This window comes from Cervus elaphus, chromosome 15 (assembly GCF_910594005.1).
Source record: "Cervus elaphus chromosome 15, mCerEla1.1, whole genome shotgun sequence".
Lineage (NCBI taxonomy): Eukaryota > Metazoa > Chordata > Mammalia > Artiodactyla > Cervidae > Cervus > Cervus elaphus.
The window spans coordinates 25,986,428-26,116,416 of NC_057829.1; the positions used below are offsets into that span (position 1 = coordinate 25,986,428).

The 129,989-nt window shown below is 45.0% G+C and overlaps 4 protein-coding genes, 2 long non-coding RNA genes and 1 pseudogene across 8 annotated transcripts; 4 read left to right on the forward strand and 3 right to left on the reverse strand.

The window, feature by feature from the left end:
• The first annotated feature begins 6,197 nt into the window (after window positions 1-6,197).
• LOC122709568 (core histone macro-H2A.2) lies at window positions 6,198-59,700 on the forward strand. The gene is made up of 9 exons (XM_043927057.1): window positions 6,198-6,514; window positions 29,557-29,788; window positions 43,182-43,288; window positions 44,542-44,739; window positions 46,019-46,129; window positions 47,506-47,605; window positions 50,886-50,975; window positions 57,108-57,282; window positions 58,874-59,700. Exons 2-9 carry the CDS (start codon window positions 29,617-29,619, stop codon window positions 59,037-59,039), a joined length of 1,119 nt encoding a protein of 372 aa, XP_043782992.1. The 5' UTR covers window positions 6,198-6,514; window positions 29,557-29,616; the 3' UTR covers window positions 59,040-59,700.
• On the forward strand, window positions 33,706-34,446 carry LOC122709134 (annotated as a pseudogene).
• Window positions 59,694-77,279, reverse strand: AIFM2 (apoptosis inducing factor mitochondria associated 2). Of its 2 annotated transcripts, none has more exons than XM_043927055.1 (10): window positions 77,152-77,279; window positions 69,712-69,905; window positions 69,242-69,357; window positions 67,977-68,096; window positions 67,177-67,269; window positions 64,517-64,625; window positions 63,283-63,435; window positions 61,918-62,118; window positions 61,434-61,608; window positions 59,694-59,955 (listed from the first exon to the last, which is right to left on the reverse strand). In XM_043927055.1, exons 2-9 carry the CDS (start codon window positions 69,887-69,889, stop codon window positions 61,457-61,459), a joined length of 1,122 nt encoding a protein of 373 aa, XP_043782990.1. In that variant the 5' UTR covers window positions 69,890-69,905; window positions 77,152-77,279; the 3' UTR covers window positions 59,694-59,955; window positions 61,434-61,456. The 2 variants fall into 2 exon arrangements, with proteins under 2 accessions (XP_043782990.1, XP_043782991.1); XM_043927056.1 differs by having other exon boundaries at window positions 69,712-69,902; window positions 77,152-77,247.
• Window positions 77,280-77,411: 132 nt separating this feature from the next.
• On the forward strand, window positions 77,412-82,675 carry LOC122709570. Its single transcript, XR_006345573.1, has 3 exons — window positions 77,412-77,539; window positions 81,273-81,317; window positions 82,291-82,675. It is a non-coding gene; the product is annotated as an uncharacterized LOC122709570 (long non-coding RNA).
• Window positions 82,676-83,848: 1,173 nt separating this feature from the next.
• TYSND1 (trypsin like peroxisomal matrix peptidase 1) lies at window positions 83,849-93,923 on the reverse strand. 2 transcript variants are annotated; one of them, XM_043927053.1, is made up of 4 exons: window positions 92,610-93,920; window positions 90,600-90,730; window positions 89,409-89,594; window positions 83,849-86,936 (listed from the first exon to the last, which is right to left on the reverse strand). In XM_043927053.1, exons 1-4 carry the CDS (start codon window positions 93,776-93,778, stop codon window positions 86,719-86,721), a joined length of 1,704 nt encoding a protein of 567 aa, XP_043782988.1. In that variant the 5' UTR covers window positions 93,779-93,920; the 3' UTR covers window positions 83,849-86,718. The 2 variants fall into 2 exon arrangements, with proteins under 2 accessions (XP_043782988.1, XP_043782989.1); XM_043927054.1 differs by lacking the exon at window positions 89,409-89,594 and having other exon boundaries at window positions 92,610-93,923.
• LOC122709571 lies at window positions 86,826-87,336 on the forward strand. Its single transcript, XR_006345574.1, has 2 exons — window positions 86,826-86,964; window positions 87,208-87,336. It is a non-coding gene; the product is annotated as an uncharacterized LOC122709571 (long non-coding RNA).
• Window positions 93,924-96,214: 2,291 nt separating the features above from the next.
• On the reverse strand, window positions 96,215-109,324 carry SAR1A (secretion associated Ras related GTPase 1A). Its single transcript, XM_043927058.1, has 7 exons — window positions 109,176-109,324; window positions 105,698-105,771; window positions 105,454-105,573; window positions 104,943-105,008; window positions 102,393-102,496; window positions 99,671-99,802; window positions 96,215-98,621 (listed from the first exon to the last, which is right to left on the reverse strand). The coding sequence occupies exons 2-7, from the start codon at window positions 105,753-105,755 to the stop codon at window positions 98,505-98,507; spliced, it is 597 nt and encodes a 198-aa protein (XP_043782993.1). The 5' UTR covers window positions 105,756-105,771; window positions 109,176-109,324; the 3' UTR covers window positions 96,215-98,504.
• Between the last annotated feature and the right edge of the window lie 20,665 nt (window positions 109,325-129,989).

Below are 129,989 nucleotides of genomic sequence, written 5' to 3' on the forward strand. Positions count from 1 at the left end.
CACCAGCAGGAGAGCCTCGTGGTTACATTCACCAACATCTCACCTCCAAGTCTCTGTGTCCATACTTCTGCCTGAGATCTTAACCAAGAGGAGTTAATGTGCTGTCATAGAATCTGTCCCCTTTGAGGTGTGACTATAAAGACTCTTCCAGAGTCCCTTGGAGAAGACAAATAACACTTTTGTCCACAAAGAGAAACCCAGGGAGAAAGTGGGGCTTGGAAGGACAGAGAAGTAATTTAACTTTGGGGAATGCACCCGGCTGCCTGGGGAACACAGGGGAAGGACCCCTGGACCATCTACCTTCGCACTTTTCGATCTGTGTGTCATATTCAGGTGTCATATGTATCTTAATGTCTGAAAAATAAAAATAAAATTAAATATTTGGGGGAAAAACTTGGTAGGGCTAATTTTAAGAATACTTTGGAAAACCAAACTATAAGAACTGGTGTTGACTTAAGGAAAGGGTTCAGAAATAAGATAACCACGGACTCTGGTAAACCATTTTTTATTGATAATGTCAAGGTGATCTCTGTATCTATCACCATGTTCTGAGTTATCAGGTAGATGGCAAGCTTCCTAAGAGAAGAAAACATACCTTTTTGTACCTCTCCTGTGACCTAATCCAGTTTCTTTAAAAGGGCACATGTTAAGAAATATTAGATTCCATTCCAAAATAATTGTTAAAATATGAATAGTTGGTGGAGTATCTGTTTTGCGTAGAGGGATGGGGACAGGGGGTCTTCCCTTCTCTTCCATTTGTTTCCCTCACCTAGAGTCCTCTTTTCTTTCAGTACTAATTTTCAATAAGGGCTACCAGTCGGTGCCTAGAAATCAAGAGGCCAGGATCATTCAATAGTGATTTGCCTTCTTGGCCTCCAAAACCAAATCCAGGGCTTGAGTTCAAGCCCATAGTCCTACCCCATCCATCAGAGCAGTGCACTAGCATGAGGCCATAGCTCTCTGAATGCTTTTACTTTTCTAGAAAAAAACACGTTTCTCATGCAGCAATCTTAACAAATGCGATTGGGCTCCATTTCTTGGCTTTGAGGTAATGAAAAATTAATTACCATACTTTACAAGTAATAGTTTCTACTCACAGCACTCCCTTAGAAGTAAATATATCATAAATAGTTACTGTTATACCAATGGCTGGTGGATTGGGCAGCCTGTCGTCCATAAATCCTTTTTCAACAGACATGTTATTTCTTCTGGGGAACAAACAGATTTGTTTTAGATCAGAGAGTCAACTGACAGATGGCCTTTGTAAAAACACACCATTTGTATAAATAAATTATAGTTTTACTATGGGATTCTGCTTGTGTGCATTTGGAAAATCAATGCCCCCATTCTCTAGAATGGGTCTGAACTGTAAAGAGCCATTTCATTGAGGTGTGAGGCCACATCACACAATCTCCCAACACAGATGCGAAAGTCCAAAGTCTCTAGATGCACGCTGCCACTTCCCATCACAACTGTCACAAAGAGTTCTGCCTGGGGGTACTGGGATGATCTCCCAGGGAGCTCCGGCACCAAACCGAGCAAGATACCAACTGGCACACTCCCGTAAGCTCCAGGTTCTGTTTCCTTTCAATTTAATGACATTACGTGCCTTATTTCCCTAACTACAACTCTGCATAATTGGGGCTGACAATGTATTTCCCTTAGAAACATGAAACGTTTCATTTTCCTTTACAACATAGCTCATTGGTTAAATGCTAAACATTTGGTAGATTTCTTTAAAATCCAAATCAGGCCTTTTTTTTTTTTTTTTTTGCCTTGGCTTTCTCTCGCTTTGGTGAGCAGGGGCACACTCTTCTTTGCCACGTGTGGGCTCCTCACTGTGGTGACTTCTCCTATGGAGCACAGGCTCTAGGTGTGTGGGCTTCAGTATCTGTGGGCTCACAGGCTCAGTAGTTGTGGCTCAGAGGCCCTAAAGCGCTGGCTCAGTAACTCTGGCACACAGCATTGCTCCGCAGCATGTGGAATCTTCCCAGACCAGGGATTGAACTCGTGTCCCCTGCATCGGCAGGCGAACTTCTATCCACTGCACCACCAGACAAGTCCCAAACTGGGCTTAACTCTGAACCTACAGCAGTCTCAGTCACTACCCATCTTATAACGTCCACGTATGTAACATACACACCAAATATTTATTTGTTCATATGTGGATGTATAGACATAGATATGCATCACACCCACTCATGTAAATCCGCCTTCCAAACCAAAATGTCCTGCGTGCATTCTAACTGGCTTCAGAGTTGTCTAACTCGCTTCAGTTGTGTCCGACTCTTTGCGACCCTATGGACCATAGCCTGTCAAGCTCCTCCGTCCATGGGATTCGCCAGGCAAGAATACCAGAGTGGGTTACCACCTCCAGGGAATCTTTCCCACCCAGGGATCGAATCCGCATCTCTTGCATCTCCTGCTTTGGCAGTCAAGTTCTTTACCACTAGCGCCACCTGGGAAGCCCAAAAGGTCAGGACATAGTATCTAAAAGGACATATTCTATTGTTGTTCTTAAGAACCAGCACCAGTAAAATGTTTCTTTTGTTAGGGGACAATGTTCATTTTAGCCAGAGACACCAAGAATGCACTTTGCTGGCACAATAACTGCCTATGTGTTCTCTCTTTAAGGATATTATTCACTACCCAAAATGATTAAGATTTTAAAGCCACCAGCTCTGATGAAGGAAATAAATGTTTAACATTAATCATGTTTACAATTCAAAATATAACAATAGGAAAGACTCTGCATTTCTCTAATAAAAAACTTTAACATCAGATTGCCTAATATTTTCCAGGCTATAAGGTACATTTAGAAGCTGTGTTTGCTTCTTAGCATAGTGGGGAACTGTTTAGCTTGATGTTTTGTGGGCATTCATAACCTCAGGCTTCCAAGTTGCTATTTAGAGTTAGGCCAGTTAGTGCCATGATGGAATTAATATACCATCTAGAACTGCCTAACTTACATTCAAAGAAGAGCTTAAACCAATGATTTCCATCTGTTTTTATGACACTCCCAGGGAATCTCAGGTTACTTCAAAGGAGATCAGAATTCTCAAATGAAATTAATCTGGACATAGAAATTTCATACTCATGTACTTAGATATGTCAGATAAAAATATACACCTACATGATATAGTCTTCTAGAAGAGGTGAGGATCAGGAAATTAATAAGGTAATTGCATCCCAAGATCTTGGAAGGAAAAGACAATCACAAATTATAATAGCTGTCATAAACCAGATTAGAACTAATTGTGGAAAATAAAAACCCACTAAATTCACACAACATCAAACATTTGGATCACGGAAAAAGTAAAATGGCTTGAAGGGTGGGCAAATTGAAGTTATTTTTAAAATTGATGATTTTGTGGATGAATTACTAACAGACCCAACAGAATATGAATCTGGTAGCATGGATAATTCATTTCTTTCATCTCTAAATCATGTGACATGCCTGTCTCTAAGTGAAGAAACAGTTCATCCTGCATCTCAATAAAATGTTTACGAGAGACCCTCGTCGCTAATGGAGTCAACTCACAATCAATACATTTATTCATAAAATCATGCACACATACAGGTCAAGGGTTAAGAAAATATTTTCATTGCAACGGTAATCAACCAAATGTACTATAATCATGCTTTTCACTGACTCCTTGAGGATATGGATTGGGAATGGTCCAAGAGACTTTCGACCTTGTGACCAATCACAAAATTGCTCTGCTTAAAGCAAATGCTTCCCTGGTGGCTCAGAGGTAAAGAATATGCCTGCAGTGCAGGAGACCTGGGTTCAGTCCCTGGGTCAGGAAGACCCTCTTTATAAGGAAATGGCAACCCATTCCACGATTCTTGCCTGGGAAATCCCATGGAGAGATAAGCCTGGCGGGCTACTTAGCAACTAAACAACAAAAACACAACAAAGAGTATGAGGCTGCCACTTCCCAATTGTAACTGCGGGCAAGTTTCTCTCCCATTCACTGCCTCAGTTTCAAAACCTGTAAAAAGGAGAAAACAACACCCACCCCATAGAGTTGTTGTCAAGATTACATGAGTTAGTAATGGAAAAGCTCAGTGCACACAATAAGCATTCAATAAGTGTAAGGTCTTACTATCATTATTTATTATTCACCTTGTCAGAGGCTCCCTGTGTGGGAGGCCATTGCAGAACTCAAGATTATTGATGAACTCATAATCCTGTTGACTATTTCAAATGTATTTTAACTATACAATATTATCTCAGTGCTAAATTCCTGTTCATGTTCTAAATGCTCAATAATAAATACAGACAATTTAACTAGATCTGCACATTAGGTTACATTTTTGTCCCCTCTACATCCTGAATACTAGATTTTTCCTATCACATAAAGGGTTTGACCAAGTGAACTCTGGGATCTCTTCTGAGAACCAGACTATTATGAAACTGACATTCCCTTGATTCTCTGAATTTCAACTACATCATCTATTTGAAGGAACCAACTAGTATGAAAGGGGAAAGTCCTGTCTAGTAAATTTCTTAGACTCAGCCTTTATCAGAAGAGCATATAACAAAATGCTACGATGAAACGAATTATATAAACTACACATAAAAATGACCATGCGTACATTTTTATTGGAAAGTTATAGGGAGAATGTGAATCTAATATATATTGATGAATTATTCAGCTCTATCTCAGTCAGCCTGGCTGCCTGCGTCACAGGATAGGAGGATTTTTCAAGCACTCCCAGAAGGCTCTTGAGCTGTCTTGAATGTTGGCCTGGAGGTTATTTCTGATCAAGTATAGGGATCAGAAATCTATAAAGTAAGGGAGGTAGGGGCTTCCTGTAGGAAGAGATCGAAACCATTATGAGATGCCCCAGGGGATCATTTTTAAACTCTTTAAACATATGTCTTGGGAAAAGAGAACTTTGTCCTCACTAAATTTCTAACCTGGAAAGTGCCTTCAAAGACAAAGAACAGTGAGGTCATATACAGGGAGTGTAAAAGAGTACGAAGGTGAAGGAAGGAAGTTCCAATGAAAAGAGACCATTTGGGTCCAGGAGACTTTGAGAAGCCATGTGAGATTTAAACAGAGAGGTTTATTTATACCTTTATAATCATAATCTTTTGGGAAATAAACCAATTGCTCAAAAAACTCTCTGAAGCACATTTGGTCTAATGTGCTAATCCATCAATAGCCCTGATTAATTAGTATAAATTCAGAGGGTAATGGACTTTTGGGGTCTTCCCACTTAAGTCTATTGGAGGCTTTTACACCGAAAGATTGCCTAAACATTTATACATTTATAGGATCAAATACATATAACATTGCCAAATGGAAGAGGCTTTGAAATGCATCCATTTGGCCAGTGTTGGAAAATTGTGTTTTCCTGTGGGTTTCTCTTTTGTGAAGACATCAAAAATTTGCCACTCCTTTTGTCAATCCTTTGACTTACCAAGAGCGGGAGATCAGAGGAAACAAGGATGGCCCATAGCAAGTTAGCTTTTCCCACTGAAATAAACAAATTCCTTTGACTCAACCCCCCTAGCCACAGAGCCCTAGCTAACATAATACAAAGGACAGAACCAGCTTCCAGTAGAACAGAACTACAATAAATTCCATTTCACACCTGATATTGTCCACCACACCCCCATAAATATATTTTTTTCCAGAAACTAATAGAAATTGGTCTTTAAGACTATAGCCTCCTGCTAGTCTTAATACCTACCAAGAATACAAATTAACACCCAGTAAAAGCAACTGAACTAAAAATTATATCCATGAACACAGTCTTACCCATGAAAACATACATCTGCTACTCCAAAGAATATGCAACACTGGATTCTGTCTTAATTTATAAAAAGCTAAAAGGCAGGCATGGATATAAAGTCTTAGTTCTCGTGGCAGCGGCCACCCAGTGCTATCGTCCCAGTGATGGACACAATCGTTAATGTATTTATTATTCTTTAAGGACATGAGACATTGGAAAATGGCATTTTTCCCTTTCACGTTCTAAGGCTCTCCCCAGGACTACCAGATGAACGCCCACGCCACCTTCTTCCACCAAAGGTGGATCCTGCTAACAGGAGACTCTGGATCGAGACCATAGCGCCTCAGTCCCCAGCTCTGGGGGAAGCCTCATCTTATCAAGTGGCCCTCAGCGCATCCAGCGGATCCGCCAGCTAAGCGGAGGCCGCGCGGTTTCATCATTAATGCTCCTGAAGGACAATAGCTCATCAAGCCCCACCGAAAGCCCCGGACCCGTCGCGGAGCCTGGGCTGGCGGGGGATGAGGCTGAGCGACTCCTCCTAGAGGTGGTTATGTGGAGAAGGAGCAATCCCTTCTCCCTCCTCCTCCTCCCCCCGCTACTATCCGCGGCCCGGAGAACTGCCGCTTGCCGCCATTGACACGCACAGATAGAACCCAAAGAAAGGCAAAGAGTCCTGCCCGGCACCGGCGCCGCGCCGGCCGAACCTGCGCCCGGGGAGCGGCGCGCGGAGGGCACCGGGCGCCCGGAGCAGGCGGCGCAGCACCAGGTGAGCCCGCCATGGCGGTGGCATTATTGTTCAGGGGGCTTCGGGGTCTGGAAACAAAACGCGCCGCGGGGGCAGTGCAGGGGCCGGAGAAATCCCCCTGCCCCTCCCCGCTGCCCAGCCCCTGCGGGCGCTCCCGGAGAGCCGACCCTTCCCGCAAAAAAAAAAAAAAGAAAGAAAAAGAAAAATTAATAAATCAAGCTGCCCAACTTGCCTTCTCGGGAAATAAAGGGGGGGTTGCTAAAGAAGCGGTAAAATTCCTGGGGCCGGCGAGGAGCCGGGGGGTGGGGGGCATCTTGGGCGATGAGGGAGGGAGAAGGAGGGATGCGGGGTCCAGTCGCCGGCCCCGGGCGACGCTGGACCCGAGGGAGCGGAGGGCTCCTGGGGATGCGGAGTTGGGGCGCAGAGGGGGAAAAGGGAGGCGCCCGGCCGCAGAGGAGGGTTAGTCCGGGGGCGGTGGTCTGCGCAGGGGCCGAGAGAGCCCGGGCAGGGCCGCTCTGGGGGCCTCCGAGGGTGCCCAGGTCGGGCGCCGGCTGCTCCGGGCTGACAATGGAAGGGGCGCAGAGGCGCCGGGCGGAGGGAAGAGACCGGGGTCCGGGGGCGGGCCGCGCCAGAGAAGGTCAGGCCGGGGACGCGGGCCCCGGGAGCTAGGGTCGGGGGCTGCCGCGCGGTGAGCGGGGCGCCGCGGGCGCCTGCGAGCCCCGGGCCGGTGCGGAGGAGGGTTCGGGGCCGGGCACTCCCCTCCGGTTTCCTTTCCGGGGCGCCCGGTGCCGACGCGCGCTGCGCTTTCCCCGGGAAATGGCGGCCCCTCCGCCGCTCGCTCGGGCAGTCCCAGGTTCCCGCTTTGCGCGGGAAAATAATAATAATAATAATATTTAGGGTGAAAAGGAATAAAAGTAAAGTGTCTACGACTCAGGAAAGGGCTGCGCCGGGCGCCAGATGCGGAGCGAATCGCGCGCGGGGCGGGGACCAGCCCTGCCTCCCCGGGCGCCCAGCCCGCTCTCCAGGAGCACCCTAGTTCCAGCCTCGCCCGCCTCCAGAATTCCGCCCGCGGGTGTCCTTCCCCACCTTTCCTCCTGGGGGCGCCCTCCGCTCCTGCCCTCTTTGTTCCACACAACAACGGCCAGAAGGGCCCTGAGCCTCTGAAGGGCCAAACGCGCCTCCGGTTCACTCGTTTCCAGACCCTGATTATTCCGGGCCTGAAATGGGCCGCCGCGGACTTGAGTTAGGCCTGGTCACTGCTGGGTTTATTGGCACTGGCCCCAGGATGGGCGAAGGGATAAAAGGGACGAGGATAGGCTGAGAAACCACAGCGCGGGTCCCTGTGTATTTTAAGGGGGAGCATCAGCGACCACAGCCCCGAGGCCCTGATGATAAACTAAGGGCAGTTTGGGTTTTCCAACAGCGCTAATGAACTAAAGTGTTAGCCTTTCCAGCCTTTTTCCAGCCCAGGGGAATTCAAAACCTGGCCTAGGTCTAAGCCCCCTGAGACCTCAGGGACCCATTCCCCAATCGGTCCAGCACAGCAAACGACTTCCTCATTTTTTTTCATTTGTTTTTGTGTCAAAATGCAATTGTACCCTCACTGGGCTGCACAGTTGCTATTGAAACGGTTCATTAGGTGAGAGAAAAAGAAACACTATTAAGAGCGAACATGTGTCTTCTTTTGTGTTGTTTCTTATTTAGGAGCAGTTCCTTTGTGAAACACAAACCAAGTTACATGTGATTCTCAATGAGTTCACATTTAGCTGAAAGCTCTCTCTCTTAACCCTTTGGAAAACTCTTCTTATTTTCAAATTAATGTTCAGAACACCAAGATTTGGAACTTCACTAGTCGATTTTTAGAATTGCTTTAGCTCAAGATTGTCATATAAATAAATATAGGCACTGCTTGGAGGGAAGTTTCTCTTGCATCACGTAATTCACACCTTTAAAACCCTTATTTCCTGTATCCACATTTCCTTTAAAAATATGCCCAGTTCTCACTCTGGTTTTTCCTACCCTTTCACAGTTCCTCCTCACCCAGATCCATTTACTGCCATACTTTGGACATTATTAATGGTTTCCTCTATTTCAAAACCCGATAAAAGAATTTACCTTCTTGGATCCAGAATGTTCCAAAGATTGTGACCCTGCTCCCTCACCATTCCATCTTGTCTAGTTCCCAGGGGTTTTGAGGCGCCTTTGGTCTCCTGTTTCCCAGCGGGTGGGACACCCTGCTAGCTATTGTCTGAGATAACCAGGTCTGTTTTCACTGCTCCCTGCCAGCAAGGCAGGAGAGAAGCCTGTCTTAGACAACTTTAAATGAAAGATATCTGTAACTTGTTCAGGGAGGAGGTATGTGCAAAAAAAAAAAAATCAACCAACTTTCTTAGAATTTTTTTCATTCTCAAAGCTAACTTGGTAAATGCTTTTGAAAAGTGTGTATTGCCCAGAGGTGAACAGAAAACTTATGGTTAGAGAGCATTCAACAAGCATTTGTGAAGTACCAGTTATTAAACCCCACTGGATGGGGGAAGAATTCCAAATATGAGGAGATCCTAGACCCTGCTTTCAGAGCACTTATACCCCCAAACCTAGGAAATAAACTATATATGAAGGTAAAAGAAGGGGAAAGGAGATTAAGATTGGGAAATTAATGGGAAAATGGGTACGTTTATATACTGCTGACAGGTGTATAAATTGATATAGCCTATTTGGAGGGAAGTTTGGCAGTGTTAAAATTAATATGTGCACATTCTATGACCCAGCAATTCCATTTCTCAGTATATATCGTAGAGAAGCAGGCAGGCGTGTACACATATTATGTTATTCCCTTCCATGGCAGAGTTTTGGTAATTTTGAAATTGAAAAAAACCTAATGGCCAGCAGTAGAGAATGGCTGAATAAACTCTGTACATCTTCTTGGAAATTAGGAAACAGTTAAAAGAATGAAGTATACCTATATATACTGAGACAGAAAGGTCATTGAGACTTATTATTAATGGAAAAAGCAAATTGCAAAACAATATATACTGGATGGTACCACTTTCATAAAAACAAAATAAAACCATGAATTTGTATAGGTAAAAATGCATACATAAATGGATAGGAAAGGTGTAGAACGAGACACCCACTAAAAGACAAGAATTAAAGGCATTGTGGAGGAGTTTAGTCATATTAATCATACCCATCCGTAACCGTTGTTATAATATTTGAAATTTTACAACTTGGATTAATTTGTATGTTGCTTGGATAGCTAAACACAATTAATTTCAAAGTGATTGATAATATGTAATAAAAGCCATAATTAAAATGCTACAACAATTTTTAAAGGAAGAAGAGAATTCTAAGCTGGAAGGGAGGGCTTGGGCAAGGCTTCATAGAGAATGTAGCAGGATTGGAGGGAAAGAGGGAGAAGAAACAACGCAGGAGACGGACCTAATGCAGATGCCAGGCTCTAGCTAGCACCTCCTCTTTCTTCTGCGTGATGATGTACATTCCCTCACAGGCTGAATCCTGGCCTGTCCTGCCTGCCCAGGTTCAGGCTGGGGCGTGAACTAAATGAACAGGTCACACTTGCTTTCATCGCTATGATTCTAGGAATACCTTAAGTTAGATGTAGAAGGAAAAAATAAGGACATGAGTCCTAACAGTGGTATTGGCATTTTGAAAAGGAATGTAGGGGGGACTTCCCTGGCGGTCCAGTAGTTAAGACTTCGCCTTCCAACCCAGGGGGTGTGGGTTCAATCTCTGGTCTGGGAGCTAAGATCGCACATGCCTCAGGGCAAAAAAATAAAAAATTAAAAAAAATAAAACAGAAGCAATATTGTAACAAATTCAATAAAGACTTTTAAAAAATGGCCCACGTAAAAATAAATAAATAAATAAATAAAAATGGAAAGGAATGTGGTAGAAACGAGGATGGGGATTGGTTTTCCTCTGGATACTCCATGAGATATGAACTGGGAAGTAACTTGGAGGGGAAAGTGTCTGAGAAGGTGATCCATTCCCTCTCCCCAAATATCACAAAAGGAACTGCAAAATAGTTTGAAAACAAATAGTTAAGGTTGGTTTCACTCTCTCATTGAAGGAATATTTTTTTGAATATCAAATGTGTAGATAATACTATGCAAGGTGCCAGTGGGGATGAAACATACAACAAAGAGTATGAGAAACAGCCCCAGACCAGGGTTCCAGAAGTAGGGGTGAGGGGACCTGGTCTGGTCTCACACAGACTGTGTAGCCATGGTCAAGTCGTTCAGTGACCACCACCCTTCATTTTATTGTGGCGAAAATTAGGGAGGGGGTCTAAATGACTGATCACTCAGGTCCTTTTCAGTCTTAGGTTATGATGTTGTGAGATCTTATGGGTCTAACATTGTGATGATTGTGAATTCCCAGGCAGATGGGAATATGAGGTTAGTACAGGTGGGGCCCAAGGTGCCTTGAGGGAAACAAAAGCATTCCCTGCAGAGCATGTGGCTTTTGGTGTTCTCCCAGGACTAACGTTTCTTTTCCACCCCTTCACATTGCCTCCTAAAAGCAATGAAAGAAGCAGAAAGACATCACTGAGTTTTAAGCCTCATGTTATACATACATCCAGCACTGTACTATTATAATAGTCGCTTTTGAATCCAAATGTTAGCCTGCATTCTATGAAAATAGTCTCTAAACCTTTCTTTCATGGAAATAAGTCATAATAGCTAATGTTTATTAAATGCCTTCCTGCCTGCCAGGTACTATTCCAAGCATTTTGTATGTATCGGTAAGTTTCATTCTTACAACAGCCCTAAAGACAGGTACTGTTGTTATACCCATCTTGCAGAAAAGAAAAGAGAGGTTAAAATGTGTCCAAGGTCACCGCACAACTGATGGGTGGTAGACTTAGGACTCCCACGCCAGCAGTCTCACTCCACCAACCACATCCTCATGTGTGCCTAGCGAGAACAGGAGGTACCAGCACTCCACTGATTCTCAGATTATGTTCTTTTTAAAGTTTTTTAACGTTATTGTATGCAGATTTTCTTTTAAAACTCTTCTTTATGTCACTATTTTACCTGACTGTGTCAATAAAAGATAAAGAGCATCAGATTGAACCACATCACACTGTACTGTAAACTGTCTTTGTCACGAAGTATTAAATAAGATAAATTTGGTGGTTTCTCTGAAGCCCTTACTGTTCATTTATCCATCTCACCATCCATCATACTTGGCCCGATTTATTTGACTGGCATTGCCAATTTGGACTTGGAATGGAGTAAGTAATTCAAGTCAAAATTCCCCTGCTTTGACAGAACATGTATGGAAACAGGCATAGGACCACCAGCCTCGTACAGGGATGTTTATTTCAGCTGATTCTGTGATGCCACGAGAATTAAGTACGGCAACGGTATAGTTTAGGTCAAAATTGCAACACATGGTCTGACCAAAGGTTTGAAGGTCATTTCTGGATATGAGAGGTAGTCCTGATGATATAGTTTTGATGCCTAAATGTGGTTATTTCCATGACAACAGGGTAAAAATCTAACAGAATGAAATCAAACTTTCCGGGAAAACCCAGGCCCTGTGTTCTGGCCTCGGCAATGGTTCATACACAGAACTGGGTAACTTGTATTTTTGCTGCCTTCACTGCTCAACAAAACCATAACAGTAAATAGTGGTGGTAGACTACAAAAAGGTAAGTTCCAGTAGCTCATACCATATACAACATAAACTTTTAGATCAGATGATAATTCACTGGGTTCCCCACCAGAGTGCTGAACTTCCAAATCGACAGGTCTTCCAGAATTTCAGTAAGGTGGTCATCCACTCAAGCATTGCCCCCTGCTTCTAAACTGGATTTTCACCCCTGGCTATTCTTTAGTAAACAATATAGATCATTGTCTTGGGGTGGAAAAGAAACAAGCCATAAACTCAGTAAGGTTTTTCAGGTCTGCTTTTTCTTTTCTGTGGTTATCATGGGTGATGCAATAGTGACTTCAAAGGAAAGATCACCAGCATATGATTTAATTCTACCTGACTGTTCCATTTCTAGGAATAAAGTAACAGATGGGAGTGGGGGGTCAGGAGTGACATTGTAAGCATCTTCCTAGAGTAGCAACAACTTTTAGGTCAGAAAGGACCTCAGAGGTCCACTAGTGCCATGGTTCTCCAGTGGAATCCCCTGTATCCTCAGTTGCCCAGCAGTACTGAGTGTCTGGAAGCCCTTGATGGGTCAGGCAGCACAAGGGGCTGCAGACCACTCACTGATGGACTGGTCCACTCACCCACCCCCAAAGGAGGCTACATCCCCTTCCCTCCCACTGAGCAGCTCATCTGGGTTCAAAGCTAGTCCCCTGCAAGGGTAGGTCACTGTTCCAACAATACACCTCACTATTAATTTGAAACTATTCGATTTTAAGGAAACAGGATAGTATGCCCACTGTTCTGATTTGTTAATTCTCAAAAGAGCAAAAAGACAAAACCAGGCTGGACCCAGTGAAGGGTTTTCTTTTATTATGTTTTCCGTGAGTAAATAGATTCAGGAAGGCAAACTGGTTCATTTTCTTCTGGGATGTGTTACTAACTCAGAATCAAAGAGAATTCATGGTATTTTTATTCATTCATGTATACTCATTTCTCATCTAATTAATACCATAGGTGGCCAAATATATTTATATTAGAAAGTAACAGAAGGCTAATAACAAGGAATCCAAAAAAAAAAAAATTCTTGACTCTGGTTCAATGAAGACAAAATGTTTTAAGAGTCACCAGAGATAATTGAGGAATATAAAATTTCTTATCCAGAGATTGTATAAAACTCGGGGCTTCCTGGTGGTCCGGTGGTTAAAACTTCGCCTTCCAATGCAGGGGGTGCAGGTTCCATCCCTGGTTAAGGAGCTAGGATCCCACATGCCTCATGACCAAAAAACCAGAAACAATGTTGTAATAGATTTTTGCTTTAAAAATGGTCCACATAAAAAAAAAAAAATCTTAAAAAATAAAAAAGTCACCATGTACTGCAGTAGCAGCAGATAACCTAAGTCCACTCCACATCGGCTCCATCCCACGCTCTGTTCTCCATCCCTTCTAAAACGTCTCAGACAGCCGCATATCTTCTGCCTCTGAATTATAAAGAATGTGCTGGCAGTTGATTTTCCTGCCAGATTATTCCAGGACATGACTTGAAATGCTTTTTTAAATGGGACTGATTTGTAATCCAATAGTATAATTTAAATAAATTGGGTTAATGCTTGGTTCTAACTTTCGTGGTTGGTTAATTTAGTTAATTTGATCCGTGTCATCTTGATGAAATTGCATTTGATATAGCTCTTTACATTATAAATTGTTAATGTGCTTTAACATATATGACGATAAAATTATTGACTCTTCTCATTCACTTAAAGGTGGCCTTGGAAGAAAATGGTTTGGAAAGTATTACTTGTGCAATAATGATTTGCCCTTGGAGTTCATAAATGGAAGTGTAATAGAGCAAGTGATTTAGCCAGCACTGCTGAAAATGGTTTTTACAGCTACAAAATAATACTAATAAACTACTATTATTTTAATACAGTACTTATGGTAACACACCGAAATATGTTAGAATTTTATCAAGTATGAGACTGGGATTTTTTTTTGCTACCCTTTAAAAACATTTCTACATACAGTTAATGTATTTACATTGAATTCCCTTATGTCCTACCTAATTTTATTTCATCTCATTTTATTCTCCCAAAGGATAGTTTTGAAATGACAAAGTAAAGATGCTTATTGCAGGATCTGCTTTGTTTTTTCATAAATATTTACAATAGAAACTATTCTGAAGCACAGTACGACAGATTAGGGAAATATCATGGGAACTGAAGATGAATAAATTGAATAAATTTCAGCAATTTTAAAACGAATCCATTAGGGGATGACACTATGAATTTCATGTTTATAAACATTACAGAAGTTTGTTTTTAAATTTATTTCTATCATTCAAAAGCGAGAAGACCTTTTAGTTCTAGATTTAAAATAATGTATGGACAAAAACCATTACAATATTGTAAAGTAATTAGCCTCCAACTAATAAAAATAAATGGAAAAAAAATAATGTATGTATAAAAGTATTTTGATTTATATACTTCTGAAGGGAATGACCTCAAAAGAGTATTTAAAATAAACTATCTTGATAGTCTAGATCCTTCGTCAAAGTGGCTCATCAGCCCAATCAGACTACACCTGTAACACACTGGCCTGTAATTATTGCTGCCAATCTCAAGTGCTGACTGCTGTCTCTTTTTATTTTTTATTTTTTTATTTATTTTATTTTTTTTGCTGTCTCTTTTTAAAAGACGGTTTGCTGAAGCTCAGGGGCAGAAAAAGTTGTCATTTAAATCAGAATTGCTGGCAGCTGCTAACAGGCCATCTTGCCAGTTGGCTACTTTGTCTTGCTCCTCATCAGTTTGTATATAATAAAAACTTCAAGAAGTTGGGGCATAAAACTTAGTTTACTCTCGATTGGCTATTTATGCTTGAGAAAGAACTTATTTAAATTAAAGGAAGATACTAGTCTAAAAAGAGCTTCCCTGGTAGCTCAGCTGGTAAAAAAAATCCCCCTGCAATGCGGGAGACCTGAATTCCATCCCTGGGTTGGGAAGATCCCCTGTAGGAGGGCATGGCAACCCACTCCAGTATTCTTGCCTGGAGAATCCCCATGGACAGAGGGTTGCAAAGAGTCGGACACAACTGAGTGAATAAGCACACAGCACATACATTGTTCTAAAGAAACCAGATTATTTTATCTTTTCATGAAGGCAGTCAGTGTATTAAGTAAAGTTTGCTGTTTCTCACCAAGAGCAATTCACTCAATAAGGGCAAATGCTTGCTTAGGATGTTTTCTTTCCTTCCACTCCTCCCATCTGGGATTACAGTATAGTTTTAAATATTGTTTATAGGAATTCCATATGCTATAATTATGCAAATACAGACACACTGAATCTGATTCTACTAGTGAGTCTTATAATCTTTCTTTTTGATGTGGACCATTTTTAAAATGTTTACTGAATTTACTGGGCTTCCCAGGTGGCCCTAGTGATAAAGAACCTACCTGCCTGTGCAGGAAACATAAGAGACACGGGTTCGATCCCTGGGTTGGGAAGATCCCCTGGCATGGCAACCCACTCCAGTATTCTTGCCTGGAGCATGCCATGGACAGAGGAGCCTGGTGGACTACAGTCCATGGGGTCAAAAGAGTTGAACATGACTGAAGTGACTTAACACACTGAATTTATTACAGTATTGCTTCTGTTTTATGTTTTGAGGTTTTGGCCGAGAGGCATGTGGGATCTGAGCTCCCTGACCAGGGATCAAACCCAAGCCCCTTGCGACAGAAAGCAAAATTTTAACCACTGGACTACTAGGGAAGTCCGAGTCTCCTACAATGTCTTGATAAGAAATTTTATATTCCTCAATTGTCTCAGGGCCAGTTAGTTTCCACTGACTCACCTGGTGATGAAAGTAAATCTGAATTTTTCAATATGCCATTCTTATTCAATCACAAAACTCTTGAGCTTTTCCTCTTTACTGGTATACTCATTTCTAGGCTAATTCCCAAGTGATGTTTGTTAAGAGGTTAAATTAAAATGACACTTTTGATTTCCGGTCCTAAGTGATGAACTCTGAGCACCTGAGCTTTCCCAGAGCACATGCGCTTTTCCTCTGGAGCTCACAGAAACAATGGTAAAAGACATACAAAGAAAATAAGCCCTTCACAGCCAAGCAGTGGGGGCTGCTGATGGTCATCAGCAAACGGGAGGGAGATTTCAGCAAATTTCTTTCTGTGACTGAAAGCACATAGAAACGTGGATGACATCACAGAAAGAGCCACAGCTAAGAATAAAAGCAGGAGGGACCTGCCCTGAAGTTGGGCAGGGCGAAAAATGGAAAGTCATTGAAGGTCTGTCTCCACAACAGTTAGGTGAATGGGTCTCTCTCCCTCCTCTACTTCTAATAGGGCTTCTGTCAACCTGGCATTTATCCTCCAAACTGACGATCTGAGGTTTCTTCTCTAAAGAAACTGAACAACTTCAGAGCAGGTCTAGAATCTGGAGGATGGGTATGGCTCTATCAAGTAAAACTCTCATTCTGGCATTTGAGGGCTCTTAGTTCCTAACCAGGCACCCTAAGATGATGCCTGCTAATTGGCATGCCCCATGCATGTACCCTGAGGTCCCAAACAGGAACAATGCCTACCAAACAGTAGTGTGGAAAGCTTTTCTGTCTGCCTGTAGTAAGCCTCCATGCCCTCTGCGTCTTTCATTCTTAAATATGAATGCATGCCCAAAGATCACCAGACATGGTTGGAAAGCCAACATGAAAAAGAAATAAATGGGACCACTGAGTCGATAACCTCAGACATGCAGATGACACCACACTTATGGCAGACAGTGAAGAGGAACTAAAGAACCTGTTGATGAAAGTGAAAGAGGAGAGTGAAAAAGTTGGCTTAAATCTCAACATTGAGAAAACTAAGATCATGGCATCTGCCCATCACTTCATGGGAAATAGATGGGGAAACAATGGAAACAGTGTCAGACTTTATTTTCTTGGGCTCCAAAATCACTGCAGATGGTGACTGCAGCTATGAAATTAAAAGACGCTTACTCCTTGGAAGGAAAGTTATGACCAACCTAGACAGCATATTAAAAAACAGAGACATTACTTTGCCAACAAAGTTCCATCTAGTCAAGGCTATGGTTTTTCCGGTAGTCATATATGGATATGAGAGTTGGACTATAAAGAAGGCTGAGCACCGAAGAATTGATGCTTTTGAACTGTGGTGTTGGAGAAGACTTGAGAGTCCCTTGGACTGCAAGGAGATCCAACCAGTCCATCCTAAAGGCAATCAGTCCTGAATATTCATTGGAAGGACTGATGCTGAAGCTGAAGCTCCAGTTGCAAAGAGCAACTGAACTGAGTCGATAAAATAATTTAGAGAAAGAAGATGATGTAAACACACCCCATAGTTTCAGAGAGATTGGAAGATATGGTGCATTCATTAAAAAAAAAAAAACAAGATGCTATGAAAAAGGAACAATCAAAGAACAAGAAAGAACGCTTGGAAATTAGCAATATGATTACCAAAATTAGAAATTAAAAAGATGGGACTTCCCTGGCAGCCCAGTGGTTAGGACTCCACACTTCCTGCAGGGGACATGGGTTCAATCCCTAGAGGGAACTAAGATCCTGCATGGGAAGAAAAGGAGTGGGGAGAGAAATTTAAAAGACTGAGAATCAGAAGGAAACGGTTGAGACTTGGGGGAGCAATCTAGGAGATCCAAGACCTGGTTTACCGACATCCCATTAAGAGACAAGTAAAGGGAGAAGTGGGAGAAATGAAAGAGATGGGGGAAATAATCAAATACATAACAGGAAAAATTCCAGGGGTTTCGAAAAATTTTCAGATTGAATAGGTTTATCATCAAGTGCTGACACCTAGACACATCCTTGTAAAATTTTAGAACACGCAGAGAAAATTTAAAAGCTTGGGGGATTGGAGTCTACCAAACTTCTCTGTAAAAGTGAATGCCAAAAATGGCTCAATGGCTTCAAAACGTTGAAGCAAAATGACTTTGATGCTAGAAACTCCACCAAATAATAGTCCAAAGATCATAAGGACAATTTCATTTGTGTAAGAAAAAGTTTATCTCTCAGCACTGTCTCTGAACAGCAACATGAGGCAGATAAAAGGAAAACAAGGGAGAAAGACAGTAAGGAGGAAGTCATGGCATCCAGGATGAGCTGGGAAGACAGCCCCAGGATGACCACCGGGTAAAACAACCACTCCCCACTGGAGCCCAGGGCAGAGGGCTCCAGGAACAATGTCTCTGGGGGAAAAGTGCCCCCTGCAAACAACAGTGTGACCTAAAAGCTGGGTGACGCCCCAACCAGGGATCAAACCCAAACCCCCTGCAGCGAAGGCTTCCCCAAGGGCTCAGCAGTGAAGAATCCATCTGCAATGCAGGGGATGCAGGTTCGATCCCTGGGTCGGGAAGATCCCCTGGGGGAGGAAATGGCAACCCACTCCAGTATGCTTGCCTGGAAAATCTCATGGACAGAGGAGCCTGGTGGGCCACAGTCCGTAGGATCACAGTCAGACACAGCTGAGCCATAGGGCACTAGTCAGTTGCAGTGAAAGCCCAGAGTCCTAACCACTCGGCCGCCGGGGAACTCCCAAGGCACGCTTCTCTTCTGTCAACAAGAGCAAGATAAGTACCGTCAACCCTCATCATTCATGGATTCCATATGTGTAACTCGCCCACTCACTAACATTTATTGGTAACCCAAAAATCAATACTTGTGGCACTTTTGCAGTCATTCAAAGACATGCACAGAGCAGGAGAGGCTGACCCGTCCACTGCACACCTTCCCAGCTGAGATCAAACAAGGCCACACTCTGCCTTCTTCTTTCATCTTCCACCTTGTACACGAGTCTTCATCGTGGTCTATTTAGTGCCATGTTTTTCACTTTTGTGCTTTCTGTTAGTAACCTCACTGCTCAAAATACCCCCAAGTGTAGTCTTGAAGTGATGTCTAGTGTTTCTAAGGGCATGGAGGCTGAGATGTGCCTTATGTAGAAAATATGTGTGTTAGATAAGCTCTGTTCAAGCAAGAGTTATTGATGCTGGCCATTTCAGTGTTAGTGAATCAACAATTCATATTACATAAGGTGTCTTTGAACAGAAACATACATCAGACAAGGTTGTGTGTTGATCCCTTGATGAAAATGTTGTGATCAGAGGCTCACAGCAACCCAACCCCGTTTCCCCAGAATAGTTGTTCACCACTCACTAACGCAGTGTCCTGCCTACTTTATAGAACACATTATAGCACATGGAACTCTGCTCAATGTTATGTGACAGCCTGGATGGGAGGGGAGTTTGGGGGAGGATGGGGACATGTGTATGTATGGCTGAGTCCCTTTGCAGTCCATCTGAAACAATCACAACATTGTTAACTGGCTATACTCAGTATAAAATAAAGTTTGTTTTTTTTTTTAAAGAACTACTGCACATAACAAGGCTCAACTGTAATTACACAAATACCTCATTTTATTGTGCTTCGCGAATACTGCAGTTTTTCACAAATTGAAAATTTATGGCAACCCTGCCTTGAACAAGTCTACTGGAGCCATTTTTCCCACAGGATTGACTCACTTAGTGTCTCTGTATCACTTTTGGTAATTCTCACAGTATTTCCAACATTTTCATGATTATTCTTTTTGTTACGGTGATTTGCGATCAGTGATCTTACTGATGTTACTGTTGTAGCTGTTTTGGCATCTTTTTAGCAGTAAATTATTTTTTAATTAAGGTATGTACTTTTTTTTAGACATAATGCAGTGCTGTGTGCTTGGTCACTCAGTTGGGTCTGACTCTTTGCGACCCCATGGACTGTAGCCCGCCAGGCTCTTCTGTCCATGGGGATTCTCCAGGCAAGAATTTTGGAGTGGGTTGCCCTGCCTTCCTCCAGGGGATCTTCCCAACCCAGGGATCAAACCCAGGTCTCCCACATTGAAGGCAGATGATTTTTCACTGTCTGAGCCAACAGGGACGCCCAAGACATACTGCTATTGCATGCTTAACAGACCACAGTGAAGGGAAAACATAACTTTTATATGTGCTGAGAAGCCAAAAAATCCGTGTGACTCACTTTATGGGGTTATTCTGGAGCAACACCTAAAGGAGATCAGTCCCGGTTGTTCATTGGAAGGACTGATGCTGAAGCTGAAACTCCAATACTTTGGCCACCTCATGCGAAGAGTTGACTCATTGGAAAAGACCCTGATGCTGGGAGGGATTGGGGGCAGGAGGAGAAGGGGACAACAGAGGATGAGATGGCTGGATGGCATCACCAACTCGATGGACATGAGTTTGAGTAAACTCTGGGAGTTGGTGATGGACATGGAGGCCTGGCGTGCTGCGATTCATGGGGTCGCAAAGAGTCGGACACGACTGAGCGACTGAACTGAACTGAACTGAACACCTACAATATCTCTGAGGTATGCCCGTAGTAACTTGGGTGGGTGTGTGGAGTGTCCTAGCGTTGGACCACAGAGAAGGAAGTGTGATGCTGGCATCCCACTCAGGTCTGACGGGAATGATATTTACAAAGCCTTCATCATGTAAATGCTGTTCATTGGCATTTATTTTTAAAATTTCACCTAGGGACAAAATTGTGATTACAGAACAAAATAGAGATGTAATTCAGGATAGTGGAAAATACAGAAGAGAGAGGTAGAAATAGGAAAGTAAAGTCGGAAGGTGAGGGCCAAGGAAAGATTGGGGGCCCCACATCCTCATTTTACATTGGGAAGGCTTAGGAATTAGTACCTAAACTTGTGTGTGTGAAAGTTGCTCAGTCATGTTCAACTCTTTGAGACCCCATGGATTATACAGTCCATGGAATTCTCCAGGCCAGAATACTGGAGTGGGTAGCCTTTCCCTTCCCCAGGGATCTTCCCAACCCAGGGATCAAACCCAGGTCTCCCACATTGCAGGCGGATTGTTTACCAGCTGAGCCACAAGGGAAGCCCAGCAATACTGGAGTGGGTACCCTGTTCCTTCTCCAGTGGATCTTCCAACACAGGAATCGAACTGGAGTCTCCTGCATTGCAGGCAGATTCTTTACCATCTGAGTTGTCAGAGAAGCCCTAAAGTTGATGGAGTCAGAAACGGGGATTGATACATATTATTTAAAGTTTTCAGTGCAATCAGTGATGGAAATAAAATTATAAACTTCTTTACCTTTTCGATTTATTTTTTTGTTGTGTGAAAGTATTATAGATTTAAAGATAAATTCAAAATTTTAAATAACTTCTTTAACTTTCTTGTTTTCCCTGCTTTAGGGAGACCCTGAGCAAGTCCTAATTATATGTTTCAGCTTATATAAGCTCCCAGAGAATTTAGGGTCTCGGCCATTTTTTCACAGAGCCCAGAAAAGCCTTCCATTCCATTTATTAAGTGGTTCCATCTCAACAACTAATAAGTATTTCTGTCCTAACAATTTAGTCGGAGAAGGCAATGGCAACCCACTCCAGTACTCTTGCCTGGAAAACCCCATGGACGAAGGAACCTGGTAGGCTGCAGTCCATGGGATCGCTAAGAGTCAGACACGACTGAGTGACTTCATTTTCACTTTTCACTTTCATGCATTGGAGAAGGAAATGGCAACCCACTCTAGTGTTCTTGCCTGGAGAATCCCAGGGACAGGGGAGCCTGGTGGGCTGCTGTCTATGGGGTCGCACAGAGTCAGACACGACTGAAGCAACTTAGCAGCAGCAGCAATTTAGTAGCCATTTGAAAAACTAATAACACATGAATTAGAAGAACAATTGCATCCCATTCTTAAATAACCAGGGATGAGTTAGAAAGAGGGGGTGTACACCTGTTGGACACTACATGATTTCTCACACCTTGGAATCAGATTGAACACCCCATTCTCATTCACATTCATTTTCACCCCACACTTGCTTATAATCACAACAGCCAATAACTCAGCTTTGCAAAGATACAGAATCACCAAAAGGAAGATAGTACAATCTACCCTGAAGCACTGGTGGAACCACAATAAGCTGGTAGTTGTGGAGGCAACCAGAGTTTGACTATCACCGTAGTCCACTTGAAAGCTGAGACATTCGCTGTTTTGTCCCAAACTTGGCACACAGTTTGAGAACCATGGCTCTAGCATCTTTAGAACTTTATTATCATCTGTCATGCAACTTCATTGGAAAATATTTGAGGCCAAAGGCCATGTATATTTTACAATATCTAATGTAGTTTCTTGTTCAATAATAAGTGCTCCATAAATACTTTCATTGAATCGATGATCTCATAGATTGTAAGAGCATGCTGACTTCTAGAGATTAAAAGAAAATTTTAAGTGCATCATAAAATCAGTGAAATACAATAGCTATTCAAATAGGCTGGTGTGAGTTTATTGCCCACGTCTGAGTCAGTGCTGCAATTTAATATTTACCCTTGTGGTACCTGTAAAGTCTAACCCATCGGTGTTCTTATGGACTTAAAACACAAACATAAAAATAAATCCTAAAACAACAGAGTCTGATATGCCCTCTTCCCCAGCACAAACAAAGCCAGTGGTGTCCTCCCAACCGCTGTGCTCCCAGAGGTGAAAGGCAGTGAGCAGACAACACTCATTTTCCCTGCCTCTTCCATGAGTTTTATATTCCTCCCCTCCCTCAACTTAACATGCTTACAACTCTTCTATTCACTTTGCAAGTCATTATGAGACTTTATACAGTAGTCGTACCCTAGTCTTTCAGATGTGGAAGGAAGGTATGATGCGGATCTGGCTTGTACCTGATCTGCTTTCCCATTCCTCTCTCGTCCCCCGCATAGTGTGTATAAGCACTGGAAGAGCTTCGTCCAGCCGTCTTCCTCCTTCAGTCCTATAAACAAACATCACACTGTAGTCCTTAAGCTCTGCCTAGATCTCATAGACAGAATGCCTGATGAACTATGGATGGAGGTTCGTGACACTGTACAGGAGACAGGGATCAAGACCATCCCCATGGAAAAGAAATGCAAAATGGTTGTCTGAGGAGGCCTTACAAATAGCTGTGAAAAGATGAGAAGTGAAAAGCAAAGGAGAAAAGGGAAGATATACCCATTTGAATGCAGAGTTCCAAAGAATAGCCAGGAGAGATAAGAAAGACTTCCTCAGCGATCAATGCAAAGAAATAGAGGAAAACAACAGAATGGGAAAGACTAGAGATCTCTTCAAGAAAATTAGAGATACCAAGGGAACATTCCATGCAAAGATGGGTTCAATAAAGGACAGAAATGGTATGGACCTAACAGAAGCAGAAGATATTAAGAAGAGGTGGCAAGAATACACAGAAGAACTGTACAAAAAAGATCTTCACAACCCAGATAATCACGGCGGTGTGATCACTCACCTAGAGCCAGACATCCTGGAACGTGAAGTCAAGTGGGCCTTATAAAGCATCGCTATGAACAAAGCTAGTGGATATGATGGAATTCCAGTTGAGCTATTTCAAATCTTGAAAGATGGTGCTGTGAAGGTGTTGCACTCAATATGCCAGAAAATTTGGAAAACTCAGCAGTGGCCACAGGACTGGAAAAGGTCAGTTTTCATTCCAATTCCAAAGAAAGGCAATCCCAAAGAATGCTCAAACTACCACACAATTGCACTCATCTCACACACTAATAAAGTAATGCTCAAAATTCTCCAAGCCAGGCTTCAGCAATACGTGAACCGTGAACTTCCAGATGTTCAAGCTGGTTTTAGAAAAGGCAGAGGAACCAGAGCTCAAATTGCCAACATCCTCTGGATCATCAAAAAAGCAAGAGAGTTCCAGAAAAAATGTCTATTTCTGCTTTATTGACTATGCCAAAGCCTTTGATGGTGTGGATCACAATAAACTGTGGAAAATTCTGAAAGAGATGGGAATACCAGAACACCTGACCTGCCTCTTGAGAAATCTGTATGCAGGTCAGGAAGCAACAGTCAGAACTGGACATGGAACAACAGACTGGTTCCAATAGGAAAAGGAGTATATCAAGGCTGTATATTGTCACCCTGCTTGTTTAACTTATATTCAGAGTTCATCATGAGAAATGCTGGGCTGGAATAAGCACAAGCTGGAATCAAGATTGCCAGGAGAAATATCAATAACCTCAGATATGCAGATGACACCACCCTTATGGCAGAAAGTGAAAAGGAACTAAAAAGCCTCTTGATGAAAGTGAAAGAGGAGAGTGGAAAAGTTGGGTTAAAGCTCAACATTCAGAAAATTAAGATCATGGCATCCAGTCCCTTCACTTCATGGGAAATAGATGGGGAAACAGTGTCAGACTTTATTTTTGGGGGCTCCAAAATCACTGCAGATGGTGATTGCAGCCATGAAATTAAAAGACGCTTACTCCTTGGAAGGAAAGTTATGACCAACCTAGATAGCATATTAAAAAGCAGAGACATTACTTTGCCAACAAAGGTCCATCTAGTCAAGGCTATAGTTTTTCCAGTGGTCATGTATAGATGTGAAAGTTGGACTGTGAAGAAAGTTGAGCGCCGAAAAATTGATGCTTTTGAACTGTGGTGTTGGAGAAGACTTGAGAGTCCCTTGGACTGCAAGGGGATCCAACCAGTCCATCCTAAAGGAGATCAGTCCTGGGTGTTCATTGGAAGGACTGATGCTGAAGCTGAAACTCCAATACTTTGGCTACCTCATGCGAAGAGTTGACTCATTGGAAAAGACCCTGATGCTGGGAGGGATTGGGGGCAGGAGGAGAAGGGGATGACAGAGGATGAGATGGATGGTGGCATCACCAACTCGATGGACATGAGTCTGAGTAAACTCCGGGAGTTGGTGATGGACATGGAGGCCTGGCGTGCTGCGATTCATGGGGTCGCAATGAGTCGGACACGACGGATCGACTGAACTGAACTGAATTAGAACTTGTTTTCAAGGAGAAGGTAAGTAAATGTAAACATTTAATTATTAGTCTAGTGAAACAAGTTTCCCATTGCTGTAGTTCTTCTCTCTTTCCAGGAGTGGCCCTCCACAGAGATTCATATTCACAAGAGTAAGGAAACCTGTGTTCAAGTTTTTTAACTCCTGTATTACCAAGCCTGCATAGAGTCTGGGGTGGTCTGGAAAAGAAGGAAGTTAAAGGTTATCTTTTCTCACCACTCCGGGTAGAGTCCAGTGCAGGCTGGGGGGCAGGGGGGATTTGGAAAGTAGGGTCTTCTCTCAAGTGGGCTGAGGAGGTTCTACCCTTCCTTCCATTTATGGGTCCCAGCAGGTGTGACCTATTAGCTCCCATGAGCCTACTGTCTGCTTCCCGAAGGATTCCTGGACGCCGTCTGATTCAACGTGCAGGGGCCTCCCAGCCCTCGAGGCCAGGAGTTAGGCACCTGGCTGCCAGCACAATGCAACCGGAGGGAGACCCCTTCCAGGGCCCGAGAGTGAGCTCTCATCTAACACTTGGAAATGAATTGTCCAAGGAGACACACACACTGACAAAACAAAAGACTTCACTGGCAAGGGGGTGGAGAACACAGGGTAAGGGAACCCAGGAGGGCTGCTCTGCACATGGCTCGCTGTCTCAGGGTTTTTGGTGGGGGGGGGTTAGTTTTTGGGTTGACTCTGGCCAGGCATCTTGCTTGTGCTCATACTTGGTCTGATCAGGGTTCTTTCTAGTGGGGCGGGCATCTCTCAGCCAAGATGGGTTCCAGCGTGAGGGTTTCTGGGAGGTTGGCAGAATGTATCGCCCTCCTGATCAGGACCTCCTGTAGTGAGACTCGTAGTTCATGCAAATGGTTATTATTGTGCCTGGCCACAGCGAGTGGTTTTGGTCACTAGTTCCCTATCAAAAAGACGGGTCCTCAGACACAAAGATTCTCCAGTCCTAATAAAGCACGTGCAACAGTCAGCCTCACATTTAGACTTCAAATAGCGCTGCATCCCTAGCTCTAAGGCCCTTTTGTTGTTCAGTCGCCAAGTCGTGTCCTCTTTTGCAACCCCATGGCTACATGGACTGTAGCCACCGGGCTTCTCGGTCCATGAGGTTCTTCAGGCAAGAATACTGGAGTGGGTTGCCATATCTGGAAGTCAAAGGAAGAAATTCCCGATACAATGTTTGGGGTGATCCCTACATTTTATAGTGTTCAGCTTGTACGTTACTTCATTTGATCTAACCCTTGTTTTCCTTTTTGGCTATTTTATCTTCATGAATGTGTTAGGCATCAATTCCCTAAAGTCCCCTATTTCTCTTCTACTGCCAGTCCTCATTTCCAACTTATAGGGCAATTTGTGACTCCACTTGGCTAATTCTGGGAGAGTCCCTGGGTGGCTTTATCCTGCACACATAGTCATTCCCTGTCTGTTTTCATTTGAGAAAATGTCCTGGGGGTGGGGGATGAAGGGGTCCTGCCCTTGTGGCGTTTGTGCTTCGTGGGTTTTGCTCTCTGTCAGAGAGATCATGACCATCCAGCACATCTACTGTAGCCATGGCGTATATCCATCCTGTGATGGGCTTTTCAGGTGGTTTCCTTGGCAACCAGACCTACTAATCCTCCCCCTCCCCCAACTTACCAGTAACTGGAAAAAGCACATAATTGGTTTAGTGGAGTTACAAACACTAACACATCTTTATACACCTGCACAGACTTTTAACTCTTTAGAACTCATTTCTTAAAGAGACAGCTTCTTTTCCAGAGCCACTGAAACGTGCATTTTCAAAGATTGGAATGTTTAAGATCAGAGGGGCCTTCAGGATCAGTCAGTCACCTCCCTGTTTTACAGAGGAGGCCCACACGAATGACACATAGAGCTCCCATAGCTGGTCATGAAGAAGTGGGACCACACCCAGGGACTCCTGCCTGGTCCCCGGCTCTTTCCACTACACCAGGGGCCACCCCCGTTTGAATGTCACCAGTGGCTAGCCAGCATGTGCCACAAAGCTGTCCCTGAGAACAGCAACTGTTTAACATTGTTTGGAGTGTTCCCTGTCCCCCAGGACAGCGCTGACCAGTAGGTACTTCATACACTTACTAATGCCTGACCTAAGTTTCTTTAATATGAATTGATGGTCATAATCCTGATATGCAGCTACTTGCTCCATCATAGGGAGGACAGCTGTAAGTGGATTTGTGAGAGTTTGCAGCAAATGCACAGAAATGTGGAAGTTCTAAAAACATTGATGCTGTCTTATCCTTGCGCCTTACCGGGAAAGAGATAATGTTCTTAGGCTATTTGCTAATCTTTCTCGTACTTAACTTTGATGATTACCTACATCTCTCGGTGGCAAAATGACACATAAAATAGGAGTGCAGTAAGTACATAAGAACATATGAAAAGAATGTATGTAAAGTATGTAAAGAAAAATGCCTCTAACTTACATCATTTACCTCTGAGATAAGAGGGTGCTGAGAATGGGGTTTGTTGCTAATTCCATGGTTTTTATATAAAAACCCTCAGTCATACAGAGTAATCAGATACTTTAGAAAATTGAGCTCCATGTTCAGTCTTCCGTCTGGATTAAATAAATACCAGTTCTGTGTCTTTCATATTAGCCATGAGTTTATTTATCTAGCACTTTCTTCTATCGTTTTTTTCTTCTTTCATTGACATCTTGGTTGTTGGCAAACCGACCGAGCCAAAATTTGTGTTGCCCCAACAGGTAGAACCAATTTTAATTTATTTTTGACCTTCTCATTTTCCATCCCCAAAGAAAAGGGCCACTGAAAACAGTGTTGCCTTTGGCCCAGAGAGGTTTGATTAACATTTTTCCTCGAAAACTTTTGTTTCCTTTTCTTTGGTCCTTCTTGTTTGTAATTTGTCTTCACTTAGTCTAGCTTATATTCCTTTTTTTGGTTATAATACTCTCTCCACCAACAGGTTAAGCTGTATTACAATTCTCTGAATTAATTTTAGCCTTACAAAGACTTCTTCAGAAGTATACAATTATTTTTCATCTTTGCACTAAAGATAGCTTCCTGAAATAACAGTGAATCATATACATATCTCTCCATGCATTGTACCGGAGTCACCTCTTTGTGTTGATTCTGAAGTTCCTCCCCCAATCACCCTGGGTTCCCCATTCCAAAGAGCAAGAGTCCGAGTTGCGCTATGGTTTTCCATTTGCTGTGTTACTCTGCATTAGCATATTCAATAAAACGGCCTCTTCTGCCATGTTTCTGTTTGCAAGGATACTACATTACTAGAGAATTTAGAAAAGTGTTTCCATCTAAAAGGTGCACACCAGCTCTGAGTTGTGGGTCAAAGCTAACCATTATGATAGGCATGGCCATATTAACTTTGTACTATTTGTTAACAAGAGGCAGAAGCAAATCACGGCAAAGAGGAACCATACTGGTTTGCTTGTTGCTGCTGTAACAAGTTATCCCCCAAATTTAGTGGCTTTGAACAATACAAATTTATTCTCTTACAGTTCTAGAAGTCAGAAGTCCAAAATCATTTTCTTTTTTAAACTTATCTAATTTTATTATTTCTTTGGCTATGGTGGGGCTTCGTTGCTGCACATGGGCTTTCTCTAGTTGTGGTGAGCAGGGCTGCTCTGTAGCTTGGGTGAGCGGGCTTCTCTGCGGTGGCCTGTCAGGTTTCGGAGCACTCGTTCTAGGCACGTGGGCTCAGTAATTGTGGCGCATGGGCTTCGCTGCTCCTCTGCATGTGGTATCTTCCCGGACCAGGGAGCGAACCTGTAGCCCCTGCATTGACAGGCAGATTCTTATCCGGTGGACCACCAGGGGAGTCCCAAAATCATTTCCAGTGAGTAACATGAAGGTGTCAGCAGGGCTGGTTCCTTTGGGATGCTCTGAGGGGAGAATCCATCTCCTGCTGTCATCCTGTCACTCCTCTCATCTCCCTCCCTTCTTAGAAAGACCCTTGCAATTACATTAGACCCACCCAGATAATCCAGGATAACCTCTCCCACTTAATCACATCTCCAGAGGGTCTTTGGCCACATGAGTGAGTGATAGTCGCTCAGTTGTGTCCGCCTCTTTGCGACCCCATGGACTGTAACCCGCTAGGCTCCTCTGTCCATGGGATTCTCCAGGCAAGAATACTGGAGTGGGTTGCCGTTTCCTTCTACAGGGGATCTTCCCAACCCAGGGATAGAACACGCGTCTCCTACGTTGCAGGCAGATTCTTTACCATCTGAGCCACCAGGGAAGCCTACTATGAAAAGACATTTCTGAGTATAAAGACAGGGCCACTTAAAAAGTATCAGCAGATACATGCTTGATAGCCAATTCACAGATTCTGGAGATGAAGTGGTTCGTTGGAGACTGACCACAGGACCACCGGGTGTCCCTCTCCTGAGTTTCTGTGGCCTCTCCTGCGGAGGCTGGGCTGGCTGGGTGGGATGGGGAGTTGTTTGTGGGCGGGCGTGCGGACACCCAGCTCCCATCTGCAGCACCCTGCAGTGGCGGCCAAGACTCAGCTACCTCCCCGGGGCTCTCAGGTGGGTCACAGGTGCCCTGGGGCCGCACCAGTCGCCCTTGCTCACCCTGCCATCTCTCCTTTCCAGCATCGAGTCAGTGCCCGGAGGCCACCGTGTAAAGCAAGCTGAGAGGGAAACTAAGGCAAGATGTCGGGCCGGAGCGGGAAGAAGAAAATGTCGAAGCTGTCGCGTTCAGCCAGGGCCGGGGTCATCTTCCCGGTGGGCAGGCTGATGCGGTACCTGAAGAAAGGGACGTTCAAGTACCGGATCAGCGTGGGTGCTCCCGTCTACATGGCCGCAGTCATCGAGTACCTGGCAGGTAATGTGAACACGCTGGGCAGGTAACCCTCCCCCCGACCCCCACACCCAGGCTGGGCAGGGGAGCCTTCATTCATCCTGTGGCTGTCTCAGGGTCGCTGTGGGCAGTATTGGGGTTTCGGCTTGCCTGATTGACTAAAACTGACTCCTGCAGGCTTTAGGGAAAAGGACAGAGAATCCACATGAAGGGAAGAGAAACAAAGGGACTTTTCTAGGCCACCCCAAGAGAGGTGTGTCTTGCTGTACACAAATGTAATACGTAAATTTCTAGATTCCCACAGAAGACAAACTACAGGGAAGATAGGGGGTTGCTATTCATTTTGCAGGCGAGTTTTTCACTTTTACTTCAGGGTCCTCACTCAACGTCAGTTCTCCTGCTGTACTGAACTCAATGTCCATAAATAATGGACTCAATGTCCGTAAGTAATGCTGACCCCGGCATTGAAAGCATCTTCAGTTGGTTCTATAAAGCCAACAATATTTTAATTTTACTCTCCATTACAGAGGTAGTCCTCTGTCTACAGATATATTGGAAATAGTTTCCCATGTTGGTTGCTAAAATTATTATTATTATTTTTTTTAGTGAAAGATGACATTCTTATTGTGTGTGGTCTCTATCTATTTGAGGACTTTATATTTAGCTTTTTTGCTGTGGCTCTCTTATGTCTTAAACAGAAACCAAACTTCACAGTATCAAAGCATATATACATATATAAAATATATAAGTATAAAAATAGGTATGAAGAAATGTGATTAGTTCCTTGAGAGGTCATTTTAGCTATGAGCAACAATATCCCTGACTTTGCCCAAAGTTAACAGATTCTCCAGATACCAGGGTTAAATCCTGGTTAAGTCCATAGGGTTACAGAACAAACCTCCCCAAACTGTCTACCCGGGAAGCCGAGCTCCCTACAGCGGCAGGATGACCCAGCTTCTGTCACCTGATCCCTCTTTCCCTCCTGCTTCCCCTTCAAGAGGAGCCTCTTCCTTCTCTTTATCTACTCAGTCCTGTTCTGCCCTCTTGGTCCCCACTGCTCACCAAGCAACACTTACTGGCAGGAGGTTTGCTGTGATCCACCCATGGAAACTTCCTCCCCCTGGAGCTTCCATCAGGCAGACCTTGGCGTCTTGAGTCTTTATCTTCTCATGAAAAGAAACGCTGGTTCCTGAGCTAGACGTGTTTTGGGAGGATCCTTTAGGAGGTCGGAGAGAAGGGCAGGAGGGATCTGAAAGGCAAATCAATCAAGTGTGATACAGCAGTGCTTCTCAAAGTGGGGGTCACTCTGGGAATCTTGTGGATAAGGTCAGGGGTAAGGCCTGAGACTCTGCATTTCTGACACGCTACAATGATGCTGATGCTGCTGGTCCGGGGACCACTCAGAGGAGTGATTTTAGCCAGTCTTTCAGCAGCATGAATGCTTGTTTAAATGCAGGTTCCCGGCTGCACAGCCCGCACCCCCAGGGGTCTGATTCACTGGATCTGGAGTGGGACCCAGGAATTTGATAGGAGAAAATCTCCTGACTCAGAGGGAGAGGAGGGACTTTGAAAGTGCTGACTGAAGCTTTAAAACAACCTGTCAGGTCCGTGTCACCCACTGATGCGGGAAGACCCTGAGTAACCCAGAGATGCCATAGCCTCCAAGCAGGGAGCCAGGGTTCCCTGAGGTTCTTCAATCCCAAGCCATGCATTTTCTACTTCAATACACTGCTCCATTGCAATGTTTGTATAATCAAAATAATTAGTACTTCCAGCGCCTCCATGTAGCCAAAGACTAAACTGTGCGTAACAGAACAAAATTTGGCCTTTTCAATCACCAGTGACTCTCTTCTTTGGTTCACATGTGTTTGATGAGAAAGCTTATGTTTTCCTCTCCACTCATTCAACAAATATTGGCCAAGCTTCTACCTGTCAGTGCACACAGTAAGTCCTTAGACTTTTTCCTGGTAATAGCATTGGGCTGTTCATATGATTTTTCATTTATTTTGGCTTACAGCCACGAGACCCCATAGCAATGCATATTATAGCCTGAATGTCACACTCTGGACTTTGAGACAGCACATCCGTGAAGAATGATGGTGTCTCAGAATATCACCCGTTTTCTCACAGCCCTTCATTCACTCAACAGACATTTATTGAGCACCTACTATATGCCAGGTGTGGTTCTAGATGCTGAGGATGCAGCAGAGACCAAGGCAGACAGGAGTCCCTGCCTTGGAGCAGAGTGCATTCTGGAGAGAGAAACGGTCAACAAATGAGTGAGGTGCATGTGCTCTATTAGATGGTGATACGTGCTCCAGGATGAATGAAGCAGGAAAGGAGTGAGGCTGTTCCAGGAAGCTGGGAGCTGAAGGGAGGCCCACTGAGGAGCTGGCACCTGAAGGAGGCCAGGAAGGGGCGTGTGGGGTGGGCCCTCGGGGCCGGGGGAAGCAGGTGCTGGGAGTGTCTAAGATGCAGCAGTGTGGACAGAAGGCTGGGACTGAGGGAGGGGCTTGAAGGGTAAAAGAGGCCCGAGGGACAGTAGCTGGCCGGGGAAGGAGAGCTTGTCATGAAGGGTTTGAGCAGAGGTGGAGGGATCTGACCTTGCAGGCAGAGGAATATAAGGCCAAAGCAGGGAAAATGGAAGGAAGTTAGTTAGTTGCAGAGATCCAGGTTAGAGATGCGAGGCTGGGGAGCGGCCGGTGAAGCTTCTAAAGAGGGATCAGAGTACTAAGGGATTTTGAAGGCAGAGTCAACAGGATCTGCTGACAGGTTGGACATGAAGTGTGAGAGACAGGAGGAGGAGCACCCGGAAGGATGGTGTTTCCAATAACACTCCTTCCCAGGGCCAGCCTCCAGCCGTCCTGGGTCAAATGGAGAAGATGAAGCGGGTCTTCTGGCTTCTCTGTGTCCTTTCCATCCCTTCCTTTTGTGCTTTTTTCCTCCTCTCCAAGCGAGGCTGGAGTTGAGAGCAGGGGTTTAGATGTCAGTTTAAATCTGGTTTCTCAATTTACCAGCTCCATTACCTTGCACTAATTCCTTAACCTCTCTGGTCTTTGGGTATTTTCAGAGTTAAGCTCCTTTAACTCTATTAATGAGCCACAATATATGTAAAATGTCTGATGCATAGGATGCACTCAATTAATGCTTATCCTTCTCCTTTCTCTTCTATAAAGAGCTGATGAAATCATTCAGGGTAAAGTGTAATGACTAATTCCATAAAGGTGGTTTATTTGGGGGCTGTATTGCATTTTAATGAGGAGTGTAAGCCAAAGGAATGAATCATTACTGCAAGCCCTTGGTGAATAAGTAAAAGGAGGATTTCTGTTGGCTGTTGTTTTGTTTTGTTTGGGAGAGGGGCATGAATTGACTTTGTTTAGGGAAAGGAGTTGAAAGTGTGAGAGTCTCCCGTCACCCTTGAAATGACTTTCAAAGTTCATGACAATACTGACTGAGTTTCTCCTTTGGATCAGGCCTTGAAAATACAAAGGAAAACAGACAGATGTGGTCCTGGGTTTACGTTCTAGCAGGGCCAACCAAATAAACACAACAAAAAAGGGACTTCTCTCGCGGTCCAGTGGTTAAGACTCTACACTCCCAATGCAGAGGGCTCGAGTTCAATTCCTAGTCAGGGAACTAGATCCCACATGCCTCAACTAAAGATCCCGCATATTGCAACTAAAACCTGATGCAGCTAAAAAAACAAAAACAAAAAACAACACAATAAGATGACATGCCTGTGGGCAGGGAAGCTAGAGAAGCTTTGGAAAGCAGGGGGAGGCTGCCTAATATCAAGCAAGGGCTGTAAAGACCTAAATCAGGTTCTCCCTGGTTTTTTAACAAATTGATTGATTTAAAATCCTGATGCCTGGATCTTACTCCAAAGATTCTGGGATAATTCTGGGCATCAGAATTTTTTTTAATTTCCCCAAAAGATTCTGATGGGCAGCCGTGGTGAGTAATTAGTAGGAGCTGGATAGACTCAGATGGGTTGATTATGAGGTTGGGAAGAAATGAGAGGGAAAATCGAAGTTTAGAGGAAGTATATGGCCCCTTGCAGGACCTAGAGGCATTTCTGTGTATGTGGAGCAGAGCCGGGGAATGGGAAGGGTGAGAGATGAGATGGGGGAACAGGGGACAGGGCTTTTAGGCCACATGACAATGTGCACATTTTGCACACTCATGCCAGGGAAAGGCATTGAAGGCAGGAGGTGGCATACTGGGGCCCTTCAATATCCATAATATTGGATATTTGGATTGGAATATTGGATATTGGAATATTGGAAAAAGAATGTACAAGAAGCTGATAGGAACCTGAAACATCTTGTAGTTGTCTGAAGATTCTTCCATCACTACGTCAAGTAACACAGATGTTTCTCTTTCTTCATTTGATGAAGATCAGGGATCTAAACTTACCCTAAAAGCTAGAGGCACCATTTGACCCCATTGGAATGGCAGGTTTTGCACCAGTTGTTGCATATGGATTGTACAGATTGAAAAGCAGGGGAAATACTAAAATGTGTGTTCACCTGATCCACATGCGTGTGGCCGTCCAAGGCTTTGTTGTGGGAGCAATGACTCTTGGTATGGGCTGTTCCCTGTATCAAGAATTCTGGGCAGAATCTAAACCTTACAAGAGGAGATGCCGTCTTGGTCTTGTTGGTGGTGCTTGCTTTAGTTAGATATCTCATATTGAGGTTATATGTTTATATTGAAAATAAATTGTTTGGGTCAGACAAGAACATGGTAATTTGAATTTTGGCTTCCTTTCTTACAGGCTTGATTTGTCTGGTGACCAAGTTACTGGTGACTAGTTCCCTAGCTAGGTCATTCAGGGGAGTCAGATCAGCACAAAAGAAACACGTCACTTTAAAATACACTTGATAGCGGTACCTGTCCACCTTCTTAAACTCTTCTGTTGAAATTAGTTCTAAAGAAGACAACATGCCAATCCTGAAAATGCGCCCAGTTGCTGCAGTATATCATATGCTTTTGATGTAATGAAGGAATCCTGTTTACCCCAGTTAATTTAACTTTCTGACTGCCTTGTGGACTGAGTACTGTTTTTTTGTTTTATTTTGTTTTGGTTTTTTTGTGTGTGTACTGTTTTAAGGGCTGGTTGGCTCTTGAGGAACCCTTTCAGAACAGTGCATGGAATACATTATAAACCTCCCTGCAAGTTTGTGTGTGTTTTTAAACCAAACCTAAAAAGCTGGTAACAGAGCCACTTTGAAATAGTATTTATTTTAGCATCATAGTTGTAAACATGAGAATAACTTAAATTGTAGATCCTTTTTAGCTCTTTTGTAATTGCAGAATTATATCTTGCTGCTGTTATATTAGAATAATTTTAACTGTTAATTTGAAACAAATGTGTAGTTTAAGTGCTAATGCAATGGTAAATGAAAAACACTTTTTAAATGTGTGCAGTATGTTTATTTTCTCCAAAAGAACCATCAAATAAAATGCCTATAATGGAAGTGATTGATGAGCAAGCTGGTTTGGTCAGACATTATACAAACTTTGGTATATCACAGAATGCTTTTCTGTACTTGTGAAATTCTCTTGTCTAACTTGAATTTACATTCCATGGTGATAACATGGTAAATGTAGTGTTGTTAAGTAAATGAACACACACACAAAAAGGATGTACAGCAGTAATTAACACACGTTGTAAATCAACTATACTTCAATAAAAAATTTTTTAAAGAAAAAGAAAAGGGTTTTTAAAATAGCATGTAAATTGGTGGGAATGTAAATTGATACAGCCACTATGAAGAACAGTATGAAGATACTTAACTAGTAATAAAACTACCATATGACCCAGCAATCCCACTTCTGGGCATATACCCTGAAAAAAACTATATTTGAAAAATACACATGTACCCCAATGTTCATTGCAGTACTATTTACAATAGCCAGGACATGGAAGCAACCTAGATGTCCATCGGCAGATGAATGGATATAGAAGTTGTGGTACATATATACAATGGAATGTTATTTGGCCATAAAAAGGAACAAATTGGAGTCAGTTCCAGTGAAGCAGATGAACCCAGAGCCTGTTATACACAGTGAAGTAAGTCAGAAGAGAAAAACAAATATTGTATATTAACACATATATCTGAAATCTAGAAAAAGGAGCTGATGAACCTATTTGCAGGGCAGGAATGGAGACACAGACGTAGAGAACAGACTTTGGACACAGCAAGGGAAGCAGAGGGTGGGATGAACTGAGATAGTAGCACTGACATATGTACACCACCATGTGTGAAATAGACAGTTAATGGGAAGTTGCTGTTAGCGCAGGGAACTCAGCCTGGTGCTCTGTGACAACCTAGATGCGTGGGATGGGGGTGGTGGGGTGGGAGGGAGGTTCAAGAGGGAAGAGACGTGTATACCTATGGCTGATTTATGTTGATGTATGGCAAAAACTAACATAACCTTGTAACGCAAGTATCCTCCAATTAAAAATAAATAAACTTTTTAAAAATAGCATGTAAAAATGCAAAGTCATATTTCACAAATCTTTGAAATTCATGAACCATTCTTTCTATTAAGTTAAATTATACCAAGAAATTATCCGTATTTTAAAGTCCATTTTAATTTTTCCTGGAGCAGATCCCCCAATTTAATAAAATCTATTAAAAATTTAAATATTTAACAAATAAAAATAAAATCTACACCACATGGGAAAAAAACAAAAGAGTAGGTGCTACTTAGCCAAAAAGAAGGTTGCACAAATTTTCAGGTGCTTGGGGAGAAATAGTAGTTGGCCTTCCCCAATTTCTCTGAAGTGGCTGCCTGGCCAACCCCAGGTTCACACATCATTATGAGTTTAGAGCCATATGCCATTTCTGGTCCCAACCTATGGGGGAGGTTGCACACTCTGGCAGCAAGTGCACGTTGGACTGCTTATCTAGAAGGTCCCTTCCACCAGAAACACCCACTAGCCTCTGAGAACGGACATCACATTCATAGTTCAGTTTATCAATCTGTACATCTCTGATGTAAGTGAGGAAAATGGACTGAAAAAGCAAGCCCAAATTCTGGAAAAGAATTTTGTATCCATCAACAATAGTTATCATGTAAATCTAAGGTATTGAGAATGAGTAATTTATAATCATCTTATGGTGAGAAAATATTCTGTAATATATTTTTAATTGACTGGACAAATAGGCCTTAAAACAGGGTTGAGTGACTTCCCTGGCAGTTCAGTAATTAAGACTTCATGCTTTCACTGCAGAGAGCATGGGTTCGATCCCTGGTCGGAGAACTAAGATCCCACATGCCACTCAGCATGGACAAAAAAAAAAAAAAAAAACAAGGTTGAATTTGAGGGAACTTCATGAAATCTTCATGTAACTGAGAAACCTATCATTTACACATCATTTCCGGACAATTGGGTTTATCCATTTAACACCAATGGGTGAATTTAGTTCATAGCAGGAGAGATAAGAAAGCCTTCCTCAGTGATCAGTGCAAAGAAATAGAGGATAACAATGGAATGGGAAAGAAAAATTTCTCTTCAAGAAAATTAGAGATACCAAGGGAACATTTCATGCGAAGATGGGCACATTAAAGGACAGAAAAGGTATGGACCTAACAGAAGTAGAAGGTATTAAGAATACATGGAAGAACTATACAAAAAAGATCTTCATGACCCAGATAATCATGATGGTATGATTACTCTCCTAGAGCCAGACATCCTGGAATGCGAGGTCAAGTGGGCCTTAGGAAGCATCACTACGAACAAAGCTAGTGGAGGTGATGAAATCACAGTTGAGCTATTTCAAATCCTAAACAATGATGCTGTTAACAGGCTTCACTCAATATGCCAGTAAATTTGGAAAACTCAGCAGTGGCCACAGGACTGGAAAAGGTCAGTTTTCAACCCAATCCCAAAGAACGGCAATGCCAAAGAATGTTCAAACTACCACACAATTGCACTCACACACTAGCAAAGTAATGCTCAAAATTCTCCAAGTCAGGCTTCAACAGTACATGAACCGTGAACTTCCAGATGTTCAAGCTGGTTTTAGAAAAGGCAGAGGAACCAGAGATCAAATTGCCAAAATCCGTTGGATCATAGAAAAAGCATGAGAATTCAAGAAAAACATCTGCTTTATTGACTACACCAAAGTCTTTTTGTGGATCACAACAAACTGTGGAAAATTCTGAAGGAGATGGGACTACCAGACCACCCGACCTGCCTCCTGAGAAACCTGTATGCAGGTCAGGAAGCAACAGTTAGAACCAGACGTGGAACAAGGGACTGGTTCCAAATTGGGAAAGGAGTACATCAAGGCATATTGTCACCCTGCTTATTTAACTTATATGCAAAGTACATCATGTGAAGTGCCAGGCTGGATGAAGCACAAGCTGGAATCAAGATTGCTGAGAGAAATACCAATAACCTCAGATACACAGATGACACCACCCTTATAGCAGAAAGCGAAGGACTAAAGAGCCTCTTGATGAAAGTGAAAGAGGAGAGTGAAACAGCTGGTTTAAACTCAACATCCAAAAAACGAAGATCCTGGCATCAGGTCCCATCACTTCATGGCAAATAGATGGGGAAACAATGGAAACAGTGAGAGACTTTATTTTCTTGGGCTCCAAAATCACTGCAGATAGTGACTGGAGCCATGAAATTAAAAGACACTTGCTCCTTGGAAGAAAAGCTATGACCAACCTAGACAGCATATTAACAAACAGAGACATTACTTTGCCAACAAAGGTCCATCTGGTCAAAGCTATGGTTTTTACAGTAGTCATGTATGGATGTGAGTTGGACTATAAAGAAAGTTGAGCACCAAAAAATTGATGCTTTTAAACTGTGGTGTTGGAGAAGACTCTTCCATCGGACTGCAAGATCGAACCGTCAATCCTAAAGGAAATCAATCCTGAATATTTATTGGAAGGACTGATGCTGAAGCTGAAGCCCCAATACTTTGGCCACCTGATGCGAAAAACTGACTCATTAGAAAAGACCCTGATAATGGAAAAGACTGAAGGCAGCAGGAGAAGGGGATGACAGAGGATGAGGTGGTTGGATGGCGTCACTGACTCAATGGACTTGAGTTTGCGCAAGCTCCGGGTGATGGTGATGGACAGGAAAGCCTGGCGTGTTGCAGTCCATGGGATCGCAAAGAGTCGGACACAACTGAGTGACTGAACTGAACTGAACTGATTTAGCACCAAACTTTTTTTTTAATTTAATGATTTTTTAGTTTTTACATTTGGATTTTGAAAAGATCACTGTGGCAGCCAGGATCACACCTGTGGTTGTGCAGGTTGTACACTGCACAAGGACACACATTTAAGGTGGTAGCATTCACATCATAGACCTCAAAGAACTGTAACTTATTATGAACACTTCCAGCAGATGGCAGTAAAGGGTCTTGTCCTAACAAAATCAGGGAAGTCAAGCATCTTGAGGAAGGGGCATCTTTTTCTAGTTTGCACAAAGACGCCATCGGCCATTGGTGGACTTTTGGACATGGGTCTAGACGAAGACAAAACTGGGGACAGGAAAACCACTCAGCCACTACAATTATCGGGCCTGGAAGAGAAGAGAGCTTTAACTCAGGTAATGGCAATAAGCTTGGGGAAGAGGGGCAAAGGTGTGTAAGACTGATGAGGCCAAGTGAAGAGAGGAAGGAGAGGTAGGGATGGAGAATGACTCCAGGTCTGTGTGGATGGAACTGCCAGTCCCAGGGGTGATGAGAAGAGCCTGTTTCTGGGAATGATTTAGATTTGGGGATGCAGTGAGTTGGATTTACCTGCAGAACAGCCAGGTGGCATCATGGCAGGGCTGGAGGTACAGAGCTGGTGATATGAGAAGGAGGATGGAAGTGGGCGCTGTGACTGAATGAGGTTTCCCCAGAAGACTGCGCAGCCTGAGCGGAGCGGAGCACCCAGACTGAGCCCAGGGACACCGCCAGTTCGTGGGCAGGCGGACAGACGTGCAGAGGCGAGGGCAGGAGATAGTCCTGTGTTCCGTCTCAGATGTACTGTGGTATCTCCCATCTCCTGTGAGCTGAGCTGTCCATTGTTGGTTTAGATTGTGTACAGAATGAGAGGACACGGGCTCTTCCAAGAATAATGTGCGTGATGAGCTTTCCTGCATCCTTTTTGGCTATAGAAATCATTCTTTTTACTATCGGATACTCAGTTGTATTCCAGATGGTTACTGTGACTGGAAGTGTGTCTTGCGAGAAGTGAGAGGTCTGCTGTAGAAATTTCCAGACTTTGTTGGAAGTCTCCACCACTTAACAAATTATGATCTCCCCACAAAATTTGCAGTGAAACATTGTGTGCCATATAAATTCAGTTTTCCTATTGATTGCCAGTTCACACAAGGATATTTGTGTTCCCAAGATCAATAAAATCACTCAGGAGTGTAGCAAACTTTTATAGTTGACATGAATATATTTGTCATAACAACATTTGAAAATATTAATAATGATTAACGTTATTTCAAACATTTAAATGGTGAAATCTGGCCCCAGGAATGTTTAGGCTAAACATCCAGCAGAGAAAAGAACTTCTAGGTCCAGATTTTCTGCTGTGTATTGTTTTTTTTCTCTTTAAAGAAAGATTGTTCTACCTCTGCTTTTGCACTCGAGCACACAATCAAGCTTTTCCTTCCTATAAATTATTTCCGAAGAGTTAGTCCAAGAGCCCGGCTGCACACGGGCCAGCCTCACCTGTGGGCCTGCATTGCGCCTCCTGACAAATTGCTGCCTTTAGCCTCTTCCTGTGGCCACGTGCAACGAGGGCAGATTTTCCTTTTGAGAATCCAGTCTTTGCATCTGTCTGTCAAGCTGAAAATAACCTGACCTTTAGGGGCTTCCTGAAGGCTGCAAGCATGGGCTGCAAGCTTCCCATTAGCCCTGCCTCTTATACTGATGGTTAATTTGATGAACCCTGGAGAGGATCCTTAGCTGCTTCCTCTAAATGCTGGTGACAGAGGCAGGACAGTTATGGTCCATGATGCTAAACGAAATTCACCTGTTCAGAAGCTTAAAACTCAGAGGCCCATTTCCACCCATCTGGACAAAGGGGTGAGTGGAGTGCTCCTTCCTCCCAGGATTGGGGCCCCTAGGATCAACAGGTATAGGAAAGTCCTTTTAATTGTGCTCAGTGGGGCCTTATACATTTCAACCTAGAGTCATAACACAAGCCTATTTGTGAAGACTTTACAATGACACCTCTTTTGATGGGTTCCCTTTTGTATCATTTGATTGACTGATTGATTTTTTGGCTGTGCTGAGTCTTCTGAGTGGGCTCTTCTCTAGTTGCGGCGAGCAGGAACTACACTTCTTGCAGCGCACGGGCTTCTGCTTGTGGTGGCTCCTCGTGTTTTGGAGCACAGGCTCTGGGGCACTCCAGCTTCAGGAGCTGTAGCACATGAGCTCAGTAGTAGTGGCTCTCAGGCTCTAGAGCCCAGGCTTAAGAGTTATGGTGCACGGGCTTAGTTGCTCTGCAGCACGTGGAATCTTCCCTGACCAGGGTTCAAACCAGTGTCTCCTGCATTGGCAGAAAGATTCTTTACCACTGAGCCACCAGGGAAGCCCCACTGGGTACCCTTCTTAAAGAAAAGTTGGGCAACAATCTGAAGGCAGCAAACCAGATCTCTAATATGGCATTCATTTCAAATGCTCTTGTGTTCCAGTCCCAACAAGCCTGCTCATATTTTTCAAACTGCAGTGCCTCAATCTTTGATTCAGAAAATGCCATGACTGTGTAAATGAATTGTTAGTAAACACCATATTCCTTGCTTAATAACCTGGAAAAGATGTTGTGAGAATGAATTTGCAGTGATTTAGCGCTTTTCATTATGGAAATGCCATATAAATATTTAACTCTAATGCTTATTTTATTCTAATTTTTTGTTAATCACATTTACTTAGTTAATATGGCATATTTATGCCAAGTTTGTATTTTATTGCCATAGATTTTATGAATGATGGCAATTGCATGTGTTGTTTTATTTGAAATTAGGTTGATTGTATAAACTCATGCAAAATTGTCTGTTAATTTTAGGGCTTAGTATATATTCCATTGTACCAGCAAATCCCCTCAACAGACACACGTACACACACACCTGCACACATACATACATATAACACATTCATGCACATACAATTACCCCCAGCCCCACATATAACACATTGGCACTTTGCCTCTTTCTCTAGGGAAGGAATTCTTTCTAGGGAAGGAATTATTTTACATGCTCATTCATACTTTTGAAGGCAGACAAATTTGATTTAGCAAAACATTCTTCTAAAATTGAGAGAGAATGAAAAAAATAAATAAAACAAATGTGGAAGGAGAAAGCATTCAGGAGTATAAACCAATTCTATGGATTTTTAAAAAAAAAAATTTGACCCCCAAATTTTGATAGTATGTGAAATACTTTTAGGAATATTATTTTCTTTAAACTTTTTCATATTTTTCAAATAATATGTTTGCTAAAGTCAGAGCCATGGTTAGGTCCTGAGGGATATGTGAAAAATCCCTGGGGCCCAACAAACCTCCCTTCCTAGGTCTCAAAGGTATTCCCGGTAGGAATTCACCTTTTGGGTTGAGCAGTTCCTCACCCGCTGAGTATAAATCAGTTCTTTCTATCCACTTTCCTTTAGGACATAAGGGACCAGGGGCATCAAGTGAAGAGGAAGGAGATTCTGAAAGGGGTCTCAGCTCTCCTCAGAAATGGCCGCACACTGAAAGAAACTTGGGTTTTACGTTAGGGTCATGCTTGCATAAGGGTTAACTTCTGCTGAATGTGGCTTAAACAGGAGAGTTTCTTCTTCTTTCATACAAAAGAAGTCTATGGAAGACAAGGAGGCTCCGTAATCATAAGAGATTCTGGTTCCTTCTACCTTGTTGCTCTGTCACCCACAACTTCTTACTCTTGGACAAAGGTGGCTGCTCAAATTCCAGCCATCGTGTCCTCAGTCTGCCAATAAAGAGGGAAGAAGAGCACTGTCCTTTCACTGACAGATACTTCCCAGAAGTACCATACAACACGGCTGCTTGCCTCTCATTGGCCAGATCTTTGTCACATGACCACATTTATCAACAAGGGAGGTTGGGGAATAGTGTCTTCATTCCTGTGATTATGGGCTCAGCAAAAAATCAGAGGTCTATCTGCTAAGAAAGATGGGGGAGAATTAATGTCAAGGGACAATCTAGAAGACTTTGCCACTGGATCATGTATCTGGTCTTGCTAAAATATCTTACATGTCTGTGACCTGAGTACTCTTCAGTTTTCTGGATTTCTTTCCAGGCCCAGACATAAAAATCTCAAATGAGTAAAAGTGATCAAACTCAAAGACCATTTCCAAAGAAAAGCTTTGGAAAGCTGTGACCCCTTTCTAGATTGCCTATTAACCCTCCCTTGAAATTTCAGCGGAAATTCTAGAATTGGCTGGGAATGCAGCAAGGGACAACAAGAAGGCCCGGATAGCCCCAAGACACATCCTGCTGGCTGTTGCCAATGACGAGGAGCTCAACCAGGTACGTCTGAAGCATTGACACCAGCCACCAAATGGGTTTGCCAAACACATTACTGCTTGTGGACCCAGCTGGTTAGAAATCCTTCCTGCTATAGTGCCCAGTCACATGTACACTGAAACATTCAGATAGTATAGGATTGAGATTCAAAATAAAATTGTCTCTGGAATAGACTCCATTATACATTCTGAATCTTGCCAGAGCTTCGCTTCCTTTTTAAAAGCAAGCTCTGCATGTTGCTAGAGGAGGTGCAGTACACACGTGTTCTCTTTACAGGTTCTTCACCTAAACTTTGTTGATGGTTTATTCTGATGAGGGCAGAAGTGTCCTTCTTTCTATATCAAAACTAACCTTTTATACTTTAAAACTGATTCCAAAATCAAGTAAATTCCCACCCTCATCCCCCCACCAAAGATGTGTGAGGTAGCAGGTGGATAGTATAAGAACTTTCATTTATATTTACTTTCTGGTCTTATCTTTTCAGCCTGTTTGTGGCTAAGAATCAGTTCCTGTTTCCAATCTAACATGAACTGATATTTTCCTAAAATAAAAAGTAATTACTAGAAAAATTAAGACAAAAATACACAAACTACCAGCTACAATTTTGTTGTTACTAGATCTAATAGATATAAAATAACTCTATCAACTTATTAGACACTTCCTCATGATTTGTGTACTGCTTTTGCCACAGATGGGTAACTAATAGCTTGTGGATGGGCCCTGGTTGCAGACCACACTTGGAGTAGCGCTGCTATAGAATGTGCAGAATGTATTTGTGTGGTAGTTCATGTTGATTAGTTAGAGTAAACAGATATCCATTGGGAGGTGCATGGTCAAACATATTTTACTGATGGAATGCATGATCAAAGGAGTGAGGAAGGTTGTTAACTGAGTCTAGCCCTTGCATTAACCTTTGAACCCCACTTTGTCAAGCTGTGCTCCTGCGTCTGAAGCTCTTTATCCTCTGTTATGTCTGGAATTTCCGAGCTCTGGGCAATATCCCTGGTTCCACCCTGTCTATGCTTTCATTTCACTTTGCTTGTTTTGTTTTCCGTACAAAATTGTGGATTGCCTTGATACCTACAGAGAAAAGCCCTACCCGTGAGGCAGGGAAAACCAGTTAAATCGTGTATCGTGCCCTTTCTTTGGAAAGCAGAGACCAGATTTAACACTCTCTTTGCCAACAGTTAGAATCGTTTTAAATCCAGAACCAACGTGCTCTTTGCTGTCTGAGCTCACACATCGTCTCTCTTCAGCTGCTAAAAGGAGTGACCATCGCCAGCGGAGGCGTCCTGCCCAGAATCCACCCTGAACTGCTGGCCAAAAAGCGAGGGACCAAAGGCAAGTCAGAAACTATCCTCTCCCCTCCCCCAGAGAAAAGAGGAAGGAAGGCCGCGTCAGGAAAGAAGGGGGGAAAGAAATCAAAGGCTGCCAAACCACGGACATCCAAAAAGGTAAGCCTACTGGTATCTGTGAGCCCCGGACACTCACAGAACAGGAGGGAAATTGAACCCTCCAAAGAGGAGGATGTGGCCAGCATCCCCAGAGGACTTGAGGCTTGCCTCAGCTTGGTACCAGGGGTGGGTGGGGGGAAGAAATGATAGGAATGTCTGTGAAAAAGAATAAAGGGAGGGAGTTCTTGGCAGCCCAGTGGTTAAGACTTCACCTTCCACTGCAGGGGAGTATGGGTTTGACCCATCCCTGGCCGGGAAGCTAAGATCCCACAAGCCTGGAAGTCAAAAAACCAAAACGTAAAAGCAGAAGCAATATTGTAACAAATTCAATAAAGAATTTAAAAATTAGCTACGTCCAAAAAATCTTAAAAAAAAAAAAAAAAAAAAGAGTCTTTGAGACCAGCCTAGATAATCGTGCAGGGTCTACTGGAGATTTCCAGCCCCCAAACATGGTGGTTTTCACGTTTCCGGACCCCTTCCACTGCCCCCACCAAAATCTTCAGTGAGAGATGCTGGCCTGGCACCCTACTTCCCACCCCCCCCCATGTGGCATACTGACACATCTCTAGCCTTCCACAGAGAGTCATCCAAGTTCAGCCACTGGCATTTCAGGTGTTTGGATAACCTGATATGCTAAGTAGCTATAACTCAGAGATACCATTTGTGGAGTCATATTTTTCATATGCTGCCCAGTACAGCAACTACTAGCAACATATGGCTATTTAAATTTGTATTTAAATTAATTAAAATGAAATAAACCTCAGTCCCTTGGTTGTTCCAGCCACATTTCACATGCTTGACAGTACCGAGCAGCACAAAGGTATAACATTCCCACGAGGGAAGGAAGTTCTGTTGGACAGCACTGCCCTGCGGGTTGCAAGTTTTCATTCCTTGGACCTCTGTGATGACTAAAAAGATGACAAGAGAGTTCATTTCTCGGCTGCTGTGCCCCAGGGAGTCCTGGGGAGAGAGGAGATTGAACAGTGTACTATGAATGACCCCAGCCTCCATAAGGTGCAGGTGTTGAAAAGAGCAAGAATAACATACCTGTGTCCAGGTTTGAGTAAGGACTGTGGATGCATAAGAATCCCTTAAATACACTTTATTTCTTGCAGTATGCTTTTTTTCCCCATATTGGTATCCCTTGCTTCCCTCCATCAAAAACACCTGACCACTTCCTTTTATATCCAGTGGGGTGGTAACCAAGGGGAAGACTTAAAAGCTACTTTGGGCTTTTTGTGGATGATTTCTCATCTGTCCTTCTGGTTTCTACCAACAGTCCAAACCAAAGGACAGCGATAAAGAAGGGACTTCAAATTCCACCTCTGAAGATGGGCCAGGGGATGGATTCACTATCCTGTCTTCTAAGAGCCTTGTTCTAGGGCAGAAGGTAATAAAGAAAGTTGTAATATGCTGTCATAAAGCACTACTGTTTACAAGCAATGATGCCACCTTCATCCATTCCTTCCCTGATACAACTTTCACTCTGGTCTTGTATTCATTTTTAAACTAAAAGGCTATGGCAATGTCTGCATTGTGAGGATAAACAAGCTCTTTAGTGCTGAGAATTCTTTATGCTGACATTGGCCAGCCAGTGGATCTTTCTGCTCAGTATCTTCCTGCTTCCCATGTCCCAGTTATTCCTGCGCTCACCGAAAAAATCCATAGCTAACTTTCTCAACCAGCCTTTGGGAGGCCTGCTTTACATGGTGTGATGTAATTTATCATAGAAAGAAAATAGAAAGATATGTCCCCTGAATATCCCTGGTGTTAGAAGTGAATTATTTGCCAATAATTCAGTCTGCTTGCCTTTCTAGGCTGCAGAAAGAAAACAAACTGGGTTATACATTGAACAGTTTTCAGCAGCACAACAGCAGCCCCCGCCAAACATGCAGATAATTCATTCCCACAAGCATAACAGACAATTTATCTACTAAGTCAACTGGGGCTGCAATAAGACACGTGTGGAAAGAGTCAGTTAATCATATCTCGGGTAGCGAATGTTTGCAGCCTGACAGTGGTGGAACCTCTTTTGAAGCCATTGGCAAGAGCATGTTTTGAGAAGCGCATCAAAGTGGCGGGTTCCTAATTTATCACTGATGAAAGCAGGGGAGCAAAAGGTGGAAGTTATGTCTGCTCTAGGGGCTGTCCATGGTTATGAGATGATTCGCTTTCTCTCACTTAAATAGGGGAGCAAGAAGTTCTTGCTCAGGTGGGGAGATGATGGAGAATGGTTTCCATTCCACTCAGTTCACGCCCCTAGGGCAGCATTTCACAAGTGTGGCTCCAGGGTCCCCAAAAGACAAGGTGGCCATACGTAGGCAGGTCAGAATCCCGGAGCCCATCACTTCTCTCCCGCAGAAGTGGTTGGCTTTGCGTCCCTGCCCCCAGAGGTCTGTGCTCCCCTGAAAAGAATGCCGGGAACTGGGTAGCTTCTTGCAGGAGCTACTCAGAAACTACCCCATCAAACACCAAGACCACCCAGACGAGAAATGAGGGCATAATCTATAGGGAGAAGAAAAGGAAGGGAGGTCCCATTCCTGTTCCTGGAAGGGGAGGCAGATTTGTTGCGTGCTGCTAACCTCAGGGTGGACATCAAACCCTCTGAGCTCAAAAGAGCCTACTGAAACCACACACCCGGGAAACTTGAGATGGTCGCTCCATGTAGAGCCCTTTCTGTTGGCAGCCAGTGAAAGAATGCACAGATGTGAAGGTTTTCCATAGGACTTACCTCACCCAACTCTCCATCTTCTCTTCCCAATGCAGCTGTCCTTGACCCAGAGTGACATCAGCCATATTGGCTCCATGAGAGTGGAGGGCATCGTCCACCCAACCACAGCCGAAATTGACCTCAAGGAAGATATAGGTAAGGTTCTGAGACTTCAGGAGAAGTGCCTTAGAATAGCCACTGTTCTGGCAAGTTTTCGTGAGGCCAGTCTCTGCTTGGCGGACCCTGTCAATCAAACTCTGCCTTTGTGTTTAACTGAACAGCATTAAAGTATTGGGACGTCCCTGGGGCCTCAGACGGTAAAGAATCTGCCTGCAATGCCGGAGACCGAAGTTTGACCCAGGGATCAAAAATTAATTTTTTTAATATGCACATATTTTTTTAATTTTTATTGAAGTGTTATACAAAAACAGATCATTAGTGCACAGCTTGATGAATAAAATTGTGTGACCAGCATCGTGATCATGAAACAGAACCTTGCCAGCACCCCTCAAGGCCCCTTCATCCCTCGTCCCAGGACCATTCTCTCCGAGGGTAACCACTGTGATGTCCTCTGTTTTATTTTGTTTCGTTTTGTTTTTTGTGGCTGCGCTGTACGGCATGCAGGATCTTAGTTCCCCCACCAGGGATTGAACCCATGCCCCCTACAGTGGAAGCACAGAGTCTTAACCACTGGGCCACCAGGGAAGTCCCTACCACTCTCCTGTCTTCTAATAGCATAGAGGGGTCTCATCTGTTTTAGATTTTATGTAAGTCATGCAGTATGTCTCCTTTTGTGTCTGGCTCCTTTAGCTCAACTTTGTGAAATCCAAGCATGTTGTTGAGCATGGTTGTAGTTCATTCATTTTCTTTACTGTGCAGTGATCTGTTGTAGGAATATAAGAGTTTGTTGATCCAGTGTAGCCCTGGTGGCGTTGGGGCCGTTTCCAATGTGGGCTGTAATGAGTAGTGTTACTCTAAATGTTGTTGTGCTTGTTTTGGGTAAACCTGTACATATATTTTAAGCTGCAGTATTAAGAACACCACTGGTAAAAAGGAAATTGACATCTGGAGCAAGTTAGGCTGTCTGTAAGGCTATACACTGAATTATTTCACCAGTGGATTGCCACCTGTCCCACAAGTGGTACCAGGCTAGATGGAGGAACCTGGGAAGGTAAGCTTCCAGACACTAGAAATAATAAGGTGGCAACTAAATGGTTACCATCTCACCCATTTTTACAAGACAGAAATGAGTAAAGAAAGGGTTTTGTTCCTGGGATACAGGGCTTGCTCCTGAGGTAGGTGATTTGGTGTGAATACTAGTAGCTCAGCCCTGGATGGTGGCACCAGGGGCCCCAGGCTGCCAGGCTCACCTGTGTGTCCCCCTTGGCATCAGAGGCCACTTGCTTTGCTGAAATGAAGATACGATAGCACTGGGTGGGCGAAAACACAAAAAACAAACAACAAAAGCTAGTATTACAGAGAAACAGGATTTCTCTTGCACACAGAGATAGTGAAAACTCCTCCACTCCCCAAACCCAGACCAGGCTCTACCAAGGGCCCTCAACTCACTGCATTTGGAAAGACTCCCCCTAGTGGCTTAATCTTGAGCTCTGCCTTAAGTGTGTTCTAGTGGCCCAGTTGGTAAAGAATCTCCCTGCAATGCAGGAGACCCTGGTTTGATCCCTGAGTTGGGAAGATCCCCTGGAGAAGGGAATGGCAACCCACTCCAGGATTCTTGCCCGGAGAATTCCATGAACTGAGGAGCCTAGTGGGCTACTGTCCATGGTGTCACAAAGAATCAGACACAACTGGGCGATTAACACTTTCACTCTAAGTATGTCCTAGCTTCTCACAAGCAAAATAAGTTTATGTTTTAAAGTTTTACCTTCTTTTTCATTTCTACAGTATTTGCATTTTTATATCAGGAAAACAATAAAGATAGCTCTATTTTTTAAGTGGTGGGTAATAGTAGAATAGAAAAAACACTAGAATTGGAACAAAAACTCAAGGTCAGGTCCCAAACCCAGTAGAGGTTCTGAGTCCTTAATTTTTTAAAAAGATCATTAAGAGTTCATGTCACTGAGACTGCTTAATGAACAAATCAACCCCTAAAAAGGTCCTTTGAAGAGTTTGTGTCAATTGCCAACAATATAACTTGTACCACTGACTTACTTTGACAGTACTCGTAAAGGTATAACTTCTTCTCCCATTTTATGCCTCTCCTGTTTTTTCTTAGGCTTCCTTTTTGCTTTCAAGAGGGATCAGTCTTTTATATCTCCAATATGCTTTTCCTCTACAGTGGAGACTTCTTATTCTAAATGAAATACCAAGTTAAGAAATAAAGACCTAAGTTGAAAAAAAGAAAACTTTATTTATCTAACCCTAAACCTTAAAGTTATAAATACCTTTGTTTTCTTTGCAGACTTTTTTTCTTTTTTTTTTTTTTGGCCACACCATGGGCCCCAGCAGTGAAAGTGCCAAGCCCTAACCACGGGACCACCGTGTAATTCCCTCTTTGCAAACTTCTGAGGCTTCTTTTTTATTTGTTGTCTTTCTGGGCCATTTTTTAAATTTCTAATTTGGGAGTGAAGCATTCTGCATCTTCAGAGCAGCTTCTTTTCCTCTTCCCTGTTCTGACTAAAGGTCCTAGACCTACCTCAATAGCTTCTGCTTCTAGTGCTCTTGTTTCACATTCCACAAAGGCAAACCCCTTTGACTCTCCAGGAAACTTATAATGTGGTACAGTTATGGAAACAACATTACTGTATCTCCCAAATATTCTTTCAATCCAGCTGTGACTAACATTTTGGGGAAATAATTCCTATGATACATTAGAAGCAATAGTAAGTGAAATAAAATATTAAGTAATTCTTTAAAAAAAAAAAAAGTTTGCTAGACTCCAAGGACTGTTGGATAGAAGCACAGGGACCCCTGCCACCAGTGATCACTGGCAACCAGGATTTAATTTTTTAATTTTTAAGGTTTATTTATTTATTTTTGGCTGTTCGAGGTCTTTGTTGCTGCATGAGAGCTTTCTCTAGCTGCAGAGAGTGGTGGCTACTCTCTAGCTGGGGCACAGGGAGTTCTCACTGCAGTGGCTCTCTTGTTACAGAGCACAGGTTCTAGACACACAGGCTTCAGCAGTTGCGGCTCACCAGCTCTAGAGCACTGGCTCAGTAGTTGTGGCTCATGAGTTTAGTTATCACGCAGCATGTGGGATCTTCCCAGACCAGGGACTGAACCCTTGTCCCCTGCTTTGGCAGGCAGGATTTTAAGTGCTGGACCACCAGGGAAGCCCCGTAACCAGGATTTAATTGCAAAAGTTGATTCCTACTTTCTGAGCACTTTTTTAAGACCTAGCAAAACTGTCAACCAGTGTAAATTAATGGCTTTGAAAAGGACAACCACAATGGCTTTCCGCTATTGTCCTTCACAGGTAAGGCCTTGGAAAAGGCTGGGGGCAAGGAGTTCTTGGAAACAGTAAAGGAGCTTCGCAAGTCCCAGGGCCCTTTGGAAGTAGCTGAAGGTAAGTGTGGAATTGGGTCACGTCCCCAACCACCTTCCCCTCTAGCAGGACATACTTCACACACATTCACTTCACAGAGCAAAACAGGCCACAACCAATCAAGAAGGTATTTTAGCATCTCTCAGATAATCAGAGCAGGCCCACATAGATCATTTCATACACCATGGGGACTATAAAGTGTCTGGATAGTTCGGGCCATTTTGCATCATCAGCTCACCCAAAAATGGTCTAGAATGGTTGGGTAACTTTCTGTGTGTGCAGAAAATACATGACAGAATTTACCATTGTGACCTTTAAACCTGTACAGTGCGGTGGCATTAAGTATCCTCAATGCTGCTTCTCTGTCATCACTACCTAGTTCCCAGAACTTTTTATCACCTTCTGTAGAAACTACACGTGGATTAAGTAGTCACGTCCCTCCCCCAGCCACTGACAACCACCAGTCTGCCTTCCCTTTCTATAGATTTGCCTCTTCTGGATATTTTATATAAATTGAATCGTATAATATGTGATCTTTTGAGTCTGGCTTCTTTCACTTAAAATGTTTCGAGTCTCATCCATACTGTAACTTGTATCAGTGCCTCATTCCTTTTTAGGGCTGAATTCATTTGTTTATCCATTCATCACTTGTGTTATTTCCACCTTTGGCTTCTGTGACTAGTTCCTCTGAACACCTGTGCACAGGTTTTTGTTTGTCTGAACACTTACTTTCAAAGGTAACTTTTTGACAAGTGGGTCCGACTTCAGATCCGTGTTCACACCTACCTCCAGGGACATCTAGTTGGTGCCAAGTGCTGCCCTGGGGCGGGGGCTCCAAGGACAAAGAAAACCCACTCCTGTCCTCCAGCACTGGACAGTTGAGAAGGAAAGACAGACACATAAGTGGGGTACAGAGAGAGAGCCATACTCTCTGCTTGGGGAGTTGGGGGAGTACCAGTGAGGATGCAAGATCTACTTGGGGGCAAGGACATTGTGGGCAGTAGGGAACAGTGTGTGAGAAGGCAAGGTCAGGAGCCGCAGGGAGGAGATGAGCAGCAGCCAGAGGTGGGCCTGGCCCTCGGGCTGTGCTAATGGTGTGGATTTGACTCTATGTAGACTAAGAGAGGTAACTTTGAAAATAGAAGCTGGGGAATGTCATGATCAGATTTGACTGCAAGAAAAGTTATAGGGCTACTGATCAAGAAAGAATGTGTGTCCTCACTTTACAGTCTGCACATACCACTCGTCATATAATAGATAGAATTTCCTTTTTAAAATTTTGAGACATTGGACTTCCCTCATAGTCCAGTGGCTAAGAATCTGCCTCCAGTGCAAGAGGCATGGGTTCAATCCCTAGTCCGGGAGGATCCCACATGCCGTGGAGCAACTAAGCCCTAGTGCTACAACTATCGAGCCTGTGCGCTGCAACAAGAGAAGCCACTGCAATGAGAAGCAGGTGCACCATAATGAAGCATAGCCCTTGCTCACCACAACTAGAGAAAGCCCTCACACAGCAACAAAGACCCAGCACAGCCAAAAAGAAATAAAAATTTTAAGACAGAGGCACGCTGACATAAAACATAAGCATCCATGTAGACAGAGATAGGAGAGCTGCAAGCAGCAGCAGTGAGGGGACGTGGGAGCTGGGCTGCAGTTCTGGTAATATGGAGAGAAATCAGGAGGTCGCCTCTTAACTGCTGATGGAACCAGAGTCACCTCACACTTGGAAGGGACGCGAGCCAGGCTCCCTGGTGAGAGAAAGGGCTGGATGAAACTTCCAGCGCTTACAGGAAGCCAAGGTTCTGACCAACACCTTGGGCTCTGGCTTGTGTGAAATCCATTTTCTAGAGTAGCAGAAGTGCAGAGAGCCCCTCACCCAAGCCCAGGACCACGTCACCCACCAGCTGAGTGCCTGCATCTACCCCATCCCTTGTATAACCCTGAGACAGAGCCCTGAATTGTCCGTGTAAGAGAGGATCCTAACTGGGGTCTTGGGGAAGCACCTGCAAACTGCCTGATAGGATGGGAAGGAGAGAGAAACAGCTTCTCTACATAAAATGAGAGCCTCCAACATGCTTCTAACCAGTTCCAGAGGTAAGAAATAGGAGGTAGAGAAGCAGTATGTAAAAAGATGAAGGGACTTCCTTAGCAGTCCAGTGGTTAAGACTCCATGCTTCCACTGCAAGGTCACAGGTTCAATCTCTGGTCAGGGAACTAGGATCTTGTATCACGGGCCAAAAAGTTTAGAAAAATTAATAATTAATAAAAAGATGAAGAGTTACAAACTACTATGTGTGAAATAAATAAACTACAAGGATATATTGTACAGTACAGGGAATACAGCTAATATAGCCAGTATTTTATCATAATGTTAAATGAAGTATAATCTATAAAAATTCTAAAGGACTATGTTGCACAACTGAAGCTAGTATGTTATAAATCAACTATACCTCAATTTAAAAGAAAAAAGATCTTGACTGAGAATTTTCCAGAATGAAACCCTTGAGTCTTCAGGTTGAAAACATTGAGTATATTTAAAAAATCAAAATAAATCCAAAACCTGGCCTATCCTGGTAGCATTTCCAAAAATCAAGAGAAACCTGAAAAGCAGCCTAAGGAAAGGCAGGGCATTTGTAAAGATGGTTCTCCTGCCAGCAGACTTGTCAGCAACAAAAGATGCTCGGAGACAGAAGTGTCTTCAGAGCACCAAGGGGGAAAACTGTGCACTAAGAAGTTCACATGTTATTTGTTATTATTCAACAGGGAGGGTAAAAGGTGCAGAATTTCAGATAGCAAAAGTTGAGAGTCAGAGGTCCACAGACTCTTGCTGAAAGGACCACAGAAGCCTCAGAAGCCTCACAGGGAGAAACAGAAGTGAATCCAGAAGGAAGGAGAGGGGTGCGGGAAACAAGCTTGAGCTAAGAAAGCAGACACATCTGTACATGGCCCCGGGGCCAAACAGGAGTTACCTCCCTGGGAAGAAGGGTTTCGTGTGGGTGCATCTGGAAAAGGGGAGATAGTTCATCAGGGTCTAAATTAGACCATATTTCATTCAGTTTCAAAACACCATCACTTGTAAGATATGTCCTTATTGTAAGAAAGAATACATTTCCAAGATGGAGTGGCCAGTAGGAGACCCCACACAAAGCCTGGGCACCTTCAGTGTAACAGAAAGCAAAACATGGACCCACCATGCAGAAAGGGCAGCCAATACCTGTCTTGACCTTGGCATTGGGTAGACCAATGGGGAAAAGCCTCACTAGGGAATTTGAGCTACATGCTGGTACTCCTGTGGATTTGTGCGGTGGCCCCAAAACCTCAATTGGGAAGGTTAGTGGGACATGACCTGGGTATGGTAGAGTCCCCAGATGACATAGAAGCAAATGCAACTTCCCTGTGGAAGAACTCATCTCCGTCCAAGCCCACAGCGATTATAAGTGCATCCAGATTCCAGCCAGGAAGCTGGATGGGAGAGGGGTGGGACATGGTGGTGGAAGTCAAGCAGATGGGCCTAGAGTGAGGCAAGTCAGAAGAAGCCAACAGGTGGTTCCAGCGACAGAGACAGAGGAAGGGGGATTGGCTTTGGGCGTGAGCAATGACTCATGGGCACCTGTTGGACCTGGGGCTCCAGCAAGGTCACTGGTAAGCAGCTGATGAAAACTGCAGACAAAAATGGCTTGTGGGAGCCAGGGCCAAGCGGCAGCAGAGAGAAGAACGCTAGGCCTGGGTGGACAGGAGAAGGAGGAGCTGCTGCAGGAAGCTGAGGCAGGAGGGAAAGCACAGAGTCATGGAGACCAAGGATTAGCTGTCGCAGCCTCCCAGCAGGACAAGGGGCCACCCTGCCATCCGCCTGATGGTGGTGACTCTGAAAAGGTGTTGGGCTCCCCTAAGGAAGGTCCTAGAGGCTCCTTGCAGCCGCTCTGCCGTCTCAGAGCATGGTCCTCACCAAGTGAAGGTGACTCACCAGGGGACATCACATCTCATAAAAAGTATTAGTAGATGTTTCTACCAAATATCAGGGTCCCAAGCCCCAAGATCACTTGACCTTCACCTTGGCACCTCTAGAGAACACTAAACATTACAACTACAAGCGGAGGTTTCCATTTCCAGTTGCCATGGAAATGCTTTGTTTTGGGCTGACCTGCTATCATGGACTACCTTCAAAATCTAGTGTAGAGACTTCTCTGACGGTCCCCACTGCAGGGAGCCTGGGTTCAGTCCCTGGTGGGGGAACTAAGATCCCACATGCCATATAGCACAGACCAAAAACACCAAAGAAACAAACAACAATAACAAAAAAAAAAACGTGTAAATAGAGAGTGTCAGAGAGGATGAGAAGGCATGCCATTTTTTCTTGTTTCACTTAACACTACCATTAGGGGTACATTTCTCTTATTTAAAATGACTTTTAACATTAAAAAGAGTATCATTCAGCTGGTAACATGATCATATTTTAAACATATAGAAAATAAATCAACCTTTATTTTGTAAGGAGCTGAAATCTCCCCAGCGTATAAGAACAGTGAGGGCCTCAGGGAAGTTGCCCCAAGCAGGCAGTGCCAATCCCCATGATACTGGGTTCCCTTGAACCACAAGGCCAATGGGAACATTCTGCTTCTGGTGTACAAATGTACATGGTCGGAGAGTCAACCAGTCATGCCCGCTGCTGCCTCAGTATTTACATCGACTGATTCCTTAACTCATTCCTTCACTAATCAGACGCTTGGCACCAGCCTGGGCACTGGGAAGGCAAGGCGTTCACAGCTGTAGCCGACAGGCGGGGGACGCCCCTTGCGTTTGTCGCCACCCACCCTGGCCTCTGCAGCACTGTGGATGGACATCACTAGGAAACACAGCTCGTGTACTGGGTGGGCATCACACATTCCAAATAAGTCTTTCAAACCAACCCCATACGCTGCTCTGGAATGTGGCAGACATATATTTGTTAGAAATGCTGCCATAGCAGCCTGACCTGCCCGAAGTCCCCCAGTCTCCCAGAGCCTGGCCACTGCAGGAGGGTGGAGGACCTTTGCTAAATCTGGTCCCTTGAGTGGCACAGAGCCCCAGCTCCACAAGGTGGAGGCAAGCAGCAGGTGGCTGCAGCCACGGACACCCCCAAGGGGCCAGAGAGTGGCCAGTGGATCAGACCCAGCCACTCCTTTGGAGATCAGTGGCCACAGGGACTTAACCTGGAACTCCTCACTATCAGCTCTGGCCCTGACAGGAAAGAGGTTTGGGGGAGTAAAAAATAAAAATAGGGAGTATGAACTGAAATTATGAGACCAAGCAGGCGTAATCTAACTTCACAACCTGTTGTGAACACCTGCTCCCTGCAGGCTCCTCAGGTATACAGAGATGATCAAAAGATAGTCCCTGTCCAAGGAGGTATACAACATAGTAGAGTGGTTCTCAATTTATGGAGGGTCCTCAAATCACCAAGCACAAGGCCTGCATGAGACTTACCAAGTCAGGATCTCAGATGGGGAGAGGAGAGAGGGCTTGTCCATTTTTAAAAAGCCGTTGTATTAGTTTCCTATCACTAGAAACTGTTACAGACCTGCACAAATTAACACAAACTTGGTAGCATCAAAAAACACAAATGTATTGTCTTAGCACTCTGGACATCAGAAGGCGCAATGAGTCTTAGGAAACTAAATTCAAGGTGCTGGCAGGGCTGGCTCCTTCTTAAAGCAGCTGTTCCTTGCCCGTTCCAGCTTCCGTTTGTACTAAGTTATTTCAGTCATGTCTGACACTGTGAATCTATGGACTGTAGCCCGCCAGGCTCCTCTGTCCTTGGGATTCTCCAGGCAAGAATACTGGAGTGGGTTGCTATTTCCTCCTCCAGAGGATCTTCCCAACTCAGGGATCGAACCCACGTCTCCTGCATTGGCAGGCAGATTCTCTACCACTGCACACTACTACCTGGGAAGCCCCATAGCTTTTATTAGGAGGCCAGAAGGCAGACCATGTGAACATCTGTGGCACGCTGTCACATCTGTTTTCACTGTTTACCCGAAGCTTGTGCCAACTGTCAAAAGCAATTCTGACATGGCTCTTCCTCTCCTAAGGAGGACACAGGAGATTCAGCCTAACCCCCTGGCTTAAGGTGAAGACATAGGAAATAACCTATGGCATTTCTCTCTCCTGTCCCAGCCGCCGTCAGCCAGTCGAGCGGACTTGCAGCCAAATTTGTCATCCACTGTCACATCCCGCAGTGGGGCTCTGACAAATGTGAAGAACAGCTTGAAGAGACCATCAAAAATTGCCTCTCGGCAGCAGAGGACAAGAAGCTGAAGTCGGTGGCATTCCCGCCCTTCCCCAGCGGCAGGTGAGATGTTCTCTTCTGGGCGGGCAGCGGGGATGCTGGGTCAGTTCTTGCAGCCTTCTTCCTGGGAGCCAGCTGCGCCCCCACGTGGTCACATCCAGCGTGGCCATCCCAGAGGACAAAACCAAGGACTGCCAGTGGATGCCAAGCACTTTGACCAGGAGACAGAGTGAGAAACAGTTTCCCTCGTTCGAAACACACAGAGAAAGGTAGCTTCCAGGAGGAATGGGAGGCAGAGTTCCTTTTTGAGAGCCGGGTTCAAAGTCCACGTGCTCACCAGCTGTCCCCGTCTAGAACACAAACTGGGAAACACCTGGCTCAAAGGCGCTTGCTTCTCAAAGCGTGGTCCACCGACCAGCAGCAGGGAGCCCACAGAGTTAGGATGCAGATCTCAGAACCCCCAGGGGACCCCATGCTGCCCTGGGGCTGGGCGAGCCCTGCAGCAGAGGCTGGAGAAGTGAGAGGTCCTCATCAAGAGCTTGCTTTCAGGGGTTGGAGAAATGATTCCTGTCTCTGCCACAGACCCCAAAGGGGCGTGGGAGCAATATTTCAGGTAAATAATGAGGCTGTCTGTCCTCACATGTAGCATGGCCTCTCCCCTCACACTCACAGCCAGAGGGAGTTATTGCTTTAATTTTGAACACCCTCTCGAGAGAGAGTCCTCCATAGCGAAGATAATGATTTACAGTCTGAAGATGTTACAGCCGAGTCACAGCGGAAGGTGGAGAGGGAAGGAATGAGGCTTAGCTTCCTGACACAATTCTATCTCAACCTAAGCGGGCAGTGTTGGGTCTCCATAGCCTGGCCCGGAGGCGCTGCGGATGGAATTCTCTGCATACAACTGCAACCACTCACCGGGATGTCCTGGGCTGGGACGTGACAGCTGACGGAGAAGAATTTTTATTAGGCCAGCCCGTCCCAGACCCACCCAAGGGGGCCAAGGTTTCACCACGATGGTTGTGTCCCTGGCAGACAGCTCTCCTGTGGCATGCTTGACAGCTTGACAGCTCTCCTGGGGCTTGGGGCCCTGCCCAGAATCGTCACTGCTGAAATTACATTGGCACATCCACATGGGTTAGTGAGAGGAAGGTGAAATGCATGAAACAGGAATTAATGAAGATGTGCCTCTTTTGAGCATACATTTGTGCCCTTTAATAAACAATCTGTTTAGCATGGAAACCGGTTTTGAGGGAGCTAATAAAAACTATACAGGCTTTCTGCAAGATCAGGTATTTTAAATCCTGAGTTTGTATTCTTTAAAGCTAAGCCAGACTTGAGTCAGGCCACATAGATTCAACCATGGGGCTCCTCACCAGCCAGCCCTAAAACCATGGTGCCTCTCTGAGCCAAGGTGGCACCTGTAAAGTGGGGACAATGACCCCTGCCTGTCTCCTTCCCAGGCTGTCCCTCTTCTGGGGTCAAAAGAGATTGTGTGTGGACCCCCCTGCACACAGTAAGACCTTGAGTGACAGGAACAAGGGCCTGGTGCCAAGATAAGAAGGAATCACGTCGCCCCGACCCCGGGCTGAGGGCAGAGTTCCTTCATGGGCCCCAGAACCAAAGTAACATTGGCTCCTCTTTCCCTTTGGCACAGAAACTGCTTCCCCAAACAGACGGCAGCCCAGGTGACCCTCAAAGCCATCTCGGCCCACTTTGATGACTCGAGCGCATCCTCGCTGAAGAACGTCTACTTCCTCCTCTTCGACAGCGAGAGCATCGGCATCTACGTACAGGAGATGGCCAAGCTTGATGCCAAGTAGCCGCCCTGCGCCCACAGGTGGCCACCACACTCACCAACGGGAAATCAGGAGGATCAGAGTCACAGGAGCGGGGTTTTATCTTTACAAGGAGAGAGGAAGGGTGACGGCAGGGGAGCAGAGGGCAGCTGAAAGGGAAGCGGGTAGCAGGAGCCGCAGGAGCAGGCCCTGCCCATGGGAAGAGCCCTCTGCATTTCTATTATTTTATATTCTCGTTAAAAAAGAGCCTCAGTCCATAATTAACCAGGTCTCCACCAGGGTTTTCTTTCTATGTGTTTTCTTCCTGTTGTTTTAGAACTTTTTAAAAAAAACAAAAAAAAAAAACAGACTTTGTTTAGATTTATAGCATTGACTTTTACACACACACAAAATCTTTTCAAAATTCTTAAAATCTTCTGTTTCTCCTTTTTTTGCAAGGGAAGAGGGCGGAAAAAAAAAGTGACTTGGGCTTTGTTGGCTGTCTGTATTCAGTGATGGGAGAGAAGAAAATTAGAAAGGCATCTCACTGGTGCTTTTCTTTTCTGTCTTAGTGCCCCCACCTTTAACCCTATAATATCTGTAACTACTCTTAAAAAGATTTTGCTTCAGGCTTTTTTTGTTTTGTTTTGTTTTTTAAAGAAAATGAAAGGAAAAAAAAAAAATAAAAGATCCAGTGTCTTTCTTACAATATATTCTTTTATTGCAACGTTGTCCTCAGTCTGGAGAACTGTGTCCCCATGGATGGACACTTCTAGAATGTTATAAATAGAACAAGGCCTGTCACTACAGGACCGAGGCTCCCACCATGCCAGGCCCCAGGGCAGACGGCACACAATGGCTTGTGTTTCTCAGGCAGCAGGTCCCGCTTGCAGGAAAGGAGTCTGGTTGGTTGTGGTCCGCAGGAATGGAGGCCTGGGTGAGCCTCCATGGGGTGGCCATCCTTTGGGAGAGAGGCACAGTCTCTCTTAGGCATGGGCAATAGCATGGAACAGACCTGGGCCACAGCCCAGACAGGATAGACCACGAGACCCCAGTGAGGCTGGTATCCTAAGAATTCTGGTCAAGTACCCAGAGGTTAGCAGTAAAAGTAGGCAGCAAGAGACAGGGCAGGCCAGGACAGGGCCTGAATTTATTCAGATGAACTCGTCAGGCTCTTCTCATTAGGCTTATGGTCCCAAATAGGCTTATCCTGATTAGAAGTCCTCTCTCTAATAGAAGAGTCAACTTTTTATTTTTTATACCTTAACATCATTGGTGGCAGGCATTATTGCCACAAGGCTGAGCCTCCAGATAAGTGACATTGGGGTTGGTCAGGAAATCAGAGGAACAAAACCACAGGGTTCCCACAGGGTACCCCTGCTCCAGCATCAGCTAGAGATTTGTCACAAATTTGCCCATGATGCTAGCCTGGAAGCATTCAGGGGTTCCCCTGCTGAACCCCAATCTGTTCCCTGAGTGTTAGCCAGATTGCAACCCATGAAAATGGTCACGCTAGCTTGGCTGCCTTTCCTTAAACACCCCCAGCAGCTGGCAGACCAGGCTTCTGTCTTAACCCTTTAGGTCTATAAAAACTCGCTCTCTGGTAGAATGAACTAACCAGGAGGGAAATTTCATCTAATGCTTCTTAAATATAACCTATGGTATATAATCAGGATCTAAAAATATAAATATACGTTTCATGAAGAATAAAGATGGTATGGACTAACAGTTTAAAAATCAGGCTCCTATTAACCTGACTGTTGCAGGATATACAGGCTTCCCCAGCCCCCATGTGATGGGAGAGGTTGGGATCCAGACCATCTCTCCATCCCAGCCCCCTTTCCTTAGCTGGTCTTGTGCAGGCCCTCTTTCCTGCCCTTACAGACAGGGAGATGCTTCCTGCCACCAGGAGAGGGAGCTCTCTCCCCTACTCAGAGCTCTGAATGCCACATACCGCGCGTGTGCACGCACACACACACAAACACACACACACACACCCACCCACCCAAGCCACATACCACACACACACACACACACACACCCAAGCCACATACCACACACACACACACACACACACCCAAGCCACATACCACACACACACACACACACACACCCAAGCCACATACCACACACACACACACACACCCCCAAGAGGAGACTGGGGTAGAGAAGGCAGGCTATGCCCTCCTCAGGACCAAGTGAACCCTTCAGCCAGCATGAGTGCAAGAACACCTTTCCAAACCCAGAAAGAGTTCCTTAGGGGGTGTCTTTTTAAACATTAATATCCCTCCCCCTCTCCCAGTTTCTGGTTTTCTATAAATTGTGTTTCTGGTCGGTACTTCACTGACATCTTACTCCAGGAAAAGAAGTTTTGCCCTTAGGCATTTGTCAAGTGGGTACCATCTGTCAAGAAATCTGATCCCCAGGCGGCGGTGGTACCTGTCTCTTGCCCGGCTTCCCCATCAGGGTGGAGACTGTTTCATGGTTTTCCAGCTTGTGGAGACCAACAGGTCCCGGCTCTTGGCCAGCCGAACCATGAGCCGCCCCACGTAGAAGCCGCTGATCTGGCCCACGCCATCATTTCTCCCCATGGCCAGGAGGAACGTCAGTGAACCTGTGGAGCAGAAACATGCACACAATCTAGAATCCTGCTCACTGTTCATGGGCCTTCAACTCCCTGGGCACAAAGCCTTCCCGGGGCCTTCAGTGTCCAGGCGGGGAAATGCATATGGCTTTCAGGAAGGTGGCCAAGTCCCCGACATATCTTCCTAGAGCTCTGGGTTGGGGTTGGGGGTGTGGGGGCGGGTTCTATCCCCAACTTTCAGAGTGTGTTCTAGCGCTCAGGCATCCTAAAGTCCACAAAGGCTTCTCCGCATCTAACCCAAACTCTCTTAAGACTGTGCCACGTGTGGGGCTTCCTGACCTGGCTTGTAGGTTTTGAGGGGTCTCTGTTTCATGGAGTTGACAATGTTGGCCACGGCAACGTTGGCATGGAGGCTGGCGTGATAGGCCATCTTGGGCTCCCTCACGTCGGCGCAGTCTCCGATGGCGTAGATGTGGCTGTAACCTTCCACCTGAAGGTACTCGTTCACTCTCAGAGCACCGTTGCCAGCCAGCCGATCACCTGCCAGGAAGAACCAGCCCAAAACCAAGATCCTGAGCTGCCGTGGCCACCTGAACCACAGTGAGGACTGGCCGTGGTGCTGGTCCAGCCACCCTCTAAAGGCACATCCTCAAGAGGCAAGTCTCCTTCCTGGTTTATTTCTGCCTGACCTCCCCACCTCAGAAGGCTTCGTGCAAAGGTGAGGTTACAATTCTAGGGTGGAAACTGGTCAGAAATATCGGAAAGGGTCACTTCTTACAAAGCACACGAGTCTCTATAAGTTACCACGATTAACAAGAATTCACTTATGATGATTAAGTCACAACCTAGGCAAGTCTTGGATTTCCTTCTGAATGAGGATCAGATTTTTTAAATAAATGCAGGACTTTAATAAATGATAAACTTTTCTTTATAAGGGACTTTAAACAATTTATCTTTGGAAATATAACATGAGGACCATTAGGTGTTAAGTCCTGGGATCTCTGTACATTTTAAACCCTTGATCCCACCCCCAAACAGCCAGGACTAGTTTCTTTCTGGATCATTCTTTTCTGCTAGACACACAACAGGAGCTTCTTATCTAGGAAAGGTAGTGGGGAGCGTATGACGGGGACCTGGGGACACGCCCACAGTGGGGCCTGAGAAGGAACCACTGCGTCTCCAGCTCACAGATGTAGCCATGGGTCCAGCTCCCTCATCTCCATTTTAGTTCAATAGGTCAATGCTGAGCTTTAAGAACAAGAGGTTTCATTATCGCCCCCGTTCCTCAAGATTGTTCCAAGCTCAAGTGGCCAAATGTCTGGGTCAGGATTTTGGGAGAGCGGCACCTATGGACAGAGAAAGGCCTGACCGTGGAATTTCCCCTGCATCTGCAGAGGAAAGTTAACAGAAAGCAAACTCTTCTCTCGGAAACCTGTTTCCATCTCTCCCCACTAGGGGGCGGGATCCGATTTTGGAAGGATCTGGTCACTTTGGGCACCTTGAGCTAAGTCACCATCAAAACAGCAGAGGGAAGCACAGGAGGAGTGGACCTGAACTTGAAGTTTGATGTCACCATTCAGAAGAAACCAAATGAGCTGTTGAGACAAGGTAGGGGTGGGGGGCAGAGTCCTGCAGGACCTTTCCAGGGGCTAGAGAGAGAAGAGGCAGCCTGCGGAGGGGCCCACCACTGAGCCTCCCACTTACCAAACGCGCTGCGGTAGGCTGCACTGTTGATCTTGATACCGTTGCAGACAATCACCAGGTTGGCGGCCACCTCCGTGCCTTTGTCCGTCTGCACCTTGATGCACTCGCAATACTCGTTGACGGGCAATGCCTCCAGGTTGCTCACCCGCTCACCTGTCAGGGGAGGCTGGTTGACCAGGAGGCTGGCAGAGGGCAGGTGTGTCTCCGAGGCTGAGGCCCAAGCCAGGGCTGGCCTAACAGCCGGAGACCAGTGCGCTTTGCAGCCCGGAGAAGCACCAGCGGGACATCGGGCCCCAAGGGACCCAAGGAGAGGCAGGTTCCAAGAAGCAACTCGGGGAAATGAGGTTGAGTTTCCCCAGAGGTTCTGCGAAAAGCTCTTTGAGGAAACCGCCCTCCTGAATGTGTACTCCACTAGCCCAGCCAGGCAGGACGAGCCCTCCAGGCTCATCCCCGTGAGGGGCAAGGTAAGTCGAGGGGCCCACTGTCCTTGCTGCCCGGAGGAGGGCTGTACAGCCACTTTCATGAAGCCCAGGAGCCGGGAGGGCTGTCACGGAGCAGACACCTCACCCTCCCAGCAAAAGGTGAGCGGGTTGGGCAGGGAACTGGGGGGTCACACCCCCAGAACAAGAGCCCCACCCTAACATGCTGGGTAGATCTCTTCTGTCCTGCTCTGGACAAAAGCCACGCTCTTCACCATGCTCAAAAAGTGAAAGTATTAGTCACTCAGTCATGTCTGACTCTTTGTGACCCCATGGACTGTAGCCTGCCAGACTTCCTCTGTCCATAGAATTCTCCAGACAAGAATACTGGAGTGGGTTGCCGTTCCCTTCTCCAGGCGATCTTCCCGACCGAGGGATAGAACCTGGGTCTAGATTCTTTACCATCTGAGTCACAGAGAAGTCCCACCACCCTCAAAATACAAACCAAAAACACCTCTTCTCTCCACCAAAGAGATATCATAATTCAGGTCGAATCTTTTACGTGATTTTTAAACCATTCAACAAGTGGGTCCCACCTGTACTCCGTCCTAAGCAACAGCCAGAACAGTGCTGCCTCCATGACATGGAAGTCTGTCAGGACCAGGGCTGCTCAGACACACCTCCAGCAGGACAATGGGGCTAAACGGGCGCTGAACAGAGAGCCTGGGGCTGAGCGCAGCCGCCCTCACTTGGACTGTGGGCAGACCAAGCCTCTGCCGGGGAGAGGGGCCGGGCAGGAGGGGCCTTGCACGTACTTAGCAGCAGCTGCACGCCTTTCCGGAGCAGGATCTCCTTCACTTCCTGCCGGACACAGGGCAGGAGCTCTGTGTCTGCGAGGGCCGTCTGGGAGTGAATGAGAGTGACCTGGGGGCAAAGAACCACAGGGCAGAGAGAAACCACTGAGTCTCCCGCTCACACACACACAGAGGACTGAAAACACAGCAGCGCTTCTCCCGCACCTCCTCCCAGCTTCCAGTTTACAGGTGAGGAATCTGAGGCCCCAGCGAAGTAAGTGGCCCACTGGCAGACCAGTTATAAGACAGTAAAGAATCCGCCTGCTATGCAGGAGACCCAGGTTCGATCTCTGGGTCAGGAAGGCCCCCTGGAGAAGGGAATGGCTATCCAGTCCAGTATTCTTGCCTGGAGAATCCCATGGACAGAAGAGCCTGGCGGGCTACATTCCATGGGGTCGCACAGAGTTGGACACAACTGAACAACTAGCACATTCACTTTCAGACCAGTTAATGGTGAGCTGGGCTGGAACCCATATCTCCCAGACTGGAATTCTTTCAGATGTGCCAATGCTTCTTGACACATACCTCACTGAGGGCCATGTGTAAAATGATTTTCAAGCATCCTTGGGCACTTACACAGTCTCTATGTAAGCCATCGACACTCTGTAAATCAGGCTGACATTTACACTAAAGCTGGTTCTAAAACTGGTGCTTCCAGACATGTCTATTTGCTGCCTGGGTCAGTGCAGTGAAGTGGAAGGCAGCTTGTAGAGATGTTCAGAGCTTGGACTTTGAAATCAGACTGGCTGGGTTGAAATCCCATCTCAGATATCCACTCAGACACCTCCCAAAAACTTCGTAAGGTGGACAGTCCCACTCGGAGGGATTTTGTAATGATGAAATGACAAAGGAAGTAGGAAGCCCATAGCTCAGCACATGTACGTGTGTACTCAGTCATGTCTCTTTGGGTCCCTATGGACTGTAGCCCACCAGGCTCCTCTGTCCAGGGGATTTCCCAGACAAGAATACTGGAGCAGGTTCTCATTTCCGCCTCAAAAGGATCTTCCTGACTCAAGGATTGAACCCTCATCTCCTGCATTGGCAGGTGGGTTCTTTACTGCTGAACCACCTGGGAAGCCCCAACTCAGCACATACTGACTCCTTAACAAAGGGTAACTACTATTACTCTTACCTGTCTACTAATTATAAACACATAAGAATTATACTGAGTTTGTATAGACCAGTATACAGTGTACAGACCAGTCTGTACCCCATAATTATAAACACATAAGAATTATACTGAGTTTGTATAGACCAGTATACAGTGTACAGACCAGTCTGTACCCCATAAATCAAAATTAATCAACTTCTACCTCAATCACTCATAATAATTTCCAATAAATCATCAGAGAATAGCCATATAATTAAATGAGCCTATATTGATCTTACTTTTCAAAACCAACCTGCCTTTCCCTAGGGAAAAAGAACCAGCCATAGGCTCCACGTGGCTCCCAGAAGCTGATCTGGCATCAGCTACAGGCAAGCTCTCGCCTCATGAATCCAAAATCATTGATCATCACTCAGCCCTCGGAGAAGGCAATGGCAACCCACTCCAGTACTCTTGCCTGGAAAATCCCATGGACAGAGGAGCCTGGTAGGCTGCAGTCCATAGGGTCGTGAAGAGTTGGACACAACTGAGCGACTTCACTTTCACTTTCCACTTTCATGCATTGGAGAAGGAAATAGCAACCCACTCCAGTGTCCTTGCCTGGAGAATCCCAGGGATGGGGAGCCTGGTGGGCTGCCATCTATGGGGTCGCAGAGAGTTGGACACGACTGAAGCGACTTAGCAGCAGCAGCAGCAGCACTCAGACCTACGTTGACCCTTTAGAGCCTGCTCCCTTTCTCTCCAAGATGCCAGCAAGTTCTCTATCCCTCCATAAACAGGAGCAGAGCCACCCTCTCACAGGCAGGAAACAGTGCTGGCCAGTCCTTCCCCAGCAGGGGCTGTGAGGGGTGCATTGCAGGGTCCCCCATCTGTCCAGGAAGAAGACTACTGTCTCTTATCCAGAAAAAGTGAAAGTGTTAGTCACTCAGTCACGTCTCACTCTTGCAACCCTATGGACTGTAGCCCGCTGGTCTCCCCGTCTGTAGGATTCTCCAGGCAAGAATACTGGAGTGGGTTGCTGTTTCCTCCTCCAGGGGATCTTCCTGACCCAGCAATCAAACCTGGGTCTGCTGCATTGCAGGCAGATTCTTTACCGTCTGAGTCACCAGGGAAACTCAGCTCTTTCCCAGACAAGACACCAATGAGGATATCTTTGACCAAGCTGGTTGTCAGCAAAAAGAGGTAATCAAAGTTTCTATCACAAAGGAGAAATTGCTGCAGGGGACACGGGAGTTAATCCTTTGTAATATTCCCCCCCTGGGCTTGATCCTCCAGGTTGGCCTAGAGAGCAGAACCTCTCACTGAACGATGGCATACCCTAGCTCTCCAGGAAGAATTCCCAGCAGAATGGGACTTTAGGGGGGGTCCAGTACAGAGAGCAGGAGATGAAAAACACATGCTCCCACTTTATGTTAATGGGACTCCCTTCCCAGGCCCTGAGCAAATTCTGATGTTCATTAGACAAAAAAAGAAGCCCACTTAGGGGAGTTCAAAGCCAAGGTCACTGGCCCACCTCTTTCTCGGGGTATTCCGTTTTAATCTCTGCAGCCATCTCCACTCCTGCAGAGCCTCCTCCCACCACCACAATGGACTGTGAGCGCTGGACCTGGAGAAGCAAGAAATGTAAGCACACCCTCAAGTCCACCCCACCTCTGGGTCCAGACTAGGAAGTGGGTACCTTGACCAAGGAAGCATAGAGAACCCTTTCCAAGTTCAGGGTCCAAATATGCTTCCTGGGGGTCAGGCTTTTGCTGGGTGTCTCCCTCCATTTCTTACTAAGCTCTCACTACCTGCCCACCTTGCAGATGAGCGGATCTGTCTGAGATCATAGGCTAGGTTCTTAACTTCAAATATAACGTCTGCTCATGACTATGTGAGAAGTTCCCCAGGCCTCTCAGTGGCTTTGCAGAGAGGGAAAGGCCTGACCTCGGTCACACAGCTGCATGACCTTCTCCGGGTCCCCATGCCTCATCTATTCAATGGGGACAGACCCATTCCACCCACCTCCCAGGATCCCCGTGAGAACCAAGAGCATGGATCCAAGCCCGCTCTGTAAAACACATGCCCTGTACAAACAGGAGCCAACAGCTACACGAGCAGGTCTAGATGCCCATGTCCAGGCTTCATGACAGGTCCAAAGGTCTTCTCCCAGGAGCCTCTTTCTGGTAACTCTGCATCTCTACAGTGCCTCTGCAGCCCCAGACACCTCCTGGGGGCTCCCTGCTGCAGCCCCTGGTGTCCCACAGCTGTTTCAGTCTCCAGGGCCCCCCCAGCTCTGTCCTCAATCCTCGCCCCTGGCAGTGGGCAGCTCACCTGCGTCACCATGTCCTCATAGGCCTGGATGGCCATCTGCTGGCTGGAAACCTGGTTAAACTTGCCCGGGAAGAGCCCAGTGCTGCCCGTGGCCAGGATGAGATGTGAAAAGGGTAGGGCCTGGGAGGAGCAAGGAAAAAAAAGGTGAGGGTAGAGCCTGGGCTTTGGTATCCAATCCCAGGCTCCACCAGGCAAAAAACTATTTCTGGGGAATAAGTAGGATTCTAGCTTCCAATGTGGAGTTAGTCTAGACTCTCCCTATTACAACCATTATTTTAGAAGAAACTCCCCCCATCCTGGCCAAAAGAAGAAAAAAAAAAAAGAGGGAAGGAAATCCTGTTTGGAACGTAAATATTGGGCTGGCCAAAAAGTTCATTCATTCAGGTTTTTCCATAAGATGTTATGGATATAAAATTGACAAAGGCAGAGCTGCTCTGATGGGAGGGAGACTGGAGGGTCTGTATCCCACTCAGCCCCCCACTCCCCCATGGAGGCCTGATATGCCCTCAGGGACCCAAAACCACAGGATAAGGAGGTTCTCTATCATCATGCCAAGCAGAGGTTCTATAGTCTTAAAATTGATTCAAGGAGGACTGATTCACAAGAAACCACACACTCACCAAAGACAGGAATTGGAGCCCCTTTGTCCAACCCCCACTTAGCTTTGACTAGAGCAGAGGGCCAGGCTGGAGGGGACCCTCCAGCGGGTGGGCAGGTGGCGGCTCACTGATGGATTTCTGGTCCGTTGGGGATCCACCAGGCCCTGAACTTACGCCATGCTGAGGAGCCCAAACTCCAGGAGGAAAACCTCTGCACCCCTCCCCCACTGGGTGATGTGGGAACGTGGCACCTACCCTTTGATTCCAGACAGCGAGGGGGCCTCTGGGCGGGGCAAAAAAACTGCCTGGATCCACATGCTGGTGGAGTCTTTCCAGCTGTGGGGTCTCGGGCAAGCCTCTTAAGCTCGGGGTGCGCTGAGACTACTCCACCTCCCTCGCAGGGTCACAGTGGGCATTAAAGGAGAACACATGAGGCTTAAGACAGTGCCTGGCCTACAGGGAAGGCTCCAAAAATGTCTGCGCCACTCTCCTGTGGCCGCTGGGGTCTGGCCTCGGCTCAGGAGGCATCTGCTATCTTCCAGGCACAGGGCAGGGATGGGGGCGCCTCGTCCCTGAGGAGACCAGCCCAGGTATCCTCCCACCAGCAACCACATCCCAGGGGGCTCCTAAAGTCAGCTGAGAACTGCCAGCCCTCGCTGGACTCACCTGGCCATCCTCCAGCAGTACCGTCTGATTCTTCAGGTCTATCCCGACCACCAGGCCCTGCCTGAAGTTTTCCTTGAAGGTCACCGAGTAGGAAATGAATGTCTTTTTGGCAAACCCTGAGGAAAGGATAGAAAGGAGGTCGTGGTATAAAGCTGGGCTGCCCACAGGAGGCCAGAATAACTCAGAACCCGTCCTGAGCTGCATGCCAACAGCGACACCCTTGGTTAAACGACCCCTGGGTAGCCACTACCCCTTAAAGCACCCAGTCTGAGCCCCAGGTCCTCAAGGAAGCTCACACTCTGACTTCTGGGGCCTTCATGTGGTAGCTGCTAAAGGGCAGGGACTTAAGATTCCCCAGAACTTGCCAATGGTGGAATTTGGGCACCTTGCTGTAAAGGCAGAAAACCACGCTCTGACCCAGTGGTGAGGAGGCCACTAACACAAAGAAAGCCCCAGAGAGGGCCCCTTACCGCTCTCCACAGAGGCCCGGAGGGCTGCCACGTTGTGGTGGAAGGAGTCCTTCATGTCCACCAGCACAAAGGGGATGTTCAGCGCCTGCAGCTGGCTGGCGGCAGCAATGCCACCAAAGCCCCCGCCCACGATCACGACGTGCAGGGCTCCTGTGTCCATCGAGACCTGGGACCCCATCTTGGACCGGGCACTACTGGGATAGGAGGAAAGACCACATCAGATTCAGGGGGGCTCACGGCTGAGAAGGCAGAGGTGGGCCCACAGCAAAAAAGGCCTCGAATGCCAAGACTTGATCTTCTGAAAGCATGCAATCACCTTTCAATGAAACTCCAATTTTTGTAAAATTTGAATTAAATTCCAAAGGAACAAAGGGTTTCCTAATTCCATCTCATCCTCCCAGCCCCCCAGTTCCCTTCTCCAAGGCATCTTCTACCAAGTTTATATGAATCCTTCCAGAGACATTCTGTGCACCTACAACCATGATTATTTTTTTTTTTTGCACACATTAAACAACTATTTTGCACTTATTTTCACTCATTAATATATTTATTCACTCACTTATATAAGTTAATGAACCTCTTGCTCTTCAATGTGTTCTGTGCTGAGGATGCCGTAGTCAGAGACAGACAGATAAGGCTTAGCCCTTGTAAGGGAGGATTTCAAACTCAAAGGGTCAGTGGATGATGTAGGAAGCTGGGTAGGTGCACAGTAATGAGAAACAGTGGGTATACCTCTGGGGAACTGGTAAGCAGAGGTCACATTAAAGGAACTAACAAAATTCTTTAAGGACTGCACTAAGCCGACAGGGGCCAGATTCCACCCAGCTCACAGGTCACCAGCCTCAGCCCCAGGTCTAAGGAGATCAGTTAGTTGGTAAGACAACCAGCCTATAAAATAGGCTGCGGTGAGAGGCCATGACAGTGGGATCAGGAGGAGGGGGCTGCTGGAACAGAAGGGGTACAAAGGAACTGCAGGGTGACATCCCCCAGGAGAGAGGGGGCAGGAAGAAATCTCTGCTGAGAGAACAAACAGTGCTGGTTAAGGACCAAGAAGGAAGCCTGCGGGTGAGAAAGAGGCTGGAGATGTGCTGATCGTGAGGGCTCCAGGGAGAGGGGCAGGTGATACAAGGTCCTACTTGATGTCCAGGAAAGGGGACCTGCAATCAAAGAGAACATCTGCGAGGAAAGAGGGCCAGGTTTGCAGGCCAAGTATGGCCCAGGCTCACACACACACACGTGAGTGCGGTGAGGAAGCAGACAGCAAGCTGCCAATAAGCGATGCAGAAGCATGTCCCAGTCCACCTGGTACCCTCTCAGGCAGCACTGCAGGTAACTGGAAGGCCACCACTCTGTCCTGCATCATCTGTGTGGTCTGGGGCACAACACCTCCCCTCTCTGGGCCTTCATTTACCCTCTGTAATGGGAGGGGCCAGCCCGAAATGTCCTTTTACAGTAGTTTTCCAAGATACAGTGGTCCCCAGATCTTCCCACACTTATGGGGGCAGCTTATGGTTGGACCTCCAGGTACTGTTGCCATTGATATTCAAATACACACTAATATCTCCTCTGGGGAAGTAAAAACCTGGGTGAGGGAGGGCAGATCTGGCATAGGAGATTGGAGGGAATTTAACTTTGCCTCTCATTGACTAAATGGTCCCCAATGTGTTGAAAGTTATGCATTCTACGATTTTTCCTAATTATGACTGTTTTTTAATTGAAGGAGAAATATCAGTAACCTCAGATATGCAGATGACACCACCCTTATGGCAGAAAGTGAAGAACTAAAGAGCCTCTTGATGAAAGTGAAAGAGGAGAGTGAAAAAGTTGGCTTAAAGCTCAACATTCAGAAAACTAAGATCATGGCATATGGTCCCATCACTTCATGGGAAATAGATGGGGAAACAGCAGAAACAGTGGCTGACTTTATTTTTCTGGGCTCCAAAATCACTGCAGATGGTGACTGCAGCCATGAAATCAAAAGATGCTTACTCCTTGGAAGGAAAGTTATGACCAACCTAGATAGCATACTAAAAAACAGAGACATTACTTTGCCAATAAAGGTCCATCTAGTCAAGGCTACGGTTTTTCCAGTGGTCATATATGGATGTGAGAGTTGGACTATGAAGAAAGCTGAGCGCAGAAGAATTGGTGCTTTTGAACTGTGGCGTTGGAGAAGACTCTTGAGAATCCCTTGGACTGCAAGGAGATCCAACCAGTCCCTCCTAAAGGAGATCAGTCCTGGGTGTTCATTGGAAGGACTGATGTTGAAGCTGAAACTCCAATACTTTGGCCACCTGATGCAAAGAGCTGACTCATTTGAAAAGACCCTGATGCTAGGAAAGATTGAGGGCAGAAGGAGAAGAGGACGACAGAGGATGAAATGGTTGAATGGCATCACCGACTCAATGGACATGAGTTTGGGTAAACTGTGGGAGTTGGTAATGGACAGGGAGGCCTGGCGTGTTGCAGTTCATGGGGTCGCGGAGTCAGACACAATTGAGCGACTGAACTGAAATGAATTGCTTTACAATATTTTATTGGCCTCTGCCATATGTCAACATGAATCAGTTTTACAAATGACAAACTGACAGGGCTGGGACCAAAACAAGCCCCCCAGCAGGTATTGTCACTTTTGCGGTCCCAGGCCATCAGAAAGGTTGTCCAGATATAGCCTGAGGAGTGTTCATCAGGCTGAATCTGCCAACTGGGCCAGGACCCAAGAGGCCCCCAGGGACCAGCCAGGGACAGAAGCAGACACCAGGAGCTGAACAGGGCCTGGGAATGTGGCAGGTGGTCAGGCAGGCTATGGAAAGGGCACATTTCATCTGCCCCCTTCAACATGGCCCCCCTCTGTGCCAGCCTGCCCTTGGGGCCAGCAGCCAGTGAGGAGGTCAGAGAACCACCCAGAGAGCTCTGCTTCCAAAGCCAGGAGGGTCATAGGACTAAGAGAGGCTACTAGCTTGTTGGGGAGAGGGGTCCACCATAGACCACCCAGGGAAGCTTGAGCTGGAGCCTTGAAAAACAGCTGGGGCCAGGGGCCTTCATCACAGAGGAAATAGCTTAGGCCAAGAAGTCCAGTGGCAGGAAGGGAGGGGGTGTGAAGGATTCAAGGAACAGGTTTGGGCAGCCAGGAAAGCAGGTGACAGGGGCCAGCACACACAGAGAACTGTCATGTCAGACTGGTGTCTGGGCCTACAGGCTTCCCTGAGGTCCTCACAGGGAAGAAAGCCCCGTGAGCCCAGCACAGGCTGGACGGGCAGTGGGTTAGTCAAAGGATCTGAACTCCTGCTCCCTCAGCGCCCCTGGGATCATTCACTGGTTCCCCGGAGAGCAAACCCTGGCCTCACCCAACTAGGCATAGCCCTCGATAAACGTGAACTGATTCTCTAGTTGTCCAGGTGCAGAGTGTAGGGCCTGAGCACACACCCAGGCCCAGAAAGGGCTGCCGGAGCCGGGTTGGGGAGGGGAGGCGTTTCTTAGCCACAAGCTGCCTGAGGCCCCTCTCCTGGAATCCGCCCTCCTCTCTCCTCCACTGACCCCTGACACACCCACTCGCAGACTGGGGGCCTGGCGGCGCTCCAGCCCATTCCACCCTTTCTCCTCGGCAGCCTCCCTTGCCCAACACTCTTGGACACCCGCCTCTCCCTTGGCTCATCTGATGCCAATTCTCACCTGGCATCAGAGTGCCAAGGACAACTGGACTCCCCTCTGATCAGCCCTGACCTATTTCACCAGACACCTAAACCCTTGGCTTAAGTCACGGATCTGCACTCCCAGGCATACACCCTGTAGGTGCTCAGAAAGCAAGTGTGCAATTGGTGATGTTGAATTATAGGTTCTAACATAGTAGCAGTGCTGGGCAAACAGCCTCAACCAATGGGCAACTCCATCAATGGAAACCTCCACCAATGGGAGATTATAGGCCCCATATTATATACCCATACAATGGAATATTCTGGAGGCAATTTTACAGTGGAAGAATTTTTACATGAAAGTTTGTTCGTGATTCATCTGTACCCACAGATTACACAAGACCAAGAGAGAACCATAGCGTGAATTCTGGTCTGTGGGTGAATAGGTTCATCAATGATGAGTGATGTCAATAATGGAAGAGGCTATGCATGTGTTGGACAGAGGGCCTATAGGAAATTTCTGTGCCTTCCACAGTTTCACTGTGACCCTACGACTACTCTAGAAACATCATAAAGTCTTAAAAAAAAGAAAGCTAGTCCATGAAAAAGTCAGACAATAGAACAGCACATAGAGCCTGATCTCACTTGTGGACCACCAAGCACAGGCACCTAACTACACCTACACACATACATGTAACGATGACAACAGCGGGCATCCACGGAGCTTTCAACAACATCTCTGCATTCAGGAGGGGGGGGTTCCTCTTCATTTTGGCAAGAACTTCAGGAACGTGCCCAAGATTAATCCTCAGCAGTCTGACCACATCTGCACTCTAAACCTAAATGCTAATAGTGCTTGCCAGATGATGTTTTTACTTTCTTCTTTGAGCTTTTTTCCTCTTTTTTTGTACTGTGTGAATATTTTTAAGTGAGTATGACACTTTACAGAAATAATAAAGTTTTAAAGGCAGGGCAGGCCTCCTGCTGCCTAATTTTCTAAATTGAGATATTTGGGGGATTTCTCTGGCAGTCCAGTGGTAGGACTCTGCACTTCCACTGCCGAGGCCCAGATTCAATCCCTGGTCAGGGAACCAAGATTCCGTAAGCCATGCAGTGCAGTGAGATGTTTTTCATATATTATGAAACTCGCTATCTCAGAGTGTACAACCCAGTGGATTCTAGTACATTCGTAAAGTTGTACAACAGTCACCACAATCTAATACCAGAACATGTTCATCACTACTCCCCCTAAAAAAGACTCCATATCCATTAGCATTCATTTCTCATTCCTTCCTCCCTCCAAAATCATTAATCTTTCTGTCACTATAGATGTGCCTATTCCATACCTTTTGCCTCTGGTTTCTTTCGCTTAGCATGATATTTTCAGTATTCATCCAAGCTGTAACTTGTATCAGTATTTCTTTTTTTTTTATGGCTGAGTAATATTCTATTGTGTGGAGAAACCACAATGTGTTTATCGTTTGGTCCACTGATGGACATTTGGGTTGTTTCCCCATTTTGGCTAAAGTGAACAATGCTGCTATGAATGTACAACTCTTTGTGTGAACAAAAAATTCTCTTGAGTATATATACCTGTGAGTGGAATTGCTGGGTCCCATGGTAACTCTAGACTTCACTTTTTGAAGAATTGCAAACCCACCATCTGATTTTACTGATCATCAAGCCAAGAGAATGAGCACAGAATATCTTAACTGAATCTTCCCAGATGCAGAAATGTTAGCATAAAAGAAGGTCCAAGAGAACAAATCTTAAGTTCCAGTAACTCCTAAGTAATGCTATCTTTGCCCCTTCCCCAACACACACACACAATCTGGTTTAGACTCAGATTTTCTCAGTAAATCCTGTTTCCTCTGCCAAGGACACCCAGCCTGATCCCAATGGGACTCTTCTCTAATAAAACAAAGGGCTTTTAGGAATCTACTGAAAAACAAGGAAGTTAATTTAGGCCAAAGCTGTGAAGAGGTCATGCTTCAGAAGCCACACAGTGGGAACCACGTGGGCTCTGATCAAAGGGTGGATATCACCCCAGAATTGTTTCATAGAGATTACAAATAAAACCCACTGCTTTCCGAGCTCACTGGTTATGCCCATGGTAGAGTCCACAGCCATTTCCAGAGTGGCTGACCTGCTTGAGAGGGCCTAGTGTGCCTGCGTGCGTGAGTGTGTGCCTGCCTGCGTGAGTGTGTGCGTGCGTGCTAAGTTGCTTCATTCGTGTCCAACTCTTTGCAACTCCATGGACTGTAGCCTGCCAGGCTCCTCTCTCCAGGGAATTCTCCAGGCAATAATACTGGAGTGGGTTGCCATTTCCTTCTCCAGGGGATCTTCCTGACCCAGGGATCAAATCCGTGTCTCCTGCATTGCAGGTGGATTCTTTACCACTGAGCCACCGGGGAAGACCTGAGAGGGCCTAGAGAGTGACTCAACACACCATGAATATACCCCTCCCCACGGGGGAAGGCAAAGGGGTAGGTGGCCTCCCTCGCTGGACACCAGGGCCCAGGCTGAGAGTGGGTGCTCCACAGCCAGCTCCTCAGGAAACATATGCAGAACAAAACCCCAAAAGACCAGTTTCCAAAAGGAACTCAAAGTCTGAAGAGGGGGTTGTCGTTTCATGTCCCAGGGGAGGGCATTTTTGGACAGACAGGTTCCTTCATGTGTCATATAGCCTCTGGTGCTGAAACGCAGGCCACACAACTTGTACAGTCTCCTGGGAGCCAGTCACTTTGTGGTTCCCTTAACATCCCCCCAGTCTGTGCCTGGACCCTGGCTTCCTCATTTCACCACCAGGCACAGAGATCAGGCTGGCCCTGGAGCACACCTGCTCTGCCCAGCTCCTCACTTACCTGCTGGATAGTCCTGAGCAAAGGCCCGTCCACCTGGGCCTCATCTCCCACTCTGAAACGGACCCTCCAGATGAGAGGCTACTCACCGCGCTCCTTGGAGGCCTCTGAGAGCTTAGGGCACTTACATACCCAAGGAGGCCTCCTTGATGTTTTAACACGTTTACATATTTTGAACACAAGGTGCAGAGCTGGGACACGCGGAAGCCCCTTCCCAAACTATGTCTGAACCTCTGCCCTGTGCCTGCCCTGCTGTGGGACCATCAACTCCCAAAGGCCTTGCCCCTCCCAATCTCATGGTACAATCAAGGGCCGGAGAGAGTGTAATCAGAGGGGAAAGACAGGGTGTATTTAATGGGTGCTTTGAAAGAAAAATGCCAGACATCAGGCACCAAAAGCCCCTCCCACCCGATCAGGAGTTCCTGGACCCCGCTGGCCCATCCGAGTTACTTGAGTCACCTCTGGCCTTAGTTTCCGGGAAAGCTGGAGCTCCGTGGAGAAGCGGACCTCCCAGTGCACCCTGGAGCCTGTGGGCACTGGGTAATCCCCGCATTTTCCTCCTGACCCTGAGGCTTTGCTCCTGCCTTGTGACACTGGCTTCAATCCGCCCACGGCGGCTTCCACCATCTAGTTGCGACCCTCGGAGCCCTCCCGGGCCGGGGGTTGGGGGGGTGGGGGTCTGTCTTACTTGGGAAGACTTAGGACGGATCTCCAGGGTAGGGGGTGAACGGGGTGACAGGCAAGTTTGCTCCATCCTCGCTGGAGCAAACTTCCCCCTTGACTTTTAGGGGACCTGGGGGCGGTGCAGGCCTGAACCCCGCTTCCCATACAGCTCGCCCTCTCCTCCCAAGGCCACATCGGGCACCCCGGCCCCCGACGCTGTTCCTGGCATCGTGGGGCCCAGCAGGCGCGAGGGTCCCAGAGAGCTCGCCCGGCGCGCCCCTTACCTGCCGGCGGCCTCTCGCCGCTCCGGCTCCCGCCAGCAGCTCCCGTTGTCGCCGCCCGGCCCGAGGCCCCGCCCGGGCCGGCGTGACTCGGCGCGTCCTCCCTCCAGCCTGGGCTGTGCCCCCGGCGGCCCCCCAGGGAACTGCAGCCGCCGGGAGTCAACCGGCCCAACCGTGTGCCCTTGGTCCCTGCGGCCGAGGCCGCCGGCGCTGCGCCGGCCCGGCTTCCCTGCCGGACCCCCTACCAGGCGCCGTTCCTTGGAGCGCGGGCTCCGACGCGGGCTGTGGGACCCCGGCGGCGCGGATCACCAGTCTTCTGCCCTCGCTTAGGTGACAAGTTGAGCACCTAATCCATGCCTGGTATTGTGCTAGGCGCCTGTAGAACAGACAGGTATGGTTTCTGCTTTCCTCGAGGTTGATACTCTGGGGAAAGATACTAACTGCAAAAAAAAAAAAAAAAAAAAACTATATATATATCACTAATTGCAGTAAGAAAGATTTGGGGCAAGAGAAGGGTGCCAAGGCCTCTCTCCAAGGATAAGTTAGCCCTGGGCAGAGGGGAGGCAAGTGTACTCCGGGTGTGCAAAGAGGCAGGCTAAAGAACTGCCAATGGGAGCATTGCAGGGGAGGTTGGGGACAGAGCAGCCCAGCATGGCAGGATGGCACAAGCCTCCAGGCCCTGGTGAAGACTGTCCAGGACAATGGGGAGCCACTGCCGGGTTTGTTTGTTTGTTGGGTTTGTTGTTTGGGGTTTTTTTTGGGGGGTGGGGAGGGATTGTTTTGGTTTTGGTTTATTTTTGGCCACAGCGTGAGGGATCTTAGTTCCCTAACCAGGGATCGAACTCATGCCCCTGCAGTGGAAGCGTGGAGTCCTAACCACTGGACCACCAGGGAAGTCCCGCTGCTGGGTTTTATGCAGAAGAGTGAAGTCTGAGTTATGTTGGGGGGTGAAAAGATGGGGGAATAGAGGGCTGCCTGAAACTGGGGGAACTAGGTAGGACGAGAGTCCAGGGGGAAGAAGAAAGCGGTTGGACTCAGATCTGTCAAGAAATGTACTGATGCAAACTGGAGGTAGGATCGAGCCAATTTGGTGACAGATAAGCCATCTTCTGGAGAAGGAAATGGCAACCCACTCCAGTGTTCCTGCCTGGAGAATCCCAGAGACAGAGGAGCCTGGCAGGCCACAGTCCACAGGGTCACCAACAGTCAGACACAACTTAGTGAAACGATGAAGCCATCTTCATCTATTTAATGCAAATATTAGCACTTACACGAAGCGTTGTAGAAAAGAGTTGATGGAAAAAAAAATAAAGAAAAGATTCAGTGAGATCATTTGTGTGAAGTGTGTTCGTATGTTGCCTGGCACGCAGCAGCAGTGAGTACAGAGCAGCCATTTATTACAGCTTTTTGATATAAGGAAATGAGGTTGCCCAAGGCTATGACACAAAACATTGGCAGCTTCCTCTCTCCCAGCCAGGTGCTCTTTTGAATAGTGCCCTTTATTGCCTTGGTTTTCATGACTATTTATGCTAGAAGTAAGCATTTCTGTACCTTTTCCAAAAGCTGTGGTCAGAGGTCTTGTTTTCAATATCCCTGGAATAGGGAGTGTTGTGAGCAATTCCATCTAGAAGATGCTGGTACCCAGAATCATCTCAAGCTGGAGAAGGAGCTGGCATCCTCCTATGAGCATCCCATGCTCATTATTAGCCCACACACCTCAGGCTGCATCTGCTGGTCCTTTGGAATCCTCACATCTCTTCCCATCCAGCTGGCACCCTGCCCAGTGAGAACATGAGCTGAAGAAAAGAATACAGGCAGAGGCATGGGAGTCTGTGTCTTCTTCTCTCAGGCCTTGAGGTCACAGAAGAGCAACTGTGCCAGAGTGTGGGGTGCAGAGAACCCATAAGCCCTGCCTATCCCACCCCTGCCTCTCAGGGATGCATCAGAGAGCCCTGAGTTGGCTTTGATGTTCTGGGTGCAGTGAGCCTTCGTTTGTCCTGGGCTTTGCAAACTTCCATAAAGCTTGTATCTCCTCGTAGTCCTCCTGAAATCCCTAAAGTGGTGCGTGTGTATGTGTGTGTGCACACATGTGTGCATGCACAGTCATGCCCAACTCTTTTCGACCCAATGGACTATGGCCCGCCAGGCTCCTCTGTCCATGGGGATTCTCCAGGCAAGAATACTGGAGTGGATTGTCATTTCCTACTCCAGGGGATCTTCCTGACCCGGGGATCAAACCCATGTCTCTTGTGTCTCCTACACTGGTGGGCAGATTCTTTACCACTAGCACCACCTAGGAAGACCTAGAGGAAAGTGGGGTCGGGGGGTGGTTAAACTCTGACACTGAGGATAACAACCACCATTGACTAGCTCTTTGGGGCAGAAACCTGGCTTTGCTGGACTTTGAGTCCCCAGCGTCTGGCACTGACCCCAGCACTTGGTTCCCTCAGAGTTCACTAATGTTTGCTTAAATGATTTAAAAACAAGTTTACTCATTTGGCTGCACTGGGGCTCAGTCGTGGTGTGCGGGATACGGTGCACACACTCTCTGGCCATGGAATTCGTGCTCAGTAGTTGTGGTGCACAGGCTTAGTTACTCTGAGGTATGTGGGATCTTAGTTCCCCAACCAGGAATCGAACCCAAGTCCCCCACATTGCAAGGCAAATTCTTAACCTCTAGACTACCAGGGAAGTCCCTGCTTAAATGATTCTTTTTAATTAAGATATAATTCACATACCATAAAATTCACTTTTAAAATGTAAAACAGTGGGGTGAAGGCTATGCAAACCTCACCATTATCTAACTCCAGGATATTCCATTGTTTAGTTGCTAAGTCGTGTCTGACTCTTGGCGACCCCGTGGACTGTGGCCTGCCAGGTTCCTCTGTCCATGGAATTCTCCAGGCAGGAATACTGGAGTTGCCATTTCCTTCTCCAGGGGATCTTCCAAACCCAGGAATCAAACCTGGGTCTCCTGCATTGCAGGCAGATTCTTTACCTACTAAGCTATGAGGGAAGCCCAAAATGTTAGTTGCTCACTCGTGTCTGACTCTTTGTGACCCCAAGGACCCATAGCTGTCCATGGGATTCTCCAGGCAAGAATACTGGAGTGGGTTGCCATGCCCTTCTCCAGGGGATATTCCTGACCCAGGGATCAAACCCGTGTCTCCTGCACTGCAGGTGGATTCTGTACTGCCTGAACCACCAGGGAAGCCCAGGATATTTGCATCACTCCAAAAAGAAACCCCATACTCAATGAGCAGCCCCTCTCTACCCCTGCCTCCATCCGGCCCCTGACAACCAGAATGATTCATATCTGATGAAACAACCCTACCAGTACTCCTAGAAACATAGTAACTAATATTTGTTGAATACAAACTAAGTGCTTTGGATAGCTTCTCAAATTTACAAGTGGGTCCTCCAAGGTAAGTCTTATTCATCTCCACTTCACAGATGAGGAAACTGAAACTCAAGCTAATAAATCAGCAAAATCACACAGTTAGTAAAGGAGAGGAGCTGGGTCTTAGACCCTAAAATCAGGGTATTATCCCTAAGGGAGCCAGAGGTCACTGAGCAGGCATAGGAGAGACTCAATGGTGAGTCACACAGGCATCAGAAATTCACTAGGCACATGCCCCGGCACTGTGGGAAAGAGAGAGGTGAAGAAAGCCACCACAGCCTGCCCAGGGCAGGGATACAGCCCTGGGCTTGGGAAGGTCAAGGAGAGTTTTGTGGAAGGACTGGACCGATACGGGTGAAGTGAATTCCAATTGGCAGGGTACAAGGAAAGGACTTATTAAATTTGCAGCACAAACCTGAAGCTGGGAGGGAGGAGAGAGAGGCATGCAGTGGCCCATGCTGTGTTTGGGACGTGGCTTGCAGAGCTGGTATGGCCCATCTCTGAGGACCTGACCCACACCAGGAAAACTAGGGAAAGTGTCATTGTCATTCAACACCTTCTTGGCAACCAGGGAACACCTTGATTCAAGAGAGGGGAGGGGGTCCCACTGGAACCTTCTTGTCCCCACATCACTCCTCTCTTCCCACTCAACGGTATACATATCTTTGGCGCTGAAAATCATGGCTCCTTGCCTAACAAGGGACTTTTGTCTTTAAATTTCCAGGTGCCGGAGGGACCAGGGAGATACAATTCAGATGACCTAACGTTGGTAGTTCTATGGAACCTTAATGATTAATAGGGGGACTTCCCTGGCAGCCCAGTGGTTAAGAATGTGAGCTCCCAATGCCGGGGACACAGGTTCAATCTCTGATCGGGGAACTGAGATCCCGCATGTTGCATGGCACTGCCAAAATAATTAGAAAAAAATGAAAGATGGGAACCTTGAATTAAAAAAAAAAGAATTAGTAGGAGCATCAGGCAGGTTGTCTAATATCCCAGAACCTAAGAGGAGGACGCACTGCTGGCTCACAGCAAGGCCTGAAGGCATACATTCCCTGACAGCACCAGGTGTCTCTACTGCTGACTCCCAGGGCTGGGAGGAGCGCCATGGTACTGGGATCACCTCAAGGGCCCAGAGAAACAGAAGCGGTATTCCCACTTGAGGAAGGGACAACTCTTGACTTTATCTGAAGAGCCTGGTTAGTTTTAGTGAAATTCACAGCCCTCAAACGACGGGGGGAGTCCCCCAGTTTCTTCTCTCCCTCGAAATGTGGTTTGGCAGAGTGCTCACAGCTAGGGGAAGGCTATATTCATGAAGCTAGGTTCTACCACTGTGACAAGCAGACCCCCCAGTCTAATGGCTCAAATACAACAGAAGTGCATTACTTGCCTGGGCTTCAGTACCAGGCCAGTGAACTGGTTAGTGAGGCTGCCCACTCCACACCATCATCCAGGGACCAGCTAAAGGGGCTGTCTTCACCAAGTGGCCGCCAAGGTGTCTTTTAAGGGGTGTCTCCACTCCCAGCGGGTGGGGTAAGGGCACAGAAAAGGCCGGGCCTGGCAGCAGCATCCCTCCCTTCTGTGCTTTGGAACTCACGACACACCCGACTGTGGGGGTGGCCAGGAGATGCCGCCAGTGTACGGGTGGAAAGAAGAGAGGAAACAGATCCCGGTGTCTGCCCTGCTGGCCGAGCCTTAGCCTCCCTGGTTTACTTCCTGTGATTCTTGTTTTCCTTTCTCAGGCTCCTGCAGGTTCCTGCTCTTAAACACTGGTAGCCTCAGGCTCTTCACTGCACCTGCTCCCAGAGAAGTCCCAGATGAGAAAATGATGGGCTCAAGCAGAAATTTGCTCTCTTGGACATTTATTGAGGAAATCTGATGATGGGGCATGTGACAAGGAAATCTAGAGGTAAAAGGTCATGGAGAGAAGGGCGATAAAGACCAAATTGTACTAACACGGGAGGAGAGACTCAGTGCCCAGAAGGCCAGAAGAGAGGAAACAGGGCAGAGAGGGATGCTGAGTCATCACTCATACCGAGTGGGCCCTAAGAGCTTCCCCAGGTCAAGCAGCTTTCCAGCACCTGTGCCGGAGCGTCTAACACTAAACTGACTTGTATTTCGGTAATATGAGTGAGTCTTTGTTCCTAAAGCAGCACTAAAACAAGACGCAGCTTGGCAGGGCCAGCCAGCTCTCCACAAAGGTTGTTCTCCCCTTCTGTGGCACAGGGGGCCTGCCGAGGAGCATCTGCCAGCCAGGGACTATAGTGCCCATCTCCCCCACACCACTTTGCTGCTGGCTGGGGCCAGATTCTCATGGAAGGAATGTGAGCAGGAGTGATTATAATGTCACTTCTGGGCTGAAGCAGTTAAGAAGCGAGGGTGACTTTCTTCCCTTTTTACTAATGAAGTAAAAAAATCACGAGGCAGGCTTGTGCAAAGCAGTAATGGTGGCCTGTTTAAGAGCAGCATCAGAGCAGAGTGGCAGGGACAGCCTGATGGGGTCAGAAGACTGGCTACATGCAGGGGGTGGAACAAACAAGTCAATATACTAAGGATAACGGAGCTGTGTTTCTCACTGAAAGGAGGGAGGTACCAATATGAAAAGGGGACAGCTAGAATGAACCTTGTGGTATTGAGCTTGTCTTTTCAAACTGCAACTGTCGGTGTTAACTCATGGCTTACAATGTATAGAGACAGAAATAAATACAGATGTAAGTTCTGTCTACTGAGAGGGCCTGGGAGCAGCAACACCTGAGGGAGAAGCACACCTAGTACCTAGATATTTGTTTCTAAATACCATTCTCTAATGAAAAAGGACCCTAGAGAAGTGACTGACTCCAGGGAAAGTACAAGGTGAGTCTGGAACATTATGCTTTGAAGGAAGTTCTCAAAGAATGATGGGGAGGGGACTTCCTTGGTGGTCCACTGGTTAAGACTTCTTGCTCCCACTGCAGGGGGCTGAGGATTAATCTCTGGTCAGGGAACTAGATCCCACATGCCACAACTAAGGTTCATATGCCACAAGTAAGACCTGGCACAGCCAACTAAATTAATTAAAAAAAAAAAAAATGTTGAGGAGAGGCCAAAAGAACAGAGAAGTTAGTTTGTGGGAGTTCCCACCAGCCAATAGGGACGATTTGAGCATCAAAATAATGACAATAATAGATTATAATCCACTGACTAAAATACAAATCCATGATTCTACAAAAATGTAGTTAAACAGAGAGAAGGGAAAGCTTTTACTTTTACTTCAATAGAATGCCAACGAATAAATGTAGGAGGAAAAATGAAAACAAAAGATTACCATTTGGTAAACATTAAAGTTATTTAGTCAAGGGACATCAGTAGGTGATAAGCACAGTAGATGAAACTGGGTGAGGAACAATATTTTTACATAGTCTTCAAATATTCCCACGCAAATATCTACTAATTACAAAGAAAAAAGAAAATTTATAGTGGAGAAACCTAGCAGGCATCATCTTAGTCAAAGATCGATATTATCATCTGTAATTTGACAAATAAAGATCATGTGACACCCAGTAGGAGACAATGACAAGACATCACTAATGTGATATCCCAAAGATGTACATCCTGAATTTAACCATGTGGAAGTAAGGACAAACCCACACTAAGACACGTTCTACAAAATAACTTGAGGAAGGTCAAGGGCATCAAACTCAAGGAAAGACTTGGGAGCTGCTCCACGTCAGGGTAGGGAGAGAGCCATGGCAAGTGGGTACAATTCATGATCCCAGATGAGGTCTTTTTGTCACAGAGAACATCACTGGGGCATTTGGCACAGGTGGTAAGGGGTATCTGGGGGAAGGGTGTGTCGGGAATCTTGCTACTCTTCTGTAAGTCTGAAACTGTTTCAAAAGAAAAAAAAAAATTTTTTTAAAGAAGCCGGAATATCTTCTCCACTCTCTCTTGCCCCATCCACTAGCAGAATACAGAGGACCTGCTAGAGTCTGAGGTCCAAGGCCCAGTGATAGAGCTGTCGGAGGGAAGGAGTTTGGGTCCCTTAACCCCAAATGCATGACAGCTACCCACCCCCAACCTTCCTGGTCAGGTGCATGACTTTGGACTTTCTATGAGCAATAAACAAACTTCTATTGCCTTTAGCCACTGAGCTGGGGGAGAGGGGACCTTTTCCTGCATTATCCTAACTCATAGGACTTACTCAACAGCCTGCTCTGCTCTCCACTTGAGGTCCCACAGACACCCCAGGGAAACATCTTGTCCCTAAACTTGCCAGCTGCTCATCACTTTCCTGGCCGGAGACCCAGCACTGCTTGACCCTTCTCGTTCTCTGCATTGCCCCACATCCAGTCAAGCCCACTTCCTGTGTCACGCTGGAGCTTCTCCACGCCCACCAGGCCTGCCTCAGCCGTCTTCCCCTCACCAGGGCCATTGTCACTGGCTCCCTAGCCTCCATTCCAATCTTTTCTGCATTAAGCATGGCAAGACATATGTGTGGTTCCACAATTCCTTGTCCCAGCCCCTGCTGCCCTCAGCCTGGACACCCTCCCTGTTTGCAGCCCGTCTGGTAAACACCTAGTCTCCCCCCAGGGTTCAACTCGTGAGTCACCTGGATGAACCCTTGCTCAATCCTCTGTCCTTGGGGCCCCTGGACACGGTCTTCCATCTGATCAGGGCAGACAGGCCCTGCTTGCTCCACTAATTGGGGTGGTGGTTGGGGGGGCACACACCGTCTCCCCAGCATAGCCTGAGCTCCTTGGCACCCACACATGCTGGAATAAATCCTCTCCCCTCCCACTCGCAGCCAAGTCAGACCCCAGCCCTCCCTTGCCACCCTGTTAATTCACTACAGGCTTTCATTCAAGCTATTAAAACATTTGCCCTCTGGCCCCATTCCTAATCCACACAGAGAATGACTGTCTCATGAGTGTTCTGTGGTTGCCCAGAGCTGGCATTCAATAGATATTGAAACAAAGTACTCAGAGCAATTCTCTCCGCTTAGATTAGAGCCCCACCCCATTTCACTCCTGCCCCATTTGTTCCCAAATCGCATTCAACCTGTCAATGATTTAACAATTATTTCTTGATGGCTGGCACACACAAGACCCTGGGCACGCAGTACATGTTCCTGACCCCAGGGGTTGGTCTTAGCTCCTAGGGGCCACCGTGGCCTTGTTCAGTTTTGAACTCCCCAACTCCTGCCCATCCCTGGGCCTGGCACAGCTAGGCACCCTGTAAACATCTGCTACCAGGCCAAGACCACTACTAACCCAGGTCTGCAAGCCCATCCAGGGCTGACTGGCACTACAACCAGCTACTAGGACTAGTCTGACACAAGATTGTCCTGTGAGATCAAACCCCACTGAGACAGCAGGACAGAAAGTGTGTACTTTTATGCCTGGAGCTTTCCTATTCCCCATTCAACTCTTGAAACAAAGAAAGAAAAAAGAATCTGACATATAAGGACCCACCCCTTGGGGGTCCTGTTTATTCCTGAACCCCAACCAGACAGCCCAGCAAGACACATTCCACCCCTCCACCCCACCCCAGATCCCTGAGGCCCATTTCACGGGCTGGAAAACTAAGGCACTGTGTCTGAGTGCCCTAGAGGTCAGGGCACTTGACATACGAAAAGCCAGGAGTCCTGGCTTTCAGGGATGCCACTGCAGGTCCACGGAACAGGACGATGCTCTTTTTCTTGCACCTCTGGTCTTTGGAGCAGAGCCCCTCTGCTGAGGTTTTCTGAGGAAGCCCCAGCGCTCTATCAGCCCCATTCTGACCGAGGGCAGAGAGGAGCCAAGGCCCCAGGGAAGACGCTGCTCCAGGTGGCCAGCGATCATCAGGTGACAGGGGACAGACTCGAAACCAGGACTGGGCCTGTCTTCCAGCCAGCATCTGTCTGTCAGGATCAGGGCTGTTGTACGGCTGTCCTGGGCTCCCCTGAAGGGAAGGAACAGAACTGAGTCTACTGTCAGGGGCAGAGAGAGAAAGCACCCCCAAACGGGCTGCCCGGTAAGAGATCCCTGGAGGCTAAAGAGAAGTGTGGCCCAGACTCCAGAGCTGAGCAAGGCGGGTAGTGAAGGGGAGACAACTGGGATCTGGTGGGTCCTGTCTGGATCCTGAGGCCGCCAGCATCAGCACTCCCCACGGCATCAAAGGGCTGCTCTCCCCCGCAGAGGGGTGACACAGCTTCAGAGCTTGCTCCGCAGGGCCTCCGCTGGGGGCCGCTGCAGCCGCCACACCACCCTCACTGGCACGGAGGCGTGGTCCAGCTGGCGGAAGCCGCCCAGGTCGCCTGTCTGGCTGTACTGCTGCAGGGCCGGCTGGAGCACCGTGATGGGGATGCTGAAGTTCAGGTGGGGGTATGTGGCCCCCGTGTTATTGTCCCGGGTGTTGCTGGCGACGATGCCTGTTCAGGAGACAGAGAGGAAAAGAAGGTATGAGCGAAGGCGCAGGGAAGGGGGGGAGACCCACCTCTATCCTGGAGGGCCTAGGCCTGTGGGGGGGGGGGGGGGCGGTGCTGAATGCCCCTCATAGTAACAGACACCAGGCTTTGACATAGGCCCCTCACGCCCCAGTCCTCCTTCCTGGCTTTACTTTCTCCCTAACACTATCAGTATCTGACACACTATGTCTCACTTATTTTGTTATTTTTCTCTCCAACTTCTGTTATCTTTCAGCTCCATGAGGGCCAGGCTGCCCCAGGCTGTGTTTTGTTCATAATCTCCCCAGGACCTGGAAGAGTGCCTGGCAGAGTGGGATCTCAACACATACTTGTTGAGTGAATGAATAAATGAATCAGACTCACACATAAGACTTGGGGGGCCGGCTCAGTGCATGTGTATGAATTTTTTGAAGACAATTTTAGGCTTACAGAAGTCTTGCCCAAATAGTGCAGAGTTCCTGCACATCCTGCACCCAGCTTTTCCTTATGTCACCACACCACATTGATCAAAGTCAAGAAATCAAGCTTCGTGAAATGCTATTAACTGAAGTACAGAACTCACTTGGATGGACCAGGGTTTGCACTAATGCTGTTTTTCTGATCCAGGATCTCACATGGCATTTAGTCATCATGTCTCCTAGGTCTCCTCCTATCTGAGTCACTTCCAGTCTCTATCTTTCACAGCCTTGACACTTTGAAGAGTACAGGTCAGTTATTCTGTAGAATGTCCCTCAATTTGGGTTGACCTGATGTTTTCTCACAATTAAGACTGAGGTGATAGGGCGTGTCTGGTAGTCCAGTGGTTAAAAATCTGGCTTACAAAACAAGGGACACCAGTTTGACCTCTGGTCTGGGAAGATCCCCTATGCTATGGGGTAACTAGGCCCATGTGCTACAACTACTGAGCCTCATTTCTCCTACATTTATTAATAGAAATTCTTCCATACGGGAAAGCTATACTTTGTCTCCATTTTTAAATTCATTCAACATTAACTTATATTAGTATAGCCTCACAAGTATTCATTCTTTTCTTGGGTTACAATTCAATACTACTGCTATTTGTTTTGTTGCTCAAATTGTTCCAACAGGAGCTCCTTCACATCAGCTCTTGGGTTTTTCAACATTTGACATGCTCATCATTTTGTTTTTCTTAGTTTCCTTCCTTTCCAGCACCACAAAGCAGCCCTGGAATCAGTCAGTTCCTGGTGCTTTTTATTAGAGAATGACTCTTAGAAACCAAGATCTGGACTCTCAGCATGCTCATTGCAACTGGAGTGTCACCGGCTTCTAGCCCCTATCAGCAGACCGAGAGAAGAGACCTATGTACATACACACACACACAAACTCATGCATACACACATTTATATTTATCTCTGTATCCACTTATCTGTATACATCTTTTAGAAGGTCAACCAGTATATGGGAGAAAGATGGAAAGCAGACTAGGATGAATGTACCTAACTGTATTTCAAATGAATCACATAACCATTCTGAAGGGGAAGGAGCTAATCTAAGAAACTTTGGCAAACAGCCTTTTGACTGGACACTTTAAGGCTAAAGAATGGTACTCGCTCAAAGATTGTCTTCTAGTTGGTAAATCTGTTTCTCACAGGGATGCAGTGAGGAATTCTGAAAGTACTTTTTTTGTACACTACAGTTGAAGAAATAAGTAAATCCACTGCAGCTAGCAACAGAAAGGCAACGTTTCTCACTGTGGGAGAAAGCAGTCAGAAATAAGGGAAGGGGAAGGCTTGCATGAACCCTGTGTGCTGGACTGTGGGTGGAGGTATCCATATAGACTCATGGTTGGCTTTTTTCTAAACAGATAAACAGATTTAAAAAAAAAAAAAAAAAACTTGAGTTAACAAAATTTTTAAATTGAAAGACTTAACAAACACATTTATTAAAAAAAAAAAAAAGAGTTCATACTTCCTTGTGAAAACCTGTAAAGTCAGCCAGTGTTAGGCCCACATATTTTTGTAATGAGGCAAGAATGTGCTAGAGTTGAGTGGTATTCACCCCGTTTCTCCTTTGCCCTCCACTCACTGAAGATATTCACTCACTCACTCACTCATTCATTCACTCTTTCACTTTACCTGCCCAACCTCTGTAGACTTTTCAGTTTGTGACCCTTGGACTCATCCAACTACTGAGTTTCACAGATCAAATGATATTAAGTGACTTACCTAAGGTTGTGGAGTGCCTTAGTGGCAGAGAAAGGACCAGAACTCAGATCTCTTCCTTCCAAGCCCAGCATCCATCCTTTCCGACCTCAGAAGCACAACAGTCCGAAAAGCTTGGCTAATTACCCCTGGGCATAAGGCCCATCATCTTTCCAGACAGTGGGTGGCTCCCAGGGCTGGCCAATGAGCACTCGTGGGTGGGACTGAGGCTATGGCCAGGGGAAGGCTGGGAGAGGGGCAAGGAGCTGGTTACCCAGGAGGTCCCCGGAGCAGGCAGAGAAGAGAGGTCCCCCGCTGGAGCCACCATGCACGGCACACGTGGTCTGCAGCATCACCGGTGTGTCATCCACCTGCACCACAGCCGACAGGATGCCCGAGGTCACCGAGGGCCCGCAAGCCTGGCCGAAGACACCGAAGCCCACTACACTGACTGCCTCGCCTGCCAGGGAAGGAAGGAGGGTTAAGCTGGGGAGCCTCCTCCGTCTGGCAGGACTCACACACTCACCAAGCCTCCCCGCCGGTCCTCTCCAAATTTCCAAACCCTGTCTGCCTTTCTAGTTTCTGCTCAGATGCCTGTTGCCTCCATGAGAAGTTTCCCCAGGCCCCTACAGAAAGAGGTCAGGACCTCCACTGAACTCCCAGCCCTGTATCTGCTCCATCGTTTCTCTTCAGCCCTCATTCCCCTTCTGGACTGGGTGGTCACTTTTTAAGATTCCTAGCATCTAGCCAGGGGCTCAACACATGTTTGTGGAATTAACACTCAACTCCTGGGACTAAAAAGTCTATTGGTGAAAATAAAATGCTGACAATGACTACAAAATGGACACCACCGTCCTTCACCAAGTGCTTTACAGGCAATATCTCAGCCAGTCCTCACAAGACCTAGGAGTAAGTAGCATTATCCCCGTTTTAAAAATGTGGAAACCAAGACAAAGAATGTTAAGTTGCCTGTCCAAGGACACAGGGCTAGTAAGCGGCAGAAGAGATGCCAATGCAGTGAGCTCATAGTCCTTGTTACGTTCTAACAAATCACATCCACAAACCAAAACATCTGGCACTTCTGTGGCAGCATCACAAGGCCTTTTACTCAGATCACGCCACCGGAGCCTCACAGACCAGCCTGCAGTGTTATGAGGAGTCCTCAAGGTTCAGCACCTCCACACCACACTGCTGCAGGGCCTCAGGAAAAAGACATGCTTTACCTTTCACTGGGAATTTCACCTGCCCCCCAGCACCACGGGCATGCTGAGCACAGCAGGGAGGCCTCTAAGAGCAACTCCAGCCAAAGCACTGTAACCAGGATGCAACAAGGTGCCAGCTTGACTCGTTACTCCAGCAGGGGTGGGCAAGGAAGCTGACCTGGGGGGCTGGCCCCTGATCTGTAGGTGACCAACACCGATTTTCCAAGGTCCTTTCCAGACCAAAGGGACACTTTGTTCATTACCTTCATGGAAATGCTCAGCAGGCACAGGTATAGGGACACCATCTAGGTCCTCCTCCAGGCTCACAACTGCTATGTCATAGGGAGACGTCTCCTGGGTGGCAAATACCACGTGTCCCCAGATTACGGCACTCCTGGATACAAGACAAACAAAATGACAGGTTAGTTCTCCCAACCTTTAGCACTGAGTGGAAGCAAAATAATGAGTAACAGTAAAAATCATGAACTTGGGACTCAAAAGATTTGGGGTCAGCCCTGGAACATACCCGCAAGCAACCCTGGGCACATCTCTTAGCTGTTCTGTGGAATTTCCAAACATGCTTTACCAAGTGCAGAGTACCTCTACATACAGATTCCTGCACGTTATCATGATCACAGACACCCAGCACCCAGGGAGCACTGCAGGCCAGGCCTGGTATTAATGTTCTATGGACATCATTTCATTTAGTCCTCAGAACAGCCCCATGAACTAGGCACTGGTATTATTTCCATTTCAGATGGTGCTTCTGAGGCCCAGAGAGGTTGAGTAAATAAATATATCTCACAGTCACACAGTTAGTGGGAGGAGCCAGGGCTGATTTTCCCAGGGTCTTCCTTTTCTGCCTCATTTGATACCAACAATCCTGTCATTTAGTGGGACAGACATGATACAATTTCATCCTCTGGGTCCGTGTTTATACAGATGCTAGCACTTCTACAGCTCTTACTATGTGGCAGTAAGAAGACTTTATATGTCAATTCCTGGGAAAGCAGCTTAGACAGATTAAGCACATTGCCCAAGATTATGCATGGCTGCCTGATACACATGCTGCAGGAATAGCTTCCGGTAGACCTGGTGGGTTCCCTAGGACCAGAGTATGTTGGGGTGGGGGGTGGTGGGAGGGGGGAGGAATTGAGGACCACACACAGAGGAAAATTCTCAGCATCAGTCTTCCCTATACAGTCATGGCCATGCTGTTGATTGCCAGAGGGGATTCCTATGCAAAGCCAGGCTGGGTTAACCTTGGAAGTTCAGTAGAGGCATTTGGGAAGATCTGGGCTGAGAAGTTGGGTTGGACCACATACAGGAGAACAACAAGCATTAACACCAAGGTGCTACAGTGCTTTGCTTTGGCCTAGGTAAAGCACCTGGAGTTACAGAAGAAACAGAAAGAACATGTATTAGAAAGTCAAGCCAAGAACCCGAGGCTGCCAACTCCACTGTCAAAGCAAGTGAAACTACATGACAGCAAGAGTGCTTTCCTTGCAGAGAGGGGACAAATGACTGTCTGAAGTCCTAAACTGGCAGCCAAGACCACCCCACAACTGTTCAAAATATACCTATTTGCCTGGGCCCCACTCGAACATTCTTTTTTTTTTTTCCCCCATTTATTTTTATTAGTTGGAGGCTAATTACTTTACAATATTGTAGTGATTTTTGCCATACATTGACATGAATCAGCCATGGATTTACATGTCAAACATTCTAATTAGGTGGAACCCCATATCTGTCATTCTGATCCAGAAGGGATGTTCCGGTTAAGATCTAAGAGATAAAACAAGTAAGAGTAACAGGCTCCTCTCCTACTCCAGGAGGGTGGCACCCTGGGCGCCTGGCACTTCACTAGGCATTCAGGGGAAAGAGAACAGGGTTAGGAAGACTCCATTCAAGGGCCTCTGGTGTGTGGGTGCAAGGCTGAGACAGGGCAGTTGCCCAGAAGGAATTCAGACTGGGAATGGGAGCTCAATGATGCTTAGCCAGGGATGCTGAACACCACCACAGACCTCCAGAATTATTTGGCATCTTGCCCAAGTCCCATTCACCCTCTGCCAGGAGGCGCAAAACTCCCTACTCTGGGGTTCTGAGTAGCAAGGATGAGAGGAGGGTCCCAGGTCCCTACACATAGTGCACCACCAAGGCATAAGCCTGAGACCAGAAGGCCTCCGTAATCCTCACGATTATGACCTGAGGCCTGGGATCTAGACCTGACAGCTGGTGAGGGAGTGGCGTGCTGGCAACCTTGAGAGCCTTACTTGGGGGTGGTGGAGCGCACCAGGACCCTGGCCGTCTCCCGGGGGGCCACATGCCGGCAGGTCACCACGAGACCGGGTGCCACGACCACTCCGGAGCCCCAGACAGAACCACACTCCACCAGCACGGCCGCAGCTACCCAAGGGGGCCCGGGGTCTCGGTATCGCAGGGGCAGGCCCCACGGGGCGCCCATCTCAGGCGGTAGGAGGGTGGCCAGGGCGGCAGTGTCGGGGTGAAGACCGCGGAGGGCGGCTCGGGCGACGCTGAGCAGTGGGGCGGCGGCGCAGAGCAGCGTGAGGCCCACCCACTCGCGGGCCTTCCAGCAGAGGGGTGCAGCCACCAGCGCCACCAACGCCGCCGAGGGCCGTGATGTGAACACGCCTCCGCCCTCCGTGCCTGGCAGGCAGCGGGCATCAGTGAGCAGCAGCGGGCCGGCCGAGTTGCTGAGCACGCCGCGGCTGAGCGTATTGAGAAAGATGTCCGGGCAGAAGGCCCCGAACGGGGAGCCGCAAGCCAGGAGCGGTGCGCCCTTGGGCACGTCCCCGAGAGGCGCCACGGCCAATACCGGCCCTCGCTCCTCCACCTCCTTCGGCTCCGGCCGCACGCGAAGCAGCGCGAACCACCCCAGTGCTCTCAGCTGGTCCTCTTCCTCCTCCTCCGACACCTCGTCATCCGGTGTGGCGTTTGCGAAGCGCCACTGCTCGGCCTCCTCGCCGCCGAAGAGGTATGAGAAGTGGCCCCGGAAGGCCGGGCAGCTCAACAGCAGCAGAAGCTCGGCGGGGCGCGGGGGTTGCAGTGGTCGCCCGTGGGGCCGGGCGGGCGGGCCGGGCTCCAGGCCGGCGCACTGGGGCGTGCATAACCCCGGGCGACCCCGCTCCGCGCGGCCTGCCGGACTTGCGGCGGTTGGGCCCCACTGCACGTGCAGGCGCAGGTCGTCGCCGCAACTGTCGCCGGGCAGGAAGGAGGCGCTCGCCGCGGTCAGCGCCCCGCTGCCGGCCCGCAGGAAGGGGGTGAAGATGCCCCCATGGCACAGCACCAGGCCCGGGCGACGGTTCAGGATCACCCCGCTGCAGCTCCACGAGCCTGCCTCGGGCTGCCCTGCCCGGGAGGCGCTCACCACGCAGCCCGCCTGCTCAGCTGCCCTCATGGCGGGCCCCCACTGCCGCCCCATGGCCTCCGGGACGGCACACCGAAGGCTTCCCGGAGTGTTAGCGAGCGAGCGAGCAAGGACCACGACCGGAACCAGCTGACCCCACGTAGCGCCACCCAAAGCTGGAAGCGAGAGGTGCAAGCACTGTCCCAGGGCTTCCTCGTCAGGCCGGATTGGCTAAACCCCATTGGCTGGGCAAGGGGCCGAGTCCTGATTGGCTGCTGAGATTGACCCCGCCTCTCCCCGCCCTAGACCGTTCAAGTCACCTGCGCAACGCAAGCGGAAGCTGTAGGACCGGAGGACAAGCCCGGGAGGACGAGCCCCGGGAGAGTGACTGGAATGTGGCTTTTACCGGGAGATAAGGGCGTGCTGGTCCCTCAGAGCCTAGTCTCGTCTCTGTTCGCTGAGCTGCAAGAAAGGGAATACAAATACGTGCTGCCGTGCGTAGACTTGCCCAGTCCCTAATAGGTCCTGTCAGTATCTGCCCAGGTGTAGGAAACATCTGACCTCTGATCCCTGGGATAAGACGGGCAAAGAAGCCGTTCAGTACTTTGAAATTTTGTAAGTAAATCGTACAGCAATCCACTAGGAGATAATAGAGCTCATAAGATTACGACTCGGGTCTTTTGATGCCAAAGTCCACACTACCAATCTCATAGAAACTGGATTTGCTCAAAATAAAACTGGCCTTCAAAACTATGATAAACAGTTGTTTAGTTGCTAAGTAGTCACCGACTTTTTGTGAACCCATGGACTGTAGCCCGCCTGGCTCCTCTCTCCATGGGATTTCCCAGGCAAGAATACTGGAGTGAGTTGCCATTTCCTCCTCCAGAGGATCTTCCCCACCCAGGTCTCTTGCATCTCCTGCATTGGCAGGCAGATTCTTTACCATTGAGCCACCAGGGAAGCCCAGGATAAACAGTAGCTGAAGTCAAAGTTTTAAATTACACAACCCTGTAGTTGGCAGTATACACATTTCATATAAAGACATTTACATGGTTTATAGGATTTACCTAGGTTAGGGGTTCCTTTTTCTGTAAAGGGTCAGAGTGTAAATAGATCAGGGTTTGTGAGCCATATAGTCTGTGTCTCAAATACTACGCTCTGCTGGTGTAGCGTGCAAAAGCTAAAGGAGTGGGATGGCTGTGTTCCAATAAAATTTAATTCAAAGAGTTTGAATTATTTGTAACTGTAGCATGTCACAAAATTGCACCTGTTTTCCCCTCACAGGTCATACAACAGGCAGCACGCCAGATCAAGACCACAAGCCATCCCAATGAAGTCACCCTGAGGGCAGAGGAATATGAACAAGTGTGCTTTGGATATCCCTGAAGCAGACACCACAAGCTAGACATTTTGTGAAGGTCTGTTTATCACACTATCAACTAAAGTACACATTAATTTTAATGAATTATTTTAGTATATATTTATGCAGCATTAATGAAAAACATTCAATTACTACATTACATAACCTTTCTAATCAATTTTTTAGTAAATTAATGCTGCTTGGTTTTATCTGCAACACAATACAGGGTAATGTTCAGTATTTCCAGTCACACAAACCTGTTTGAGAAAGGGAAATGACCCATTATAGTATGAGGCAGGACTGAAATCAGTTTTCCCATAGCAGGTACTGTCTTCTTTTAGTTCTGTGACACAGAAGATGGCTTGATCACAGTAAAATCTGACTATCCAACTTCCCAGCAATTAAGTGTTTCTTTCTAAAGTCCAGTGATTCTCCCTTAATGACCCTCAAGCCTCCAGCATGAACTGTTTGTATCAGGTTTTTCCCTATTTACGACACATCACAGTAGAGTCCTGACCCTCCGACTGCTGGGTTCATTGACTCAGCCTTTAATTTTCATGCTCTGACTCAAGTAGCACAAATAAATTCATATATATGTAAAACCCATGCCATCATTTCACAGTATGTTTCAAGCTCAAGATGTCTCCAGTAATTTAATAACTCAGTCAAAAACAACCTGCTGCATTTTGCTTCCCACTCTAATTTTATTCCAGTATTTAAATTTTAGCACCTTATTTGGGTTTTTTAAAAGCAAAGCTTCCTACAAGCCTAGTAAATGCTCAAGCATAGGTTTCATTACTTTTCCTATTTTGCAAAATGTAGCATTTAACTGAATCTCTCCAATTTTATATCAAATGATGAAACCAGCTAAACTGAACCCAGCCCCTACTAGCATGTTAATATATGAGATTTTGTACAAAAAGTCTGCCATGTCCATCCTGTTGCAGAAATAACCACCAATCCTGGGACCACCATTTGTTGCAAGACTCTCAAACAGTACCTAATTTATTACTTGTAGTGGATGTGTAAACTACCCTGGTCTTTCTACACACCCACACCCTGCATCCCCTAATAGCAAAATTTGTCTCTCTTATCTGTTGTATGTTCACATTCAGAACAAGCCAATGCCAAAAAGGAGCGAGATAGCAAACTTGTTTTAACTTTTTATTAAAACGCTTAAGATACAGATTGACTCTCTTTTGTAAATGACTATTTTACTTTTCCTGAAATAGGACATATACGCACTCTGATAAAACAGAATGAAAAGTCTCAATTCACGGGAGTTCCTGTACAAAGCTCTGATCCTAACTGTTAGGAGACAAGCTCCTCACAGCAGCTTCTTTCCTCTATTTTATTATAGGAACTGTGTTTTCTGTGGGGGAAGAAACAGACAGGTGCCACTTGATTTTTCAATCCCAACTCTTTCTCCGGTGGCCAAAATAAACCACTTTCACAAAGAGCTGCCCTGTGTAGAATCCATAGTTTTCTAGCTTGCTAAAAATTGACTAGGGACAAAAAGAAAAAAAACGATAATAATAAGAAAACTAACACTGAAGCAATCACACCTCTCTTATCTCTGGATAGAGAAGTATGGGTTACCTTTAGCCAAAGGAAATCAAAAGTATGCAATTTTACTACCTAGTTCATTCACCATTAGCTAGATTTGTTCACTTAAGGCTTTAACCCCTTTCCAAACCAGCTATGCTTGCTAATAAATGAAAGACTTGTTCTTCCCAGCTTTATGCTTCATTGAGCCTCTGCATTTGGTACCAAGCTGTGAAAAAGTATGCTTTCCCAACAGGTCAGTACTAAAGACTAACGATGCGACATCCAACTAAAGAAATATATTCTCACCCCAGGAATGTGTTATCCACACTTTCCATGCTCTCACATTAAAAGCAAGAATCCACTGAATTTAGTTCAGTCCTCTGCAAATAAGCCTCAACATCACAATTTTCAGTTCTGAGAAAAATACCTCTAATTTTTCATTAAAGAAGATATATTTCCATATGAAGACCATCTCTTATCCCTTCATCCTTTACTACAAGGGTAAAACATTGGTTAAGATCATGAAAATCCAATTTCACATGTGGCATTAGGAAAATGGAATGCCATAAAAATAACCCTCATCACACCACTGGGGACGCTGAGACTTTTATACCAGGTGCTAACTGACAAGTGATGCTGGCTCAAAAGGAACAGCTCAACACACAGTTCTTGGATTAGAATTTCCCCAGGTTATTTCTGGCCTGGAGAAAGACAATTTCATAACAATTCCCACCCCCCCACCCCCAAAATCTGGAAAAGTTACAGATGATAACCTTTAACACCAAAAAAAACCTGATAACCAATACAAAAAAACAGAGTTCATGAAGAGTCCAATAAAGAAACCAAACTCTGCAAGTGGAGTAAATCTTTCCTAGATTCAAACAAATGCTACAATATCAGATGTCGAAGTTCTCAACTCACAGAATTAAGAGTCCTTAAGCTGTTATCTGCATCCTGTGTGACTCTCCTATTGAGAAAAAAAATGTCCTCTAGAATTTGCAAAAATGACTGAGATACACCTGCAGTGTCTGACAACATGGGAGATGTTCTCAAATTTTTCATGAGGTGAAAGTCACTTTTTACAACTGAAAAAGGTGCTACAGAAAGAAATGAAATTTTAAAACTGCATAAAAGCAAAGACTGGCTGAAACTGGTAACTTATTGAGTAAAGACAGTAACAATAACCCACACTAGAACTAACTCCTCCGCAGTGACCCATCTACTACCCATGCCGGGATGAGACATGACCGGAGCCAACCACAGTGGAAACCAGCCTCAGCTGAGAGGCTGGGGTTCTGCTCTTTCCGAGTGCTCTGTGCACAGGGGGGTGCCACCTACCAAAGGCAGCCAGGGAGACGGGGAGCCCCTCTCACCAGCCTGCTGCTCACTTAACTGAGCTCTGGACTCCAACGTGTATCTGTGCATTAATTTTATGAAATGTCTAAATGCCATTCACTAGATTAAAAAAAAAAAAAGAAAACTCTGGACCAAGTATATTGTGAACTTAAAAAAGTTATGAGGAGGGTCACCAATTACATTAACAACACTTTCTTTAAAAAATAGAATCACTTTCTTTTGAAATCAACCACAGTGGTGAGACGTGTTTTTCTTTCCAGGTGGCCCGTGATGGCACACAGCTCTACTCGACAAATCCTGCCACCTCCAAGTCCCGGGGTGCTGAGCTGCACCAGCACGTGGGGCAGCAGAACCTCCCAACAGTGTGGAGAAGAGCACATGTCACCACTGGGCGATGAGAGAGCAGACAGACTCTTGGCTTCTCAACGCCAGACACGGTCGGAGAGCTTTCCTTGTTCTATTAGAAAAGTTCATGAGGAAGCTGTGAATAGGATCAGTCCAGAGAAGTAAAACTCTTTTATTTTCACTGTCCAAACATCAGTCAATATACTGGGAGAGCCAGCGGAAGCCCTCGCCGTATCCTTGCCTCTTGAGCACACTGCACATGAACACTTCCATGGGGCGGGCATTCAGCTCCTTCAGGGTCACATTCCCCTAGGGGAGGCAAAACCAAGATGTTAGCATTCCATGTGGAAAAGCTTGCAAGGGTGATGACAAAAATCACTTTCTCCATCCGTCAGAAGCAAATCTGAGCCAGAACTAATTACAGAAGTGTGGTCAAGGCCACTGGGGTTCGTGCTTTCAGTAGAGTCCTACTCCCAGATTCTCTCACTGTGAAGCACCTTTGCTTTGAACACACCAACCGGTTCGTCTGGAAAACTATGGCAGCAAACCAAGAAAAGCATGTTCTCTTATGGACAAAAAAAGTCCAGGATTTCTTAGAAATAAGCACATTCTTATTTATACAAGCATTCAGAAATATATATGAATGACAGTTTATGTCAAGAAAATTAAAAATTCATGTGTGTGTAAAATGGAAAACTAAGTTAATGAAAAGAAGTATTTCTAGAAAGAACTATATAACCAAAAAGAGGCAAGACTAAGGAACCATGCAAGAAAGTCAGGAATTTATAGATTCCAGAAAAGGAAATTTTTAAAAATTAAATATACCAAACCTTATGCTGCAAAGACCAGGATTCCTATAAACTAGAGCTTATCTGGACTTTTCTCTCACAAGCATACTTTCCTGCAACAGGATTCTACTGATGTGGAAGATGTGGGTTCTATTCCTGGTTTTATCACTGACTTGCTGTGTAGACCAGAACCAATCACTCTTAGCTTCCTCATCTCCAAATAGGGTAACAGTCCTACCTCTCTCAGCAGGGAGCACAGCGAATAACCCAGTACTCTGATTTCAATGCTTAGAAAATGATATAAACGAGCACTTTTCATAACCTAAAATTTCCAGTCCAAAAAAATTTCTAGCTAAAGACTCTTTCAAATACCTGAGGAAAACTCTCATTAGAGAACAGTGGAAGAAAGAACATGCTCCAGTCTTCACAGTCTACAAATCACCTCTACTAAAACAAATGTTAAGCCCAGTTACTTTTAAAAGACAAGTAAAATCTAGATTGTAAAACATGAATGTTTCAAAAGCTGTGAGTTGCCTTTATAATGTATCTGCTGAAGATTTTTTCTCTTACCTTTCCTGTGGTCTGTCCATAAAGCCCAAATATCTCACGGAGTTTTTCTTCACTGATTGCATCTGTTCTGTCAATTTTGTTACCCAAGATAAGGATTGGCACATTGGATATTGTCTCATCTGTCATTAAAGCCTAAAGCCAAGATTTAAAAAAAGAGCTGGGTGAGGAATCTATAAAAATTTACCCAAAGCGTCAAAACAATTATAATGTAAAGTTGTGTCTATTTGTAAAGCAGCAGAACCTTAACTCTGAGCTAAATCACTCAACCACAGACCATCCGCAGCTCTCCACTGAGCATTGTCCAGAAAGAACAAAGCTCTGGCTACAGAGCCTCAAAGATGAGTAAAGGAATCCCCAAGTATTCACTAGATGCCCCCATGTGCTATCCCCAACAATGACAGGAAGACAAAAGAAAGGTAAGACACATCCCTGGCTCGAGAAATCCTCACTCTATGCTCTCATCTCTCAATAAAGCAAGGCAAGTGGATGATTAACTGTCACAATGAATAGGAAGAGAATACAAATACTAAAAGACATTCAGGAAAATAAAACAGTGATGTGGACTTAAGCAAAGTCTTAACAAAGATGTGGAAACTAAACTGGACTCTGAAGGATGGGCAGGGTTTGGATAAGTACAACCCAAAGAATGAAGAAGATAAGCAATGGCTTTACAGTAGGAAGAGTTCATAAAGCCATATGGACTATCACTTGGCTGGATTAAAGCATGTATGATGACGTGTCTTGACAGAGTAAATGAGTTGGGATGGTATGACAAATATTATGGTACCAGTCTGAGAAGTTAGCTGCAATAGACCCTAAATCCAGGAATTATTAGATAGAATCTACACTTCCAGTACAATGAATTCTCAAATAGTATCTATCTGTGGTGCTCAGGTAAGGGATGATGATCTAGCCTAAGATAGCAACACATACTGAATGTGCAGCAAGCATTCCAGAGAAAGTGAAGAGACTGATGTCTAAATGATAAGACAGACAACACAGGAGTCAAAGTTGGCAAAGATTTCAAGCCTGGGAATCTATTTCACTGACAGGAAGAGCTAGGAAAGGAGGGAAGAATTAAAAGGATAAAGGGAAACCCACTGTGAACATCTCAAGTACCAAGAAATGTTAGACAAAATCAGAGTAAGGATGTCATTCATTCATTAAATAGTAACAAAGTGCATATTATATGCCCAAGGCTTTACTAGATATGGGGGTTTCACAAAGAAATAAGACAAGATCCCTACATCTAAGTTCCAGTGGGAGAGACCTAAGAAAATCAGTAAAAAACAACAGATGCTGGTAAGATGGAGAGTCTAACAGTCTGAGAGGTCAGAGAAGGCTTCTCAGAAACAGTCATACCTGAATTCTGGGATCTCTTAAAGGACATTTAGAAATTTACGAGCAAAAGGGGGTAAGGGTCAGATGAGAAAACCAGGCAGAGACAGTTACTTCTGAATATTCAAGGGAGGGCAAGTTGTTATCTATGTTTGGAATGTAGTTCAAGGTAGGCAATAGAAAAGCTGGAGAAACAAACAGAAGAAAGATTATGAAAGAACTTATGTGCTATGCAAAAGAGCTGTAGATTTTATCCCCAGAATATTAAGGAGGACAAAGACAAGTAGTATGTGGCAGGGTGTTGTTGAAATCTATAGTAATTCACTGCATGTCCAGGAACAGGATGTGGAAGACGAATCGTTCCATTCTGGGAGTACAGAATTGGTAGGCAGAGTTTCTAATAAGTAGCACTATGTATGAGGTTGGAGCTCAAGAAAGATTTAAATAACAGAAACCCATTTGGGGGTCACTGGCATGATGGGTTGCAGATGAAACAATGGGAGAAGCCTGGACCAGCCTGGGAAAAAGTACAGACCCTGGGGAGCACCAAGATTTAAGGGCTAAGCAGGGGAACAAGTGCTTGTGCCAAGAGTCAGAGAAGTATCAGCCAGAGAGAACACCAAAACCAAGAATGTACAGGGGCGTTTACACAGAGAGAGAATGACAAGTGCCAAGGGGTCAAGTAAGGGAAGGATTGTAAGACTACAGCTTCAGATTCAACAAACATACTTATACCAGAAAGAGGTTCAAATTGCCAGGAACAAGAATGCAGAGAGTTATAAATCAAAGAGAAAGAAGAGGCACAGAGTGACACAGTATGGATTACAAAGGCAACGCTACAGAAATTATCAAGACAAGAAAAATGCAATGTTGAAAAAGGAAAAAAATCTGACATGAATCCTAGTTAGTATCAAACAATGCATGTGATCAAAACTAAAGACAGAACAGCCTGTTAAGGTCTGGGAAGTCACTCAGTGACAAACGTTGGGCAGGTACAACCTGAGAACACAGATTCAAAAACACAAAGAACTCTAATATCTCCTTTAAGGTTTCACTATGCCAACACATCATAAAGAGTGAACATACGTGATGCATGAAAGGGAAAGACATTAATTATGCTGGGAAAATGGCATTAACTGAGGAAATGTCCTGAGCAAACCGCACATAGAATCAACCTATGATAAATTTAAGCAAAGTTTATTTACTTGTGTTCAAGCCAAGTTTCCTCAGAACATTGAAAAATGTTTTTGATTTTAAAACACTTTCTTCCTGTAGCTACGACTTTTACCAAATGTTAACTGGAATGATTAAGTATTGGCAGTACTAAGTTGCATTTCTTAAAAGAAACAGAGGCCAAGAAAAGAAAAAGAAAATATAAACATACATTAAGCTCAACTTTGGATTCCATAAGTCGGGGATGATCTGCACAGTCCACCAGAAAGACAATCCCATTAATTGCTGGGAGGTAATTTTTCCAAACCCGACGTGCTAAAAGACAAAGTTTGCAGTTGCATCAATTTAAAAACATATATGCTGAATATGAATAACCTAATGGTCTATGAAGTAAGCAAATTCTGGCCAGGTTTCAATAGCATTAAACTCTGTACAGATTCTCCAAGTCCTAGCCAGTATTAAATCAGAACAGAGGACAAATAAACTGATGGTCCGTGAACTGAATCTGATTTATTCAAATACTAAAATCAGGGTTTTCTGCCTGATTTTCTGAAAAAGTACAACATCTGGCAATCCCATGCCTATCAGTCCACATATACTGGGTGGGTAATAATCAGTTGGAACTGAGTGGTGGCTGCCCCTTTACATGCGGCCTCAGTTCTTCAGTCTGTCAAAGTTTCCACTGCCTCCTACTGTCTCACTCCCAATTTCACTCACTTAAATGACCTACCTCACCCCAGAGCCATTTTAGTTTGCAACTTCTGAGTTAGAGTATCAGGATGCAAATTATTTACCCATATAACTCTAGTCCCAAGTTAGTTCCTAACTAACCAATTTGTAAGTGTACTGACACTTTCATCCACTCAGCCCACAGGGAGACTGGGCTTGCCAGGTGGTTGACGTTTCCAGGCCGGTTACCTCAGTCTCCTCATTTAACCCAGTGTGCCTTATAAATTTCAATTTTTGGTTTATAACATGATGTGACAATGATCTGGGAAGCAATGCTTTAACTGTATTATAATTTCTAAGCCATTCATTTCTATGGGATGATTAAGGAAGCATTTCTACATCAAACACTTAAGCGGTTACCTCTGAAGAGTGGGACTGGGAAGGAGAAGTTGGGGGAATTTCACTTTTACCTTTCAGATTTGTAAATTCACTGTATACTGAATTTGCTACATTAAGCCTGGACTACTTTTATAAGTTAAATTTTTAAGTTATACCAAAAAAAAAAAAAAACCTCCGTATATAGAGCATCTCAGTAATGTGTGTAAAATGTAGCAAGGTTATTATGGAAAAAATGTTTCTGTTAAGTAAATTTTCCTCAAACAAAACTATGAACAAATCGGGTTATATCCCAATAAATCCATTGTAAGTTGAAAATCTCCTAAGTCAAAACGTATTTGATAAACCTTCCAAATACAGCTTAATCTAGCCTACCTTAAAAGTGCTCAGAACACTTATATCAGCCTATAGTTGGGCAAAATCATCTAACACAAAGCCTATTTTATCATGTGTTGACTCTCTGATGTAATTCATTGAATACTCTATGTTTGTATGAAATATGTATGAAAAAAAGAATGGTGCATGGGCACAGAACGATTTTAAGTGTATCAGTTGTTTACTCTCGGGATCAGGTGGCTGACTGGGAGCTGCCCAGCATGATGAAAGGCTATTTATCATAAAGTCAAAAATCTTAAAGTTAATTCATTGTTAAGTTGGAGACCATCTGTACATAAATGCATTTCCTTTTCTACTCTATCAAAACCTGAAAGCTAAATTTATCACACCAAATAATATACAATTCCCAATTCAGGTATCTAAAAACACCTCCTCCTTCTGCATTCTCCAGATGGTCTCAGTTCAGCTTACAACTATTTTATCTCTGAATTTAAATCTGTAAGTAGTTACAGATACTTCTGAAAGAAGCAGAAAAGATACCATGCACCGTTCTCTACCCAAATGAAAATGATACAAGCTGATTACAGGAAAAAAGGAAACAAGATCACCTGTAGCCCTCCATCCATACACAGCCACTGCTGATGTTTCTGTACGTGCTCTTTCAGTCACTTCTCTGTAGAGGTATTTTATGTACTGATGATCATTTTACACATATGATTTTGTAGGATATAAATATTACATGAATAAGATAAGTGTAATGTTAATAAAATCACTGACGATAAAGTCATGCCAAATGTAAAGTGGGCATCCATCAGATAAAGATGCCCCAAATTCTGCATAAACACCAGATAGGAATCTGGGAACCAAGTGGACATAGGCTGAGTAAGGCACTGAGAACAACAAGGCAGAAGAAAATGTTCCACCAACTGCCCCAAATGGGGAGAATACACAAAGTATCAGTTCAGATCAAAGTGATCACAGATAGTCACTGTACTATTTTTGCAACTCTTGACAAATTTAAAATGACTCATAAATTACAAATAATTTCCTACATACACTCCACTGAATAAATGATAAAAAAGAGACATGATTAAATTCAACATGTGATACTGTACTGGATCTTGTTTAAGAGAGGAAAAATGTTTAAAGGAGCTTACCAGAACAAATGACAAAAAAAGGCAGTATACACTATAGAGTAGATAAATAAAATTTTCTGGGTTTGACAATTATTATGATTACGTAAGGGAATATTCATGTTATTAGAAAGCAATTTAAAAGGTATATATGAGACTCTGCTTTGACAAGGGGGAACAAAATGATCCAGAAGCCAACATCACCCTTCCAGTGAATCATCTCTTACCTTGCTCATGCCCACCAAGATCAAAAGTTGTAAAAGTCATTCCAGCAATTGTCAGCTCTTCTGATGCTGAAAAATAAAGGAAGGAAATAGACTTCTCCATCCAACAAGGCCAAGCTACCAAAATTATAATCCAATACAAACGTAGAACCTAATGAAGCTTTCACTTTGTAAAGAAAAGGATACAAGGGTGAAAATACTCTTCAATTATATATTTTTTTTTCTTCAATTATTTAAAAAAGCCAAATCTCTTTTTCTCCGAAGTGTTTGCTACTCCTTAGAAGTCGATATGGGAGATGTGTCCCATGGCAGGACTAGTGAGAACAGATAGTGACAAAGTTCCAGAGGTCTTTAGATTCATGGGTATTTGACTTGAGCATATCCTATAGATAATCTTTTGTCAAGTCTTTTGGGTATTCAGTAAATGAAAGAACTGCATCAATTGGAGATCCATCCTCCAACCCTGACACTGACCCTCAAATACCAAAAGGTCACCAGGTATTTTCAAACCTACTTGGATGTAATGTTGGAACATGCTGGCCCAGTCTGTCATCTTTGAGCATGTGTAGAAGAGTGGTTTTGCCTGCATTGTCCAAACCCAAGAATACAAGTTTTCCAGATTTCTTGTAGAGTCCTAAAAAAGAAAATAATAATAATAATAGCATAATTAGCTCCTATACAACAAAATCTACCTATATTTAAATTGTTTCAGGAAATGCACAGCATTTGAAATGTGTATTTCAAGGAAATGGCTTTACCTAGGAACTGGAGCACACTGCTGAAGCCATTGTAGATCCACTCAAAGATGAAAGACATTATTAATGCTTACTCCCTGTATAAAATAGGAAAGCAGCAAATATTAGCCTTCTGAATGCTGCTACATTTCTGGAGACGTTAACTCTCATTTGCTGGCCCTCATGCATGGTTATAGCTCCATGTTTTGGAGCCTAAAAAAAAACAAAGGATTTTGCACCCTGGAGGGAAGTCTCTGGGGTACTCAGATCTGCATAAACTCCTAATTTTCTATCAGTTTCCAATCTATGATACTCAGAGGACTAGGCGTTAAAGATATACTTTCCTCTTTCACTGTATGACTCACTTCTCCAGGCAGCTGCTCATTCACGTTCCCTAGATACACCACAGCTGTCTACCAGTTAACAAAACTTCTAGGAAATCAGCCTCATCAATAATCTGGATCAAAATGTCACACTGATGTGCTAACTAGAAAACAACAATAAAAGGCATATTAACCTGAATGAAAAGCATATTAACCCATTCTTGTAAACAACTCTAAAAAACAAGGTCACTAAAATCCTACTAGCTGGCACAATTTGCACTGCTCCATTTACCAATTCTATCTCTTCTTAAACAGTATTGTTTAACCTCTTTTATAGATGTGTCTCAAGTTAGAAAAAGATGACAGCACTATGTTGGAGAGCCATGAAGAGATAAGAGAGTCCAATCATAATGTGAATAATTAAGACCCATATTTTACAAATATGGACTTTCTTAAAATAAGAAAATTCATTCAGGACATAGAGGTAGGTTCCTACCCAAGTACATACCTCAATACTGATATTAACATCACTTTTTCTACTGTTTCCCATAAGCCTAGACAAAACAAAGATGACCCAAAGCTACTAAAAGGTGTACATATACTGGGAATAAGCAAGAGGACCTCTAAATGTAACAGAATAGAATCTAGAGCCAATGGTGAGTGTTTAGTTTTCTCAGAGTCAGCATTTCCTGATCACACTGAATTTTTGCTGCAGCACCTCAGATTTGGTGCAGAAAAACGAATGATCCCCCACTTTCACTCCTCTCCAACAGCAAGAACACCTGAACGCAAGGCTTTATACTAGACGTGGCCAACTGCTATCAAATTTCCCGAAGTTTTATTTTTCTTAAAAAAGTAAAGGTTTACTGTAAAAGGGTTAGCTACAAAAACCTACCTATATTCATTTAAAGAATGAGACAGTATATGTTAATTTTCTTTTTCATCCAATTACTGTTTTTGTTTTGGTTTGGTTTCTTTATCAGGCCTGTGGCCTGACCTGTAAACTTTCAGGACTGCTTAGTGCTTATCTTCTATGGCTTACTATACACAGGTGGGTCAAAAGAAGCTTGGGAGTTTGGGTAGGGGTGGAGACTGACAGAAAGGCTTTTATACAAAGATACTAAATAAGGATTTTTTTTTTGCCTTCTTCAGCAACATCAAAATATATTTTGGTAGAAAAACCAAATTTAGTATGTTAAATAATAGTTTTGTCTGGAAATTTAGTCTCTAAGAAGTCCAATGACTTAAATACACTTACAAAGTTCCTGTGCTTAAGTTTCCACTGTTGGTAAGCAAAAGAACAATGTGCCTCTCCTCAGCAATCCTACCAAACCAGTCATCCTTCCTTATTTTCTTTCTCTACCACTTGAAGAAGCACATCTCACTTTAGAAAGCATGTCTCACTAAGGTCACTCCCACTGATTTCAACTTTAAAACCCAACACATATATCCATTTGTACTACACTGGTTTGCAGTCAGTACTTTATAGACATTTTGTAAAGTATTTACCACATCATTATAGAAGTGTTCCCAACTAGATAAATTCTCTGGAGGTGACAGAATGGCAGAAAATTCCATTTTAAGGAATATTTCATAATTAACTGAACTACTTTAACTTTCCAGTTTATTTTCACTTGATATCCCTGTTTGAAAAATCCTATAATTCTTCCCTCCAAAATGAAAGGTGATGTTAAAAAATAATAAAACCCCTTATTTGACCCAAAGAACCTCACAGTAGTGCTACCCAAAGAGGAAACGGCTCTGATGGTGGCTCCATCCTTGAGATCTTAGGCTTTGCACCCTCGAGTGAGTAGTTTTTCAGTTTATAAGGTGCCTGTACATGCATCTCATTTCAGCCTCACACTAACCCTAGGAGGTAGGGATCCCTGGCTTTATTTAACAAGATTAGGGCGCTGATGGTCCCAGATTAGTTAGCTTAACCAAGGGAGCTCAGCTGAAAAGGTAACAATGCCAAGACTCAAACCCTCCTCTTTTAATGCCAAAGTCAAAGCCCTTCCTTTTAATATCACATAAAATTCCAATGCAAATCACAAAACTGCTTTAAAAGAAAATAAAACTTTCTTAAACCACCAATTACACCTATGATAATCCAATGTTTTCATCCTTACAACTCATCACAACTTTTAAACCATAAGTTAAGTAACTAGCACTTTATTTCTTTTCTAGCCTTGATCCACTTTACCACCTTATGGCATCTTATGGCAAATTAGTTTAAGGGCTCTAACTACCAACAAAAGCATTACCAACGTACCTAAAATTTGCAAATTTAAGGACGGATGATTCAAATAAATAAAGAGCACCAGACTGACGATCAGTCAATAAAAAACCTATCCATCACTTATATTGCACATACTCGTTACTCATATATGCTCCGAGCAACTTTAAGACACTATTTCAGACAGATTTGGGATAGCAAGCAGCTGGCTTTTGGCTAGGAAACTCTGCTTAGCTGCAGGGTAAATGTCAAAGGTCAGCCCCACTGCAAAACTCTGTAAAGCCCCGTCACAACTTAAATAGATGTACCGAAATAAAAGAGAAAAGACAAGAACAAGGGAGAATACTAACCGAGATTTTTTTCCCAAGCACTTAAGAGAGGGAAAAAGAGGGAGGCGGAAGAAGAAAACACGGGGTTCAACCCAGGACAGCAGATGATAATACACGGCTGAAGTGGGGGTGGGGAGAGCCCTGGACTAGGAGCCAGGATATCTAGTTCGAACGGTCACACTTGCTATCTATGGGGTCTTGAGCAATTCACTATGCCTCTACAGCCCTTAATCTCTGTATAAAAAGGATAATTATCAAGGACTTCAATCCACCCCACCGAGGGCTGAGAATCATCCCAGACAGGGGATGTGAAGCCGATTCGTAAACCGGGACGCACAGTAAAGACAGGAAAACTGGTATCCTGCCCAACAGCTGCCAAGACCCCCGAGCGAAATGCGGATAGACCCAATACCCGTGAGGCCGGCAGGGAACCGAGCAGACCCGGCCAAGCCGGCCCGTCCCCGCCCAGAACAAGCCCCGCGGCCCCACAGAACCGCCTGCGTGTCACTTCCTCCCCCAATCTCGCCTGCGCCGGCCTCCACTCTAACCCCCCTGCCCGCCACCTTCGCGCCTCCGGCCCAAGCTCCCTCCTTCGCTGAGGCCCCCAGACTCACGGCCCAAGGGGTTCCTCCGGCGGCAGCAGGCGGCTTGGACCCTCCCTCAGAGCACAGAGCCCAGCAACACCCGGGACCGCCAGCTACTCGCCGGATATACGTAACACCCCCTCCCCGGAACTTCCGGGCGCGTGCTCGTCCCCACCCCTTCGTAGCGTCACGGCGCTTGGCCGTCCGGTGCCGCCCTACCAGCGACTGGGGCCGCGGAGGGGCGGGCCTCGGCGTGACGAATCGCTCGGGGGCGGGCTCTGCCTCTCGTAGGGAGCTCGGGATGCGCGAGACGTGGCAGCGCTGCAGCCCAGTGGGTGGGGTGGGGTTCTGGAGTCTCGCAGCGAAACTAGGCGCTCAATCTCGCGGCTGCAGATACGAGTGTGTGTTTTTCTAGACGCTCGGGGAAAGTCAGAAGTGGCGACCAGCGGGTAGGTAGGTTCTCGGAAGGAAGAGTTGACCTGAGAGTCCTCGACCCAAGATGGATTTCCGTAAGCTTCAGCGTTATGTTCGTTTCCTGGGAGAACCTGTTTTCTGGAAGAACAGCTAATATTCATTGAGTACTTATGTTCCAGTTCACTGAAGACTTTGCACGCCTCATCTCATTTGACCCTCGTCACAGCCCTGTGAAGCCGATACTATTGTTATCCCCAGTTTACAAATGAGAGAATCAAAGTTCATAATACTCTGGTAACCAAACCCAGGTTTATAACCTAAGAAGTGGCAAAGCACTTCCAAACCAAAACATTGGTTCCTGTTATACTGTCATTCACCTGCATTTCCCCATTTAATTATAAGGACAGCCCTATGAGATTGGTATTATTGCTCTCATCTTACAGCTAAGAAAATTGAGTCATATGGAAAGATGAGTGATGCTTTTGGATGAGAAGTCACAATATAACGATCTCAATTTTCTGTAAGTAAAATTACAAATTTAACATAATTCTTATAAAAGTGCAAATAGGATTAATTAAACTACCCTGTTTGTTCCTAAAATTCACATGGAAAAATAAACAAGAATAGTCAGAAAACAGTCTCTGAAAAAGAACGTCGAGGGGGATCTAGCACTCAGATATTAAAACATTATCAGTTCAGTTCAGTCGCTCAGTCGTGTCCGACTCTTTGTGACCCCAGGGACTGCAGCATGCCAGACCTCCCTGTCCATCACCAACTCCTGGAGCCTACTCAAACTCATGTTCATCACATCTGTGATGCCATCCAACCATCTCTTCCTTTGGCATCCCCTTCTCCGCCTTCAATCTTTCCCAGTATCAGGGGCTTTTCCAGTGAGTTACTTCTTCACATCAGATGGCCAAAGTATTGGAGTTTCAGCTTCAGCATCAGTCCTTCCAATGAATATTCAGGACTGACTTCCTTTAGGATGGACTAGTTGGATCTCCTTGCAGTCCAAGGGACTCTCAAGAATCTTCTACAACACCACAGTTCAAAAGCATCAATTCTGTGCTCAGCTTTCCTTATAGCCTCAACTCTTTATAGTCTCAACTCTCCTGGAATAGAGAAGGTCTTTCTGTTTGTGACTGAAAATCCAGAAGCCATGAAAGATTGATAAATTCAACCACAGAAAAATTAAAATACCTTGTATGGCAAAACAGCAATAATGATGACACCATAAACTCAAAAGACTGATAATAAGTTGAGAAAAAAATACATCATGTTGTTGTTGCTCTTTGTCACCTAATCATGTCTGACTTTTTTGTGACCCCAGGGACTATGGCCTGCCAGGCTCCTCTATCCATGGTATTACCCAGCAAGAATATTGGAGTGGGTTGCCATTTCCTTCTTCAGGGGATCTTCCTCACCCAGGGATCAAACCTTCTTCTCCTGCATTGGCAGGTGGATTCTTTACCACTGAGCCACCAGGAAAGCTGTAGTTACATCATAGGCAAGTGAAAAGTTTATATGAAAAAGATTCATTTAAAAAATAGGTATCATATGATTACCAGGGAAAGAAATGTAAATGGCTCTTAATCATAATAAACTTAAAATATAGGTTACAGAAAATAATAAAAGTTAATAAATTTAAAACTCAATGAGATGCCATCTATTTAACTTATAAGCAAAGTACATCATACGAAATGCTAGGCTGAATGAAGCACAAGCTGGAATCAAGATTGCTGGGAGAAATATCAATAACTTCAGATATGCAGATGACACCACCCTTATGGCAGAAAGTAAAGAGGAACTACAGAACCGCTTGATGAAAGTGAAAGAGGAGAGTGAAAAAGCTGGCTTAAAACTCGACGTCCAAAAGACTAAGAACATGGCATCCAGTCCCATCACTTCATGGCAAATAGATGGGGAAACAATGGAAACAGTGAGAGACTATTTTCTTGGGCTCCAAAATCACTGCAGATGGTGGCTGCAGCCATGAAATAAAAGATGATTGCTCTTTGGGAAAAAAGCTATGACCAACCCAATGTTTTAAAGAGGAGAGACATTACTTTGCCAACAAAGGTCTGTCTAGTCAAAGCTATGGTTTTTCCAGTAGTCATGTATGGATGTGAGAGTTGGACCATAAAGAAAGCTGAGTGCTGAAGAATTGATGCTTTGAACTGTGGTGTTGGAGAAAACTCTTGAGAGTCCCTTGGACTGCAAGGAGATCCAACCAGTCCATCCTAAAGGAAATAAGTCCTGAATATTCATTGGAAGGACTGATGCTAAAGCTGAAGCTCCAATATTTTGGCCAACTGATGCAAAGAAGTGACTCATTGGAAAAGACCCTGATGCTGGGAAAGATTGGAGGCAGGAGGAGAAGGAGATGACAGAGGATGAGATGGTTGGATGGCATCACCGACTCAATGGACATGAGTTTGAACAAGCTCTGGGAGTTGGTGGTAGACAGGGAAACCTGGCGTGCTGCAGTCCATGGGGTCACAAAGAGTCTGACACGACTGAGCAACTGAACTGACTGACTGAGATAACATTTTCACTCAGGTTGGCAAATGTCAGCCTGTTTACTGGTGCAAAGCTATTGTCAATGAAGGCCCTACCAAGATGCCATTTGGAGAGGACCTGAAAGACATCTGGGGGTAAAATGTTCCAGGCTAACAGCAGAACATGTGCAGAGGCCCGAAAGAGGAGTGTGCATGGCAGGTTCCAGGAACAGCTGGGAGGCCAGCATAGCCAGGCAGGGTGTCAAGGGAAACAGTAGCAGGAGATGAGGTGAGAAAAGTGTTGGGCAGACGGTTAAGAATTGGGAAGGTTCTGAGACTGCCTAAAGAGTTAGCCAGGCACACTTCCATGGAAACTGGCAAACATGAGACTCCTGGGGCAGAGACAGGATTTTATTACCTCAACCAAAGCAAGTAGCATGAGCTTCATGTTAATATGTTTTGCACTTGCCCCCAACCAAGTCCTTCGGGGGTGATGCAGAGCAGCCCAGAGTAGGTTTGCATCACAGCTGAAGAACCCAGAGCTTAGGAAACCCCAGTCTTTCATAATAGACTGCAGGCAAACTTGGCTGACTTTTGACCCAGATAGAGATTACACTGGCCAGCAGAGAGACCTATCCCCTGCCCAGATGGAGACTCTCTTCTAAGGCTGTTCTTTATCTAAACATCCTTGGGAAAAAAAGATAGTTGAAATAAAGGCCTCTAATACCTCAGCTGCAAGAAGTACAGAAATATGAGAGATTCATGGAGAGTTGTCTGTCAATAGGGGCAAACCTTTAGAGCCTTGTAGGCCACTGTGAGGATTTAGCTTTTATTGTGAGTGATCTGGAGATGGAAGGTTTTTGTTGAGGAGTTTTATGTAATTCTCCTCCCCATTGTAGTCTTATTCCCATATGTGTGCTCAACATTAGATAGAGAGGAACTCAGAAACTAAAATGGAGACTGAAATGCACCTGTGTTAGTCCGAGTTTTCCAGAGAAGAAGCAATAGGGTACATAGATCTGTATAAGTGGAGACTTATTAAGGAGCAGGCTTGCTTGGTGATGGAAGCCAAGAAGTCCCATGATCTGAAGGCTGAAGAGTCAAAAAAGTTGGTGAAATAATTCAGTCTGAGTGCGAAGGCCTGAGAATCAGGGGGCTGTTGGTGTAAGTCTTGGAGTCTGAAGGCTGTGGAACAAGGAACTCTGATGCCCAAAGGCAGGAAGGTAGATGTTCCAGCTCAAGAAGTGAGAGAGATTTTGCCCTTCCTTTGTGTTTTTGTCCTATTTGAGCCTTCTGCAGATGGATGATGCCCATTGACTGGTGAGGGCACATCTCTTTACTTTGTGTACTGAATCAAATGCTAATTTCTTCCAGAAACACAGACACACCCAGAAATAATGTTTCACCAGTTATCTAGGTGTTTTTTAGTCCAGTCAAGTCAACACATAAAAATTAACCACTTACTGAAATTGTCAGCATGGAGGCCATGGATGACCTTGATACATGCAGTTTCAGGGGAGTAACAGGGATGGATGCTGGACTGGAGTGACCTAAGGGGAGGCCAGGAGGGGAAGAAAGGGGGAAGTGACCCTAGACAGTGCCATTTGAAATGTGGCTATGGAGAGGAGAGACCAGGGAGCCAAAAGGGCATGGATTATGAAAATTAGTGACTGCTTCCTGCATTGAGGATGGTAAAAACTGGAAAACCATCTGTGTTAATACATAAAAAGTCATTCAACTGAGAAGAATGTAAATGTTTAGCCTTTTATTAGACAGAGGAGTTCATATAATGCTAATTAGAAAAATCATTCTGAAAAGCAATCAATCTAAAATTTGAGGAGGTAAAAGTCTTAAGATTTCTAAATGTTTCTCTTTAACATAATCTAGAATTTGGAAAAAATTTGCAAGAGCATGTGCACATTTGCAATTTGGAAAAAATCTTAATTCTTAAGCTAATTATATGTTCCCAATGTGTATACTGTTGGCGGGAATGTAAAATTGTGCAGCCCCTATAGAAATCAATGGGGGATTTGCTCAAATATAGGAAATGCAATTACCATATGATCCAGCATTCCACTTCTGAGTATATAACTTGCAGAATTGAAAACAGAGTCTCAAAGAAATATTTGTACACTGATGTTCCCAGCAATAGTGTTCACAACAGCCAAGAGGTGGGAGCAACCCAAGTGTCCATCAATGGATAAATGGATAAACAAAATGTCATATTATTCAGCCTTAAAAAGGAAGGAAATTCTGACAACTGCTACAACATGAGTGAACTTTGGGGACATGCTAAGTGAAATATGCCAGTCGCAAAAAGACAAATACTATATGATTCCATTTATACTAGGTACTAGTATAGGTACTGAGAACTAGAGTTCTCAGATTTGCAGACAGAAGGTAGAATGGTGGTTACCATGGCCTGGGAGGGGGCAAGAATGGGGAATTATTTAAGGGTTACGGTGGCACTCCTGCCAATGCATGAGACACAAGTTCAATCCCTGGGTCGGGAAGATCCCCTGGAGGAGGGAATGGAAATTCACTCCAGTATTCTTGCCTGAGAATCCCATGGACAGAGGAGCCTGGCGGACTACAGTACAAAGGTTCACAAAGAATCAGACACAACTGATGAGACTTAGCACACACATAGTTTCAGTTTTGCAAGATGTAAGGAATGCTGCAGATCTGTTGTATAACACTGTGAATGTACTCAACACTACTAAACTATACAGTACACTTAAAAATGGTTAAGATGGTAAATGCATGTTATGTGTATTTCACCACAATTTTAAAAAACATTTTTTTCTTTCACTTGGTATCCCTAGCACCTTCGTCTTTCTGTGCCTGGTCTGACTTGGCATTTCCATTTTTTTCAGTTACTCCCATTCTTTTTGGGTCCCTTTTCTCCCTTCTTTACAGGGGTCTTTTTCAGGCTTGGGTCCTGTCTTTGGAGGATCAGGTTTAGCAGATAATCTTGCTCCTGTTCATATTACAGAGTTAACACTCACAACATGCTCTCTTAATATTAGTAGAATAATTAATAGTAGTTTTTAACTAAAAAGCATTAGTTGAGGTCCCCAAGAAGTATTAGGGATACAACAAAATAAAGATTCCTTCCTTACATTGAGGAAATTCCAACCACCTCCATACATGCAGAAAAGAAAAAGAAAAAAGCCTGAATATGGAAGCTTTTTTTTTTTTAACAAAATTAACTATCCTATGATGATTGACTAGATTTAGTAAAATGTTAAGTTAGTGTTCTCAGCGAACTCCAGAAATACACATTTTAGTTTGTGAATGCCCAATTATGGTCTTATCTTGGTACATAAGTATTTCCCTTTAGGAACCAATGAAAGAATTTGTATTTTGGATGAATTCATTCAATACTTATGAAGTACATGATATATGTGAAGACATGTGCTAGGTGCTAGAAATACAGAGGGAAGCAAAAGAGATAGAGCCCCTGACCTCATGAGGCCTCGTGAGGCTTAGAGTCTAGTGGCACTTGGAAATCACCTCCTAGATTTTGAATGGCCCCACTGGAGGACCCTCTAGCACCTCCAGAGAGCCTTGGACCCTGCTTCGGCAATCACTACACAACTTGGTACTCCCCTCCACTGCCTCCCATGGGGCACCCAGCAAATGCTTGTGGAACATGTCCAAATGACATACCATACCAAGACCACTCCAGTATTTATAGAGGAGTTATGCATTCAGTGAGAGCTTCCCTGGTGGCTCAGACGGTAAAGCATCTGCCTACAATGCGGGAGACACGGGTTCAATCCCTGGGTCAGGAAGATCTCCTGGAGAAGGAAATGGCAACCCACTCCAGTATTCTTGCCTGGAAAATCCCATGGACAGAGGAGCCTGGTAGGCTACAGTCCATGGGGTCGCAAAGAGTCAGACACAACTGAGCGACTTCACTTCACTTCTATGCATTCAGTAAATACGGTTGGACGTTTCCTAATGAGAAGGGTATGGTGGGGAGGGGAAATATTATCAAACAGGACTGCAGATCACCAGGATTCCTAGAATTCCTAGAATTCTGTACCCATTAGAGAAATAAGATAATAGTTGTTTCCAGCTGTAAAAACTGTTGGTGCCTCTCAAGTTTCTCCTAAAGCCCAGGGTCTCTAGCGAGTCCTTTTATTACCCAATCCTTGCCTACCTCTCTTGCCTGCCCCTCTTCTATTCTCCAACTTGTAACCAGCATTCCAGCTACCTATAACATATTAAATTTCAGAAACATGTCATGCATGCTTAAGAATGTGTTCAACAATACATCTGTATTACCTTTACACCAGCTTAAAAGAATTAGGTAGCATGTAGGATTTTCCTCGTGGTACATTAGATAAGAATCCGCCTACCAATGCAGGGCCCTTAGGGTAGATCCCTGGTCCAGGAAGATTCCACATGCCATGGAGGAACTAAACCTGTGCACCACAATTACTGAACCTGCACTCTAAAGCCGCTGAGCTGCAACTGCTGAAGTCCGTGCACCTAGAGCCTGTGCTCTGCAACAAGAGAAGACATTGCAATTAAGAGCCTCACGCTGCAACTAGAGAGTAGTCCCAGCACTCTGAAACTAGAGAAACCCTGCTTGAAGCTACAAAGACCCAGTGCAACCAGAAATAAAATAAATAAATAAATTTAAAAAAAAGAATTAGGTAGCATCCATATGGAGAAGGAAACCCACTCTGGTATTCTTTTTTTTTTTTTTTTTTTTAGTTGGAGGCTAATTACTTCACAACATTTCAGTGGGTTTTGTCATACATTGATATGAATCAGCCATAGATTTACACGTATTCCCCATCCCGATCCCCCCTCCCACCTCCCTCTCCACCCGATTCCTCTGGGTCTTCCCAGTGCACCAGGCCCGAGCACTTGTCTCATGCATCCCACCTGGGCTGGTGATCTGTTTCACCATAGATAATATACATGCTGTTCTTTCGAAACATCCCACCCTCACCTTCTCCCACAGAGTTCAAAAGTCTGTTCTGTACTTCTGTGTCTCTTTTTCTGTTTTGCATATAGGGTTATCGTTACCATCTTTCTAAATTCCATATATATGTGTTAGCATGCTGTAATGTTCTTTATCTTTCTGGCTTACTTCACTCTGTATAATGGGCTCCAGTTTCATCCATCTCATTAGGACTGGTTCAAATGAATTCTTTTTAACGGCTGAGTAATATTCCATGGTGTATATGTACCACAGCTTCCTTATCCATTCATCTGCTGATGGGCATCTAGGTAGCTTCCATGTCCTGGCTATTATAAACAGTGCTGCGATGAACATTGGGGTGCATGTGTCTCTTTCAGATCTGGTTTCCTCAGTGTGTATGCCCAGAAGTGGGATTGCTGGGTCATATGGCAGTTCTATTTCCAGTTTTTTAAGAAATCTCCACACTGTTTTCCATAGCGGCTGTACTAGTTTGCATTCCCACCAACAGTGTAAGAGGGTTCCCTTTTCTCCACACCCTCTCCAGCATTTATTGCTTGTAGACTTTTGGATAGCAGCCATCCTGACTGGCGTGTAATGGTACCTCATTGTGGTTTTGATTTGCATTTCTCTAATAATGAGTGATGTTGAGCATCTTTTCATGTGTTTGTTAGCCATCTGTATGTCTTCTTTGGAGAAATGTCTGTTTAGTTCTTTGGCCCATTTTTTGATTGGGTCATTTATTTATCTGGAATTGAGCTTCAGGAGTTGCTTGTATATTTTTGAGATTAATCCTTTGTCTGTTTCTTCATTTGCTATTATTTTCTCCCAATCTGAGGGCTGTCTTTTCACCTCACTTATAGTTTCCTTTGTAGTGCAAAAGCTTTTAAGTTTCATTAGGTCCCATTTGTTTAGTTTTGCTTTTATTTCCAATATTCTGGGAGGTGGGTCATAGAGGATCTTGCTGTGATTTATGTCAGAGCCACTCTGGTATTCTTGCCTGAAGAATACCAGGGACGGGGGAGCCTGGTGGGCTGCCGTCTATGGGGTTGCACAGAGTCGGACACGATTGAAGCGACTTAGCAGCAGCAGCATCCATAAATAATAACATGAAATTTCAAAATGTATATAATACCTATAATCCCATACATACTTAAAAATACTAAATTGTGTATTTATATTCAGATATATGTGTGTAAAAACATGAAGAAAAATCAAGAAAGATTCATACTGAACTGATAATAATGGTTGTTAAGAAGGGAGTGAGATTGACAGCAGGCATGGAGGAATTTATCTGTATTTTTTTTTAACTTTAACATATAAAAATTTGTGTAATTTAAAAAGTAAAATACATTTAAAAATACATTAACAGTATATTAAAAGGACTGTACACCATGATCAAGTGGGATTTATCCCTGGGATGTAAGGATGGTTCAATATCCACAAATCAGTCAGTGTGATACACCACATTAACAAATTACAGAATGAAAATCATATCTTAATAGATGCAGATAAAGCTTTTGACAAAATTCAGCATCCACTTATAAAAATTCTCAACAAAGTGGGTATAGAGTGAACAAGCCTGAACATAGTAAAGTCCATACATGATAAACCTACAGCCAACATCAAACTCAGTGGTGAAAAGCTAAAATGCTTTAAGATGTTCTTTAGTCACTAAGTCATGTCACTAAGATGTTCTTTAGTCACTAAGTCATGTCTGACTCTCTGCCCCCCCATAGACTGCAGCACGCCAGACTTCCCTGTTACATGATAAACCTACAGCCAACATCAAACTCAGTGGTGAAAAGCTAAGATGCTTTAAGATGTTCTTTAGTCACTAAGTCAAGTCACTAAGATGTTCTTTAGTCACTAAGTCACGTCTGACTCTCTGCCCCCCCATAGACTGCAGCACGCCAGACTTCCCTGTTCATTATCTCCTGGAGTTTGCTCCGATTCATGTCCATTGAGTCAGTGTTGCTATCTAACCATCTTATCTTCTGTCACCTCCTTTTCCTTTTGCCTTCAACCTTTCCCAGCATCAGGGTCCCTTCCAATGAGTTGGCCCTTCGAATCAGGTGGCCAAAGTAGTAAAGCTTCAGCATCGGTCCTTCCAGTGAGTATTCAGGACTGATTTCCTTTAGGATTGACTGATTTGATCTCCTCACTATCCAAGGGACTCTCAAAAGTCTTCTCCAGCACCACAATTCGAAAGCATCAATTCTTTGGCACTCAGCCTTCTTTATAGTCCAACTCTCACATCTGTACATGACTACTGGAAAAACCATAGCTTTGACTATATGGAACTTCTTTGGCAAAATGATGTCTCTGCTTTTTAATACACTGTCTAGGTTTGTCATAGCTTTCTTTCCAAAGAGCAAGTGTCTTTTAATTTTATGACTGTAGTCACTGTTCACAGTGATATTAGACCCCAAGAAAATGAAACCTGCAACTGTTTCCACTTTTTCCGCTTCTATTTGCTGTGAAGTGATAGGACTGGATGCCATGATCTTAGGTCTTCAATGTTGAGTTTTAAGCCAGCTTTTTCACTCTTCTCTTTCACCCTCATCAAGAGTACCTTTAGTTCCTCTTCACCTTCTGCCATTAGAGTGATATTATCTGCATATCTGAGGTTGTTGATATTTCTCTCGGCAATCTTGATTCCAACCTGTGATTTGGCATTTCCTCTAAGATCAGGAACAGGACAAGGATACCCACTAGATGAAATACATAGAGCCTATAGCCTCTGGCCCAACACTTAGGAAGTATTCACAAATGGGAGCTATCATCATTGCTGCTGTTGCTGTGGTAGATGTTTGCTGGGTTATCTCATGCTGATCTAAACCCCATGAGAAGTTTTTCCTGATCTCTGAGACTTATGACTAGAGCATTAGTTTCAAACATAGGGGTATGTTTGAATCATTGGGGGAACAGGTCAAAAATCAGATTCTGGGGCCTAGTCCCTCCCAGTCCTTATTCAGTATGTCTAAAGATATATATACATACATATACATATATATATATATATATGTATGTATATATATAACTAGAAGCCCCCTGCCACTAGTTGTGCTGAGTACTGTCCATTGGTGTCCTTCTCCTACTTTATTTGATTTTCTTAAAAAAAATTTAAATTAAATCTTATACATGCTTTTAGAAAAGCAAACCAAAGAGTATCAGTTCAGTCGCTCAGTCCTGTCAGACTCTGCGACCCCATGGCCTGCAGCACACCAGGCTTTCCTGTCCATCACCAACTCCTGGAGTTTACTTAAACACATATCCATTGTGTCATTGATGCCATCCAACCATCTCATCCTCTGTCATCCCCTTCTCCTCCTGCCTTCAGTCTTTCCCAGCATCAGGGTCTTTTCAAATGAGTCAGCTTTTCACATCAGGTGGCCAAAGTATTGGAACTTCAGCTTCACCATCAGTCCTTCCAATGAATATTCAGGACTGATTTCCTTTAGGATGGACTGGTTGGATCTCCTTGCAGTCCAAGGGACTCTCAAGAGTCTTCTCTAATGCCACAGTTCAAAAGCATCAATTTTTCAGTGCTCAGCTTCCTTTATGGTCTACCTCTCCATACATGACTACTGGAAAATCCAAAGCTTTGACTAGACAGACGTTTGTTGGCAAAGTAATGTCTCTGCTTTTTAATATGCTGTCTAGATTGGTCATAACTTTTCTTCCAAGGAGCAAGCATCTTTTAATTTCATGGCTCCAGTCACTATCTGCAGTGATTTTGGAGCCCAAGAAAATAAAGTCTCTCACTGTTTCCACTGTTTCCCCATCTATCTGCCATGAAGTGATGGGACCTGATGCCATGATCTTAGTTTTCTGAATATTCAGCTCTAAGCCAACTTTTTCACTCTCCTCTTTCATTTTCATCAAGAGGCTCTTCAGTTCTTCTTCGCTTTCAGCCATAAGGGTGGTGTCATCTGCATATCTGAGGTTATTGATATTTCTCCCAGCAACCTTGATTCAAGCTTGTGCTTCATCCAGTCCAGCATTTCTCATGATGTACTCTGCATATAAGTTAAATAAGCAGGGTGACAATATACAGCCTTGACATACTTCTTTCCCGATTGGAGCCAGTCTGTTGTTCCATGTCCAGTTCTAACTGTTGCTTCTTGACCTGCATACAGATTTCTCAGGAGGCAGGTCAGGTGGTCTAGTATTCCCATCTCTTTCAGAATTTTCCACAGTTTGTTGTGATCCACACAGTCAAATGCTTTGGCATAGTCGATAAAGCAGGAATAAATGTTTTTCTGGAACACCCTTGCTTTTTCAATGATCCAACAGATGTTGGCAATTTGATCTCTGGTTCCTCTGCCTTTTCTAAAACCAGCTTGAACATCTGGAAGTTCACAGTTCACATACTGTTGAAGCCTGTCTTGGAGAATTTTGAGCATTACTTTGCTAGCATGTGAGATGAGTGCAATTGTGCAGTAGTTTGAGCATTCTTTGGCGTTGCCTTTCTTTGGGATTGGAATGAAAACTGACCTTTTCCAGTCCTGTGGCCACTGCTGAGTTTTCCAGATTTGCTGGCATATTGAGTGCAGCCCGTTAACAGCATCACCTTTTAGGATTTGAAATTGCTCAACTGGAATTCTATCACCTCCACTAGCTTTGTTCGTAGTGATGCTTTCTAAGGCCCACTTGACTTCACATTCCAGGATGTCTGGCTCTAGGTGAGTGATCACACCTTTGTGATTATCTGGGTCGTGAAGATCTTTTTTGTATAGTTCTGTGTATTCTTGCTACCTCTTCTTAATACCTTTTGCTTCTGTTAGGTCCATACCATTTCTGTCCTTTATTGTGCCCATCTTTGCATGAAAAGTTCCCTTGGTATCTCTAATTTTCTTGAAGAGATCTCTAGTCTTTCCCCTTTGATTGTTTTCCTCTATTTCTTTGCATTGATTACTGGGGAAGGCTTTCTTATGTCTTCTTGCTATTCTTTGGAACTCTGCATTCAAATGGGTATATCTTTTCTTTTCTCCTTTGCCTTTTGTTTCTCTTTTTTTCATAGCTGTTTATAACGTCTCCTCAGACAACCATTTTGCCTCTTTGCATTCCAAACAGCCTAGAAACTTACAAAGTGGAAGGAAACTCCCTGGGCCTGACTCCTTCTGTACAGAACTCATTCCTACTCCCTGAGATAATGGTTGTTGGCTGTGGTTAATTTTTGTCTTTGTCCCAGAAAGCATCTATACCCATACAAGCAGATCCATTAACGTATCTCTTTCACCACCCCCTCAATACTTACTTTGTAAAAAAAAAAAAAAAAAACAAAACACAAAGCGGATCACAGGATAGAGCAAAAATTGGCAAAAGTTTTTGGTAAAGTGTCAAGCAGTAAATATTTTTGACTTTGCAGGTCATATGGTCTCTATCCCAACTATTAAACTCTCTCTCCATTATAGCTAGTAGTCAGTCACAGCAATTCATAAGTGAACGGGTTTGCTTGTCTTCCAGTGAAATGTTTCTACCAAACCTCCAGCAGGCTGGATTTGGGCCCCAGGCCATAGCTGGCATCTGTTGAGTACTACAACTTTCTCCTTTCACTTGGATTTTTTGGAACATCTTTTCCATATCAGCACATGCAGTGATGTCGTTGACTGCTACATGGCATGATATTTAGCCATTCCTCAACTGGACTGCTGGATATGTTTTCCAGGTTTCGTTATAAGAAACAAAGCTGCCATAGGCTGTATGCCTGGTTGGCTATTCTTAGTCAACTAGCATGAATTCTTATAGCAGAACTGGTGACTCAAAGGGTAAAGACAAATTTAAAATTTTGATAGATTGCCAAATTGTTTTCAGACTTTTTAAGAAAAATTCAGATTGCCACATACCTTTGTGATTTTTATTGCTTAATCTTATTCCTGGTGAATATTTTCTGTTAACTTAACAGTTTTGTAATAGCTAGAGGAAAGATCCCAGAGACAAAGGGAGCAATAAACTCTGGCAGTTGACTCGACTTAATAACTCTTCAATAAATACTCGCCATCATGAAGCAATTTGCACAGCTTTCTTGTCAGTATATGGAGAAGGAAATGGCAACCCAATCCGGTACTCTTGCCTGGAGAATTCTGGGGAGCCTGGTGGGCTACAGTCCATGGGGTCGCAGAGCCAGACACGACTGAGCAACTTCACTTCACCTTCACCTTGTCAGTGTAAAGGCAAATTCCCTTTGGCCCAAAAGCAGTGAGGGCAGCTGTTCTCAATGCAAAGAACATTCTGTGCAAAAGCACAATATAAGTCCTTGCGTGGCAAATATACTGATTAGATAGGACTTAATTGCCATTACAGGTGCAGCATATGCAGGCCTGGGCTCAGGGATGGTGAAAATGAATTTTGAATTTCCAATCAGAGGTCTCATTTGGGCCCTTTATATAACTGGGCCAATGCTTCAGATTACCTTACCTGAAAAAAAAAAATGCATTGATCATGCAGTGTTGCTGAGGGTACAATATTTAAAAATTTTTTATTTTATATTGGAGTACAGTTGATTTACAATGTTGTATGTTTCAGATGTACAGCAAAGTAATTCAGTGAAACATGTATCCATTCTTTTTCAGATTATTTTCCCATATAGGTTACTACAGAATATTTAGAGTTGCCTGTGCTATATAGTAGGTTCTTATTGATAATGTTTTATATATATATAAAAATAATCTGTTTTATCAATTTTATATACAGTAGTGGGTATATGGGCTTCCCCAATGGCTAGGTGGGTAAAGAATCTACCAGCAATGCAGGAGACACAAGCAATGTGGGCTCGATCCCTGGGTTGGGAAGATCCCCTGCAGGAGGCGTGGCAGTCCACTCCAGTATTCTTGCCTGGGGAATCCATGGACTGAGGAGCCTAGCAGGTTACAGTCCAAAGGGGCACAAAGAGTGGGACATGACTGAGTGACTAAGCACACACGCAGTGTGTGTGACAATCCCAGTCTCCTAATTTATCCCTCCTCTTCACCTTCCCCCTTTGGTAACCACAGGCTTGTTTTCTGAGAGTCTGTTTCTGTTTAAAATGAGTTCATTTGTATCATTTTTTAAGATTCCACATATAAGTGATATCATATGATATTTGTCTTTGTCTGATTTACTTCACTAAGTATGATCATCTCTAGGTCCATCTATGGTGCTACAGCTGGCATTATTTCCTTCTTTTTTAGGGTTGAGCAAGAGCCTGTTGATGAAAGTGAAAGAAGAGTGAAAAAGTTGGCTTAAAACTCAACATTCAGAAAACTAAGATCATGGCATCCAGTCCCATCACTTCATGGCAAATAGATGGGGAAACAATGGAAACAGTGAGAGACTATATTTTGGGGGGCTTCAAAATCACTGTAGATGATGACTGCAGCCATGGAATTAAAAGACTTGCTCCTTGGAAGAAAAGCTATTGACCTACCTAGACAGCATATTAAAAAGCAGAGACAATACTTTGCCAACAAAGGTCCATCAAAGCTATGGTTTTTCCAATAGTCATGTATGGATGTGAGAGTTGGACTATAAAGAAAGCTGAGTGCCAAAGAATTGATGCTTTTGAACTGTGGTGTTGGAGAAGACTCTTGGGAGTCCCTTGGACTGCAAGGAGATCCAACCAGTCCATCTTAAAGGAAATCAGTCCTGAATATTCATTGGAAGGACTGATGGTGAAGCTGAAGCTCCAATACTTTGGCCACCTGATGCCAAGAGCTGATTCATTGGAAAAGACCCTGATGCTGGGAATGATTGAAGGCAGGAGGAGAAGGGGATGACAGAGGATGAGATGGTTGGATGGCATCAATGACACAATGGATATGTGTTTAAGTAAACTTCAGGAGTTGGTGATGGACCAGGAGGCCTGGCATGCTGCAGTCCATGGGGTCGCAGTCTGACACGACTGAGCAACTGAACTGAACTGAATATTCCATTGTATATGAAAAGAGAAGTACCACGTCTTCTTTTCCCATTCCTCTGTCAGAGGATGTCCAGATTGCTTCCATGTCTTGACTACTGTAAATAGTGCTGCAGAGAACATTGGAGTGCATGTTATCTTTTTGAATTATGGTTTTCTCTAGATTTATGCCCAAGAATGGGATTGGTGGGTCATATGGTAGTTCTATTTTTAGTTTTTATAGAAACCTCCATACTGTTTTCCATAGTGGTTGTACCAGTTTAAAAACACTCCCACCAGTAGTGTAGGAGGATACCCTTTTCTCCACACCCTCTTCTCTAGAGTACAGTTATGAACAACCAGTCTTCACTAAGCTCCCACTGTGGCCCTGGCACTGGGCTAAGTCCTTCTCCTATTTCCTGCTACCCTGTGATGATGGTGATATCACCATTTTAGAGATGGGAATACTAATGCTCAAATAAGCTAAATCATTTAGCCACGGCAATATAGTTGCTCCTTTTGACTTCCAGCCCCATGGGGGGGAAAATGCAACTATATGCTGCATTGAAAACTGGCAAAAGCCTTGCAGAAAACAAAACAAGAGGAACAAAGATGTCTGTATTCCATGATCTTACAATCTACCCCTGGAAATTTATCCTTAGAAAATAATCCCAAAGGAAAAAAGTTATGCCTAAAGATACGGATAACAAAGAGCTAAACAAGGAAGTTTAACAAAAGAGAAATGATTAAGGAAATAATCAGTTTATGGATTAGTAAGTACACATTTTTTTAATTTATTTTTTAATTGAAGGATAATTGCTTTAGAGAATTGTATTGTTTTCTGTCAAGCCTCAGCATGAATCAGCCATAGGTATACATAATGACGGTGAAAACCAAGGAATAATGTAAAATAGTGGGAAAACCCCTGATCTCAAAGTCAGGTAACTGGATTAAGTCATCACATACCATCTGAGTGAACTTGGGTGAGTTACTTAGGTTCTCTGAGTCTCTTTTTTTTCTCAGAAAAAAAAAAAAAGATTACTTCTCTGTGTGTAAGATAAGGTTTCAAAGTATTTGCATTCCCACTGTATGTAAATAGTAACACTTTATTCCATGGTCAGGCATGGCCATGAGGCCTCCATTAGCCAATGACCAAGAACATCTATGATGTGTGTCACTGACTTCAGAGCATTTAATCAGCAGTGTGAGGCTCCAGCCCTTTCTCCTTCTGTGTGATGGTGATCATCAGGAGAAAGCAAACATTAACAAGGTGGGCCAAGGCCGAGCTGTCACAGGGTGGACAGCTGCCCAGAGGCAGAGACGACTTTGTGAGGAGTGAGGAATGAACTGTTGTTTTCTTAAGCCACTGAGATTTGGTTATAGTCAAACACAGGAGGTCTATCCAGATGATGCGAGTAACCTCACCAGTCTGCTTATTACCACTCTCCCCACAGGATCGCAAACAGTGCCTGGCACAAAGCCAAATCTCAAGAAATGTTTGTAAAATGACTGTTGTCCCAAGGGTTAGGCTTTCTTTGAGGTTTTAGTATGCAGATAACCCTTATTCAGCACCAGTGATGAAGAACTTTACAGATGCCTGAAGTTGTTATGGGTTATTCTGTCCCACAAAAATTCATATTTTGAATTCTTAACACCCAGTCCTCAGAATGTGACCTATTTTGGAAATAGGATCATGATGGGTGTAATTAGTTCAGATGTGGTCATACTGGAGTCAAGTGGGCACCTAACCTGGATATGACTGATGTTTTTGGTGTGCCATGCAGCTTACAGGATCTTAGTTTCCCAAGCAGGGATTGAACCTGGGCCCATGGCATCAAAAGCGCCAAGTCCTAACCACTGGCCCACCAGTGAAGTCCCCTGATGTTCTTATAGAAGAGGAAATTGGAAACAAGCAGACAGGGAGAATGCCTTGTGAAGATTAGGGTTATGCTGCCACAGGCCAGGAGCTACCAAAAGCAGGGAGAGCCCTGGAATAACTCCTGCCTAGGGAGCACGGGCCTGCTGATACCTGGCTCTCAGACTTCCAGCTTCCAGGACAGTGAGGTAAAACATTTCCGTCGTTTAGCCCATCCAGTTTGTGGTACTTGGTTATTGCAGCCCCAGTAAGCAAGTACAAGAGTATTTTACATTTCCTTACTTGAACAGAGGAGTGAAAGCTTTCTACAGAGGCGCTCATAACAGGAGAACTATTGTTGACATTTCTTCCGACTAATGTTGTGTCCCTTCCTTCCCATAAAATCGGGGTGGGTGATTTCCTATTTATTAGACCAATACTTGTGAAGTCCCCTACTTTGTATAGTCTTTCACTAGAAAACAATTTTTATCTTAACAAATCACTTCAGAAACCACATGACTGAGGCAGCATTGAGAAACAGAACTTATAAAAGAATAAGAGAAATACTACTAAAGTCTGAATGCTGATGTTTCTGATTCTGGTCCAGAAAAGAAGACATAGACCTGTTTTTCCCTGCTTCTCCTGCTAAGCACAGCTAACAACCCTGGAGATAGCAAGACACAACCAAGGAACTCTGGAAGGTACTAAGAAGGCTCGCTGGTTTGGGACCCCAGGACCGGAGAACAGCACTGACAGGGCACATACAGTCCTACCGCCCAACAGGAGGAGAGTCCTTCTCAAACCCCGACCTAGCAACAGAAGGCAGCCCAGACAGGCTTACACACCTGCCCCCACCCACAGAGAATGGGGGTCTGCCTGGTGGGCATGACACCCCTGGCAAGGGGGCCACTGGGAACCCAGGTGGAAACAACCAACCAGGGAGGCACTCTCCTTCCCCGCAAGGCCTGAGACGCCCCTTTTCCACCAAGAGTTACCAAGGTAGGTGGGTAGACTGAGCCAGAGGGAGAAATCCAGTCGTAACAGGTATACCAGTTCAGGAAGCTTCTTTATCCCTGTAGCCCAAGACTCTCCTCCTTCACCAGTAGATACTCAGCCTCCTCAGGCAGCACCAGCAGGAACCAAGAGAAACCCCACTGGCCGCAGATAAACAAAATAACACTGCAAAGCTGCTGAAAATTAAACTGCCATTGAAACCACAGTTCACAAAAGTAGGCCAAGACCCATGTGCTAACTCTAAATAGGGTGATGCTTGCTAAAAATAAAAGATTTAAATGGGTCCTAGCATCTCCTAACAGACAAGATGCCTAGGGTATTAACAGTCACACATCATACCAACAACCAGGAAAATCACAAGTTGAATGAGAAAACAGTCAATGGATGCCAATACTGAGATGAATCTTGACAAAGATTTTCAAGCAGTCATCTTAAAGCTGCGACTAGATTGCCAATTAGAAACAGATCTACTGTTCATATTATCAGTCTCAGAAAAAGAGGCGAGTGTGGCTTGGGCTGAAAGACTATTTGAAGAAATATAGTTGGAAAATCCCCAAATTTGGTAAAAGACAGAAACTTCCAGGACAAATCCCAAACAGGATAAAGCATTACCACAGCAGGAATTAGCTTAAATCTAAATGGTCTAACTATATCAATTAAGAGACAAAGATTGGATAAAAACGCAACTCAACTGTATGTTACTTATAAGAAACTCACTTCAAATTGAATATGCATAGGTTGAGAGTAAAAAAATAGAAGAAGATATAACATGCAAACAATCAAAAACAAGGAGTGACTATATCAGTGTCTGATAAAGTAGATTATGGAGCAAAGAAAATTACTACAGACAAAGAGGAACATTACACAATGATAGAAGGATTAATCCACCAGCAAGACAAAGACCCTAAATGTGTACACACCAAACAACAGAGCCTCAAAATACAGGAAAAAGCTGATAGAGCTGAAAGGTAAAACAGACAAATCCACAGTTGTAACTGAAGACTTCAGCACCTCCCTTTCAACAACTGATAAAACTAGAAGAAAACCAGCAAGGATACAGAAGATCTGAAAAATACTACCAATCAACAGGATTTAGTTAAATAGAATATTCCACTCAACACCAAAATCCACATTTTTTTTTTTTTAAAGCAACTATGGAACATTCCCCAAGACAGACCACATCCTGGGCCATAAAATCACCTCCGCAAATTAAAGAGAATTGAAATCATGTGAACTCTGTTTTCTGAGCATATGGAAGCAAATTAGAAATCACTGACATAAACACATTAGGAGTCTAAACACATGGCTAAAACTGATCTGTAGGTTTACTGCAATGCCTATCAAAATCCCAGTAAGGTTTTTTCCCTAGGCATAGACAATAGGCATAGTCCAAATGTATTTTAAATTTTATATGAAAAGGCACACGCCCTGGACTAAAGAATAAAGTGGAACGAAGCACTCTATTTGGTAGTAAGACTTACCATATAGCTAGAGTACCCAAGGGAGTATGGTTCTGACAGGTTAGACTCGTAGATCAGTGCAACAGACTGAGCACCCAGAAATCGACCCACACAAATACACTCAGCTGATATTCGACAGAAGCACAAAACCAGTACACTGAGGGGAGAATAACCTTTCAACAGATGGTGCTGGAGCAGCTGGACATCTGTAGCAAGAATGAAAGAACCTTGCCCTAAACCTCATACCTTATACAAAAATAAACTCAAAAGGGATCATAGACTGAAATGTAAAGCTATAAAACATTTGGAGACACTCTTTGGGATCCAGGTAAAGAATTCTTAAACTTGATACCAAGAGCATAATTCATAAAAGGAAAATTTGATACAGTAGACTTTATCAAATTTAAAAATCTGTTCTGTAAAAGCCCATGTAAAGAGAATGAAAAGTCACAGAATGGGAGAAAATGTCTGCAACTACATATCTGACAAAGGACTTTCAACAGTTAATGGTAAAAAAAAAAAAAATCTAATCAGAAAATACATAAAAGGTAGGAACAAATATTTAACCAAAGAAGATATACAGATGGCAAATAAACACAGGAAAAGATGTTTTACATAACTAGCAATTAGAGAAATGCATGTGAAAACTGCAACAAGATATCACTACACACCTAACAGAACGGCTAAAATAAAAATAGTGATAAACCAAACTCTGGCAAGGACGTAGAGAAAATGAATCACTCATACATTGCTATAGGAAGTGTAGAATAGTATAGCCACTCAAG

What these genes read in the sequence shown, in the direction of transcription:
- LOC122709568 (XM_043927057.1), top strand. Translation starts at nt 29,617, where the DNA reads ATGTCGGGCCGGAGCGGGAAGAAGAAAATGTCGAAGCTGTCGCGTTCA. An exon ending in TGACCTCAAGGAAGATATAG is followed by an intron (nt 47,606 to 50,885) that starts GTAAGGTTCTGA and finishes TGTCCTTCACAG; the next exon opens with GTAAGGCCTTGGAAAAGGCT. An exon ending in CCGCCCTTCCCCAGCGGCAG is followed by an intron (nt 57,283 to 58,873) that starts GTGAGATGTTCT and finishes CCTTTGGCACAG; the next exon opens with AAACTGCTTCCCCAAACAGA.
- AIFM2 (XM_043927055.1), bottom strand. Translation starts at nt 69,889, where the DNA reads ATGGGGTCCCAGGTCTCGATGGACACAGGAGCCCTGCACGTCGTGATC. An exon ending in CCGGGCCTCTGTGGAGAGCG is followed by an intron (nt 69,358 to 69,711) that starts GTAAGGGGCCCT and finishes TCCTTTCCTCAG; the next exon opens with GGTTTGCCAAAAAGACATTC. An exon ending in TACTGCTGGAGGATGGCCAG is followed by an intron (nt 68,097 to 69,241) that starts GTGAGTCCAGCG and finishes TGCTCCTCCCAG; the next exon opens with GCCCTACCCTTTTCACATCT.
- TYSND1 (XM_043927053.1), bottom strand. Translation starts at nt 93,778, where the DNA reads ATGGGGCGGCAGTGGGGGCCCGCCATGAGGGCAGCTGAGCAGGCGGGC. An exon ending in TGCTGAGCATTTCCATGAAG is followed by an intron (nt 89,595 to 90,599) that starts GTAATGAACAAA and finishes CTTCCCTGGCAG; the next exon opens with GCGAGGCAGTCAGTGTAGTG. An exon ending in CTGCTCCGGGGACCTCCTGG is followed by an intron (nt 86,937 to 89,408) that starts GTAACCAGCTCC and finishes TCTCCTGAACAG; the next exon opens with GCATCGTCGCCAGCAACACC.
- SAR1A (XM_043927058.1), bottom strand. Translation starts at nt 105,755, where the DNA reads ATGTCTTTCATCTTTGAGTGGATCTACAATGGCTTCAGCAGTGTGCTC. An exon ending in CAGTGTGCTCCAGTTCCTAG is followed by an intron (nt 105,574 to 105,697) that starts GTAAAGCCATTT and finishes TTTCTTTTTTAG; the next exon opens with GACTCTACAAGAAATCTGGA. An exon ending in TGTTCCAACATTACATCCAA is followed by an intron (nt 105,009 to 105,453) that starts GTAGGTTTGAAA and finishes TTTATTTTTCAG; the next exon opens with CATCAGAAGAGCTGACAATT.